Here is a 144,179-nt window from a genome sequence, read left to right as displayed (position 1 = left end):
TTTCTTACCCCAACCTAAATTTTTCTCCCACTTTCCCTCCCCTTATCCCCCTTTAAGTTGTACAATTAACTTCCAACATATTGTCTTGTAAGTATCAATGTTGCATTGGTACATCTTTTGTCCTTTGTCTCACCACTTTGTGATTTCCCTTCCCTTCCCTAATTAAGATAACATACATATCTTCATTTCTTCATCTAAGGATCTAGGCATTATCCCTGAGCTTGTTTTGCTCAAGTCTGGCATTCTACCCCTTGAGCCATATCTCTACTTTTGGGGTTCTTTTTGATGCTTAAATTGGAGATAAGAGTCTCATGAACCTTCCTGCCCTGATTGTCTGCACACCTTGATTCTCAGATTTCAGCTTCCTGAGTAGAATTATAGGCAAGAGCCACCAGAGCCTGGCAAGACCTTTCTTTTTATAGTGTTTTTTTTGTAGGTTTTGAACTAATGACCCAAGCTTGCTAGGGAAGCATTCTACCACTGGATCCATGCCCCCTGAAAATCTAAGCCTCCCCTCTCTTCTCTTGCTGTTCTTGGAGTTTAAACTCATGACCTCATGCCTGCTAAGGTAAGTGCCATCCATACTTGAGCTACATATATCAATTCTCATGATTGTGAAGACTGGAGCAGTGGTTGAATGATGTAATCTAACTCCTTCCCTCCATTGTTCTCTCTTTCACAGGTTGTGTGCTATATTCTAAATCCCCAGTAGTGGGAGGGATTTCTGAATGCTCAGTGCTTATAGGTTTTTTTGATGGCTTCCTCCGTGTATCTTCAGGCTAACTAGTGTTGAAAGGCCATCCTGCATTACTTGGAGGTGTAGGTGCCTGTCTGGTGTGGATTTTCTCATGTCTCCTCAGGTTTGAGCTCCATGTAAAAGATTTGCCACACAGATGGCTTTTGTAAGGTCTGTTCCAAATGTGGCTTCTCTGGTGAAGTCATAATGGAAGACTGGACTGTGAAACTGAGGTTTGGGGTACTAGAGGAATTGTAACTTTCCACCAGCTTCAGATCACAGTTCTTGCTAAGAAATGGGTTTGTTGAGGAAGAAAAACAAGAATCTAATGCTGCCAAAGAGCAGCATGTATTTTTTTAATATATGTATTTTTTCTAATGATTACCTGCCTTGGCTAAGTGGCTTGGTAACAATTGTTCCATATATTAATATAGAGATTCTGGAAGGGCTGATATTGACAAAAAAGCATTAAACTGACTTAAAGAATTGAAACCCCTTTTTACAATTAGTTAATAGTGAAAAGAGAAATTTTATTACAAATTAACCTCCTGGAACCAATGGAATAGATGAACTGACCAATCCGAACAAGATGAAGTATTGCATGAGGAATTCTGCCAGCCCATTGTTTTTCCTTGGCTGTCTTTGTTTCAGTAACATGACGTATTCTAGTAGTACAGTTTGCTTTGCAGTGTTTGAATGATAGAAGCTCACTAAATTAAGAAGAAATGTGTTATGTTCTTTACTAGTATAAGGAACCTGTGACTCCATTCTGTCTTATGCTATTTGAAGGTAGAATTTGAATTTCAGAAGGAAATGGGAACAATTGGAATATACTCAATTGTATCTATTTTGCTTGTGGGACTGAATATCTGGGTCTGAGGAACTATAGAATCCAAGCCTATTTTTCCCAAGAAGGAAGACAAAGAAAAATCATATCATGAAAAGAAGACAATGTGGTGGTTTTTGTGATGGTTTATGGTGAAATGAGAGTCATGTTTGCAAAAGGAAGGTAGCGAGTTATGTCTTTCAACCCTTTCCTCATATGTTCTTAAGCAATGACTGAGACAAGATGCTAAAATAGGAAATTTCCCCCAAATGGGAAATTGAAAAAATAAGATGAACAAAGAGAGGATTTGAGGGTTGGGGTTGTGGGGAAGTGGGGAATTGAGCTTGAATGGGTTTGTTTGGGCCTGGGCTGAGGCAGCACTTTCAGTTCCTTCTGTTGCATACATATTCTTCTCATATTTAAGATTGGAATTAAGATAAGAGAATGGAATTAATGTAAAATATCCAAAATATTTCTTTTTTATTCTACTTCTGATGAGAACCTACCCTTAGTCCTATACTTCTTGGGAGAACGTTTTTTAGAAAGAGCAAGGAATGGATTTGTCAATTAAACTTTCACTAGCTCAAAGGTGAGGAATATAAAGAAGGAACTAAGATCCCTACAAGAAGAGCCAGATGAGTTTCAGAGTAGTTTGATTGATGATTAGGTACTCAAATACAGTAGATCAAACTTAGGACCACCCTGAGTATTTGAGTCAAACAATTGGAAAGAGGCTATGACAGTCTGGGTACATGAGCGCCTGTTAGGCTCCCAGATTACCTCTGTGGACCAGAAGCACCGTAACTGAGAACTCTAATGGGATAATAGGGTTGAAGATCTGGATCATACGAGAGAGCTTAGGTTCCACTAAAGGGGTATTAGAAAAACTTTTCCCTAACTCCAAAATACTGCTAAAGTCTTTGAGATCCAACAAGACAAAGATAAATATTGCTCCATCTTCTAAACAGCATAAAGGAGAAAACATTCAGGACTGAAAATAGAGGGTCCTATGTTAAAATTCCACATTGTGATTAATAGCTGGCCAGATGTAAAAAAATTATAGGAAATTAGAAATAGAAATCTAGAGGAATTAAGGGAAGTCCAAAAGGTTTTTAAAAAAGGATTGGAACACACAGGCTGGCATAAATTCAAGTGGAGCACCCAGCATCAGGAATAGATACCTCTGCCATCTTCAGCTTCAAGGCATAGACCAAACCTGATACATGGAATTGGAGACTCATTCTTGGGACAAACTTCCGTATAAACTTAGTTTAAAAATTTGAAACCAAGTACCTAGGTTAATGCTAAGGTAGAGTGGATTAAAATATTCGGTGTGGTAGAGTCTGGAGTCTCAAGTGGTTCCAATACTGCTGGTATGGACATCCAACACTCTGGATATGGAGCTCATGGCCTGTCCAGAAGATAATGCTTGGAGAACTCATCTTGAAAGACCCTATCATTGTTGTTCCCATGATGTAAGCATCTAAAGATACCCCCCATGAAAAAGTCTTTACCCACTTCTACCAAGTCCAGCTATACCTCTTGACTCTCTTCTAGGGGCAAAGTTGACACTTCTGTGAAACCTGTCTGTTTACGATGAATGCCAGTGGTTTTGAAAATATCTGTGAGTAAATACCATATCCAGGATTGACACCTGCTGATTGAAGAGGACCATTGCTAGTTGACCTTACTGGAAATTTGGTTCATCTGGCTATTCGAGACCAGTAAGTTTGTCTCTCAAATACTCTGAAAAATGCAAGAGTTAGATATCTAGAGTCATTTGCCCTTCATATTTATGCTACTGTAGTCTTATAACCCCATTAGGAATTCCCAATGAATATAGCAGCAGGTTTTGAACATATTCTATCTTGTAATCCACTGAATGAATTTCATTCCCTGTAAAGATTTACAAGGATAAACTATTTTAATATTCTTGATAGAACAATGGTAAAATGGAAGTGCATTATGTGTGTATTGAGCTCTTTAGTCATCGACTTGGAATAATAACTCTGGTGAGGCAGTTGTAGCCTTTGAATAACACCTCTTATGCAAGGAAGAAGCAAGCAACCAATATGTCAATTTGAATATAGTGTATCTTGATAAATGTCACCCTTTCATTATTTTCTCTCATCTCTTTCAACCCCAAACATACCTTCCAAGTTTTCTAGTTCCATTTTCACATATATTAGGTGGCATTAAAAATCCACCTGGGAAGAGTGTAAGGTTAGGAACTACGTGAGCCAGGAACAGACAAGGAAAGTTGCCTCCTGCTGAACCCAGGATTTCTAGGATTACTCAGAGGCATTAAAAGGGGATGTTTATGATATGATACATGCCTATCATTCCAGATATAGTGAAAGGTGTCAATGATTTCCATGGTTGATCTGGAAGCATGACTTACATATTATACTGCTTGAGTACTATGCATGAGACTAGGTTCAAACCTCATTATTGGATAAAAAGAAAAATGGTAGTATACACACCTCCCTCTATATTTTGGTGCTGCTGGTGAATTCATGTGTATTGTTGGTGTGACAGTGTAGTCAAAGAGCTTTACCAAGATCAATGGTGATGCTGCGTGGCTCTTCCCTGTAATTGCAACTATTTGTAAAGCGGTGATTAGGAAATTACATTTGAGGTAAACAGGTGCAAATTTAGGAAGATCTCTTTTCAACATAAAAATCAAGGTGTGGTGGTACTTTCACCCATCCTAGCTGTATCATATGCACAGAATCTCATATCCCACACCCCCATCAGGTCTGGATGGTAATTATTTATCCTATCTAAAAAATAAATCAAAAATGGTTAGAGGATTGGTTCAGTTGGTAGAGTGCCTACCTAGTAATCATGAGCCTCTGAGTTTGAAGAGAAAATTCACAAAGGCCTAGAAAGTTAACCATTATTACTGCACCTATATTAATAATCAGGTAAAATATAGAACAGAATTTGTGATGGGAGCTAATATTACGTTTAATATTACAGAGAAAATTCATATTTTAGTGACAACTAAAGCCTGATGGATTTTCAGAATCCTGGTTGTATAAATTTCATTTGAGCTATTTGCCAACTCTCTGTAATTGAATGACTTTGTTACCTATTTGAAAATTTTACTAAATCATCCATCTTTCACAAATTGTTGACCCTTACCACATTTATGAAATTTCAACCTCCAAACTCGTAATTCTAGGTTTTTCTCTCATCTTTTGGGCTTAGCAACATTAACTCCAAACTTGCTTGAGATTCTTAGAGGGACCCTATGTTATTTCATAGCTGACTTTTAAAAAATTATAATTAAAAGAATTCCAGTGAGCCTGGAAGTTTTGTTATAGCAGATCATTTATGTGCATACAGACTTTATGCCTGGAGCTACTGCTGTGTATTATTATTCTGGAAACAATCAAGACTAAGGACAATCTCCCCAACTGTGTTTTCACCCCATCATTAAGACAGGAACTAGGGAGAATTAATTTTTGCTTATTAAAGTTCCCCATTTAAAACTCACTGCTTTGCCGTTGCATCAGTTTAATTACAGGCTTAGTCTGACTGTTTTACAAGGTACAAATATGAGTTGAACAAAAGCTGTATAGACAGTACAGAAGACCAGCCCGGCATGAAACTAGTTAGAGATGGGAGATCACAAAGCCAAATGAAAAAATTCACAGTTCTTTTCTAGTCTACATGAGCATTCCAACCAGACAGGAAAGATGTACTTTCTCCAAATGGTTTTGGATTTTTCCATTTGAAAAAATTCCAGTAAGTAGTGTCCACTTGACTCCCTTGAGCATTTCTTCCAACATCAGTGTTATGTGCAGTGCATCCCTATTTCTGAAGAGTCGATGAGTATTTTGATTATGCTTCTTAGAAAGATTTTGTATCTGAGATTGTGTGACATCCCCAAACTTAAAGAAATGTTATCCTAGGGAGTTTTATGAAAAATCGTTAATACTAGAGAAGTATATGAAAAGTAGGGATGATGTTAAAAGATTACTTTTAAATATGATAATATTTTAAGAGACATGATTTTCTGGGATTGAAGACAGGCTTTTCTAGGATTAAAGATTCCTTTGATGATATATATTGTTAAACATCCAAACCAATGTCCCAAGTGAAGCTGTGTTGTCAGAATTTGATCACGGTGGTTTTTGGCTTCTTTCTGCTTTATACAGCTGAAAGTAAATTTGGTAATAGTCAGGGATGAAAAACAAAAATCAGGTTAGAAATATATAATTTCTTGATAATAACCTTCTTTTCTCTGTAGGATTCTCTTGTCTTGTTATCCCATCTTTGTGTTACAATGCATAGTAATTGAGTCAGTAGATAAACCATTGATTGCATATTCATCTAGTTTTATATTTGGTGTGATCTTTGATGTTATGTGTCAACTCAATCTTTAGTTTGTTATGGGATTTTTCAACCGTATAAAAATGTTTTATGCAACCAAAATGACTTTTAATTAGCAAATAGGGAGTAATTGAGGATTAGATACATTTCTATACTTTTTGTGTAAGGATATATATTTTTCCAACCTTATCATCTAAGAAGTTATACAAAGAGGTTGCAACTCAACCTGTCAACTTATGCTGCAATGCCTCTTGACTAATATCATCCTTTCATCATTTTATTATCCTCTTTTATTCTGTTATCTCTAGAATTTGAGCTTAAAACCTCGTGCTTTTATGTAATTTTTTTCAAAGTTGTCATTATTTCACTTGAGTAATACATCTTCCCTTTTGGCTTCTTGCTGGTTAATTGGTAATAAGAGTCTCTTGAATTTGTATGCCTGAGCTAGATTTAACTCTGAATTTTCAAATCTCACCCTCTTGAGTAGCTAGGATTACAATCTTGAGCCATTACTACTCATTTTTCCCTCTTACTCAAGGCTCTTATCAGACTTAAAGTATCCCCCATAATCCAGTGGTATGCCAAAAGCTCTTGTGTTATAATTCTGGTTGTTGCCAAACAGATATTATAAAATAGTGCTTGAAGTTACAGACAGATTTAGTCAGGCAGGGGAGGTGGTCAACATCCAATAATACTGGGAAATTGTTACTACCTTGGCTATCCAGAGAAGATGTCCTTTATTCATTTTGACAATAAATATTCTTTTTACTCTTTCCTGAATCACTGAATTTCAGCTAGTTAAGTCAAATTTAATCTAAGCATTTAAAACAATACAATTTCCATCCCAACTGTAAATCTGATGTTGAGGACATACTGTTTCATTGTACTTTGAGTAGAACAACTTCAACTTTAGCAGCTAAGAAATATAGACAACAGCAGATTAGTTTTTATGCAGGGCATTTCATTGGGAAATGAAAAGTCTGGTTCAAATGGTAGATTACCAACCTTGAGTAAGGACCTGAAGGACAGAAGTGGTCAGAGATGAGAAGCATACACACACACACACACACACACACACACACAGAGAGAGAGAGAGAGAGAGAGAGAGAGAGAGAGAGCCCTGGCAAAAATGTTCCTGTGACAGGATACTGCCACAGCACAAACAGAAATTTAACTTAGCAGCACAAAGAAGGCAGGCAGACAGAACTGCAGCACAGGACACAGAAGCAGAGGAGGTCCTGCGTGGTGTACTCATCATATCATTGCCCTCTTGTGCTGAGGTATAGTGAAGGTTCAAGTTCAACTGCTTGAGCAGCACAGGGCCAAAGCCACACTTCAGAACTGCCTGGGAACCTGATGAGAGGAGAGATGCTTGTCTACAGAAAAATGCCTACCAGGGAGGAGACATTGTTGTCTATAGACAACACCAGGCAGTGACTCAACTGGAGCTGAGATCCAGACTTGGGCAATGGCTACCCAGCAAGGCAAGCATTAACAGGTCAAAGCCTTCTTCAAAAAGACAGATTGCTGAGAGTATCATAGCATGAAAATGATTTTCTATGACCTTGAAACCATCTTTCAAGGATGTTGAATGTTCTCTCAGAGGTGAACTTTTATGCAAAATTCTCTGAACAATATGTTGGCATGTTGGAAGGCAACATCCCATAACTTCAGTTTTGATTTATTTTCAAGCAGATGCTAACATCCACTCAGATATAAGGATGTTTCATCTGATATGTGGCCACATGCTCATGAAGAAAGAAGATAAAACCATGTTGAGGATTTTTTTGTTTTTGTTTTTGTCCATCCACTCGGGGTCTGGGTGCTGTTCTCTCTTTGTGTTCAAGGCAAGCTCTCTATCATTTGTGACAGTGGAACTTCTGACTTCTTTGAGTAGTTTATTGGAGATGAGTCTAATGGGGACTTTTCTGCTGTATCTGGCTTGGATCCTAAGATCTCAGCCTCCTGAGTTGCAGGTTTATAGGTGTGATCCAGCACCCTGCTCAATGGAAATTGTTTCTATTTAAAAACTGTAATCTTGATGTTGAGGACATACTATTTCATAGTTCTACTTTGAGTAGAACATCTTCAACTTTAGCAGCTAAGCAATAAAGAAAACAGCAGATTAGATTTTATTCAGGGCATTTCATTGGGAAATTAAAGTCTGGCACAAGTGGTAGAGTACCCACCTTGAACAAAAATGCTAAGAAACATGCCTATGTCCTCAGTTCAATCCCCAATAGTGGCACTAAAAGGATAAAACATTTGTCTGTGGAAACTCAAGAATGAGGAATTATTTTATTCTATGTCTACTCTCATTAGTTAAGCTACATAGAGTAGTGGTCCAGTTTTAATTGCTAAGTGGAAATTATTCCAAGCAGAGGCCTCTCAAAAATATAAACCTAAATTCTGTCTACTAGTAGTTTTACAACCCTCAAAGGTTTCCACCACACTTGTAATAAAGCCAGAGATTTTATCTTTGCTTACAAAATCTCTGCTGTGCTTTTCTGTAAAAAGCTTACTTTTTTATTTTGATATTTAGAAAGATAGATTGTCCTCTGGATTTAATACATTCAATACATTAATACATTCAACAATGTATACACTGAGACTTTGAGAAAAAAACTTTACATTATATGATATATGTTTGTATATGTGATGACTCTTTGTATATTTTCATTTTGGTTTTACTGAGTTTATGCTATTTAAGGTCTTGTTCTTGATTAATTAGCTATCATATTACTCAAATTGTGTGTTAACTCACATTTCAAAAATAAACAAAGACTTCTCTGATGTTCAGCTTTCCCCAGTCACTTATTATCTCATTCTAGTTATGCTTCTTTTTGTGGGTTGGCAGTACTAAGGACTCCAGTCCTTTATTTTGTTTTTCAGAGAGCATCTTGTTTCCTGGGATAGCGTCAAAATCTCTATCCCCTGCTCTGTCACTCCAATAGCTGGAATTACAGACATGATCCACTATGCCCAACTTCCTATTCTGTTTATCAACAAACAGATGAAATGAACATTATGTTTTATATGTGTTGATTTATTTGCTTAATTTTTATTCATTGTCTCATCCATACTAATACCAAGAAACAAGTGTTCTAAACACCTTTATACATACTGCTCTATACATACTCCATAGAGCTTACAACAAGGCTAAACATTTAGAAGGTACAAATAAACATTTTTTATGAAATATAAATAATCTATAACTCATCTATAAATCATATATAAAGACATAAAATGTGGAACCAGACTTAAGGCTTGACTTTGCAGCTTCCAGACAGTTCACCTTGAAATTATGCACACTTTCTGTACTTTTGCTGACTCATTTGGGGATTTAAAACAATTAACAATTATTGTGGTATCAGAAGTATTTAAGTAAGTAAAAAAAAGTTAAAAAAAGAAGTATTTAAGTAAATAAAGCAGAACAGTTTATAGCAAGTATTTGTGTGACATCTACAAAAAATTTAGTGAGCTATTCTTAAGGATAAAGATGAAGCTGGCATAGGCATACTTCAAGAGAATAGTTTTTTTTTTAATGTGTAGATTTTTCTGTTAGAACTGACTTCTATTGATAAAATGTGGAGTGGAGGGACAAGATATTCGGAAGAGGGAAATGAATGCTTTCAAGTAGCTCAATGTTCCCGCAAAGAAGTTCTAGTGCTTTGAGAACACACACATGATGAGAATTGGAGCTCTAGTCATTTGTCTACTGGATTGTTCAGATTGGAGACAATTATCAACTTTCTTTTACCTTAATGAGAAAGATAACAGTGACAGCCAAGACTAGGATCCTATGTCCTGACGTACCTAGAATACTGCAGTGCTATCTTTATAGGCATATACATTTAAAAAAATCTCAGGCCCAGAAACCTGAAGATTGTCTCTGGATCCTACAAGATTCTATTTACATAGCAAAGAGTTTGAGGAAGAAGACATTTATGCGAGTTTAGGGGGCAGCTGTCTCCTGCTCTTTATAGGCATATAAAAATCATTTACTGGGGCTGGAAAGGTGGCTCAGTGGTAGAGCGCTTGCCTTGTATGCCTGAAGCCCTGGGTTCAATTCCTCAGCACCACATAAGCAAAAAGGAAAAAGCCAGAAGTGGCGCTGTGGCTCAAATGGTAGAGCGATAGCCTTGAGCTGAAGAGCTGAGGGATAGTGCCCAGGCCCAGAGTTCAGGTCCCACGACCAGACCCGCCCCCCCAAAAAATTATTTACCTAGGGATAGGTCTGGCCACTTATGTAAGATGATGGGCTTCTACTTTATTGTGTTACTCCATGGGTATGGGAACTGTGGCGAAGAGGATGTAATTTATTACTATGAACTGTTTAATAAGAAATCTGTCCCTGAATTAGCATTACATTACATTACATATATAATGTAATAAATATAAAATGAATAAGTATATTAATTAATGAATGAATAAATATAAAATGAATAAATATAATTATTAAAAACTCAACTGTATTTATATTCATTTTTCAAGCAAGGAGCGGTATGTGTAAGGTAAATACAGATTCTTTTTTGCAGTGCTGGAATCAAAGACACTTAGCTCCATTCCCATCTCAAGTTAACAGATTTTATTGTCTCTAAAAATTGATAAAAATCAATTCCAAATATTTTTCCAATAAGGAAGAATTTTAATTACAATGTTTAAAACTCAGACTACCAGAGTTACATGGGCTGAATTCCTCATTGATAGTTTAGTGTCCTTATCTGTAATATGGAATCAAATATGAGTTATTGTTAGTGCTGGATAATAGCAGCAGCAATGCCTAAAGTATAGAAAGTAAGTACAACTCAGGGTGCTTACATAGAGAAGAACTGTTTGTACTTGCTAGAATGAGTTTAAATTTTGAAATACATTCTAGCTTTAATCAAGCAATTTTCTTTTTTTTTTTTTCTTTTTTTTTTTTTAATTTTATTTTATTTTATTTGAGAACATACTGTACAGAGGGGTTACAATTACATGGTCAGGATAATGCATACATTTCTTACCAAGCTAATCAAGCAATTTTCATAACCTATCTTTGGAGAAAGCATATGATTCATGCTCCATAAGCCAAAGACAGGGAGTCAATCCCGTTGCACTCGGCTATCATTCAAAGAATACCGGGCTCCCTTAAGTTCTTGATATTCCTGATCTCCATGGAAATTGAAAAGGAGGCTGGAAGGGTAGAGGGAGAAAGAGCACTACTTGAAGAAAATAAGGAATTTTTTAAATTTTTTTATTTTTTTATTGTGAAAAAACTGTAGAGAGGGGTTACAATTACATGGGCAAGATAATGAGTACATTTCTTATCAAGCATTGTAGCCTCCTCCTTTGTTTCCCCTTCCCATCTCTTCCAAGCCTTCCCCCCCAAACCTCCCATCCCTCCCACCAAAGTTGTGAAGTTCGTTTTCGACATGACAACTTGTACTTCTCATTGTTGCAACGGGTCCACCTGTATCCTTATTTAAATGACTTGTTTTTCCCCTTCCCCTCCACAAATTATACCGACATCAAATACAGTGAAAGTAGGGGTTATACTATGGGGGAGGGACATACTAAGCAACAAAGAAATAATCATATAAATGCGTTAGAAGCAAATGTATGAAAGAAAAAATTTAAATACATATCTTAGGGTTCATTTTCCTAACATCACATTATCTGACCATTTCCGCTTGACTCACACATATACTAACTATTGCAAACACGGGAAACCATGGGACCTATGTTTCTTTGGGCTTGGCTTACTTCATTTAATATAATTTTTTCCAAGTCTTTCCATTTCCTAACAAATGGGGCAATGTCATTCTTTCTGAGGGAGGCATAGAATTCCATTGTGTATATATACCACATTTTCTTGATCCATTCATCTACTGAGGGGCATCTGGGTTGGTTCCATATCTTAGCTATAGTAAATAATGCTGCAATAAACATAGTTGGGCTGGTAGCTTTAGTATAGTCTTGTTTGTAAACATTTGGGTAAATGCCCAAAAGTGGGATTGCTGGGTCATAGGGGAGCTCTATGTGGATGTTGGGTCTTCGTCCGTCTTTGGACGGACGGGGTCCGAGGAAAGGTAAGTGCGAAGTGCGGCTGCTGGCCCGTTCTCCAGCCTCCCTTAGCCCAGGAGACAATGAGATGCAGTGGGGAGTCAAGTCAAGCAGGAACTCGTTTATTAACAGGGAGCATCCCCTTTTTAAAGCAAAAGACTGCGTAGGAGGGGAGGAAATGGAACCAGCCAATCACTGAAAGGCCATACCTTATCATGCACCTAAGCTTCCATGAGTTGTTTACACACTGAACCTAAACAAATCCGGCTCTGCCCACTCAACTTCCTCTCAGGGCCATCTTTGCTACTTGTGTTCCCCACAGATTTCCCCACATATTCACCCTTTTTGTTTTAATGGCAGATCCACCTCCCAGTTAGTTATCCTTTTCCCCTCCTCTGTAAAGGTTATTTTAACAGGATTACATTTGGCCATGAACAGGGTTGGAGGCAAGTCTGGAAGGAGGTCCCTTGTGCATAAGAGCCTGCCCCAGTTACCTCTCATCCCCACCTAGCACAATAATAAACATTAGCCCCACCACAGTTAGAAATGTCCCAAGCAGTAAAATTTAAAACAAACTGTGTAGACATAGCAAAGCAATCCCAGGCACCTGATGTCTTTCAAGCAAGCCAGTTCCTTGTATGTGCCTTCAAGCGAGCACAGGGGTCAAGATGACCTTTAAGCTTTACTGTCAACTCCCAACACCCCATCTTTGTCTAAAGAAGTGAACCCGCCTGTATTAGGTTGGGTAGATCACCTTGTCTGTCTTACCCATCATCGGGAACTTCTTCAGAGCAAAGCTGAAGGCCCTGTCTTAGGTTGGTCAGACTGGCACCCCCTCTTACCCGTCTCTGGCTGCGGTTCATCTGGGGGGGGGAGGAATTTCACTTGGAACTTGATCTTACGTAACTGGCTGGCTCATAAGAGTTTTGCAGTGCACGTATAATGTAAGGAAGGCATAGAAAAACCATCAGCAAAAGCATTCCCAGGCCAACAATGCCATTAGCCCTTTAACATTAGTCAGGGATGGGATAGTAGTCTTTGCCACTTTAGAGTCCAGAGGTGGGGCTTGTTTTAGAGCAGGTTTTAGACATATTTACAGGACACATAAAAAAAGCTGGTTGTATAAGCAATTAGTAAAAGAACAATTAGAACAGGTAACATTAACATAGATAGCTCCTACAAAAAATATGTTTTAAACAGTCGATACGTAATGACATAGGGTGGTGATCAAAACGAAGGTCAGGCCACCAGGTCGAAGGGGCAGCTTCTCTTGTGGTGCTATTAATGATTTCCATATTGCCAGTGCTGATCACTGCCCAGGTCACCCGTTGAGGTTGATGTGGATTCTGTAGCCATTGCTGGGACTGGGAGGGTCAGGACAGCCATCAGCTAGATTATCACCATCTGCAATTGTTAAAGAACACAAGAGCTTCTCAAGGGCTGGTTGCCCTTGGGGATGGTTAGTTTACCCTTAGGCATTCTCCTGTATAGAGGAATGGGTAAAAACTTAAGGTTTCTAGCAGGAATCCAAATGGGGGCTATCTCCCCTATGGGAAAAATGCATCCAAATCCCCTGCCCATGGTAACTAGGAGGTCAGGTCCTCTCCATTGTTGTGTCAGGGGGTCCTTCCACCTGACTTTCACTCGGGGCTTAGGGTTTAGTTGTCCCCAGTCAGTTGCCCCTTTTGAAAAATTGAAAATGTTAACTGTATATAGGGGGCTAACTCCCCCTTTTTGTTTTAATTCCTCCTTAAGACATTGGTGATTTCTTTTTATGATTGCTTGGCCTTGGGGATTATAGGGAATTCTTGTACTATGATTAATATGCCATTTGTCAAAAAACTCTGACATTGCTTTACTGACAAAACAAGGTCCATTATAGGTTTTAACTTGTGCTAGTAGACCCAAAGTGGTAAAGCCTTGAAGAAAATGTGCTTGCGAATGTTTAGTCCTTTCTCCTGTATGTGCTGTGGCCCAGGGAGAGTTTGGGCCATCCGCCAATGTCTGGAGGAGCTCTTTAAGATCCTTAGCTTCCCATGGATACCATTCCAAGGCCCTGTTAGCCCCTGATGCCACATTGACCGGATATGCTTGGGGAAGCGAATCCTGTGGCCAAGAGTCTGGGCTCTTGGGTGGCCCTTCCTTTCCAGGGCTCTTGGGTGGCCCTTCCTTTCCAGAGGAGGTCTCTGAGTAGGTTACTTCCTCAGCCCTTGGCCCCTCCATGTGGTAGGGGTCTGGGTTTTGCAAGTCCCTCTCGCAGGTCTCGTAGGCCGCTGTACCTCCCTCCAATCAGGGGAATAGGGAGGGGGCCTAGGACCGTCAGGGGCACCTGAGTAGCTGCCTCCGCCCCTGCATGCACAGATAGTGCGTTCCTGGTCGAATTTGACCTTTTCCTTTTCACTTTCCAAGTCTTCCTGTACTCTTTCTAGGCCTAGTGTTGCCTCTTCCTCCTTCTTTTGTGATATAGCATTACCCATACTTAGGGTTTCACTTACCCCCAAAGACCGCTTAGCCTCTGCCGGTATCTTTTCCTTTCGTGCCCTACGTTGGGCACCAGATGTTGGGTCTTCATCCGTCTTTGGACAGACGGGGTCCGCGGAAAGGTAAGTGCGAAGTGTGGCCCGTTCCCCAGCCTCCCTTAGCCCAGGAGACAATCAGATGCAGTGGGGAGTCAAGTCAAGCAGGAACTCGTTTATTAACAGGGAGCATCCCCTTTTTAAAGCAAAAGACTGCGTAGGAGGGGAGGAAATGGAACCAGCCAATCACTGAAAGGCCATACCTTATCATGCACCTAAGCTTCCATGAGTTGTTTACACACTGAACCTAAACAAATCCGGCTCTGCCCACTCAACTTCCTCTCAGGGCCATCTTTGCTACTTGTGTTCCCCACAGATTTCCCCACATGTGGAGTCTTTTGAGGAACCTCCATACTCCTTTCCAAAGTGGTTGAACAAGTTTACATTCCCACCAACAATGAAGTAAGGTTCCCTTCTGTCCACATCCCCTCCAGCATCTGTTGTTATTAGAGGTCTTGATTTTTGCCATTCTAACTGGGGTGAGGTGGTATCTTAATGTTTTGATTTGCATTTCTTTTATGGCTAGGGAGGTTGAGCATTTCTTCATGTGTCTATTGGCCATCTTTCTTCTTCAAAGAAGTTTCTCTTTAAGTCTTTAGGACATTTATTTATTGGGCAGTTGTTTCTTTGAGGATTTGTTGTTGGGGGAATTTAAGTTTTTGAGTTCCAAGTATATTTTAGATATGAGACCCTTGTCCGTTGTATGGAAAGTGAAGATCTTCTCCCAATCCGTGGGCTTTCTATTGATCTTGCTAGCTATGTCCTTTGCCATGCAGAAGCTCTGCCGCTTCATGCAATCCCATTTGTCCAACCTTTCTTTGATTTGTTGTGTTTCCGGGTCTCTATTAAGAAAATTTCGGCCTGAGCCAAGGACCTAGGGTGTCTCCTATTCCATCCTGTTATGTTTTCAGAGTGTCTGCTTTGACTCCAAGTTCTTTGATCCATTTGGAGTTGATACTGGTGCAGGGTGATATATAAGGATCTAGCTTTAGTTTTGTACAAGTAGTTAACCAATTTTGCCAGCAACATTTACTGAAGAGGCTGTCTTTCTTCCATTCTATTTTTTTTAGCTCCCTTATCGAAGATTAGATGGCTAAAGGTCTGTAGGTTCCTTTCTGGGTTTCCAATTCTATTCCATTGGTCCTGAGGTCTGTTCTTATGCCAATACCAAGCTGTTTTGATTACTATGGCTTTATAGTAGAGTTTGAAATTTGGTATTGATATTCCCCCAGCAACGTTCTTTCCGTTGAGGAGTGTTTTTGCTATTTGGGGTCTTTTATTGTTCCATATGAATTTTTGGATTGCCTCTTCTATTTCCTTGAAGAATGAGGTTGGAATTGTGATAGGTATCACATTGAATTTGTAGATAGCCTTGGGAAATATTGCCATTTTCACGATGTTAACCTTTCCAGTCCAGGAGCATGGGAGTCTTTCCCATTTTCTAAGTTCTGTTTTCATTTCCTTTTTCAAGTTTTTAAAGTTTTTATCATAGAGGTCCTTCACTTCTTTGGTTAAGATATTTCCTAGGTATTTTATTTATTGTGGAGCTATTACAAATGGAGTTGCTTTCCTAATTTCAGCCCCACTTTTCTCATTGTTGGCATACAGAAAAGCCATTGATTTTGGGGGATTAATTTTATACCCTACTACTTTGCCAAAATTTTGAATCAGCTTGAGTAATTTGGGAGTTGAGTCTATGGGATTCTTTAAATACAATATCATGTCATCTGCAAAATAGGAGAGTTTTATTTCTTCTTTTCTTATTTGGATCCTCTTTATGTTTGCAACTTGTCTTATTGCTGTAGCTAGGCATTCTATTGCTAGATTGAAGAGAAGTGGAGATAGTGGACATCCTTGTCTTGTTCCTGAGTTAAGAGGAAATGGCTTTAGTTATTCACCATTAAGTATAATGCTGGCTGTAGGTTTGTCATATACAGCCTTTATTGTATTTGTCCCCTCAAACTAAATGATTTCTCGTGTGGCAGCGAAAAAAATCGATAATGTGTTGCACACACACACACACACACACACACACACACACACACACAGAGAGAGAGAGAGAGAGAGAGAGAGAGAGAGAGAGAGAGAGAGAGAGAGAGAAAAAATTTGTATAGAGGAGAATCTATGCAAGTGTCATGCTTTGATAAGTTTAAATTATCTCATTATTCTTTTCCTTCTTAAAAATTTATTCTCTTTAGTTGTAGTAAGCAATTGCCATTGAACAAAGCAGTTTTTTTTTAACATAATGCATCTTGATCAATGTCAACCTCTCCCTCCCTTACTCAACCTCTTCTCTCTTCTTAATTTTGTAGGATAAATATTGAATCTTGACTGCATTTTCCCTTTTCTCCTTTTCCTTTGTCTACCCTTTTCCCCTTGACTTCCATCCCACCCTTTGAAGTACCTACTTTCCAATGTTTATTTTGATGAACTTTTACTTTGTGAGGTAATTAAGTTCCAGTAGCCATCTATAACTAAAATAAGATAGAGGACAGCAAAGTACAATTTGAAAATGATAACCATAAAATTATATACCTTTATATGAAAAGGCAATGCAGTCAAATGGAGTATTCATTCAACATTATCTAGCCAGAACACTATGGTCGTAAAAGACACTAGGATAGATCAATAATGCTGGTGTGCATGTCATTACATTCCACAGTGATGCAAGTCTTTGTGGTAGATCAGTATCAATGAGTTTGGACTTAATGAATTGCTGTCAGGATTGTGTAACCGCCCTACACCCTTTATATTTAGAAATCATTTTATTATAGTCATCTAAAGTCAATGAAAACGTTTTGCAAATAATTGACATGAGCTGCCTTAACTATTACATCTAGAAATTTATTCATTATATTTGTAATATACTATTCTTAAATCTGGAAGTTTCAGAAGGTCCTGTCCTGAATAACAGTCTATATTTCCTGACATTCTCACCACCCTCACCCCCTAATCTAGTTCTACATAGTTTAACACAACCCACTATTTAAAGTCTTCCTACATTTTATCCTTAAATTGCAACCGTATTTTTTAAAATAGTCAACGGACATACAAAAACAGAACTATGCATATTAAGGCTGACCGGTACATGGTTGAATGATATTCCACTCAGTAAATATGTACTGTGTATTCTTTATCCATCATCAATTGTTAGACACTTCAGTTATCTCCTCTTCTTGGTTATTGTGAGTAATGCTGTAATCAACATGGATTGCAGATGTCTAACTTATTTCATTTGCTCTGAATGAATACCCAGGAGTGAAATTAAGGAATCACTGGTTCTATTTTTCCACTAACTTCTATACTTTTATCATAATTGAACTAATTTATTATGTGATCAATGGTATACAGGGTTCCTATTCCACTAAGCCTTACAAGCACTTTGTTAGATAGTTTGTAATAATCTTTACCTGAACACTACAGAACAAAATATTCTTTATTTTTATTTCAAAATAAGAAAATCCCTAACATTGAAAAATAAAGGTACTGAAATCTAATTTAGCAAATGTGATAGTGTATAAGGTCATATGCCAAACACACACACATACACACACACACACGCACACACACACACACACACACACACACACACACACAACACACACAAACATATATACATACATATATTTGCCAGTCCTGGACTTGAACTTATGGCTTGGGAGCTGTTCTTTTATCTGGGATAGCTTCAAAATTGGATCCTGCTGGTTTCCATTTCCTGGGAAGCTACAACTAGTCATAAACTACCAGCACCAGGTTCAGAGATGTTTGTGAAGATTTTTCATATTATCAGGTAGTGCTGTATTATGGATTCATAAAATAATCCTTACGTAAATTTTGAAATAAAAGTAATATAAATATTAAATTATCTTTAATCATATTTCTATGGATAATTTACATAAATTGTGTTTTTCTTATAAATTGAATGATTATCTTGTTTATGATAAAATAATAAATGAAATTTTCTAGGCAAAAATTTCTAGATAGAGAATTCAAATTCAATGACCATTGGCCACCGGTTCTTTCTGATTCCATGTGCAATTAACTTAAGAAAAAGCGCAAAGCTAAAATGACTACAATTAACTCATACTGAAAATAACATAAAGAAAATTTTGGGATTTATATTATTCAGAGCTTCATGGTGCATGGAATTATAATTAGCAATATTGTATCTTCAAGTTTTATCATATCTTCAAAAGCACACTTGTATAGGTAGTATACATTTCCTTCCTTTTCTGTTTTTAAAAACTGTTTTCTCTGAGCTGGGAAGGTGGCTCAGTGGTAGAGTGCTTGCCTTGCATGCATGAGGCCCTAGGTTCGATTTCTGAATATCACATAAGCAGAAAAAGCTGGAAGTGGAGATATGGCTCATGAGCTCAAAAAAAAACTTTCTGCTCATTGATTATTGTATTTCATTTTATGTTTTTTTACTTTATTTTTCTTAGTCATGGGACTTGAATTCTGGGCCTGTGCTCCATCCCTCAGCTCTCCAGCTCAAGGCTAGCACTCTACTATTTGTGCTACAGTGCCACTTATGGTTTTTCTATCTATTTGGTGCTGAGGAATCAAACCCAGGGCCTCATGCATGTGAGGGAAGCACTCTACCACTGAGCCACCTTCCCAGCCCCATTATAGTATTTTAAAGAAGTAATTTGGAATATTTTGTCTTCAGTATCAAACCTTTAAATTCCACCTCTCTAAAATTTGATTTTAAAGAAAGAATTACTTTGTAATCCTTTGTATCTAATGAGAATAAGAATTACTGACAAAATACTAGTTTTAAAAGAATTTTGGCATGAGTAGTGATTGACTTGCTGTTGTCAATAATGCATCATAAATTGAGTTAATCCTTTATAATGTATCCACTGTTCTGAAGGAGCAAGGTTGATGGGTCTCATCTCCTGATGAGAAAAAATTTTAAAGTCCTGAGGTAGCTTGGGATACCCTAGGCTAAAATACAAGAAGCAAAAGACTTGTGTCTCTCTTTGAAATACATGTTTCAATCATGAGCTCAACACTAGTGACCCTCTCCAATGCCAATTATACACTCTAAGTCTCACTTCTAAATATAATTGCCAAATTAAGTTTCCATTCTCTTAGTCACTCATGGCAAGAATTAATTCCAACATGTGAAGCCTTCAGGTACACTTAAACTATACCCAAGCCATGGTTAAAAAAAAAAATAGAGGCTCCTACGGCTCCTAGAGCACTGAGAAAAGAGTTATTCGTGAACAGATTATGAATAAATGCTGTTATATCATTGTTTTTATGTGTTTTTTTTTGTTTTCTTTGCTGGTCATGAGGCTTCAACTCTGGGCCTGGGCACTGTCCCTCAGCTCTTCAGCCCAAGGCTAGCGCTCTACCACTTGAGCCACCGTGCCACTTCTGTTTTCTGCGTGGTTTATTAACGATAAGAGTTTTACAGACTTACCTGCTGGGACTGGCTTTGAACCATGATCCTCAGATCTCAGCCTCCTGAGTAGCTAGGATTATAGGTGTGAGCCACCGGTGCCCATAAATCATTGCTAATATTATGATAAGCTTTTAAATACCCCCTTTACTTTTCCCCTCCTTTACCTACGCTAAGATTTTGAGGCCATAATGATGGGGAGCAAAGGCAAGAGAGAGGCAATGTGGCATGGCAGGAGAGAGAAGTCAGAGAGAGCTAACACTTGAAATTGAATAATGAAGGCTATGGAAAGAGAAACTGTGGAACCTGGTAAGAGTTCCTGAAGCTCCAAGTCATGAGGTTCTCAGATACCCTAGGACCAATTAGAAACACCATCTGGTCTGCTGTTGCTGCTTGTGGCTGAGGATTAAAAGAGCTACCAAGAACAGGGGCTAGTAGTAATTAAACCTTAGAGTAACAAATCTCCAATATAAACATAGAGAGCTATAATTTTACAGTTTTTAAAGCTTGAGCAATAGGCCACCATAGCTAGAGGCTTGGCACTGTAAGATTATAAACCTGTCAGTCATGTTCTTACAGGTGAAGGAGGTCATGTGACCTGCTGTTTTTGGGTCTGGCTTACTTCACTTAACTTAATTTTTTCCAAGTTTTTCAATTTCCATATGAATGGAACAATGTTATTTTTTTCTGATGGAAGCATAGAATTCCATTGTGTATATTGATCACATTTTCTCGATCCATTCATCTACCAAGGGGTATTTGGGTTGGTCCCATGTCTTAGCTATGGTAAATAATGCTGCGATGAACATCATTTTATTGGTTGGATTAGTGTGGCCTTGTTTGTGGACATTTGGGTAGATTCCCAGAAGTGGAATTGCTGGGTCATAGTGAAGCTCTATGTGTAGGTTTTTGAGGAACATCCATACTGATTTCCTGAGTGGTTGAACAAATTTACACTCCCAACAAAAGTGTAGTAGTGTTCCCCACCAGTACCTGTTGATGTTAGGTTTCTTTGTTATGGGCATTCTGACTGGTGTAAGGTAGAATCTCAATGTTTCTTTGATTGGCATTTCTTTTATAGCCAGAGGTGTTGATCAATTCTTCATGTATCTCTTAGCCATTGGTATTTCCTCCTCAGAGAAGTCTCTCCTAAGGTCTTTAACCCACTTTTTATGGGGTGGTTGTTTTTTCAGGGTTTGTTTTGAGGAATTTAATTTTTTGAGCTGTGGGTATATTTTAGATATGAGACCCTTGTCTGTTGTATAGGTGGTGAAAATCTTCTCCCAGTCTGTGGGGTTTTGATATATTTTGCTAGCTATGTCCTTTGCTGTGCAGAAACTCTGAAGTTTAATGTCATCCCATGTATCCAGCCTTTCTTTGATTGGTTGTGGTTCTGGATCTTCATTAAGAAAATTTCAACCTGTGTCAAGGAACCCTAGTGTTTCTCCTATTTCTTCTTGTAATATTTTCAAGGTATCTACTTGAGGTCTTTGACTTATTTGGAGATGATTCTGGTGCAAGCTGATATATGGTGATCTAAATTTAGTTTTCTACAGGTGTGTAGCCACTTCTGCCAGCAGTATTTATTGAAGAGACCATCATTCTTCTATAATATTCTCTTAGCTCCCTTGTCAAAAATTAGGTAGCTGTAAGTCTGCAGGTTCATTTCTGAGTCTTCAAATCTATTCCACTGGTCCTCAGATCTCTTCTTGTGCCAGTACCAAGCTGTTTTAATTACAATGGCTTTGTAATAGAATTTGAGTTCGGTATTGAAATTCCTCCAGCATTGGTCTTCTTGCTAACAATTGTTTTTGTTGTTTGGGATCTCATGTTGTTCCATATGAATTTTTGGATAGCTTCTTCTGTTTCATTGAAGAAAGAAGTTGGGATATTGATGGATATTGCATTAAATTTGTATATACCCTCTGGCAATATGGCAATTTTCACAATGTGAATACTCCCAATCCAGGAACTTGGAAGGTTATTCCACTTCTTGAAGTCTGCTTTAATTTCCTTTTTCAGATTTTTGAAGTTTTCATTGTACAGGTCTTTCACTTCTTTGGTTAAGTTGATTCTTAGGTTTTTTGTTTGTTTTTTTTTTTAAGGATATTGCAAATGGAGTTGTTTTCCTAATTTCAGCCTCTCTCTTCCCATTGTTGGAGTAGAGAAAAAGTTACTGATTTGTGTGGATTGATTTTACACCCTGCTATTTGCCAAAGTTTTGGATCAGTTCAAGTAAGTTGAGAGTGGAGTCTATGGGGTTTTCTAGGTACAGGATCATGTCATCTGCAAATAGAGTGTTTTATTTTTTCTTTTCCTATTTGTCCCCTTTCATTTTGCCTCTTGCCTAATTGCTCTAGCTAGGAATTTTAATATTATTTTGAAGAGGACTGGAGAGAGAGGACAGTCTTGTCTTGTTCCTGAATTTAGAGGAAATGGTTTAGCTTTTCACCATTCAGTATTACACTGGCTGTAAGCTTGTCGTATACAGCCTTGATTATATTGAGGAGTACTCCCATGATTTCCTAGTTTCTCTAGAGATTTCATCATAAGGGGTGTTGAGTCTTGTCAAATGTCTTTTCTGCATCAATAGAGATAATCATGAGGTTATTGTTCTTGCTTCTATTGATGTGTTGAATTACATATATTGAACCAGCTTTGTATCCCTGGAATGAATCTTGTTTGATCATAGTGTTAGAATAAATTAGAATTTGCCAGAAAGCCATGAAGCTATCCAGTTACAGAGGACAAAGGAAGGCCACAGGCAAGAACCCTTCTCACAGGGAGAAGTGAGAAGAAGCATCAGCTATTGTCTGAGGTGACCTATATAACCTACTAAGGTTTAGGAGGGGTTATACAAGGGCTTAGGAGGCAAAAACCCTGGTGTGGACATGAGAACTGGGGCCTCATCATGGTAGACAACGATTTGTGGTTGCTGACCAAGAATTAGATAAGGGACTCTGCAGCTGCCTAGACTTGAAGGTCATTGTAAGGGGCTCTTGCTACCCTATATGGTGATAACTGCCCCAGAAGAGTTCTATCCCAAGGTAAATGGGGGTTGGAGGCTGATTACGTATTGCTTTTATTAGATGGGCTTAGTGTTGCCTAGGAAGGGAGCACGCCAAGCTCTGGAAGGGGGAGGAGCATACTAAGCTATGGGAAGGGAGCTCATTGGAATAACACATCATGTATAGTTTTTTGATTAGTTATTGAAGTTGATTGGCCAGAATTTTATTGAGAAGTTTTGCATCAATATTCATAAGAGAAATTAGCCTATAGTTCTCTTTCTTTGATGAGTCTATGTTGAGTTTTGGAATGAGGGTTATGGTGGCTTCATAGAATGAAGCTTTCATTTCCGATTTCATTCATGAGTTTGAGGAGAATAGGAGTGAGTTCTCCTTTGAAAGCCTTATAGTGTGAATCCATTCGGTCATGGGCTTTTCTAAGGAGGGAGGTTTCTTATTGCTGTTTCTATTTCATTTCTTGTATGGGTCTTTTTAGTTGGTTTAAATCTTCTTGATTTTCTTTGGGGACATATATTTTTGTTAGAAATTTATTCATTTTTCTGTATTCTTGAATTCATTAGCATAAAATTCTGCATAATATTCCTTATGATATTCTGAATTATGGGTTGTATTTTTGGACATTATTAAAAAAGGTTTCTTAAATCGAAGTGGTGAACTTTGTCTTTCAGAATATAGACTAGAAATTACCTACGATTAGGTTTATTATTTACATTTGTGATCTATTTATATTTTTAATGCTGTAAGGTATGGTTTCTCATTCATAATTTTAATTCTTACAGAATTCTTCATTGAAAAGGCTAACTTTTTCAGGCACGGTAATCGATATTTGCAATCCCAGGTACTCAAGAGACAGAGAGAGGCAGGAGGACAAGGAGTTCCAGGTCACCCCAGGCAGTATGAGGAATATCTTATCTTGAATTAATACATATCTGAAAAGATCTGGGTATGGCTCCAGTGTGGAGCACTTGTGTAGCAAGCACACCACTCCCTCATTTAATCTTTAGTAACAAAACTTACAAAGGACAAAAAGCTATTTTTCTACATGAAATCACTTTTGAATCTTTGTCAAAAATCCCATACCGTATTTCCACGAGTTCTAATTGGCCTACAGGATCATCTTACCATTGCTACCAAAATATCCTGGCAGCTAAAGGAAATCTTTTAATAATAATAATATTTTTAATCTTTAAGTACTTTACAATAGAGTTTCAATTCAACATACCAATTTGTGAATACAATATATATTGATCAGTTTCATCCCTCCCATTGTGTATCCCCAACTCTCTCAACCACACTTATCCTCTCAATTTATGTAGTTCCATTTTCACATGTGCTCATTGAATAATATGGCTACACTAACACACCCTTCTTCTCTCCATTCATCTACTTTTCCACTTTACCTCACCCCCATTGACCACACTTGTTCCAGCATCCTTGAAGTCAAGTAGTTTGAGCTTTATACCTTTGTGGTGCTTTTTCATGATTGCTTTGACTTATCAAGTTCTCCTGACTTTCCACATAAATTTTATAATTAATTTGACTTCCAAATAAAAGCATTCACTGTTCACAGGAATTTTCCTAAAACTATTTAGTAATTTGAGGACAATTATTATATGTATATGTACTATTCCAGCTCAGGAACAGGATAGAGCTCTGCATTTGTTTAGTATTATTTTACTTAGCTTTCAGGTGTTGTGACAAAATACATGAAACAATCAAATTCAAAGAAGAAAAGGATTATTTGGAGTCATGATTTTAAAGATTTTCATTCATGATCACATGGGCCTATATCTTTTAAGCCCCAGACTGGAAATACTGTGGAGCAGGAAAACCTCTTCTACAAAGCAAAGAGAGGCAGACTGGTGTGCTAACAACCCCTTTCAAAGGTAAAGTCCAAGGCAGGATAACTCAGCTCAGTAGTTCCCATTCCAAAATAACATACCACTTCCCTAAAAGGCCATGAGCTTGCAACAATTATTTAAATTATAGGCCAATAGGGATTATTTCAGATCCATACTGTACAAATGTTTTATAATTTTAGTGTAGAAATTTTATATGCATGTGGTTATATTTAGAGCTATAAAATTCATGTTTGCTACTATTGAAAATCTAATCTAAATATTAACTTCAATATCAAATTGCTCATTGTTTATACATAAAAATGCAATTTTTTTTACTTTTATTGACACAATGTTATAAATGTAAAATGAAATAAAACAGGAGGATTTGTTCCACATATATATCACATAATAATCAAGCTAGGAGAATTAGAATGTTTTGTGATAAAACATAATTGATACTATGAGAATTTTTTGTAGAACCATTGGATTTTTTTCTACACTAAAAACTGGTAACTCCTTTGTACAACTACTTAATAAAAATTAAATCTGTTAAAAAATACGCTGTTGCCTGGTGCCACTGACTCTTGCCTGTAATCCTAGCTACTCAGGAGCCTTCAAATATGAGTATAGTGGTCTTAAGATATCCCAGGAAAAAAGTCTATGAGACTTTTATTTCCAATCAACTAACAAAAAACTCAAAGTAAAGATGTGGCTAACGTGATAGAGTGCCAGCTACGAGAGAAAAATCTCAAGGACAGTGCCCAAGGCCTGAGCTCAGGTTCAGGGAAGGTGCAAAAAAATAAAGAGAAGAAGAAAGAAAGAAGAAAGAGAGAAAGAGAAAGAGAGAGAGAAAGAAAGAAAGGAAGAAAGAAAGAAAGAAAGAAAGAAAGAAAGAAAGAAAGAAAGAAAGAAAGAAAGAAAGAAAGAAAGAAAGAAAGAAAGAAAGAAAGAAAGAAAGAAAGAAAGAAAGGAAGAAAGAAAGGAAGAAAGGAAGAAAGAAAGAAAGAAAGAAAGAAAGAAAGAAAGAAAGAAAGAAAGAAAGAAAGAAAGAAAGAAAGAAAGAAAGAAAGAAAGAAAGAAAGAAAGAAAGAAAGAAAGGAAGGAAGAAAGAAAGAAAGAGAAGAGACATGTTGGCTTCAAGTTATCATAATCTTATTTTTCTTTACTAATACGTGTAATAGTCTTATTATGTTTTAGTACCTGGATCTCCAATAAAATGTTTATTAGGAATGCTGACAGTAGATGTTATAGGCATCTCCCCAGGCCAACGAGACACATTTAAAGATTTTTAGAAGTAATTATACTAATTATTAATCAAGGTGCTATGTCAAGGTTTACCTTAGATGTATATAATGAATTTCAGCACTTTTATTTTCAAATTTATAAACATTTTAGAGGCTAGCTATGAACTTCAGAAAAAAATGGACAGAAAATTTAGATAAAATTTTATTAAATTTCTACCCAGTTTCACCTGATATTAGCATCTTGTTTTAATGTATTATGTACACTACAAAAATTATATTATTATTAAATGTCCAACTTGTTTCATTCTTTTTGCTATGTGGTTCTATCGACATTAACAAGTATGTATAAATCACATATCAGTTTGCTACCATATTCTGTGGAATATTTTCACTATCTTAAAAATTATGTGTATATCCCTTATTTATAGCCATCCCCCCCTTCCTCCTAACTCAACCATCTTTAGATTTTATACAGCTCTATGTTTACTCTTCTCCAGGATGTTAGATAGCTCTAAATGTAAGGATTATAACCTGTTCAAAATAGCTTCTTCACAGAAATGGAGGGACAAAGGGTGAACTAATTTGGAAGTGATACACACTAGACACAATGTTGAAAATGAACTATACAGCTTGAGGGGGAGGGGAATTGTGAGAGGAAAAAATCTGGGAGAAAATGAGGGAAGGGGTGAAATCTACTAATTACCTGACTTGTGTAACTGCAACCCCTCTGTACAACACTTTTACAATAAAAAAATTAAAAACGATTTCCTTTCACTTAGGAATATGTACATAACATTTTTCCATACCTCTTGCAAAATTATACTTCCAGAAATGATGCTGTATAATTCTTTTATAAAGAATGCCATTTTTGTAATGTCTTTGTAAAGGATTGCTGCTGTGAGCACAGAAGAAATATTGCACTTTCTGAAGCATTTCTTACTCTAGATTCAGTATCATATGCCTCTATATTTGTTAGAAAAATATGATTATGACATATTTTTTCAAAACTGACCTTTCATTTACATATAGACATTTGAAATAATCTAAAGACTGGTGATAATTGCTTTTTCTGCATCTATTTAGATGATCATGTGGTTCATGTCCTTCCTCCTGTTGATGTGTTGAATTATATAAATTGACGTGCCTATATATTGAACCAGCTTTGCATCTCTGGAATAAATCCCATTTGATCAGTGTATGATTTTTTTGTTCAGTTGTTGAACTCTATTAACCAGAATTTTATTGAGACGTTTTGCATCAATGTTCATCAAAAAGATGGGTCTATAGTACTATTTCTTCAATGAGTTCCTATCTGGTTTGGGGATAACTGTTATGCTACCTTCATAGAATGAGTTGAAGGGTTTGAGGAGTATCTTTTGTAATGTGCTCCTTTTTCCCCATTGTATAGCTCAATAACTTTCATTTGTTTGAATATAGCACGGCTTGTCCATTCATTTCCCTATTGAAAGACACCTTGATTACTTAGGATTAAGCAATTTGGGGTGAAGATGTTAAAAGCATTCAAATGAAAACTGATCCATGTATAAAAGTTTTCAATTAAATTGGGAAAAATTGATGAATTGTGTTTCAACTGATATTCCTTTTTAGATAATTGATCTTTTATTATAAACATGATGTCTTTTTTTCAATTGAGGGGCTTGACCTCATGGCCTGGATGCTGTCCTTGAGCCTGTTTGTCCTCAAGGATAGTGCTCTACCACTTGAACCACAGCATCACTTCTGGTCTTTGAGTTGTTAATTGGAGATAAGAGTTTCACAGGGATTTTTCTGCCTGGACTGGCTTCAAACTGTGATTCTCATATCTCAGCCTCCTGAGTAGCTCTTGCTACAGGCATGAGTACTGGTGCCCAGCATCTGTTCTTGTTGGTGGTGGTGGTGGGGCTTGAATTCTGGGCTTTAGCACCATCCATCAGCTCTTCAGCTCAATACTAGTACTTGAGCCATAGCACCACTTCTGGTTTTGTGGTGTTTTATTGGAGATAAGAGTTTCTGGGCCTTTCCTGGCTGGGCTGGCTTTGAACCTCAATCCTCAGCTCTCGGCCTCCGGAGTAGCTAGGATCACAGGTATGAGCCACCAGTGCCCGGTATATGTCTTTTTTTATCCCTAATAAATTTTAATATTTAGAAGCCTATTTATTTGAAATTTATGTGATTGATCCATATTTCTTTTGCTGACTGCTAGCATGCTAACTCTTTTCCCCCAAGAACAAGATTAAATATTTGCTTAAAACAAGTTCACTCTGGTCCTTGTCAAGATTTAGTTTTTGTGAAATCTATCTTGTGATAACTGGTTCCTCCAGAGAATAGGAACACCAACAGAGTTGCAGGGTTCTAAGAATGAAAGGGATCTGACCTTTAGTTCATCAGAGCCATTAGACAAATTGTGTCAGATAATATTAAGAGGGTGGGGAATTAATCCCTGGGCCCTTGTTCCCTATTCTTTCCCAAACCCACTATTATCATTAAGCATATTTGCATATGTAATGTAGCTTTATCAGTCTATGAAGCCACAGTGAAATCTTGTACTTTTAATACCACAAAGAAGATGAAGGCAAAACTGCATTAATTCTTCAAGAAACAAATGTTGTTTTCCAAGCTTAACTTTTAAATTTGGTGTTTACTCTCCATTGGATTCTGAAGATTGAAAGCAAGCTTGAGAAATTTCCCACATTGTACAATGGAAATAGGGATGCTAGCATATAGAACGAATTGCTTAATTCCAAAACGTGACATTTTCAAGGAGGATTAAGAGAACTCCAGCCAGGCACGATGTGCATTGCCTCCTTGTAAAGCTATCAAGAGATAGAAGCAGGAAAGACTCTGGTTCAAGGCCAGTCTTGGCTAAAGAATGAGATACTGTCTAAAAAAATTTTGAGAGAGAGAAAGAAAGAGAGGGAGGGAGCAGGGGGAGAAAAGAGAAAGAGAAGGGAGAGGAAAGAGACAAGGGAAAGGAGAGGAGAAATAATGAGATAGATAGAAAGAGCAGTTGACTTACTTAAAGTAGTAGATGTCATTAATGATTCACATAGAAAGTCTTTATCAGCAGCTATAATGTCCCACTTTACCTAGGCGCTCTATGCTGATGAGCATCATTAACACTGCCATGCTTTCCTTAATGTTTCTGTTCTGACATTCCCAAATCTGGTTAAAATTATTGAAAAAACCTTATTTTAGCTTTTATATGTCATTGACATGTAGTTTCCCTTATTGATATTTTAGTGATAATAACCTTTTTTCTAAGCTATCTCTTCAAAAATAAAATAATTTATTGAGAATTGCAACTCCTTTGGAGCATGTGTGAGTGATCTCAGCTCCATCTACCTGGTTCTTTTGCCCCAGAGCTCCCGTTCCAACTCTCCTTGTGGAAGTCAAAACATGGTATTTGTGCAATGCCCCGTGTCTTTTTCTGGTTCAGTGCTTCCTGTCCTTTTAAGTTCCTTTGGCTTTTGCCCCTCCCATGAGTCCCTCTTCATTTTTTAACACATATTATACTATATTAAAACAGAGTGGCCAAAACTTATACGGTATTTATAGAGTTTTAAAAAGGGAATGTTTGTTACATATTCATGTTATCTGTCCTCTATTAAACTTTAGAATATTTTTATTTCCCTTTTATATTCTTCCCTTTCAGACACGTTCATTGTGCTCTTTATATTGGATTTTTCTTTATCTGTAATCAGTCCCTTTACAGTTTAAAAAATATTCACTCTTATCACAGGATAAAAATGAAAGCAAGGAGAAATTTAATCAACCCTCTTTATAATTCTATGTGCTGAAAAATTTTCTTGAATTTCCCTGAAATTTCTTAAAAATAATAAAGTCACATAGGTAAAATGATATACTTTTCTCAAATATTGAGCCAGTATAGAAATCAATGTAAATCGATAATGATAAATTTACTAGTGTTATTGCTGTCTTAGACATTTTATGGTATCAGATCTAAAAATGTAATAAATGATTAACTAATAAAGAGTAAAGTGTAATTGTATTGGATGATTAGAGCATGGGTAGAGAATTGGATCTAGACTTTCCAGCTTAGTTTGACAGAAGGAGAGGATTGCCAATGAGGCATGATAATAATGAGAATTCCTACATATCCATACAGGGGTTAAAAAAGCATGAGTGATATGTACTTTTAAACTAATTGCAATGGTGTGCTTGATAATATAAAATCCCTTTATAACATTTCTTCCCCATGGAGATCTGGGAGATTATAATTCTTATGAGTTAATCTACTATAATAGTAAAGTACATTTAAACTTCTCAACTGCAGTCATTGTCACATATTATTAACAAACCAGGCTGAGTTTGGTTTCAACCAATTCTGAATGCATGTGTCTGCTCAGAATAGGACACAAAGATTAGCCAAAAGGTTTGTCTATCTGCAGGTTTGTCTATCTTGAAAAACTTCTGGCTTTGCAAGATAAGAAACTACAATAATATTAAGGCTAATCTTTCACTATGGCTCACATATGTAAAAGCCTTTTATCACTTGGAATTTTGTGACATATATAACACATAAAGTTCTTTTCTGAAGCAAGAATGATCCCATTCCCAATGTCAGGATTGAATTTTTATGCAATATTTGCTTAAAGCTACAAAACTCTGTGCTACTCTCAGACCACAAGTAACCAGTGTTACTTTCCAAATGCATAAACATGACTTCCTAAAACATTTATAAACTAGTAATACCTATTATGAGTCTACAAGAAAAATAATGTATAAATCAAACTTATAGCAAGGCTTCCCTTTTGTTTCACTTCTTTCATTGTTTAAAAAAGAAATCGATGTCATCTGACATTTCCATTGAATGTAGAGGAATAAATTAAAAATGGTTACATTACCTTCAAAACATATTGTTCCTGAAACAAGAGAATAGATATTCAATATTCTTTTAATTTAATAGTACAATTAGCTGAGACTGGAATAATTTTTGAAAATTTCAATTAAAAAGCATCAGTTAGATTCTAGTGCCCCAGGCTCATGCCTATAATCCTAGCTACTTAGAAGGCTGAAATCTGAAGATCACAGTTCAAAGTAAGCCCAGTAAGGAAAGTCCAGGGGACTCTTCTCTACATTTAACCACTGCAAAAGCTGAAATTAGAGGGGTGGATCAAGTAGTAGAGCACTAGTCTTATGGGCTGTGCCCACACCCTGGGTTCAAGCCCCCAAACTGGTACCAAAAATATCTGTTAGTAAGACCCTTACTAAGATTTTTATTTAAGTTGCATAAATTTTTGATAGATGAATACCAGCAAAACTCATACTAAGGTTTTTTGGTTTGTATGTTTGTTTGCTTGTTTTTGGTCAGTTGTGGGGCCTGAACTCTGTGCTTGGGTGCTGTCACTTAGCTCTTCAGCTCAAGGCAAGTGCTTTACTACTTGAGCCACAATGCCACTTTGGCTTTTTCTCATGCATGCAAGGCAAGCGTTCTACCACTGAGCCACCTTCCCAGCCCCAGTTTTTTTTTTAATTTTGTAGACTGTTAAATGAATAGTCAAGGCAGTCAATAATACATTATAAGATGTAGTATTTGTTGTCACAATCAACTAAGGGTCTCCATATTTATATTATGTAGTTTTTTAATTACTAAAAATACAGATTAAAATAACTTCAGCTAACTTTGGTTAGCTAAATTTGTTAAACACAATACACATGTCTACAAGTAACCCAGGAGGGTGCACAAATGACTTACTTGAGGAGTTATAAGATTTACTTATGCAATAAAGAACTATTTAATATTTACATCAAGGTGTTTGCTAAAAATTAAATAAATATAGTTTCCAAAGAAACTGAACTTTTAATATAAGCCTTAGAAAAATATTAGTGAATTGTAAATACACCAAAAATATCTTACAGTAAATAAAAATATAAAAACAAATGATTGGTATGCATAATTATAGTTATTAATTTTATCATGCTATTTAACTCTCCAAAGCTAAGTATACTATATAGCTTTTCTGACACATAATTATTTCAGCAGAACTCTGATTTTTATCATTCAAATGGGTAAAATATAATATATATATATCATTCCTGTGTCATTATTAAATTTCTTACATATTCATTCTCTCAACTACATGAATTTAACATTCTTCTTGAGAAATACTAGCTGTCTTTTCACTCTTATTGTCAATTGTATAATCTAAAATTGCATGTACTAGATATTAAAACTCTTCTGAATCTATGAGTAAATCATTCTTAATCTTTGTAGAGCTTTGTTCTACTTTTAGTGTCAGGATAAGTGTCTCAAACTTTTTAAGTTAGTTTTGATTAGAGAAGTAAGCCTGGCGCCGGTGGCTCATGCTTGTAATCCTAGCTACTCAGGAGACTGAGATCTGAGGATCAAGGTTCAAAGCCAGCCAGGGCAGGAAAAGTCCTTGAGACTCTTATCTCCAATAAACCATTAGAAAACCGGAAGTAGCACTGTGGCTCAAGTGGTAGAGCACTCACTTTGAGCTGAAGAGCACAGGGACAGCACCCAAGCCCAGAGTTCAAGCCCCACGACTGACCAAACCCCCCCCCCAAAAAACAAAAAAGTAACTTGGGTTTTTGGTACACTGTTCTTTCTGTTTCTCTAACTTCTACTTACTCATTTCAGCTTATATATTTATTAACATCTAGTTCCTTTATGCTCTAAGGCATTTTTTAAGTAAAATGAACAACAGGTTAAATTTCTTAGTACAAACACTCAAGAACTTTCTTTTTAAATTTTAATTATATTTTATTGTAAAGGTAATGTACAGAGGAGTTACAGTTAATAAGCAAGGTAATGAGTACATTTCTTTTCGAACCGTGTTTTTGGTGATGAGGGTCAAGCTCAAATCCCTGTGTACACAGGACAGACACTCTGCCAGAGTTTGACCCCCAACCCAGATATTTTTTTAATGCGAATGTTCTGCTGTGACATTCCTTCCTATATCTTACAAGTTTTATAAATACACTTCATTTAATGATTATCCAATTTTACTGTTTTCTTGATGTAATATTATTTGTGAATTATTTCTGAGTCTCTGAATAAAATTCATGTTTTTTTCCAATCTCAACAGACCAGATCAACTTTAATGTGAGTTGAAGATAGATTTCAAGGTGATCTGAGGAGAGTTGGGAGACAAGAGGCATAATGGGTACAGGGATGAAGGGACTTAAGTAGGGTCCTAGGTGGGGGTAGGGTTCCAGGTAGCTGTTGCTTTGCAAGGGATTTGGGAACCTGCCTTGAGGGTTTGTGGTAATGGTTTGAAATGGCCTGGTTCTGGGAAATTGTTCTGCTGATTATAAAGGTTCAGCCCGTTGTGTTCTGCTTCTAAGGACTCTGGTACCATCACCTGAGTGAAGTGGATGGGGGAATGGGCTTTCATATTTAGATTAAGATTCTGGGCGGGAAAATGGGCTAGAGAATTTCAGGAGGATCTCTCAAAGGAGAGTAATCGGTGTATAATCAGTATGCTGATTGTTATATTAAAATTTGTTTGTTACAGATTGATTTCATCTAACAGAACTTTATTTGATTAACAGTGGTGGCTTCTGTATTCAGCATTACAGTGTCTAAAATTTCATTTGTTTACTACATTTCCAAGCTTATTTGTTTCTGATTGTTATTAGGTCATGACTACACAAGGCATCTTTATGTGTTCATAAATTATTGAATTTCCTCTGTTTTCTTCTCTTGGTTCTGTCTAAATCTTAAGACTCAGTTGAAACCAACTATGGTCACACACACTATAATCCCAGATGCTAAGGGGTAGAGGTATGGATATCACATTTCAAGGCTGGCCAGGGCAAAGCATAACACCATATCAGCAAACCAAACAAAAAACACTACTGCCTAAATGGTAGAGCACAACAAGCTTGAGACATTGAGCTCAGTTCCAGTACTGAAAGTCTCATGATACTTTTGTATTATTTCATCTTCTACTCATACATTTTTGCATTCAAAATTATTGTATTGACAAAAATAATGTTTTCATTGGTATCATAAATATTCAAATTCTCAACATATATAATTGAGATTGATATTATTTAATTTTGTTCCTTCATTGTTTATCTGCGTATATACTTATTGTTACTTGCTCCATAGTGTTCACTCTCATTTTGTACTCACTCTAACCTCTTTTTCTAATTGATCTATTACTAGACTTGAGTCTGCTCCAATATGTTCCTCACTTAGGTCATGTGGGTGATATTCTTTTTATTTTGTTGATTCTAGGTTTTGAACTCAGGGTCTGGGTGCTGTCTCTTAGCTTCTTTTTGTTTAAACCAGGTTAAATTTAAACAAATAGAGTATTAAAATGAAATTTAACTGGGACAAACTAGTTCCAGGTAACCCTGAGGAACAAACTGAGGTCTGGCATTTACTGGCATTTACAGTGAGTAAGAACAGGGCCAAACTTGAAAGATAGGATCTCCCTGTAGAGGAAAAACTCCAGGATAGTCATTAAAAGGAAAAGTTCCAAAGATAAAGTCTTGAAGTAAATTGGTTTATTAAACACCAGATTACTGGAATTCTGTAAAGAACAATGAAACTCAAAAAGATCCAGAATACATGCAAGATGGTTTGATCTTGGTGTGTGATAAATAAGAAATTTGGAATGTGTTTTTTTGTATCAAAGACTTATTACTCTGCTTATAAAGATTTTGCTATTTCACTAACTTAATTCTTTGATGGGAAGATTTGGGAGAAGGACTTTGTCTTGTGACCTATGGCCTTGATGTTCAGCATGCCTGGAATTATAATCACCATTCTCTAATCACTAACTGCCAGCACTGCTTCTGTAACTTGCTTCTTTGCAGATTGTGAAACTACCACTGGCCACCTGTGAGTGGCACCCCCTCTCCCTATGGATCTTGCCTTTAAAGACCTGAGCTATTTGACTTCATGGCTGTTCTTCACTATCTATATCTATCTATCTATCTATCTATCTATCTATCTATCTATCTATCTATCTATCTATCTATCTATCTATCTATCTATCTGAATTCTATGCCTCCATCAGAAAGAATTACACCTCCCCATTTGTTAGGAAATGGAAAAACTTCAAAAAAAATTATATTAAGTGAAGTAAGCTAGGCCCAAAGAAACATAGGTCCCATGGTTTCCCTTATTTGCAATAACTAGTATATGTTCAGTACAAGTAGAAAAGTTCAAAAGCTATGTATATTTGACCATATAAGATGATGCTAAGTGAAATGAACCCCAGATAGTGACACAGTGGTTTTATCCTTCTTCTTCTTGTTTTTAATGTATTTTGCAATGTACCACGTGATTTTTTAAATTTCTTTTTTAAGTTCTTCCCCCATGGTATAACCACTGTTTTCACTGTATTCTATTCCGGTGTCCTGCATCTTGTTTATACATTTTTCTAATTTGGGGAGGGGAAGGAAAACAACAAAATGCTGAAACAAGGATATGGGTTGAGCCAATGTAACAATGAGATGTACAAGACACTATGCTGAAAATGAACTTTGCAACTTTGGGGTGGGAGTGGAGTTGGGGAGCGGTGGAGGGAACAGATAGTAGGAGAAAAACAATGGAGGAGGTAACAGTGCTCCATAGGAAATATACTCATTACCCTACTTATATAAATGTAACTCCTCTGTACAATATTTTACCATAAAATATATATATGAAAAAGAACCATTTTTTTCTTTTTTTGCAGGTTTTGCATTGAACTTAGGTCTTTGATTCTGAGCCTCCTTGTGCTCAAGGCTAGAGCTCTATCACTTGAGACACAGAGCCACTTCTTGTAGTTTATTGGACATCAGATTCTCTCACAGACTTTCCTGCCAGGCTGGCTTCAAACCGTGGTCCTCAGTTCTCAGCCTCCTGAATAGCTAAGATTATAGTTGTGAACCACCAGTGATCAGCAAAGAACACTTTGTTTTTTGTGCTTGTTGGTTGTGAAGTTTGAACTCTGGGCCTGGATGCTATCCTTTAGCTCTTCACCACAATGTTACCTCTCTACAACTTTAAGCCGCAGCATCACTTCCGATTTTCTTGTGGTTAATTGGAGATAAGAGTCTCATGGACTTTCCTGCCCTTGCTGGCTTTGAACCTGTTTCTCAACGCTCAGCCTCATTAGTACCTAGGATTACAGGCACGAGCCACCAGCTCCAGGCCAAGAGAACACTTTTTAAACTCACATTTTGATATTCAGGTTTCATAGAGATGAATGAACTCAATAGATCTACTGCCAACCTTCCTCCCCAAAGAAGTTCAGATCTGGGTGGACTCAATTTTTCTTCAAGTGCCCCCTGCTACACTAGAACAATCTGATGAAATACTCAGGAGCTCCACCAAATAGCAACTGGAAAACCCAGGCCTGTCCTTCAGCTTGTATGCACAAAGACTTGATTGACACTCAACCACCTGCTGACCCCCACAACAGCTGTCCCAGAGAAGGAAATGTAGTTTCTTTACAAATTAGTGAGAAGAGAAACCAACTCCTCTTTCTTTCACCAATCACCAATGAAGTTTTCATACATCATATATTTTTAGTTCATTAGAAATAAAACTTTCCTGAACAATCACAACTGAAATAATTTAAAAACAAGAAATGCACTAGCATCTTTATTACAAATGTAATTGGCTTTCTTTTTTTCTTGTGAGGATAGGGTCACTAGTAAAAATACACAACTGAAAGGTTTCCGTCTTATTCAAAATTAATTTTAGACTCCAAAAAAAAGAAATTTTTTACATCTTGATTTCCTAATTCACACAAATGTTCTTGAAACAGAGCAAGTGTTCTGGAGTTCGTTTGGTATAAGATGTAGGGCAAAGGGTTGTGCAGAACATGACTTTAGAGTTTCAAATACTGATTTAATGCTTTTTTGATTTAATGCTTTATAGGTAAGTAGAAGAGACAAATATAACAACTAGGACAAAGGGCTACAGGTCTACTATTTACATTGCACAGAGACATACAGAGAAGTGCAAACTCTTCTATCCACAATTTTGGATGAGGGGTTTAAATAGTTCACACAAGGTTGAAATGAACTAGGCAGCATATTAGAATATTGGACATTGAAATCTACTAGAAATAGTATGATTAATAATCACTGTTGGTATAAAAAAAGAGAATTTGGAAATATGTATGGCAATATGATGGAGACATAAAAACAATACTGAACATGTGTGGAAATACTTACAAAGTGATTTTTATTCTAAAAGTACTGACATGTTAGAATTATCTCTATGTAGGGATTTTCTAATTTCATTTTAAGTAATGAAAGGAATTAACAGTTATTTGACTTCCTAACCAGATATGGAGCAGTGTTTAAAGTGCCCAGATCATCAGTATGCTAACACAGGGAGAAACTAGTGCCTCCTAAGAGCTGCAAGCTTTCTGGATTATGGAGAGCCCTTGGAGATAGGTTGATCTGCATGGCTCTCTTTCTTTATCTACACTAACAGCAGTAGTTTTTGGAGTCTTTGTGAAATATCAGTACTCCCCATGGTCAAAGCTAATAACCAGGCTCTCAGCTCCATACTCTTCATCTCTCTAATCTGTTTTCTCTGATCCTTGTTCTTCATTGGCCATTCCAACACAGTCACCTGCATTCCACAACAAACCACATTTGGATTTCCATTCACAGTTCTACTGTCTTGCCTAAAACAGTAACTGTGGTTCTGGCCTTCAAGGTCACTTTCCCAGGGAGAAGGGTGAAGTGGCTCCTTCTGTCACTGGCTCCTAACTTCATTTCCATCTGCAATCTGATACATGTCACCCTCTTTGTACTCTGACAAGGGACTTCTCCTCCATTAACACAGATGTACACTCTTAACATAGCCATGTTATCATCATGTGTATCAAGGGCTCTCTCACTGTTTTCCACTGTGTCTTGGGATATCTGGTTTAGTTGGTCCTGGCCAGCTTCATTGTGGCTTTCCTGGCTAGGAACCTGCCTGACACGTTCAATGAAGCCCAGTTCCTGACCTTCATCATGCTGGTGTTCTGCAGTATCTAGCTGAATTTTCTACCTATCTACCACAGTGACAAGAGGCAGATCATGGTGGCTACAAAGATCTTCTCTATCTTGGCTTCCAAGCAGGACACCTAGGCTGCATGTTTGCCCCTAAGTGCTACATCATCTTGTTAAGGCCAGCTAGAAATTTTCTTCATGATTTGCAAGACAAAACACATACTAGTATTAATATTAATTAGCTAATTAATATTAATTAAATGTATGCTCAAATATATAGAAAGTCTAGAGTAAATCTGCAGTCCTTTTTTATTCATATTTTAGTCTATACTTTTGGAATCACTTCAAGGTATAAGTGATTCTTACTCATTTATCTAGTGATGGTACAGTCACACATTGTAGCCAGAGCCAGGTACATTTTCGCTTTATTCTTTATATTTTTGGTTCTTTCTATTTACTGTGCTGTTACCCAATCATCTCCACTATTATATTTTCACTTTTGATCAATTATCTAATTGTACTTCCTCAATCATTTGCCTAAATTTTATTTCTCATTGACATCATCCAGGGGCTTGAAGATAAAGGCTGGGTTCTGTCCCTGAGTTGTTTGTTTGCTTTTGGTCCACACTAGTGCTTTATCACTTGAGCTATAGCTCTACTTCTGGTTCTGTGGTGGTTAACTGGAAATGAGATTCTCTAGACATGCCTGGCTAAGCTGGCTTTAAATTGTGATAACTAGATCTCAGCTCCCTGAATAGCTAAGATTATGCATATTTTTCTAAATTTTAAAGTACACTATGTTTTGACATTATTTCAAATATTCTTTTTAGTCACAATTCACTACCATTGTCCTCCTAACGATGTTCCTTGTTTTTATATATTCAGTAAAGTGTATTTTGCATAATCGTCATGTATTTCTAGTCACACATCTGCCTTTTGCCATATTCCTCATCCTGTTTGGTTGGGTCAATTTCCTCCATCCTCTCTATTTCCATTCCCTCTCTACGTCCTTTCATCCTGTTTCTTCTTTCTCCTCCCACTCTGGGTTTTCTCCATTGGTATAGAATTTAGAGAATGACGTTTATAAGCTACAAAATACACTTCACTGGTATATCATAATATATTGGTTTTGTGGAGTAATCGCTGGATGTACTTTGCAAATTATTCTTGCGTAATCACTTTAAATATATGTACAAACTTAGAAATATTTTATATAAAATATTGTCTTTGTGTATTACCAATTGATGTTATATCTATTGATAAGTAAATGTTACATTGTCAATATTTTAATTTTATAATAACTTTATTATTATTTATTAAACAGGTTATATATTAAACAGACTTTGGTTCTATACCATGTTTAAAAACACATAACTATTTAAGACACATGGCCACATAATGGCTTGTTTTTCTGCTCTCTTCTGTTTCATGCAGTCCCATTTTTCCAACCTGTCTTTGATTTGTTGTGTTTCTGGGTCACTATTAAGAAAATTTCGACCTGTGCCAAGGAGACCTAGGGCTTCTTCTATTCCATCCTGTAATGTTTTCAGCATGTCTGGTTTGACTCAAAGGTCTTTGATCCATTTGGAGTTGATTCTGGTGCAGGGTGATATATATGGATCTTGTTTAGTTTTCTACAAGTAGTTAACCAATTTTGCCAGCACCATTTACTGAAGAGGTTCTCTTTCTTCCATTCTATTTTTTTAGCTCCTTTATCGAAGATTAGATGACTATAGGTCTGTGTGTTCATTTCTGGGTTTTCAATTCTATTCCATTGGTCCTGAGGTCTGTTCTTGTGCCAGTACCAAGCTGTTTTGATTACTATGGCTTTATAGTAGAGTTTGAAATTTAGTTGCTATTCCTCCAGCAATGTTCTTTCTGTTGGGGATTGTTTTTGCTATTCAGGGTCTTTTATTATTCGATGTGAATTTTTGAATTGCCTCGCCTATTTTCTTGAAGAATGAGGTTGGAATATTCATAGCTATCACATTGAATTTGTAGATAGTCTTGGGAAGTATTTCCATTTTCACGATGTTGATCTTTCCAATCCAGGAGCATGGGAGTTTTTGCCACATTCTCAGTTCTGTTTTGATTTCCTTTTTCAAGTTTTTAAAGTTTTCATCATAGAGATCCTTCACTTCTTTAGTTAATTCCTAGGTATTTTATTTTTTTATGGGCCTATATTGAATGGAGTTGATTTCCTAATTTCAGCCACACTTTTCTCATTGTTGGCATACAGAAAAGTCATTGATTTTTGAGGGTTAATTTTATACCCTTCTACCTTGCCAACGTTTTGAATCGGCTTGAGTAATTTGGGAGTGGAGTCTATGGGATTCTTTAAATAGAAGATCATGTCATCTGCAAAGAGGGAGAGTTTTACTTCTTCTTTCCCTTTGTGGATCTCCTTTATGTTTGCATCTTGTCTTTTTATGTTTGCATCTTGTCTTATTGCTGTAGCTAGGTATTCTAATACTAGATTGAAGAAAACTGGAGAGAGTGGACATCCTTGTCTCATTCCTGAGTTAAGAGGAAATGACTTTAGTTTTTCACCATTAAGTACAATGCTGGCAGTAGCTTTGCCATATACAGCCTTTATTGTATTGAGGAATGTTCCATGGATTCCTAATTTTTCCAGAACCTTCATCATAAATGGGTGTTGGATTTTGTCAAATGCTTTTTCTGCATCTACTGAGATAACCACGTGGTTCTTATCTTTGCTCCTATTGATATGATGAATTATATTAATTGATTTGCGTATATTGAACCAGCTTTGCATCCCTGAAATGAATCCTGTTTGAACGGGGTGTATGATTATTTTGGATGAGTTGTAGAAGTCGATTGGCCAAAATTTTATTGAGAAGTTTTGCATCAATGTTCATCAAAGAAATGAGTCTATAGTTCTCTTTCTTTGATGAGTCCCTGCCTGGTTTTGGGATGAGGGTTATGATGGCTTCCTAGAATGAGTTCGGTAGCGATCTTTCTCTTTCAATTTCATTGAAGAGTTGGAGGAGTATTGGTGTGAGCTCTGCTTTGAAGGCCTTGTAGAATTCTGCTGTAAAACCATCTGGTCCTGGGCTTTTCTTAGATGGGAGGTCTCTTATTGCTCTTGCTATTTAAATGCTTGATATGGGCCTGTTAAGATGGTTTAACTCATCTTGGTTTAGTTTTGCCATGTCAATATTTGCTAGGAAAAGGTCCATTTCTGCCAAGTTCTCAAACTTAGCAAAAAGTTTTGAGAAGTATTCCCTTATAATGTTCTGAATCTTAGTTGTTTCTGTGGTGATGTTTTCATTCTCAACTCTGAGTTTATTTATTTGGGTGTGTTCTCTTCTTTTTCTGATAAGATGTGCTAAGGGTCTGTCAATTTTGTTAATTTTTCTTGAAGAACCAACTCTTCGTTTTGTTGATTCTTTCTACGTTTTCTTTGGATTCTAATTCATTTAATTCTGATTTGCTTTTAATTATTTATTTCCATCTACTGGATTAGGGTTTATCTTGCTGCTCTTTTTCAAGGAGGTTCAGATGCCTCATTAAATTGTTGGTCTCAGATCTCTCCAATTTGTTGATGTAGGAACTCAGAGCTATAAACTTGCCCCTGAGTACTGCCTTTGCTGTGTCCCAGAGGAGCTGATAATTAGTGTGTTCATTTTTGTTGAATATCATGAACATTTGAATTTCCTTTCTAATCTCTTCCATGACCCACTCGTGATTCAGCAGTGAGTTGTTCGGCCTCCATGTGTTACAGGACTTTCTTTGGTGGTTTTTGGTGTTGAGTTCTAATTTTATTCCCTTGTGGTCTGAGAGAATGAAAGGTATATCTTCAATGTTTCTGAAATTGGACGTTTGTTTTGTGGCCTCAAATGTGGTCTATTTTGGAAAACATTCCACGTGCTGCTGAGAAAAACATGTATTCTGATGTTGCTGGGTGAAATATTTGGTAGATGTCTGTTAAATCTAGTTGATCTATGTAGTTGTGTAGATCTGCAGTTTTGAATTTTTGCTGAGCTGATCATTCTAGTGGGGATAGTGATGTGTTAAAGTCCCCAACAATTAATGTCTTTGGGTCTCTGTGGGATTTGAGGGAAAGTAGTATTTCTTGGATAAATTTGGGTGCTCCGTTGTTTGGTGAATATATATTAAATTTCTAATATCCTCCTGAAAGAGAGATCCCTTCATTAGTATTTAGCAACCTTCTTTATCTCTTTTCATGAAATTTAATTTGAAGTGTGTTTTATCTCATATTAGGATTGCAACTCCCACCTGTTTATGGGGGCCTTTTGCTTGGTTGATTTTGTTCCAGCCTTTCACATTGAAAATGTGTTTGTTTTTATGGGCAAGATGTGACTCCTGAAGGCAACAGATAGAAGGATCTTGCTTTTTAATCCAACTTGACAGTGTATGTCGCTTAATTGGAGCGTTAAGTCCTTTAATGTTGAGAGATAGGACTGAGAGGTTTTTGGATTTTCCTGCCATTTTATCCACCTTCTTGGATGCTGTGGCAACTGAGTTCTTCCTATGGCTCTTGGATTCTCAGTTTGGGTGTGGTTTCTTGGCCTTTATTGCGGTCTTGTTGGTTTTCTATGTGTAGGACATCTTTAAGAATCTTTTGTAGGGCTGGTTTGGTGGAGATATATTATTTCAATTTTTCTTTGCTATGGAAGGTTTTTATTTGACCTTCGGTTATGAAGGAGAGTTTAGCTGGGAAGAGTATTCTTGGTTGATAGTTGTTTGTCTTTAGGGCATGGCATACATCATTCCTGGCTCTTCTTTCTTTAATTGTCTCTGCTGAGAAATCTTAAGTGATTCTAATTTGTTTCCCTATGTAGGTGATTGATCTTTTCTCCTTGACAACTTTAAGGAACTTTTCCTTGGTCTGAATTGATCCTGTGTGGATTATAAAGTGATGGTGGGATGTTCTATTCTGGTCTGGTTTATTTGGGGTTCTAAAAGCTTCATGTATCTGAATAAGCCTATCTTTTTGCTTGTTTGGGAAGTTCTGTGCTAGGATCCTTTTAAACAAACTTCCTAAACCATTAACTTCTGACTCTAGGTGTTCCTCTATACCCATTATCCTCAGATTAGGCCTTCTGATGGTGTCTTCCAAGTGTTGAATAGATCTATCCTATTTCTTGGACTTGTCTTGGATGGTAGTATTTTCTTTCTCTATAATATCTAGGCTGTCTTCAATCCCCGAAATTCGATCTTCTGCATGGTCTAACCTACTGTCAAGACTTTCTACTTCGTTTTTTATTTGTTTTCCTTCTAGTTTGTCGGCTTTGGTGGCTTCAAATTCTTTGTTGGAGCTTTGTTTTGGATCCTGTATGAACTTCTTTAGTTCCTTAATTTGTTGTTCAGTGTTTATTCTCAAATCACTTCGTTGATTGGTTATGGTTTCCTTGGACTCTCATTCCTTCTGTTAGGTTCCATTCCCTTTTTGGACTCTCTGACTTCTTTCAGCTCTCTGTTTATGCATTCCATGAATGCCTTTAGTGATCTTTGTGTATTCTCATCCTGCTCTCTCAATTCCTGTATTACTCTTTGATTAGCTTCCTCACATTCACGAAATTCCTGAGGTTCTCTCTGAGTGTTCTCAGCCTGCTCAAGCCATTCCTGACTTTCTCTTTGACTGATAACAGCCTGCTCACGCCATTCCTTTATTTCTCTTTGAGTGTTCTCAAGCTGCTCACACAATTCCTGTATCAATCTTTGAGTAGCTTCCTCCCCCTCATGATATTCCTGTATTGACCTTTGGTTTGCCTCCTCTCTCTCCCTTCATGCTCATACAGAGTCCTTTGCAGATTTTCAATCTTTTCATTTACCATGTTTACCAGTAGTGTTTGTAGAGATTTTTGGGAACTCTCCTCTGGATTATTCATTATCTGTTCTGTCCCCTGATTATTTTGAGTGGGATTTGAGATACCCGGACTTGCCCTTTTTCTTGTGTTTTTCTGGCTTGCTCTGCCCATAACACCAGTTTTATGCTAGAACAAGATATAGAGCACACATATATCCACTAACTTATATACCTGATCAATCTGACTAAATTATGATAAATATATCAGGGTAGAACTTCAGAGTGTACCCTCTCTGAAAAAGTATGAGGCAGTGGACAAAAATAAACAACAAGTAATGAAGAATATTTTCTCAGAGAGTTATTAGGTTTTAAACTTATATGGAAAGGGGTAGAGGAGTAAGGAATAGATTGGTGGACAAATACAACATAATATTCAATATTTATATATGAAAATGGAACTAGGAAAGTCATGGAATATGTGGGTTGATATAGATGAGAGAAGTTGACATAACAATGACAAAGAGAAAGAGGCATAATACTAACAAATTGGTTTGTTGCACAGTTATTTAAAATTTTTAAATTTTATTTTCTTTTCAAAAAGTAAAAGAAAACCTACCTTCTACCTAGTTCACATGGTTATATAATATACATCATGACTGGGATTGTGATTGATGCAAATTTTCTCATTCTTGCACCATCCGATTTTTATTTTCTTTAGCTTTCTTTGAGCGTTTTGATCATGAGCTGTGTTACCATAACCAACTTTTCTGCTCTCTATCAGTGGCCTAAAAAGACACATCAATAGCTAGTGCTAAGGTCTTTTTACTGTTTCACTTCAGCTAGAATTGGATGGGATTGAAGATGAGAATGGTTTGTGGATTCTTCCTGAATTGAAGAAGAGATGGCCAATGGCAAAATTTGTATGGATTTGAAATGGCAATAACAAACCATGTCATGTCATGTTTTTTGAAAATCATGACACATTGTAACTAGATTAATAAAACTCATTGTATTTAATAATGTGTTTTAAACAATCTTTATTAAAGGGGAAAGTGTGTATTATGAATTCAGAATAAGATTTAACCATAAGAAGGATATATTTTATTCTAGGTTGATTCCATCTACCTCTTATTTTTTTCACACCATCACCCAGATGTTTCTGGATTCAAAGATTTTGTCAAGACACTTAACAATTCCAAATACTCAAAATACCTTTTCCTTGCTCAGATTCTCAGTCTGTAATGTGGGAGAAATGTCCTCATGATGCCTCCTTGGATTGGTTGCCTGGGCACATTTTTCACATGACTATGTTTGGAGACATTTACAATATATAAAATGCTATGTATGCTAGAGCCCAGGCACGCCATGCAGTGCTACTTCATCCAAGTGAAGTACACATATTAGGAAATAGAAAAGAGACAGTGCCTTCCCCTGAATAGGTAATGTCTGCTGTGTCGGATAGCAAACACCAAGAAGATTCTCAGTTCGTAGACAGGTTTCTTACTGTATTAAATTAAATATTTCAGGTCTTTATCCAAAATCCAGGAAAGTCTACTTGTTTAAAGTCTCTGTGATGCTCTAGAGATGTGTTAATGTACTTTTAAGGAAAATCAGGCCCACTAACATTGACAAAATATATTCCATCTTACCATAAATTCTTTTCGTTACAAATAACCTCAACATGCTCAAAAATAAAGTTTTGAAAACTAAAATTTTACCTTTTCCATATGAGTCTATTAATAGTGGCAAAGATGATCTGCTAAACAGAATTATATATATTTTTAAGTTATATAAATTTATTCTACTTTAGGCATTAAAATTTACATGCTCAAACTGAAGATATTCATAAAATTATTTATTGTGGAAAACTGTAGGTAGGCAACTGATAATTATCTTATTCATGACTATTTACATGGAATTGGTTTATCTTGAAAGGAAGCCTACATCGCAGAATTAAAGAGATTGTTTCTTTTTTTTAATTTAATTTAATTTTTTGTGAACATACTGTACAGAGGGGTTACAATTACATGGGCAGGATGATGTGCACATTTCTTATCAAGCATTGCAGCCTCCTTCTTTGTTTACCCTTCACATCCCTTCCCAGCCTCCCCCCCACCCCCCCACCCAATCCTCCCCCCCCCCACCGCACCAACGTTGTAAAGCTCATTTTCGACACGACAACTTGTACTCATTGTTGCAACAGGTCCACCTGTATCCTTAAACGACTTGTTTTTCCCCATCTCCTCCACAAGTTATACTGACATCAAATATAGTGAAAACAGGGGTTATACTGTGGGGGAGGGACATACAAAGCAAAAAAGAGATAATCTTATAAATGCGTTAGAAACAAATGCATGAAAGAAAAAAAACATTAAAATACATATCTAAGGGTTCATTTTCCTAACATCACATTATCTGACCTTTTCCACTTGACTCATACGTATACTAGATATTGCAAATAAGGGAAACCATGGGACCTGTTTCTTTGGGCCTGGATTACTTCACTTAATATATTTTTTTCCAAGTTTTTCCATTTCTTAACAAATGGGGCAATGTCATTCTTTCTGATGGAGGCATAGAATTCCATTGTGTATATATACCACATTTTCTTGATCCATTCATCTACTGAGGGGCATCTGGGTTGGTTCCATATCTTAGCTATGGTAAATAATGCTGCAATAAACATAGTTGTGCTGGTAGCTTTAGTGTGGTCTTGTTTGTAAACATTTAGGTAAATTAAAGAGATTATTTCGATTATTTACTGTCCCACAAAATTTCTTCTGGGATACATCATTAAATTTCTTTCAGTTTTGAATTTTGTCTCAGAAAATAAAGGCAATAAGGAGCTATTTGATGTGATGTTATATATGCTACTGCATTTTTTTGCATTTCATTTGCATGGATTAACTTATTCCACCTTTTTCAATTTTCATTGTCATTGTAAATGTTTTGTATAGAGGGATTACAGTGACATAAGTCAGATAATTAGTATATTTCTTTTTGAATGGTGTCTGTCACCTCTGTCCTCATTTTCTCTTAGTTTTTCCCATCCAATCCCCTCCCACACAAGTTGTATATTTCAGTTTCAACCTAGTGTCTATGGAGTGTTACTGCTTCTTCATTTGTTTACCCTCCTTTGTCTCACCATTTCAGTGCTCCCTCTTACCCTTACCAAAACAGAGCAACTTACATAAAAGACAGAAATAAAAATAGCAACAATGTTTTCCATTTCCTTGTGAAGGTAGCAATATAATTGTTTTAGATGGAAGCATACAATGCTATCTGATATGTATACCACACTTTCTTAATCCATTCACTGAGGGCCATCTGGGTTGATTCCATACCTTGGCTATGGTAAATAATGCTTCAGTGAACATGATTGGACTATCTTCACTGTGGTTTCGTTCGTGTTCTATTGGATGAACGCACAAGAGTTGAAGTGCTGGGTCAAAGGAAAGTCTATGTTTACTCTTTTAAGGAATGTTCAGACTGCTGTCAAGAGTGAGTGAACAGTTTACATTCCCACCAAGAGTGTAGAAGTATTCAGTGTAGAAGTATTCCCTTTTGGTCACATCCTTGCCATCATCTGTTAATGTTAGTTTTCTTGATAATGGCCATGCTAACTGGAACTTCAGTCTTTTTTAATTTAAATTTATTTTATAGCCAGAGCTGATGAATATCTCTTTATGTATCAATTGTCCAAATTATTTCTTCTTCATAGATATTTGTCTAAATCTTTAGCCCATTTATTAATTGGGTTGTTGTTTCTTTGAAGATTTGTTTTTAGAGGTGTTTATTTTTTTGCCCTCAGTATATTTTAGATATGAACCCTTGTCAGATGCATAGTTAGTAAAGATCTTCCCCCAATCTGTGGGCTTTCTATTTGTCTTTCTAATTACGTTTTTGCATTACAGAAATTCTTCATGTTGAGGCAATCCCATTTATGTAGACTTTCTTTGATTTGTTGTAGTTCTGAATCTTGACATTGGAAGTTCTGAACTGTATCAAGGATCCTTGGGTTTCCAATATCTTCCTGTAACATCTTCAGGGTGTCTGCTCTTAAACCGAGGACTTAGATTCATTTGTAATCAATTTTGGTGACCGGTAATGTATAAGGATATATAAATTCCCTTCTAATCTCTTTTCAGTTTTCTGCACATGTATACCCAATTCTGCAACCACCATTTTTTGGAAGAGGCTTTCGCTCTTTTATCCCCTGTTTTTGGCTCTCTTTTCAAATATTATGTGGCTATAGATATGTGCATTCATTTCTGGGTCTTCTATTACATTTTTTCCTCAGCCATATTCCTTTTCCTCTACCAAAGTGATTTTGTTGCTATGGCTTTGTTACAGAGTTTGAAGCTTTATATTGATCCACTACTATATTGAAGAGGAATGGAGAGAGTGGGAATTTTTGTCTTGTTCCTGATTTTACCTTTTCATTAAGTACAAGGAAAGCCATATTACTTTATACATCCTTGATTATATTGAGGAATATTCCACGGTTTGCTAGCTTCTCCAGAACATTTGTCTAAAAGGGCTATTGAATCTTATTAAAGGTGTTTTGTACATCTGTTTATATGATAATGTAGTTGGTGTCCTTGTTTCTATTGATGTGCTGACTCCCATTTGATCATAGTATATTATTACTTTGGGTGGGTTTTGAATTAGGTTGGCCAGAATTCATTGAGAAGTTTTACATTGATGTTCATCTAAGAAATAGGTCCACAGATCTCTTTCATTGATGATTCTATCTGGTTTTTCTATGAGTGTTTTGCTGGTTTTGAACAATGAGTTTAGTTGTGATCTATCTCTTTGTGTGTCATTGAAGATTTTAGGGAACAATAGCATGAATTCTCTGTGAAATCTTTTTAGAATTCAGCTGTACACCCATCAGGTCCTGGGCATTGCTTGGGAGGGAGGGCTTTTATTGCCATTTCAGTTTCATTATTTTTATGGGTCAGTTGGGTTGGTTCCAATCTCTTTTGTTAGTTCAAGTATATCAATATTCTCTGGGAATTTTACCATTATTCCAGATTCTCTGTTTTTATTATAAATGTCTTCAAATGTTTCCCTTCTAATATTTTGAGGCTTTGTTGCATCTATCTTGACTTTCCCTTTTTTGCCTCTATTTGTATTTATGGGATATATTGTCTTCATTTTGGGATCAGATTTGCTAATATCTCCGTTTTATTAACTTTCTTCAAAAAAATCAATATTTGTTCATGTTTTTATGGTATTTTTTCTTCTCTATTTGGTTATGATTTAATTTTCATTGCTTCAATCTAGTAGTTTGGGTTTTGGTTTGTTCCTATTTTTCAAGAAGCTTAATGTGCGTCATTAAACTACTGGTTTGTTATTTCTCCAATTTGTTTTTTTTTAATCATGAGCTATAAATATTTCTTTGAGTACTGTCTTCATTGTGTCCCAGAGGATCTTTTTTTTAATGTGTTCATATATCTTTTTAAATAAATATTTCAATTTCCCTTCTAATCTATTTAATGACCCTATGGTCATTCAGGAATGTGTTTTGTAGTCTCTAAGTTTTGGAAAATTTTCTGTAACAGCTTTATCTGTTGACCTATAATTTTATTCCATTGGATATATCCGGATACACAGAATAATATATTTTTAAATTTTTTTATAGATTAGATTTGTGATCAAAAATATGATCTACTTGGGACTGTGGCTACTAATAAGAATGCATATTCTGATTTTCCTGGGTAAAACATGCAGTAGGTATCTACAAAGGCTAGTTGGTCCATACAATCATGTATACAAGAGGTTTCTTTGTGGAGCTTTTGCCTGGATGATCTATCCAGAGGCAACAGTGATATGTTATGTCAGATCTATGTGCATTGTTAGATTAAGATGTATTTTTTTAAAGATTGGGTACTCTAGCATTTGGTGCATAGATATTTAGAATTGTTATATCCTCCTCAAGGAGAGTTCCCTTTATTAGTATGCAGTGTCCTTCTTCATTTATTTTTATTAATTTTAATTTGAAATTTATTTCATCTGATATTAGGATTGCTACTCCATCCGATTTTATAGCGCTATGTTCTTTCTATTTGAGAATATTTGTTTTTGTTGGCAAGTTATGTCTCATAGACAACAGATGGATCTGTTTTACATTTTGATACATTTACTGAATCTGTGTCATTTAATTACAGGGTTAAGTCTATTAATATAGAGTTTTAGGACTGAGAAGTGTTTAGTAACTCCTGTTATGTTACCCACATATCTTCCATATCCTTGATTTTTTTTTTCTGCCGTATTGCTTGGTTATACTGCAAGTATTAAAATTCCTTTAATTGCCACTTCTTATTGTATTTCTATCGATTCTTTTTGTCCATCTTGAATAATTTATATTTTAATGTTGCCTCAATTGTTAACTTCTTTGAAAAATGTTCGTTGATTTCATTATATTAATTTCTCTAGAATGTGTATACACTTATAAATACCATTACATACATCGAGATGACAAAAGAGAAAGAAAAATACTTTGATCATTGTTTTTGGTCAGTCATAGGGCTTGAACTCTGGGTTTGGGCGCTGTCCCTCAGCTCTTCAGCTCAAGGTGAGCACTCTACCACTTGAGCCACAGAGCCACTTCTGGTTTTCTAGTGGGTTATTGGAGATAAGAGTCTCACGGACTTTCCTGCACTGGCTGGCTTTGAACCATTATCCTCAGATCTCAGCCTCCTGAGTAGCTAAGATTACAGGTGTGAGCCACCTGTGCCTGGCTATTTTGATCATCTTTACTTCTCTATATTCTATCCTTTCCCATATCTCAATCTAAATATATTGGGAAGATAATAGTGATTACTGCATTGTACCTGGGGACCTTCAAAGTTGGATTTCAGTGCAAAGGTTGCTGACATCCTGATTATCCATATTGAAGGTTACTCTCTCCATAACGAAGGCCTTGGATTTGGGTGACTCCCTTTGGTATTGTTACATGAATAAGAGTAAAATTCACTCAGCTGATATTTAAGTTCTTGTTTGATTCGATATTAAATGAAGAGCCTTTTATGTTGAGTCTGTGAGCATAGCTTGCTATAGATTCTTCCTTAAATGGCACTTTGCTTCTGAAAGATGCTCTTAAATTGAAAATTTGTCAGTTGCCATGACCTGCAATATAACCACATTTTTGTTGTCTCATGAAAGTCTACTCCACATTTAACAAAATTTTCTGTTCTCCATATGGTAGTGGAGATAAAGAAAGCTCTCTCTTGCCTTAATAATTTTTTTGAATTTCATTCATTACTAATTCATTTCATGTCCTTACCTAATCCTGTATACAGCATGACACTACATTCACATTCCATCACAATTGATGTTAATGTTTTAAAATGTTTATGATGTTAATGTTTTAAAATGTTTATGGGAAGAGAAGCCAGCATTCAATCCTTCAACATCTTAAGTTTGAAAACTCCTCCTGAATCTCTATGCATATTATGCAAGTTTATATTCAAGAACTACCAGGTTTTTCTTTTTCTGGCCATGGCTTTTGTTATTGATGAGATCAACAAAACCCCTAATCTTTTACATAACTTGACTCGGGGATTTGATATCTATGATGTTCAGTATGGAATTTTGACCGAATTTGAAGATCCCTTTATTTTCCTTTTTTGGAATTATAAGATTCCAAAGGACAACTATATTGAAGACAGAGAGTCCATAAGAGTATGTACAGGATCATCAGGAAGAAAACCTGCCCAGATTGGGACACTGCTGAACCTCCACAGGTTTCCACAGGTGAGAGCAGGAAGGCGGGGTGCTATTAAAATGTCTAATTTGATGCCATTTCACGTTTTAGGAGAGTATGATAGGAAGAGACTGGATTTATAAACCTATTAAATTGTATGATACTAAAAAGTAAGTAATCAAAGCCAATGAGATAGGATAGCCCCATTGGCTTGGGAAAGGGGTTAGAAAAGTTAGATATAATAAGGGGAGTTTTTGAAGTTTTAAGCCTTATCATTAATTTTCTTTAAAAAAGAAGAAATAACTTTAAAGCGTAGAGATGTTCAGCAGGGTGCTGTTGGCTCATATCTGTAAATATAGGTACGCGGGAAATCTTTCTAATTAGCCAGAAATAAGTAGGAATTAATTTGTTGTTCAAGTGATTGATTGCTAAATTTGAGGAAAAAGCCAAAAAGTGCATGAGTTCAAAACCTTGTATTACAACACATACATCATGTATAAGATATATTGAATAAAGTAAGTCAGGCTCAGAAAGAAAATGGAGGCATTCTCTCATATGTAATGTTAGACCTAAAATATGAACATCAAATACTAAATCATAGGACTAATATATCCAATTACGTATATACATGACCAATCTGACTATATTATGGTACATATCAGGGTAGAATTTCATGGTGTAACTTTTCAGAAAAATTAACAGATAGTATAAAAATTAGCACCAGAAAACTGAAGCATATCTTCTCTGAGGGGGGAGAGTATTTGTTAAGGGAATGTGGAAAGGGGCAAAGGAATAAGGAGCAGATGGGTGGGCAAATACAACATAATAGTCAATGTACATATGTATAAATGGAACTATTAAAATCATGGAATTTATGGGGTAGGTATAGATGAGAGGAGTTGATGGAAACAGTGATAAAGACCAAAAGACATTGTACAAACTGATTGATTGAATTGTTGTACTATTATTTTAAAATTTTTAAAGATTTTTTTCTTTTCAAAAACAAAAAGAAAAGCCTACCTTCCACATACTTCACATGGTTATATAATATACAACACGACTGGGCTTGTGATAGATGGAAATCTTCTCATTCATTGAACATCGTATTTTCCTTCCCTTTAGGTTACCTTTGGGCCTTTTGATCATGCCCTGAGTGACAATAACAAGTTTTCTGGTCTTAGTCAGATGACACCAAAGGACACATCAGTAGCCAATGCCATGGTCTTATCACTGCTTTACTTCAGCTGGAATTGGGCGGGAATATTAACCTTGCAAGATGAGAATGGTTTGTGGATTCTTCCTGCACTGAAAGAAGAGATGACCAAAAACAGGGTTTGTGTAGCCTTTGAGTTAGTGATAGCCAACTATGTTATATCATATATTTTGAAAATGATGGCATGTTATAGTCAGCTAAATAAACTTTCTTCAGATGTCCTCATTATCTTTGTTGATAATGAATTCCTACTATATTTATTAGTGTGTATTGAGCAAATTTTAATAAAAGAAAAAGTTTGTATCATGCGCTGAGTGGGATTTAATGATGAGAAAGAGATATTTCACGCTTGCTTCATTGCATGTACTTTTCATTTTTTCACATCATCATCCAGATGTTTGTGGATTCACAAATTTTGTTAAGGAAGTTAACCTTTCCAAATACCCAAAAGACTTTTTACTTGGTAGGCTGTGGTTTCTCTCTTTTAGTTACTCAGATTCTGAATCTGACTATGTAATGTAGGAGACTGTACTCATGATGCTTCCTAGGATTGGTTGTCTAGGCATATTTTTGACATGACTATGATGGACACAATTACAATATATACAATGCTTGTGTATGCTGTGGCCCACACTCTCCATGGCATGCTTCTTCATCAATCAGAAGTACAAACAATGGGAAAAAGAATATGTTCAGTGCCTTACTCTACACTAACGTTTTAATGGCATAACAGTGAAGAAAGTCATTTCCTGACAGGTTTCTTACTTTATAAAATTATGTAATTAACATATGTTTCCAAAACCTAACAAATTATATTTAATTAAATGTCAGCGAGGTACTCTAGACATGTGTGTTTATTAAGTTAAAGCCAGTCATTAAAAAGGACAAAATATAGCCGGGTGTTGGTGGCTCACGCCTGTAATCCTAGCTACTCAGGAGGCTGAGATCTGAGGATTGCGGTTCAAAGCCAGCCAGGGCAGGAAAGACCGTGAGACTCCTATCTCCAATAAACCACTAGAAAACCAGAAGTGGCTGTAGCTCAAGTGGTAGAGTGCTCACTTTGAGCTGAAGAGCTGAGGGACAGCACCCAGGCCCAGAGTTCAAACCCCACAACCGACAAAAAAAAAAGGACAAAATATATTTCATCTTTCCACAAATTATTTGTTTCAAATAACCCCAACATGCTCATAGCTAATGTTTTGAAAACTAAAAATTTACCTTTTCCTGATATTAACAAAGATGATCTGCTAAACAGAATTGTCGATATTTTTCATGTGTCTAGATTCATTCTTCTTTATGCATTAAAAATTTAACATGTTCAAACTACAGACCTTCAAAAAATTAGTTTTTTTTTTGGAAAACTGTAGATGTGCAATTGGTAATAGTTTCATTCATGATTATTTGCATGGAATTGGTTTTTCTTGAAAAGAAGCCTAATTATTTGTTGAGAGACCAAGAATTAAAAAGATTATTTTGATTATTTATTGTCCCACAGAATTTCTTCTGGGATAGTTCATTAGGTTTTTCTGCTATTTTTGAATTCTGAATCTGAAATTAAAGGCTATCAGGAACTTACCTTAGTTCAGTTTTTCTGCTTTAACTCTGATTTGTAATTCATCATAAGATGATGTATATCTTTTAGGTGTACACATTTCTGAATAAAATGCAATTTTACAATACTGTTGAAGATCAAGTGAGTTTGCATGAAGAAAGGAAACTGGAGACAGAATATGACATTGTGAATATTTAGAATTTTCCAGGAGGTCATCAGCTTGAGACTAAATTATAAAAGTTTTCCTCACATAATCTATATGGCTATCAATTGTTTTTATATGCAAATATGGGAGAGTGGGCCATAGGAACCACAGAGGTGTGTTGGATCAAATTATAATGACATATAACTAAGCAGAATTCAATCTTAAAATTTATACCTGGCTGGGGGCTAGAAAATTACTCCTGGAAGACCTTCTGCGTTGCCCTGGCAGAGTGGGCCAGCCCTTCGGGCTGTAGATATGTGTAACACACCAACTTACTGTGACCTAGGAAAGGCTGCCAAAGATATCTTCAACAAGGGATATGGGTTTGGCATGGTCAAAATAAATCTGAGAACCAAGTCTTGTAGTGGAGTGGAATTTTCTACTTCGGGTCATGCATATACTGATACAGGGAAAGTGTCAGGCAATCTAGAGACCAAGTATAAGGTCTGTAACTATGGACTTACCTTCACCCAAAAATGGAACACAGACAATACTCTTGGGACAGAGATCTCTTTGGAGAATAAATTGGCTGAAGGGTTGAAACTGACTCTTGATACCATATTTGTACCGAACACAGGGAAGAAGAGTGGGAAATTGAAGGCTTCTTATAAATGGGATTGTTACCGTCTTGGCAGTAATGTGGATATAGATTTTTCTGGACCAACCATCTATGGCTGGGCTGTGTTGGGTTTTGAAGGTTGGCTTGCTGGCTATCATATGAGTTTTGACACAGCCAAATCCAAACTGTCTCAGAATGATTTTGCCCTGGGCTACAAGGCTGCAGACTTCCAGCTGCATACTCATGTGAATGATGACCCTGAATTTGGAGGCTCCATCTACCAGAAAGTTGATGAGAAGATTGAAACATCAATAAATCTTGCATGGATGGCTGGTAGCAGCAATACCCATTTTGGCATTGCTGCTAAATACAAGCTGGATTGTAGAACTTCTCTATTTGCTAAAGTAAATTATGCCAGCCTGATTGGACTGGGATATACTCAGACTCTTCAGCCAGGAGTCAAACTGACCCTATCAGCGTTAGTTGATGGGAAGAATTTCAACGCAGGAGGGCACAAGGTTGGGTTGGGATTTGAACTGGAAGCTTAGGTTGATTTTTGAATAAAGCATCAGATTTGTCCCTACAAGTGAAGAGAAATGAACCCACTATATTTTAGCCTTAAAAATTCTTCTATGAAATTTCATATCAAACCTTATGAGATAGCTGTTGCTGCATTAATTCATCTTTCAATGGCTTTGTCATATTGCTTTTGTGTTCATAGACATTCTGTTATGTTTTCCTTCAAAGTTGGTAACACAACTGCAATGTAGCTTTTGACTTTTCTTGAAAAATAGATGGATTATGCCTAATGTTTCTATTCACTTCCACCAACCATCCTATGGCAAAAACAGCTATAAGTGGTGTATTCTTCATTAGAATAGCAGATTTTGCACAGAGGTGAAAATAAAAACTGAGTTTGCCTATCATCTTAGGAAGAATAGTTATCAGGAACACAAAAAATTGCAGATTCTGTTGAGGCTATGTAGAAATAACAAGCAATGGATGTTATTCTCAAAGTTAAATGTAGAGCTATTCTTTGAAAACCTTGCACTAGTTGTGTGGATGAAACTCAAATTCCTTTATATATTCCAGTGTAGAAATGTTTGTCATTGCATACCTATACTAGTGAATTAATAAAATCAAGCCAGATGTCCAACAGCAGATAGCTATTTAAAGAAAAATGATATATCTATATCTATACACACACACACACACACACAAATGAGTTTTCTTCAGCCAAAAGAATGACTAAAATCCCAGCATTTGCTAGAGAACAGCTTGTATTGTAGATCATAATATTATGAAAAGCAATAAAATATCATGAATTCAAATACTTCATTTTCTCACCTATATGAAGTTTAAGAGTAAAAATACATGAATATAAGAAAATTGTTGCTGTTAGAGGAAGGACATATAAATACAATGATCAAAGCTAATTGCATGTAAGTATAGAAATACAATAATACGCCATCTTAGAACAAGTAATCTAAAACAATTGAAAAAGTTCTCATAACTTAATGGGTATAGAGTTTAATCAAGACATAGTTCATTTTAGTGATCTATTAATCTATGATAATGATTCATGGGATACAATATTATTCTTTTCTGTCAGTTGTGGGGCCTGAACTCTGGGCCTGGATGCCATCCCTCATCTCTTCAACTCAAGACTAGTGCTATACCACTTGAGCCACAGTGCCACTTCCAGCTTTTTCGGCTTATGTGATGTTGAGGAGCCGAACCCAGGGCCTCGTGCATGCAAGGCAAGCAGTCTACCACTGAACAACCTTGCCAGCCTAAAATATTATTCTTTAACATACATTATACATAAAATTTTATTCATGTCTGACAAAGTATTTTAAGACCAAAGTCCTCTAAGTAACACCTATCAAATATTACACATCTGTTGTAAGGCACCCATCAGCCATAGCTGTGAGAATAAATATGCCTATATAAGTACATCAATAAAAATATTCAAATATATTTTGGGGCAGTTAAGTGAAGGAAAAGCAGGTCAACATGTAAAATAGAGGAAATTAAGAAAGAAAAACAGACAAACGTAGAGTAATGGAATGTAAGCTAGATAAAGATCTAGTCTGTAACATGAAAGAGATTAATTCTTAAACCTGCCTTTTCTGCTAAATATGATATTTAGCTCAGGTTACACGTAGACCTTAGAACCTTTACTACAGTGGTGCAAGCAAGTGGTACATTCAATGACATTTTGGGGGGTGATAAGAATAAATCATGTCATGAGAATTTCTAGCAGAATTCAACTGGCTAGGTAAATTTCTCTTATCACAAATTTCCCTTATTACAGATCTGTTTCCAGCCCCAGCAAAGCTCATGGATCATGTAACCAACCTGACATGAAATAATAACACAGAGCTTAGATTCAGGCAGTAACTGCATCGCTACAGTGTGATTTTGTTTCCCAACAAAATTGTCAAAATACACATCATCTCCAAACTATTGAAGAAACTGACCTATGAAGAATGAATTATGTTTTGTAGCTACTTGGTACAGAACACAAGTCATTTACTTAACTTGTGTTTCTAATACTATTACTTCATCATTTGAAAATGACAGCCAGGATGCTAGTGGTGAAGTGGAGATCTTAGAACTATAAATAGTGGATACTACATGGCAAAAAAATCTATTTTGCAAGAAAAATTTATAAGTATATGTGATATTTGTGTATGTGTGTTATTATTTTTTTTTACTGAATGAGCTCATCAACTTCCTTCATCTCAGCTTCTCCACTTCCTTGGACGACTGTGGAAAACTTCTAGCTCTGGATCTCTGCATCTGAGGCCCTGCATCTGAGAGAAAAACAAGACTTGGAAAACTTGTTTGAGGATCCTCCTCTCCACCTCCAGGTGCTATGAATTTACCCAAGACCATTGGTATTAACGACCCAAGGGTAAACTCTACTCTTCTTAAGCCAGTGTCAAGAAACTATTTGCATATAAACCATTTGGGATGACACATATTGATTGCATTAGGAATGCAATGCAAGGTACATGATGAAAAAGACAGAAATGTCCTGTAACAAGAATAATTTAACCACTCAAGCTATCATGTCCTCAAAGGCAAGGATAGGGTGGGGGATCCTCACACACTCAGTGTTCATCAGAGCTACCAAATATTACTTGTTGATTCTGACAAGTTTCAGTAAGAATCACATGATCAGAAGTTTCCACAAATAAATCCATTTACTATAGCCTGGGCAACAAATTGTTATGTAGAAACAGAGTAGATACATAGCTGAATTCTGCAGTTGCACATCAGTAACTCAAAGTGACTGTAGAAACTGAGTTTCATGTTCATGTTCTGATCAATTACCTATATTGCTGGTAATTTTGCTAGTCAGGTTTGAATACGTGGTTGAGTATATGGACATAATTCTTTGATACATCCACAACGTTGAGCTTTTCCTTCTTATGGTTTTCCGAGAATATGTTATGATGTAGGAAATCATGTTTTCCCTAAACCCTAAAGCAGAAACATAAAAACAACTCCGTGTTTTCTATCATTCAGAATATATTGGACACAGAATGCACAAGAAAACATCAATAAATATGGAGAACAGATATTTCAGAGAAGTGAAAATATTCTGTAAAGACTGAAATGTCGGATACATTCTTTACTATGCCTATCTATCTAATGAGCAACAGAAAATAGTAATCTTATTAGAAATTCAGGGCTGAAAATAACAATGACACATTGATGTTGGCTCATAATTTGTGCCTTGAACCACACTAATGCAACATATCAACAGAGGAAACAGGGAAGGCAAGGAAGGTGGAATTTCTGGTAACCTTTTGTATTCTTTAAGTTATCTGTAGCCTAAAATGCCTCTATAAATAGTATAGTAGTCATAAAAAAGCACACTTTAATCAAATGTCCACAAGATTTGTAACATTTTTAACATTTATTACATTATAGAAGATTTTAATTACTTATTTTCCTGCAATTAAAAACCATATTCATTGTACATGAGGATTTTTTTTTAGTTGTGGGGCTTGAACTTGGCCTGGGCAATTCCTTAGCTCTTCAGCTAAAAGCTAGTTCTCTACCACTTGAGCCACAGTTCTACTTCTTGTTTTCTGGTGGCGTATTGGAGATAAGAATCTCATAGGCTTTCCTGTCTGGGCTGGCTTTGAATCATTACCCTCAGATCTTAGCCTCTTGAGTTTCTGGAATTACAGATGTGAGCCACCAGAGCCCACCTGCATATGAGGATTTTATTTGGACATTTTTATATTTACATACAAGGTTACCTGATCAGGCTTATACCCTCTATAACAATCTCTCATCCACATTACCTTCTATATTTGTGTATATGTTTGTAGATTAGGTCTAACATACACATGAGAAAAGTCATTTAGCCTTTGCTTTGAGAAATCAACTGGACTCTGTACAATGTTCAATATTATCCTCCAATTTTTGGTTTACAGTAATTCATCCATGTATATTATAACGTCTTGCATCCTCTAGTAGTAACTTATTTACTGGTTTTCTGTAAGTGGTTATGGCAGCAGCTTTGGAATGATAGGGTGTTACTTCCAGTGATTCTTTGCCCACTACACCGGTTTTCCTAGGTATCTAACTTTCCCATCAGATGAAAGTTAACTATTCAAGTGACAAGAGTTCTTTTAGATCATGAACTTGCTATATTTGGCAAAAGAAGCAGGATTTCTTGTCTTATTGCTTAGATATTTGAGCAGACACAGCTGCTTTGTGTGAATGAGGTTGCACTAAGCAAGGGGCAGGTTAGATTCCATAAATGACTACTTGAGCTGGTATCATGCTGAAGAAGGCTCATCCTCTTCCCCAAATTTCCATTTCATTCACATTGCACAGCTGTTGTTCTTCCCTCACACGGTTCAGTATCCATGAAGAGGTTAAGTCTTGGAGTTTTAACTAGATTTTGTCTCACAAAAATCACAGCAATGTTTTTAAAGCTTTGAAGATTTATGGATGTGCTTTAAAACTGGTGACATAGGCTTGCTGCGGGAGCCTTTTGCCCTGCATTGTGATTTTAGTTCCCCTTCCCATCTCTTGAGAGAGTTTAGTCAGGCTTGTAGCTTTACCTACATTTTTCTCTGATGCCTCTTTCTTTTGCCACCTGAAACAATCTTGTTGTCCTTTCACCTCCTCTATGAATACCAGTGTAATTTTTACCTTTTCTTCAGAATGTATTCTTTTTTTTTTTTGTCAGTCGTGGGGCTTGAACTCTGGGCCTGGGCGCTGTCCCTCAGCTCTTCAGCTCAAGGCGAGCGCTCTACCACTTGAGCTACAGTGCCACTTCCGGTTTTCTGGTGGTTTATTGGAGATAGGAGTCTCACGGTCTCTCCTGCCCGGGCTGGCTTTGAACAGCGATCCTCAGATCTCAGCCTCCTGAGTAGCTAGGATTACAGGTGTGAGCCCTCAGCGCCCGTCAGAATGTATTCTTTCAACAGTTGTTTGTCCCAATTCACAAGGTCAAAGTAGTGCATTCCACTAATCTAACATCTTGCCTACTGTAAAGACTGCCCCAGGCCACCTCTACCATGCTCGGTAAATAAACTTTTCTTGCCTGAATACCATATCATATCATATTCTCTTTATTAGCTATCTACTTAAACCTACTCAATTAATTTGCCTAGCATAAATGCTGTCTTGTCCTGGGAGGGGTTGTTGAGTCAGGCAGAATTTCCTGACCACCTGTTTTCTTCAAATCGAACTGCTTTGAGATATCATATAAGACTTTTCACCAATATCATTGCTGGCTCCACATCCATGCCACATCACTTCTCCACTTTGGTGAGTGAACTCTACAGCTTCTCTGGTTTTATGCTGCTTCCTACCAATCTCCTTCATTCACCAGATTGACTCCTTCCCAAACTTTTAATGGAGTGCTGTAGTTACATCCAAGCTTGGCCAATTGGTTGGAATGTATCTTACCTGGTCAAAATATTCTCAGAGAAACAGTTTTGCTGCTTCTGTTGTAAATGGTCAGAAGTCTGTTTACATTCTGGCTTTGTTTACTCTCTCTGCCAATCATGCCAACTTTCCAATGTCTCCCTCTCTCTCTCTCTCTCTCTCTCTCTCTCTCTCTCTCTCTCTCTCTCTCTCTCTCTCTCTCTCTCTTTTCTCTAACCTTTTGGTTTGTGCCCTCCACCTCTCTAGGTTACCTCTCAAGGGCTAGCCATTCTAGGTTTGAAAATGGTCAGAATCTCCATATTTTCATGTTTTGTTTGCCCATCCTCTGTCTCACTAAGCCCCTTATGTCTGCCTTCCAATCATCTCTAGAAAGGTAACTTTCCTTGTTTTCTAGTTCAATCCCCCCTCTCTTTTTGTCTCTCTCTTTCTTCCCCTCCATCCTCTCTGTGGTGGAGATTATTTAATTTTATTTGGACTCATTGTAAGTTGGTATGTGTACCATAGCCTGAAATGGAACTTTCAAGTTCAAGCCTAGTTTTGCAATTTGATGCATCATATAAAATAAAAAGATATGTTTTTTCAAGGTATGTAAGCCACGTTGGATATAGAGATGACAAGCTTATTTCAATCTTCAGTCATAAAGTGCTACGCGAAATTAAACAGTTTTAAAACCCTCATCATGCCCACTTAGTTTTGTTAAAGATTTTCCTCTTTGCAGTATATAGTGAGACCCCCAGAGAAATTGAAGTGAAAAATATTTGTTGGTCAATTCTTAACGAGTTATTGATAAGCTGTGCTAATTATTTCTGTCTCATTGTTATTGAAATTGGAAATAAGAAAGGTTTTTGTGGCAAAGACTTGTTAGGTCTGAGATTTGCAGCTAAAGGTCAACCTAGGCAGATAAATTCCTCTGAGACTCCATCTCCCACTTAACCAGCAAAGAAGAGCCAGGATGGAAGCATGGCTCAAGAGACAATTATCTCCAATTAACCAGCCAAATGCTGGAAATGGCACTGTGACTCAAAGTGGTAGAGCACTAGCCGTAAGCAGAAGTCCTCAGGGACAGTGCCCAGGTTTTGCAAACCCTGTAACTGACAAGAAAGATGCCAACTGGGAAAAGCCATCCCAACAACATGCACCTAGACACCTGGGACTCAGCTGGTCCAGGAAACAAGGAACCATGGAGAGGAGTGAGAAGAGATGATGCCACATCAACCACCTTATGCCTGCCCTTTCAAAATTAACTAGAGTCAGGTGGTCAATAGAAATAAGAAACTTGACCATCTAATATCCATACCTGTTTACATTCTAACTTCACAGGAACTTACATTCTTACCTTGTTGTCATATGTGTGCTCTCTAATTTTTTTTTGCCCAGCCCCTTACTCATGAGATTTCTTCCAGACTTCATTCAAAGACTACCACCAAGGGACAGCTACTGCCTGATGCCTTCTTCAATGGTGGGGGGGCTGCAGATCTCTACCTTTTACACCTAATGCTGTGCTCCTTGCCAGCAGGAATTAGCCAGAGAATCTACACCCTGTTTCATAATTATCAAAAGACTGGAATGTAAGGTCTGCCCCGGTCTAGGTCCATGCAAGCCTGGTATCCCCACATCTTGATTAACTTTCCACCCAGTATCATTGTCACCTAGGTAACTGGCACACCTGGACCCAGTCACTTCCCCCTCCAAGGTCACATTCTGGGCCAAACCTAGTCTCGCTTATCTTCAGACCAGGGGAGGGTCCCAGGCCCTGAGGTCACATCCGCATCCAGTGTGGACACACCATCCCTCATCTGACCTTCCCTAAACACAGTTGGGACCTCAGTTCCCTTCTTTGGCCTGTGCACCTCCACCCATGCACCACGCGGCAGCAGATTAGTAAATAAACTTCTCTATCTGAATACTTACGTGATGCTCTCTTTCCATGACTACCCATTTTATATATTCCAAGGAAGAAATCGGGGTTTTTTTGAACCAGTAGGCCAATGGCAACTCCCTAGAAATATCTGCTTCTCAATACTACACGGTTGCTGTTACCTGCTTGAATTTTTGCAAAGCATCGCAGTTTGAGGTGGGGAACAATTTGAACCTAAGAACCCTGGACTGGCTGCAAGGCTTTATACCAAACTTTCAGGTTTCCTTACCCCCATTGAATTATGGGCTCTGATTGGGAATATCTGCCATTAAATCCTAAAAGTTGGATGGTGACTGGTGGAGCTTTTAAACATTCACTCACTTTGACTTGCCGAGTAAGTTGAAACTACAATAATTTCACTGTGTTCAAGGTCTCAGAACTAGGATTCAGGTTTCTTTGACAAGACATGTTTATGAAACCTGATTGGAAATATCAGCCTCTAAATATTGAATGGTTGTTGTTAGCTGAATGAACTCTTTCACACACACTGGGTTTGAGGTTCTGAACCATGGGAACATAACAACATTTCATTGGCTTCAAGTCTTCCTAAGAAGCATTTTGATATCTTTGACCCAGTATGTTGATGGAAGCTCCCTGCAAATATCTGCTTCTAAATACTATGCTGTTGCTGTTTCCTGCTTGAATTTAACAAAGCAACTAAGTTTGGGGTGCTGAGCAATTTGAAAGTAATAGTTCTGGACTGGTTTCAAGGCTTCACACCAGGGTTTCAGGTTAACTTCACTGCACAAGACTATGAACACTGACTGGGAATATCTGCTTCTATATCCTAACATGTGGATGAAGGCCTGCTTTTTACAAATTCACTGTTTGCTGTGCTGAGTAACATGAACCCATGGTCATTTCACTGTGTTCAAGTCCACTTCTGAACTTGTCTGTGTCTCAACAAATGTCCCTAATAGCCCTGACTGGGAAACCTTCCTGCTCTCCTCATCTCTTAGACTTGTTAGCAAAAAGAAGACATACTGGAGCCAATGAGCAACAATGGAATCCTGACCAAATTTGAAACGTGGTACACCAGATATAGTCCATATTTGTCCTTATACTCTACTTGGTATCTCTACTCCATATCGGAGTCATCCATCTTTTGCAGTCCTTCAGCTGTTATTAATCATTGGAGAACTGTGGTGATTTTTCTATCTGAAAGTTATCCAATTGGACGTGGAAAGGATATTTATGCCGTGGCACACATGCTAGACAGGTTTTTACTGACTTCATGATAGAATGTCTGTGTTGTCTGTCCACTACATTTCAAAAAATACTCCTGTAGGGTAAAACTCATTTCATTCAGAAGGGGCTTTAGGTCATATGCCATAATCCAGCAGTAAGTTGGTGGTCTTCCTGTGAACACAGAATGGTCAAGAGGGAACTCTCTGAAAAGCCAAAGGATTGAGATGGGAGAGAATACACAAAAATATGGAGTATCCATTTTAGGTGGATTCTGGCGGAACTGATGGGCAGTATACTTATTCTGCCCAACTATGGGCAGAATACTTATTGAAGACATGCATAAGGGAAAAGGAATCCACAAATTTTATTGATGTGTGTGTGTGTGTGTGTGTGTGTGTGTGTGTGTGTGTGTGTGTGTGTGCGTGTGTGTGTGTGCATTATAAGCAACCATTGTGATGAACGAATATTGAATATTGGTGCTCAATGAATCTTTGAATCAGTGACATGTAACTATATATCGCTAAAAGTTAATTCTTTTTATGGAAATGAACAAATGACACTAATTAGACCGTGTTGAAGACCCATTTTAAGAGTGGACACCAATACCATGCCTAGTTCACATTACACTAGTTAGTTTTTCCATATGTATCTGCTTTCCCTCAGCCCTCTTCCTGGGATGTTTGGATTACTTCCTCCTTCCTTTGTGCTGCTTAAAATATGGTAGTTCTCCCATATCCTTCTAGCAAAGACTCAGTCTTGACCAAGTTTTCTATATGGCCCTCCTTGATATTCCTGATTTGTTCCCATATGATATAGAATAGCCTGTGGAAAGCTCTGTGGTAAGGAGTAATTGATATGTAGCATGTGATATTATACTCTGAATAATCATCTGAAATATTGAGAATGAACTGGTCTCCAGGAAGCATTAAAGATGGCCAACCATTTGCATCAGAACAAGTATTTAGCTGGGGAAAATGTGGTGGCAAATCAGGAAACTATCTAGGGCTCCATTGAAAACTTGGTCAAGACTGGGCCATAGATTGTAGGCAATGGGATATCTACCATTTTTTCTACCAAAATGTAGGGCAAAGTAGGTGACTTAGTAGGTCAGGGAGTATATCTATATTATTAGTTAGTTGGGGGCTAGAGAATAGGAGCTTTATGCTTGAGGTCCTCATGTGCAAAGGTTTAAAAAATTCCACCTCAATTAAAAGGCAAACGTATTGGTATGCACCTCTTTTGAAGATACCTGGATATAATTAAGAATATTGAGGTACAAACATACCTCAAATAACCTCAAGCATACAAATTTTGTGTGGCTCAAGGGGTAGAATCCTTGAAAAGACAGCAGGAGGTACTGATTTCTAACTCTAGTACTGTATTACATATGAATAAATAGGTGATAGTTTATGCTTTAATGCCATCTTATTGTGGACACAGGCAAAAGAAATATCTTCATTTGAGAATAGCCTGGGCAAATTTAATGTGAAATTTCATGTTTCAAGTGGTGGAGGATTTGATTAACAACCACTAGGCTCTGAGTGTGATCTGAAACATAGCAGGAGAGGTATGAACTCACAAAAATGTAAATGGTAATCGATATTAAAAGAATCTGCTATAAAAGCAGCAGTATTTTATCAGATAGAAAAATCTCAAGGAAATATGAAAAAATGTATTAGTTAAAAATGAATACGTTGGTCAGGTTTTATGAATTCAAATAAATATTTAATACATATTTTTCTTGAGTTAACCATTTCTTAGAGTACAGCAAGTCAGTAGGTGAAGATTTTCCAGACGTTATAATTGTAATAGATGTCAAAGTTACTCCATACAAGTATTTCTGAGAAAATTATAAGTGGAATAGTCCAGAAGGGGGAGGGAGAGAGGGAGAGAGGGAGGAAAGGAGAAAGTGAAGGAGAGAGGGAGAGAAGAAGGGAGGGAGGGAGGAATAGTTCTCGCCTTGGATCTTGAACTCGAGGCTAGGGCACTGTACCTCAAAGCTCAAGGCAAGCACTGTACTTGAGCCACACTTTCATTTCGGGCTTTTGATGATTAATTGAAGAGTTTTACAGAGTTTCCTGCCAGGGTATCTTTGAATCAAAATACTTAGACTCAGCCTCCTGAATATCTATGCCAGGGTTTTTTATAATTCTTTAGTCTGAAACCCAACTGGAAGGATTCTCCCTATTTCTCACTCTTACTCCTAGCATCCTATATTGGTGACTATCATTTCATCTAAAAATCTATATGAAGATATTTCTGGGTTTTGGTGGAACTCTGTCTAAATTTTTCTCTTGTCTTTCTATGATATTCTTGAAGTCCTGCATCTGATGCTTTGCTTCAGATTTATAGTGATGAAACTTCTGGGTGTCTCCATTTTGCTATCCTCTTCTTCCAGTTTAAAATGACATTTTGAGTTTTTTGGAAAAACATCCTAAAACCAAAATATGTATCAATCTCTGTTATTACAAGGGATGTCTGAATACCAATTAATGAAGACTACATTTTCTGGAAGTAAGAGTGGTTTTGTGCCTAACCAAGACGACTATGGGGAATCCATCGTGCATACCCGACACAGGCTTATCAAAATTATGTTTCACAGAAGATTTTAACTCAAATGTGTAGTCAGATGTGAGGAAATTAAATTCTCAAACAAATGAGTTCACAGAGAAGCAATAATAAAGTGTGATTCACTTAATAAACTGTCTCAAGAATAAAGAAATTGTTTTGTGTGCATATCAAAGTCCCTAAGTAAAATGAGGAGATAGGAGCTGAAATAATAAGTAGTAAAAGTGCCTATGAGCAGGAATATGCAACGTGTGTGTGTGTGTGTGTGTGTGTGTGTGTGTGTGTGTGTGTTTGTCCCATTATTATTCCTCAGCACATGCAACAGTGGTTTATACAAAATACGTGGTCTCCTTTGGAAAGCCCACCTGTAGGATGTCTTGCATGTCTCAGCTAGCCTTCATCACTCAGCAGAGATAACTAACAGAAAAAAAGGCTTTCTTGAGACTACTATATATTAAAATTAAATACAGTCACCCTCCTATGCAAACCTTTTCATTTCACAGAATGAAAAATACCAAATAGTTTTCACTTGGGTGAAACTGGGTGCTCAGAAAGATGTGTGAATGGTTACCAGAAACTCTGGAGTGAAGTGGGAAGGACAGAGAAAAGTTGGTCATACTGAGGTCATACTGAGGTCAGAGAATTAAATTTTGGTGTCCTTCTGCATAGGAGGGTGACTATATTTAATATACAGTAAAGTTTCAGAAAAGATTTTTCTTTTTTGCTATTAGTTATCTCTGCTGAGTGATGATGGATGGCTGAGACATGAAGACTGCCTGCTTTCTCTAGACTTGGATATTATTATCCTTATACAAACAAATGTATACACACACCTATAATAAAATATAATACTTTTTAAAAGAGCCTAAGTGGAAATATATAATTCAGACTGGAATTATGGTGATTGTAATCAAAATGTCATTTATTTGAAATTTTTCCATTCCAACTAATCTTAAAATCCAAAATTAGCAGATATGGTAGAGCAGTCACAAGGGAGGACCTTTTTATTTCTTTTGTTACCGTTGTCATGTATGCACTGTTTTGGGTAAATGTTTGAAGGACGGTTTAATGATAGAGAATTATTTATTCCTAAATGACCTATCTATTTCACCAGCTGATTTTTAATATTGATTATTTCTGCTCTTGAATATGAACATCAAAATAGTTATGATATAATTAGTTTACTAACCCAGGCCATGCTCATATTGCCCATGTCAATCTTGCTGGTAGTTGAGAATCATCTAGTTGGCTTCTGCAATCTAAGAGATATCCCATATTTAAATAAAGCAGATGATATTCTTAGAAAGGAAACCAAACATATTGAAAGCTTGGCTTTCTGTGTATGACAACTGTGAGATCACTATAGAAATTACATCAGATGACACAATAGCTGGAGAAGTTAGTGTCCTAAGCTCCTCTATGGAGGAATTCACTCAGGCTTTTGGCCTTTTCAAAGTGTAGTCTTTCAACAGAATGATGGGGAGTATAGGCTACAGGTGTATTCACTGTTCCATACAACTGAATGATGACACCTGAAGGGCGAAACTGGCAGACAAGAACAGGGAAGGCAAGAAACTTTGAAGACAACTGTGAAAAGAAAATACACATGAAGTTTCATCTCACTAAAGAAATCTGGATGTTTATACATTGTTTTGCAGGCTGACTTGAACAAAGCGTTAGTGCAGAGACTAAAAGAATATGTGATTGAGTGTGTAGAGAAAACATTGATACTTTCACAGGAAAAATGTAATAATTACATTTTACTAGGGTATTACAGTAAAGAGTATTAAATGTAGGGCTGGGTGTGCTGGTGCCCACTTGTAATCACAGTTATGTAGGGGACATAGAAGTAGTAAGATTATTGTCCAAAGCTTGTCCTGGAGAAAAATCAAGAGGTCTTATCTGAAAAATAAAAGTAAAAGAGGTTAAAGGTATGGATCAAGGGGTAAAATGATTTTGAAGCAAGTGCAAAGCCCAGAGTTCAACCTATAGTTATGTAAGATCAACCACAAAACCAATAATAGTAATAATAATAATATTATTATTAACTTCCTGTTTCTTGACTACTAAATCCCAACTAATTATTTGTAAAAACTGGATTTGGTAGTAAATTTTATGTAAGGTTTTGGTCAGGATCCCCATGAAGTTGCTTAGTGGCTGGAAGCAAGCCTCCTATTGGACTTTCCAGTATGCACCATGAGAAGGGTAACAATGTGCCTGGCACTGGTGGCTCATGCCTGTAATTCAAGCTACTCAGGGGACTGAAATCTGAGGGTCAGAGTTCACAGCCAGCCTGAGCAGGAAAGTCCATAAGATTCTTATCTCCAATTAACCACCGGAAAACCAGAAGTGTCTCAGTGGCTCAAGTAATGAAGTGTCTCAGTGGCTCAAGTAATAGAGTGCTTGCCTTGAGCTGAAGAGTACACGGACAGCACTCATGCCCAGAGTTCAAGCCCCACAATCAACAACAAGAAAAGAGAGCAATACTATGTGGTTATGGTGTGGTTCTCAGAATGGACTCAACATCAATACTGCATTAGAATTGTCTTTGTGTGTGCCTGAGCACTGTACTGACCCTTTTTGCTAAAAGGTAGTGCTCTATCACTTAAGCCACAACTTTCAGCTGATTTTTATGGTAGTGAATTGGAGGATCACAGTATCGTGGACTGTCTTATGTTCCCAATCGGCATTTGAACTGTGATCCTTAGAATATGGCTTCATTAGTAGCTAGGATTATAGGTGTGAGCCACTGGCACTCCAAAGGACCGTCATCCAATTAGTGGGAGTGCTTTCTATATGTAAAAACTCCTATTACATGTGAATTTAATATCTGGCATTAGCATAATTTGGTACTTTCCCAAGTTTCTAAGTAAACACATCATCTTGAAGGGGAGTTTGAGATTTCATAGTGGGTGGTCATCAGCGTAGAAATATATTACTTGATTTTTCAGAGCCAAGTAAGATAACTTGTATATAACCCACAACTTGTCGAAAGTTCTGTTTCTACTGTATTATGTGATAACATTCAACCACACTGCCCATATCACACAATAGAACTCCAACACTTTTTCAGGAAAGTATTTAATGATGCAACCAAGAGCTATGAATCATTCTACCACAAGATTTTAATACTTTGTTGCAAAGAAATACAATTAGCAGAGACATCTGAGACTGAACTTTGAATTGCTTCTTTTGCTGTCAGTATTGGGATTCTGAAATAAATATCCTTTTAAGAGTCCCACTTTTAAACACAAGGAGTTTTTATCTCCTATTGAAGGTGAGAGAGGAATAATTAGACAGTCTTACAGTTTAATTGGCAGAGTGGCTTTGGGATAGCATTGATATTACCCTCAGTTTCTAGTCTTCTTTCTGACACTTACCATCTCAGTGACTTTAGGTGAGTTATCTCTTTGAGACAAACTTACTTCAGCAAACACTGCAGATACTTCAGCTCTACCTATTCCATATGCTTAGGCAAGCTACTGTGAAAGCCATGAATTTCAATGCAGGTACCCTCTGTTATAAATTCCCAACGATTATGAAATGAAAACAAAAAATGATATTTTGTCTCTGAACAGACAAGCCAGACTCATAAGTCTTTCAGCATGGGTTCTTGAAGAAATTGTATCAAATTTTGCTACTAGTGAAGACCTCAAAAATATTATAGGGGTATGCTGAGGTCAGTTGTAAATACAACCATATGAGAAGATAAATATAAGGCATCCAGAAAGGCATCGAGTTTTACAGGACTGTGTAGACTGAAAAGGATCAAACTTGCAAATAATCTTCCACTGGCTCTCATGAGAAAGACTATGAATGGCATCAAGCTTTTTTTGTCAGTTGTGGGGTCTGAATTCTGGGCCTGAGTGTTGTATCTCATGTCTTCAGCTCAAGGCTAGCACCTGCTCTACCACTTGAGCCACAGTGCCACTTCTGGCTTTTTCTGCTTATGTGGTGCTGAGGAATCGAACCCAGTGCCTCATGCATGCAAGGCAAGCACTCTAACATTGAACCACTTTCCTACCCTGGTGTCAAGATTTTTGTTAAATTATTTTATTATACACACAACAATATTAGAAACACATTTGCAACCAAGGTGATGGTAGCTCAAGCTTCTAATCCTAGCTATTCAAGAATTTGAGATTGGAAGGTTGTGGTCTGGGGCCAACCCAAGCTGGAAAAGAATGTTAGACTACTGTTTCCAATTATCCAGCATAAAGCTGTAAGTTGAGCTGTGGTAGAGCCCTAGACTAGAGTAGAAAAATCTAAGGGCAATGAAAAGGTTGAATTCCAACCCCAGAATCTCACACACACACACACACACACACACACACACACACACACACACACACACACACGGAACAATTCTCAAAAATCAAACAAACCAGTCTACCCATCATATTTGTTTATAATTAAATAATGACTGACAACAACCTGTGAAAAATCCATGAGAATTTTTACTCCAATTATCCACCATAAAGCTGGAAGTGGAGCTGTGGTAGAGCCCTAGACTAGAGTAGAAAAATCTAAGGGCAATGAAAAGGTTGAATTCTAACCCCAGAATCATCACACACACACACACACACAAAGCTTAGGGACAATGCCTAGTGCCTGAGTTCAAGCCCCAGAACTGGATATAGTGCCTAGCTGGGCTTGGTGGTACATACCTGCAATCTCAGTTCCTCAAGAAGCAGAAGTAGGAAGGCTAAAATTGAGACTTTCCTGGGGAAGTTTAACAGGATTGCATGAGAGCCTGTATCCGGAACAATCTGGCTAGTAGCACACATCTATGTTTTCAGATACTAAGGAGGTGGAAGAAGGATGAATGAACTCTGTGGCCACCAGAGAAAAATTAGTGTGAGTCTCTACCTTAAAATAAACACATAAAGATTACAGGGCATTGCACAAATGGTAAAAGTGTGAAATCTTATATTCAAGGTTTATCATTACAGGATTAGTACCCAGAATTTGCTTTGGCTTATAGAGAATAGAAGATAATTGGTCTACAGAGTGTAGAATCTTGAATTTTGATGACATAATGGTAGAGGCAGAGGAAACCACAGGAATTATATTCTCATTGAGACAGTTTCAAAGTGTCTGGAAGTTGAAATTAAATCAGTCTGGATTCTTCAGTTCTTTCCTGTGAAAATATCTTAGTGTGTTTTGCAGTCATTTTAAAATATTGGCAGCGTTCACTTACTCATTTAAAGTGAAATGGGGTAGTACATTGCTGTCCAGTACCAATCAGTGCCCCATGAGGAAGCATTGGAGAAATCTTTGAACAGGGAAGGTATAGCCATCACATTTGTATGAAGTTGGAGATTCAGTGATATGATGGTATAAGCAATGCTATGTGACATTATAATTGCATTGTGATATAATGTGAAAGAAGAGTGAGTCTATATAACAGTAGACATGCTTGCTAGTTGCTGATGTCTCATGCCAGTATTTCTTGATAATCACAAGACTGAGATGTGGGACTCAATGCAAATCCATCCCAGGCACGAAAGCCTACAAAACTATTATCTCCAAGTAGCAAACACAAACCTGGATGTGAATCAGGTTGTAGAACACCGAATTTGAGAACAATGCTAAGAGATGGCCCTCAGACTCTGAGGATCAAGCCACAAAATCGGCACACAAAAACAAAAAGAATTATTTATTCTGGGCTGGGGAGGTGTCTCAGTGGTAGAGTGCTTGCCTTGCATGCATGAGGCCCTGGGTTTGATTCCTCAGCACTACATAAACAGAAAAAGCCAGAAGTGGCACTGTGGCTCAAGTGGTAGAGCGCTAGCCTTGAGCTGAAGAGCTGAGGGACACAACTGACAAAAAAAGAACTATGTATCCTTCAGGAAAAGAAAATAATGAGTATAAGCAGCATAGGGATAGACAAGAAATCCAGACGTTTGGAAACCAGAGAAAATCACAGAGCAGATGGAATTATAAAAAGAGATCATCAGGCTACAGAAAAAACAAAATAATCTGTCTACAGAATCCAGAAAACTAAAAGTTTGTGTTTAAGTGGTGGAAGCACCACACAACATACTTATGGCTTTTAAAGACACTTGTGTTAGGAGGGTAGAGATTGGGATGACTGCAATTATAGGTCAGCCTGAACAAAAAGTTCAGGATATTCCATCTCAGTACACAAACTAGCTATGGTGGTTCAAATAATGATCCCAGCTACTGAGAACTATAGGCAGTAGGTCTGTAACCCAAGGCTTGTCTTGGGCAAAATCTGAGGCACAATATAACAAACAATGAAAGCACAAAGGGCTGGTGGGTACTTCAGTTGGTAGATCACTGCCTAGTAAGCGAGCTGTTAAGCTCAAATTCTAGTTTTATTTTTTAAAAAAGGTATTTTGGAAATTTGTTATTTTCCCATAGAAAGGCACAATTATCAATACTGGTGCTTACTTTGAAAGATTGGGTTTATTGACTATTCCTTTTTGTGACTTAGATTTCTTTTTTCCCTTGGTCCCTGAAAGAGAATAAGGAGAACAACACGTTGAATGTCAGTCTATTATTCCAAGCATTGATTTTTTAAAATATTTTTATTATTTTAAGGTATTTCACCATCCCTGGTTGTAAAGGAAATTCAAATAAAGAAAACCCTGAGAATGGCCCACATCCTAAGTCAGTCAACAACAAATGCTAGAGGGGACATGGAGAAAGAGAAACTCTATTACAGTACTCATGGAAATGTACATTTATACAACTACTTTGGAAAGCAATCTGGAGGGTCCTCAGAAAACTAAATATTGACACCCCCCCCCATGACCCAGCCATACCACTCCTAGGCATCTTTCCTGAACAACAGGAACAAGGATACAAGGACACTTTCACCTCCATGTTTATTGCAGCATGGTTCACAATAGCCAGGATATGGAAACAACCCAGATGCCCCACTACAGATGAATGGATCCAAAAATTGTGGTATCTATATACAATGGGATGTTATGCAGCCATTTGAAAGGACAAAATAATGGCATTCGCAGTGAAATTAATGGAACTAGAAGAAATCGTGTTAAGTGAGGTAAGTAAGCCAAGAGGAAAGAGACAAATAGCACATGGTCTCCCTGATAAGTGGATGTTAAATCCAAGACACAAGGTGGTATGAAAAAGTAAACAAGACTCGAGAAACAAAGGACCCCCACTCATCTTGTCGAATCATCACTAAATGACCCTTCGCCATTGACCACGTATATTGTATATATGTGTACATCGGAGGGATACTAGGAAGAGGACACAGAACTAGAGGGGAACATGGGGAAACATACAGCAGGACCCATCAGCTTCACTGGACATGGATTAAAATGAACTAAGCAATTCAATGGCAGTGATGAGAGGGAGGGAATTAGTGGGAAAGAGGGAACATCTGACACTAAGCAAAAAGAAAGGAATGCACATATCACCCGATTTGGAAGAAATGACTACATCATCAAAGCTCATAGAACTCATAAACTTTGTAGTCCATGAAAAAGACAATTTGCCCCATGAAGGTTAGAATGTGTTTGTGACTTTAACGAAGTATCACTATACCACAATACTGTGAAATATGTAAAATTATGTAATCACATAATCACAATTAAAAAATTGCAAAAATATAAGATCATTGTAGAAAGAATTTGGCATTCACCAAAGCAGTTTATGAGTACAACACATATTGATCACTGTCACCCCTTTCAACATTTTCATTACCTCTTCCAAACTCCAGTTTCCCTTACTTATGTTATTTTTTTGTCTTTTAACAAAGGGATTTACATGTACAATACAAGTTGATTAGTATCATCACTTCAAAATCTGCACCGCCCTTTGACCAAATGGTTCCTTTCTCAAGTCTGTGGATAATGACCAGCTAGATTTACTAGACATCAATAGAATATTTCACCCATCAGTGTCAGAATATATATTCTTCTTAGCATTGCATGTTAGGTTCTCCAAAATAAATCATATCCTAAGTCACAAAGCAAGTCCATGCAAGTTAAAATAATATATTCCCTGTATACTGTTCAGACCAAAACAGAATAAAATTAGAGCTAACACAGAAAACTCATGGAAACTAAAGATCACATTACTGAATGATCAATGGTTCATTGAAGAAATGAAAATAAGTAATTCAAATGTTTATGTAAATTAATATAAATGAACACAAAAAATGCCAGGTCCTCTGGAACACTGCGGAAAATTCATAACTTTGAGTGCCCACATCAACAAATGGAGGAAATCTTAACTCAATACTCCATTGATGCACTTCAAGGTGTTTGAAAATGGGAACTAGTCAAACTCAAAACCAATACAGAGAGAAATAGTAAAATTATATCAGAAATAAATGAATTTCAGATTTAAAATTACATCAAAAACAACAAAACAAAAATTGGTTCCTTGAAAAAATGCATTATTTATATTTATGTTACATTAATTCAGCACCCTGAGGAGTTTCTTTGGTTTAGAAAGGAAATCCATATCATTTAGGTCAACACCAGTAATTGAACCAAAACTTGAAAGTGGTATTTGATTAATCCCAAGTTTTCAGTGAATCATTATAAAAGAAAAGAAATTATTTGTCAAGACATAATTAAGACAAAATCCTGAGAAGAAAACAACCATCTGGAAGAGAAATTGTGATTACAATTGATTAATGCAGAAATTTAGAGTATAATTTGATCTTCCTACCAAGCTCTCAAATGCTTTTTGTGTTTACACATCTCCCAAAGGCACAGAAGCTGGAGAAGGGTAGGGCAGGACTCAGGCTAACTCAGAATGGATACATAGAAGTATTGGCATACGCCAGGTGCCCGTGGCTCAAGCTTGTAATCCTAGTTACTCAGGAGGCTGAGAGCTGAGGATCGCGGTTCAAAGCCAGGCCAGGCAGGAAAGTCCATGAGACTCTTATCTCCAATAAACCACTAGAAAACCAGAAGTGGCGCTGTTGCTCAAGCGGTAGAGTGTTTACCTTGAGCTGAAGAGTGCAGGGACAGCACCTAAACCCAGAGTTCAAGCCCCACGACTGACCAAAAAAAAAAAATAAATATTGGCAAAGAAGCAATGCTGACTGACCTGTCATTTCTGCTGAGTCTCTTGGGCGTCATGGGAGATAGGGATCAGCTCCCCCCAAGATATTCAAATAATAACATTTGCCTATAATGTACAGCATCCTCCTGTGTACTTTAGGTCATCTCTAGTGTACTTATGAAATATGTAATGACAACATAAATGCTGTGTATACAACAGTTGTAATGTATAAGGGAAAATGACAGAAGAAAATCTCCTAATTTAGGGCTGGGAAGGTGGCTCAGTGGTAGAGCGCTCGCCTTGCATGCCTGAGGCCCTGGGTTCGATTCCTCAGCACCACATAAGCAAAAAGAAAAAAGCCGGAAGTGGCGCTGACTCAAGTGGTAGAGTGCTAGCCTTGAGCTGAAGAGCTGAGGGACCGCGCCCAGCCCCAGAGCTCAGGCCTCACGACTGGACCCAAAAAAAAAATCTCCTAATTTAATAGAGATGAATTTTTTCCCACAATATTTTCAGTCTTTGGTTGGATGAATGTAGCTTCTCACTTCTTATTTTCCAGAAGCATTCTATTTATTTCATGTTGGCACGATATGGACTTTACTAATGTTTTGCATCTGTCTTTCCAATTTCACTGAGAATGAAGGTTTAAATTGAACTCTGACAGGTTCTTTCTCAGGAAACACAATCTCATTAAGGGCTAAAAATCCATTTACAGAAAATTCCATCTATAAATTCTTAAACTTCAATCATGGGCGTATATACACAGTAGTAATTTTTGTTTTCTTTCTTATTCTTCTCCTTCTCATTAGTAGCAACAATAGTAGTAGTAGTAATAGTAATAATAGTGCTAGTCCTGGATCTTGGATTCAGGGCCTCATAACTAACTGTACCTGTGCATTTTTGCTCAAGCTAGTGTGCTACCATTGGGATCAGACCTTCACTTCCAGCTTTAGGTGATGGTTCATTGCAGCTAAAACTCTTACGGACTCTGTTGCACAGGTTGGCTTTGTAGTATGAGCAATACTCATATCTCAGCCTCCTGAGTAGCTAGGATCATAGATATGAGCTACTGACTTATAGCCTAGTATGCTTATGCATTTGAATTTCTGCAGTTGGTGTCAATTTCTTGGGTGAATCAAGGTGAAATGCTTAGCATCTAGTATATTAATATGAATATTAACTTTCTGAAGCAGTGTTTTTTCAATTATTTGTGAAAATATATTATAATCGTTTGTAACCTTACAGCAATCTATATCTCTTGTCTGGAAATATTGAGGGGGGACCTGGGGATGTGGTTGGCTCAAGTAATAAAGTGCTACCTATCAAATTTAAAGCCCTGGGTTCAAATCTTAGTACAAAAATGCTGAAACATGCTGAAATAAATGATCCAACCATTGATGCATTTAGAATTGAATCCTGGTTCAGGTTGATAAATAAGGTTCTATGCACTCCCTTAAGCTCCCCCAAATAGAAGAAGACTACCCTACAAGAAAGGTAAAGAAAACAAAACTAGTAAAAAAAAAAAAAAAAAAAGGAGTAATAAACAACAAAAGACTTCTAGTTTCCATTTATTGTACAAATGTACCAGTGATACACACTAGACCTCATGTTGAAAATGAACTGTGTAATACATGAGGGAGATGGGAGGTAAAAACTTGGAGAAAGTAAAGGAAGGGGTGACATTGTTCAAAAAGAAATGTACCCTCTACCTGATTTTTGTGACAATAACCTCTCTATATATCACCTTTACAATAAAAAAATTAAATGAAAAATGATGTATAATATGCATATATAGTTATATGCAAGTATATGCTAATGTATAAGATGAAATAAAAAGGAAAGAACAACACATTGGAACCAAACACTGAATAATGATCTAGTTTAGTTTCTGCATTTGCATAACCAATTTTGCCAGCACCATTTGTTGAAGAGGCTCTTTTTCTTCCAACCTATGCTTTTATATCAAATTTTAGGTGGCTATAAGTTTGGGAGTTCATATCTGGGTCTTCTATTCTGTTCCATTGGTCCTATTTTTGTTCAAGTACCAAGCTTTTTTTTTTTACTATGATTTCATAATATTGTTTGAAGTTTGCTATAGATATCCCTCCAACACTATTCTTCCCCTGGTATGGATTGATTCTACCTGTAAGGGTCTTTTGTTATTCCAAATGTATTTGTGGATTGCTTTTTCTATTTCATTGAAGAAAGTTATCTGGATTTTATGGGTACTGCATGGATTTGTAAACTGCTTTGTGCAATATAGTAGAGTCAATTCAAATTGTACCAAATACCTTAATGTAAAGCCAGATACCACGAAAATATTATAGGAAGTGGTAGGAGAAACACTAGGGCTCGTAAACATGGGTCAAAACTTCTTAAGTAAAGATCCAGAATCACAGAAAAAAAAATCAAAGAAAGACTGTATAAATTGGACTCAATCAAATTGAAAAGTTTCTGCATGATAAAGGACACAAATAGCAATATTTATAGAAAATTCACAGAATAGAGAAGAGGTTTGCCAGGCAAACATCAGACAAGACCCTAATACCCAAAATATATTTGGAGCTCAAAAAAACTAAACCTCCCAAAAACATATCATCAAAGAAACAACAATCGAAAAAATAAATGGACTAAAGACTAAAAGAGAGACATATCAGAAGAAGAATGGCCAATAAACACATGAAGAGACATACGACATCTATGGCTGTACAAGACATTAAATGAAAATAATCCTAAGATTCTAACTCACCCCAGTTATAATGGTCATTATCAAGGAAACAAACAAGAAAAGAGGCTGGAGGGGAAGTGGCCAAAAAGGAACACAACTATTCTGTAATTTCATTAACTACTCTGGAAAGCTGGATGGAGGTTCCTCAAAAGAGCTTTCTTATGACCTATCAATCCTACTCCTGGGCATTTATCTGCTTGACCACAAACCAGACCACACTAAAGCCACAAGCACAATCATATTCATGCAGCCTTATTCCCGTAGCCAGCTTCTATAATCAACCCAAATGTCCCTCAGTGGAAGAAGGGATCTAAAAATATTGTATATATACATAATGGAATTCTATGCATCTATCAGGAATGATTTCCTACCATTCATAAGTAGGAGAAAAATTAGGGAAGAGGTAAAAAGTTTGACAAGAAATATACTTATTACCTTATAACCCCTCTGTACATCACCTTGACAATAAAAATAAAAAGTGGAATGCTTGGAAAAATAATGTTAAGTGAAGTAAGCCAGACCCAAATAAATACAGGTTGCTTGATTTCCTTCATTTGTGGTAACTGTATATGCCTAAGAATCTACAAGTAAGCTCACTGGATGGAAAAGGGAAAATATATATACTGGGGCATCCTAAATTATACAGATCTCTAGTTATTCACACACAGTGAGACCAAAAGAGAATATGCTCAGGGGAGGATCACATAGATGAAATAGCTATGTGAATCTTACAATATAAAATAATAGTTATCAAAATGAACTTCAGGAAGATGAGAGAAATGGTTTTTTTGTTCCTGTTGTTTTGTTTGTTTTTACTCCATTGTTGTTTATTTTTTAATTCCCTTTATCTTGTTTGTTAGTGTGTTTGAGAAGGTAAGGGGGACACAGAATTGGTGGGACAAATGTTGAGCCGATGGCTCAAGCCTGTAATCCTAGCTACTCAGGAGGCTGAGATCTGAGCATCTTGGTTCAAGCCAGCCCAGCAGGAAAGTCTGTGAGACTCTTATCTCCAATAAATCACTAGAAAACCGAAGTGGTGCTGTAGCTCAAGTGGTAGAGCATTCTTCTTGAGCTGAAGAGCTGAGGGACAGTGCCAAAGCCCAGAGTTCAAGCCCCACGACCGATAAAAAAAATGTTGAACAATGCAACAGTGATGCTCACATACCATTAGTGGGTGGGGATGGAAGGGAAAAACTGGGAGGGTGTGAGGGAAGTGGTGACATTTTGTAAAAATATGTACTCTTTCTCTGGCATATGTAACCAAAACCCTTCTGGGTATTACCTTTAGAATAATGATAAGTGAATTTTAAACAGATATAATATCAACTAATTATTTTATTATTAAGAATATTATTATAGAATTCTTTTTTTCTTTCTCTGTGAAGGTATGGGGCATAGTACCTACACAAAGCCTCATGCTCTATTTTAGCTCTTTGCTCAAGGTTCCCACTCTACATTTTGGTCTATTTCTCCACTTCAAGTCTTTTTGTGGTTAATTAGAGATGTGTCTCAGGGCTATGCACTAATGGATCATGCCCATAGTCTTAGCTACTCAAGAGTCTGAGTTCTGATGTTAATGATACAAAGTGAGCCCCAACAGGAAAGTCCATAAGACTCCATTTTCCAATTAATCACCAAAACATCATAAGTGGAGCTGTGACACACATGGGAGAGTACCAGTTTTGAGTGAAAAATCACAGGGATAGTGCACAGGTCCTGAGTTCAAGCCCCTGGACTGGCCCCCCAAACCAAAATTCTCATGAACTTTTCTGTTGGGGCTGGCTTTGAGCCAGGATCTTCAGTTCTCAGTCTCCTGAGTAGGTGGGGTTACAGATGTGACATGCCATATCCAGATATATCTTCATATACTTTATCTGTACATTAAGAAACATTTTAGCTGACACATACATGAATGATGCTTTCACTTGACTTCATAAAAATGTCCTCTAAAAATATCACCAAATTACAGACTGAATGTTTGGAAAACAAAAGAAGAGAAAAATGACGTCTTTCAAATACAAGAGGTAATAATGATATTCTTGTATTCCAAAATTTTGTACTAGTATTGATCAGCGTTTTATCAAAGCCTGGGGAGAGAATACTATTTCACTATGTTCCTCTCCAAGTGATTACTTTCTATTCAGTCTGAGGAGAAGTCCAAGGAGGTATAAATTTCAATATCATAAGATAAGCATATTTTCTGAGAACATATTTACTGTGTCATTGATTCCTGGAAATCCCTTCAGTGAACCCAAGCTAATGACATCAAATTCTATTGATTTGACTATTTATAGCACCAAGAGTGATTTATAAGATTTACCAAACTTCTGATTAAAAACTGTGTTAATTTGGGATTAACACAGGAGTATTTGAAAGAGATGGATAATTTGTTACAGCATATCATTTTAGAAACAGTTTTCCTTCCTCACCAGATTCCAATCATGTATAATCCTTCTGACCTGGATGTTTTATTCATTCGACACATGTTTATTAAAAACTAACTCTGGAAGAATGTTTATTGGAGTAAAAGTAAATGAATGATTTTCAATACTTGCTTTTAGGACCTTGCTGGAGTCTGAGGGTTGTTTAAGACTTATCTCTCTCTTTCTCTTTCTCTCTCTCCATCTCTATATCTTTCTCTCTGGCTTTCTCCATTTCTGTCTCTTTATTTCTCTTTGTCTCCATCTGTGTCTGTCTCTCTGTTGTGTCTCATATTTCTTTAGCTCTCTGTACTCCTGTCTCTGTCTGCCTGCCCCATCTGTCTCATCACTGTCTCTGTCTTTTTCTGCCACTCTATTTAATTTTTTTTATCTGTCCCTCTTTCTGTCTCATCTCCATGTCTCTCTGCCCCTCTGTCTGTGTCTCCCTGTTCTTCTCAGTGTGTCTTCATCTCTGTCTCCCTCTTCTTCTGTCTTTGTCTCTGTCTTTTTGTTTCTATCTCTGTGCCTCTATCTCTCTACTCCATATCTACCTTTGTTTGTCTTTACATGTTTCTCTATCTGTCTCTCTCCACTGTCTTTGTCTCTCTTTCATTACCTCTCCCTCTCTCAAACACACACACACACACACACAGAGATACACACACAAATACACAGAAACAGACAGACAGACACATCTCACACACACACACACACACACACACACGCACACACACACAACGTTATTCCTTACTCCCCCGTGAAGAAAGTATCCCTTTGACTTGCCCAGGGCTGGATCAGTCCTGGTTGCTTGAGACCTGGGTTCTCTTCTTCCACAGGACAGGTGGTAAGACTCAATCAAAGGACAATAGGGATGTGGAGGCACATCCGGACTGCTGCACCAAGGGCTATGATTTGGGACAAGAATTGGTGGGATTTCCTTTTCTCTGTAAAAGAAAAAAACAGAATTTGAACCCAAATTCCAATGTATTTAATGCATTGGAAATGTTATTGATGGTTCCATTAGAATGGACATATATGTCCATACCAAAGGAACAGAGATTTTTCTGCTGGTGGGCAGACTTTTACATCACTGGAAGCATTTGTGTAAACATTAATGAAATCCCGTGATTCATACACAGCCATATCTTTATCCAAAATAAAACTCCTTGGTAATCCATCTTTCTCTTTTGATTTAAGCACCAATGAAGACATGGAAACAGCTTCACCTTGGCAATTCTCTGGTTGTTGTTTTTTTTTTTTTTTTTTTTGCCCAGGAAAGCAGCACCATGGAAAAATGTAGTAGCCAGAGGTCTTAATGAAGACCATCAGCCTTTACATTCAATAAATATTTAAATGCTCAATTTTTTTATACTTCTCATGTGGATCATATTCAAAATAGTAATAACTATGATAGATATGATTTATTCAGCAGATCACATAGGAAGGACGCAAACCAATAATACTTTATTTACCTCCTAAGGAAAAGTTGTGTGGTTTCCATATGATATTCTGTAGCATTTTTCTCTGACTCATCTTCATAGTCTCTGTTTTCTGTATTTTCTGAGGTTGTCCTCCAAAATATGTGTGGTTTGGATGTGGAAGTACTGACTGTGTATCTGTCAAATTCAATGTCAGTCTCTACTTTTTCCCAAGCTTGCATCCAATGAATAGGAGTATACCAAGCCACGGCCTAAATAAAGATGCTTCATCAATACCAAATACAGTTAGAGTTATGTAATTTTGAATGATATTGATGTTGTAAAATAATTTTTTAATTATTGGTGAATGCTACTCATGCAAAGCATGCGTGGTTATTCCCCAACCAAGGTAGGCTCCATGGAGTAATGTACATGTCATGCCAGAGTCTATTCTGTCACACCAAGGGAAAGTTAGAGTGAAAATATAAAGTCAAAAAGTAGGAATGAGTTACACAAACCATTTTCTAGTATACTTAATTTTGTAATGAATAAAGTATAGTCATTTTAAATTAAGATTTTGAAGCTTCTCTATTAGAATCCTAGTTTTATGTTAAATACCCAGTCCTTAGTATAAGGCAGGATAGGGATAGATGATGGCTGGTGATCCACTAACAGTGCTCAGCAGCTCAGGAGAAGGTAAGGTTCTGTGTAGGGAATGAGTGTGTGAACATACCAATGTTATATAAGTGACACCAGTGAAAGACCAATGGTGCCCAAGCACCAGAACTCATTTTCCTTGGAGAAGCCCTCCTCTTTCTTCAATATACTTTCCTTTGGTTTGTGTCTTTTTCCTTTTGGCTCCTAAGTCTATTATTTTTCTTGAATCAAACCTCATAATGGATAAGTTGGCCCATTGTGGCTCTGCTCTGAACCTTGTTAAAAATTAGGTTCTGTCTTTCTCTTCTCTACCTCTTCCTCCTTTCATCTCTCCTATGTCTTTCACACCTCTTTCCTTTTCTCTCCCCCCCTTTCTCTGTCTCTGTCTTCTATCTTCTTCTTATTCTACCTTCCTAATCCTCAATTCTAAGAGATAAATTAAGGGGAGTGTTAGGATCTTGGACAGTAACAAGTATATCTTTACAGAAAGAGCTCCATAATTATTTGAGAAATAGAGAAGTCTATATATAGCACTTTTATTATTCTGTCAAATCTCACAACTAAAACCTCTCATATAATTTGGAATTTGTAGTATCTTCTTGAAAATATGGAATATCAAAATTACTACTGCCAAATGGTATTTCCTTGGCACTTTGACATTGGGAAGTGAGTATTGGTGATGTGCCCGAGTGTTAAGGCATCAAATGATGAGTCTACCAAACATTTTCAAAATGGAAAATAAGAGGAAAAAAGTAAAGAGAACTTGCCATTCCACAAAGAGTTTTGTAAAGAATCAGATACTTACTTCACCTTTCGAGTTGCACAAGATTGTTGTACAATCCGGACTTGATTTGAACTTGTTTTGTTCTTTCCAAAGAAAGTCCGATGGTGGCTGGTGCTTTGCTTTTGATGCTGCTGCCCATACCTTTCAAAAAGCATTACGTTAAGTTAAAAATGCTATTAGGGGTCAGCCTAGCTCTGTAATGACATAAAGTTGTGATGATTTGGTATTTCTGAGAAAACATCTTAATCCAATTTATTTATGCATTTTCATTTTTAGACATAAAGGAGTCTCATTAGGTTGCTCATTTGGTCTCAATAATCTTTCTTCCTCAGCCTCGTGAGCATCTGAGACTACAGCTGTGCACCACCATTATAACCTTCAGATGAGTTTTTTAAATATACTGATTTTATGATGTATTAGGTCAAGCCATGGAACAGCAAGCAGCCACTGTGTAAGATTGCTAATAAAATGTACAAGATATATCTGGAGATAACACTCCATCAACTCATTAATTGATCTCTGATAAAATAATCCCTTTACTTCTCTCTTTAAAATATTTTCAGCTTACTTTTTGGAATTTTACTTTAATACTAAAATGACCAAAGCAAAAGATACCATATATCTAAATGAGGAAATCTTCAAGCATTAAATTATGAGCATTAATTTATTTCCACAAGATAAAAAAGTACCAACAATTCTACCAGCACAAAGTACAATAAAATTGCATCTTATGGACAGACCAACAAGTGATGAGTCTTTATGAGCTAAACTATATGTTGAGTGTGTAAATGAATTGAAGTGAGATTCTGTCATCTTATTTTAAATATTTATAACTCTTACTGTTACTGTGGAATTGGCTGGAAGTGAGATATTTGGAAGAAATTTGTAAGAAGAAATCGATTGCCCATTCATATTTTGCAGAAGCGTATAATCTCCAATCTGCAGTTCTTTGTCAAAGGAAGAGTTAACGATTCTCACAAATAAACCTCTGATGTTGACTTCCTCTATTTTAATTTCATCAAGAGAGCTATAATATGAAACATAGAGATGAATATGAACATAGAGTGAATATTAAGATTATTAATAGTTGTAAAGTTCGTTTTTCCACATAACGACTTGTACATCTCATTGTTGCAATGGATCCACCTGTATCCCTATTTAAATGTTTTGTTTTTTCCCTTCCCCTCCACAAATTATACCAACCTCAAATACAGTGAAAGCAGGGGTTATACCATGGGGGAGGAACATACAAAGAAACAAAGAAATAATCTTATAAATGTGTTAGAAACAATCACCTGAAAGAAAACATTTGAATACACAACTTTGGTGGGGAGGGAGGAGGACTAGGTGGAGGGGTGGAGGGAGGTTGGGAAGGAATGGGAAGGGGAATCAAAGAAGGATGCTACAATGCTTGATAAGAAATGTACTCATTATCTTGCCCATGTAATTGTAACCCCCCTGTACAGTATTCTCACAATAAAAATAAAATAAAAGAAAAAGAATAGGATTTTACAAATCAATCCTGGTTTAAAAAAATACACAGGGACATGATACATTATACAGTCACACAGTGAGGCCAAAGGAGGCTGTTCATAGGAGTGGATCACAAAGTCTCAATAGGTATGTGCATCAGATCATATAAAATGATATTTTATGAAATGGACTCCAAGAAATGGAAACAAGAGTGTATCTTGTTGTTGCTGCTGCTATTTTTGTTGTCTTTTCCTTTTGTCTTATTTGTTACTTTATTTGTATTTGGGAGGGCCAGGGGGCACAGAAAAGGCGGGACAAAGATGAACCAATGCAGCAGTGGTACTCACTATACACTATGTTGAAAATGAACTCTACAACTTGTGGGTGGGAACGGGAGGGAAAGACTGGGAGAGCATAAGGGACAGGGTGACACTGTTCCAAAAAAAGGCACTCATTACCTGACTTATGTATCTGCAATGACTCTGTACATCACCTCTACAATAGCAATAAAATATATTTTAAAAAGATTATTAATAGTTCTGATTCAAATAATTATGGAAAGTGGGACCATGGATCAATCTTGATACACTTTGAATTTTTGTTGATAAACTTAGCATACTCTAGCAATTAGGCTACTCGTTTACAAAACTCCATTTCCCACAGAATAATTTACAACCCACTAGTGGAAATCATAATGGAGTTTGCAACCAGCATCTTAAAAGTATTTCTAACAATCTATTTTACTTGATACTGGGCATCTGACTAATAATGCCTGAATCTCTTTATCCCTCTTTATGTCTGTATCTCTTTCTTATGTTTCCAAAAAAAATTATGCGCAGTTCCAAAATCAAAAATGCTAAAAAAAAATCATCTAAGAAATGAAAATTATTTCTAGCAATATTTAATTTACTTTAAGAAAGTGGAAGATTTTAGGAAGGGAATAGATTTTTCTAGAATATACAATTTATAATATTCCATCAAATTTAGGAAAATATTGAGTCATTTATCCTTCTATAGAAGAAATATAAATATTCACAAAAACAATTACCCCATCACAAACATATCTCTATTCATTTCCCTGTGTCTGCGTTCCTCAGAAAGAAACTCTTGATTCCATTTTTGTTTTACAAACATATTTTCAGTGGATATAGAATTCTTTTGGGCTCTACCATTTGAGTCATATGTCCACTTCTAGCTTTTTGGTGGTTAGTGGAGATGAGTCTCATGAAATTCTGTACATAGCTTGGTTTTGAATCTTAATCCCTAGAACTCAGTCTCATGAGTAGCTATTTACAGGCATGAGCCACTAGTACTGGCAGCTATAGAATTCTATGGTGAGTTTTCCTTCCTCAGCATTTTACAGGTTTTGCTATAATTTTTTTTGCATTTTTTCTAATAAGTTTGCTATCTTCACCACATATTTCTTCCTTTGCTTTAAATAGTCTCTTTTATCTCACTCATGATGCTTTAAAAGATGCTAACTAATATTGATTCTGTTATGCTATGGAATAACTTTATTCAAATTTCCTGTGTTTGGTCTGGTTGTGATTCTTAGATTTGCACATTTGTGGACATTGAATTTGAAATAATTGGCTATTCATAGATATATCATATAGTATGACATAGATATTTCATAAATCAGGACAATAATTAATAATTTGAAGATATCAAATATTTCCCTCTCTCAAATAATTCCAGTTATACTAGGCAACTTTACCTCCTACCAAAGCTAATAATAAAGCTGTTTTATTTCTTCTTACTTTTTCTGTAAAAGTAGTTAGTACATATTTTATTTCTTCATGTTTTTTAAATATTTTCATCCATAAGGACTTCAGTGTTAATCTCATCTGTTTTATTTGTTTTGTTTAATATGTATTCATAGACATACATATTTATACATACTAATAAAATAATGAATTAAGCATAGACCCTCAAAATTGTTAAGCGAGTGGTGTCTTGACCCCAACTGTTTTCCATTCAATATTTTTGGAGATCAAATTCTGATTATCTTTTTTTTCTGAGATAGTCTTGGGACTCTTTCTCATCTAGATACTGACTCTAGGCTCCTTAGGCCCTAATTTTCCTGTGATTAAGCCACAGAATTGCTTAAGCTCAAACAAGGATATTCCTAGCTAAAGGTCTCTGACATAACAAGTGTGGGATAAAAGGTCTTGCTTTTTCAATGCAGGCCTGTCATGACAGAGTAGTTTCATACTAAACTCTAACATGAAAGTTAAGCCTCACAATGGTGAGTTTATCCTGCGTGTTGAGCTACCAATGTTTTTGAATCAGTGCTGCCTGTTTAACCATTTGGTTGTGACATTAGCTCACTTACCTCCAAAAATAGGATTGGAACTACAAACTATTTCCTACTGCTCTCTGTCACTTTTCTGTTTTTCTGAGCTTTTCTATTGCCTTGTTGCCAGTTGATGGTTCTCAGTGCTATTTAATTCTTTCTCTGAGGGATTATGGTCTCTCTTTCATTTCCCTGACTCTTCTCATTCTCAGAGTAACATGGGGGAAACTTGTAACATATTGCCCAATCTTGTGTATATTTTTCATAGAAAACACATTTCTATATATCCTGTGTGATGTTTCCTGTAATATGTTGAACACAAAAATATTTTTCCTTAACTACTATTGCTAAAATCTTTACCAATTCTATGTCTATTTAGACTTTTATCTTATATTTTGTTATCTGTTATAATTCTGAATCCTTGGGGGTGATATAGAGGTGGCACAGATTTTACTCCATTCTATAAGCTGTCTTGTCAGTTTATTTACTATTTCATTCATGTTGTAAAGGCTTTTTAGTTTGATCAACTCTATTTATCCTCACTCTTATTGTTAGAGCTATTGAAATTCTATCTAGTAAGTTATTGATTATACTATAGCAGTATTTTGAGGGTGATTTTTCTGTACTTATCTACAAAACTATCAAATTTTCAGATTTTGTATTACGTACTTATATTGACTTTGAATTGATCTTAATATAAGGAAAGACACAGGGATCCAGATTCAGTATTGTACACATGGCTATTCAGTTTTCCCATTCATTTTTAAGATTTTTATTTTAAAGATGATGTACACAGGGTTATAGTTATGTAAGTCAAATAGTGAGTATGTTTGGTTTTGAACATGTCACCCTTTCACTCACTCCCATCAACATTCTTTTTTGTGGGGGGAGGTTCCAGTCGTGGGGCCTGAACTCTGGGCCTGGATGCCATCCTTCAGCTCTTCATCTCAAGGCTAGCGCTCTACCACTTGAGCCACAGCGCCACTTCCGGCTTTTTTCTTTTTGCTTATGTTGTGCGGAGGAATCAAACTCAGGGCCTCATGCATGCAAGGCAAATGCTGTACCACTGAGCCACATTCCCAGTCCCCCATCAACATTCTTGAAGAGGCTTCTGTGCTTCCAACATGTGTATTAGGAAACTTTATGTAAAAGCAAATTGCTTCATCTCTGTGAATTTATTTCTGTTATTTTCCATTGGTCTTTGTAGCTGTTCTCATACCATTCCCATACTGTTTTGTCACTATAACTCTGTAGTTTAATTTGAAATCTTGTATCGTGACACCTCTAGTATTATTTAGCTATTCTGAGTCTTTTATATTTCTATATTGATTTTAAGATTGATTTTTTTATTTTTATTTTTTGTGAACATACTGTACAGAGGGGTTACAATTACATGGGCAAGATAATGAGTACATTTCTTATCAAGCATTGCAGCCTCCTCCTTTGTTAAGATTGATTTTTATATTTATGAGAAAAATGAAATTGGTATTCCGAAGACGATGACATCGAATCTACAAATAGCTTTTGATAGGAAAGATATTTTCACAATAATTCTGTTAATCCATGAGTATGTGTGATCTTTCCAGTTCCTAGAGTCTTCTTCAATTTCCTTTTGTAAGATTTTATAGTGTCCACTATGTAGGTCTTTCACCTCCATGGTCAAGTATTTCCTAGATATTAGGGGATTCTGAATGGATTTTTTTCTGATTAATTTATACTGTTTGATTTACCATATATTTGTAATAAGAGAGAAATAATATTGTTATATTTTCATACCTTCACTCCATTGCTTATTGAACAAATTCACCGTCCATATCATATTCCCTTTCCTCCCCAAACACTTGCCCATTTTCAAACAGCTTTTTGGTAGGTTTCACTAATATAAAATATATTTTATTAAATTGTATATATTTAATGATATATAATTATCTACATAAATTATATTGCATTTAGTCATAATAATATAGTTAGTCATAATTATTTTACAATTATTACAATTGCAAAAGTACAGGAAGCAGGCCCTGAGTTCAAGTCCAGGACCCATAAATAGAAAAAAATATTAAGGCAAGCTCAGATAAAAGATAGAATAACAATGCTGAGAGCAAATTACATCTTCAGGGAGGATGCACAGAACACAGAATACATAGCTGTGTAAATACAATAGTAAAAGATATATTTCTTAGTTAAATTTATATTTAAGTGTGTCTAGACAAAAATAACAATGGAGAATAGAATTTATATCAAACAGAAAAATCTGTGAAATCAATCACAGATGTTCACACCTATAATACTAGCTTCTTGGAAGAGTTAGAATGGGAGGATGGTGGTTCAAATCAACCATGGACAAAAAGTTTATGAGACTTCATCTCCACCAATGAAAAGCTGGGCACAGAGGTGTCTTTCTATCACCCCAAATATGAAGCAAATATAATTATGAGAGCTCTCTGTCTAGACCTGCCTACACAAAAGCTGAGAATTTATTTTAAAAACAAGGTGAAAAAGGTCTGGAGATGTGACTTAAGTAGTTGAGTGCCTGACTAACAATCAAAAGGGCCTAAACTCAAATATCAGTGTCTCCAAAAAGAAAATAATATAAATTGACAAATTTCAGGAAAAGAGGAACAGACACATACAATTGAAATTTTATTATACTATATATGAAGTGGCAAATATCACCTGAAGTTAGACTGTCATATGTGCAAGATGTATCATTTAAACCCCAAAGAAAGTATAAAATAGCAGTTTTAGTTAATTGACCAGGAGTAAAATATAATTATTAATAGGTACTACTTAATGCAAAAGGAAATAGATGGCAGAGAAATTTGAATAACAACAATACTGAAAAAGGAAACTAGGAAAATGGGGACTTAATTCTAATCCTATTAATAATTAATAATACATGTAAATTTAAGGCAGAGATAATCAGACTAGCAAACAGAACAGGTCTTCTGTATAAATTTGCATGACATATAAATCCTGGAGTTTGAAAGGAAAGGATGAAAAAACATTCACCATACTAACACCAGTTTAAAGAACAATCTGTAGAAGATTTTACATCAAAGAATATTATCAGGGATAAGTAAAGTCCTTTAATTATGCTGAAAGGATCAAATCAATAGGAGGATATAATATTCGTAAGAGTTGCAAATAATACTGAAGCTACAAACAACACACAACAAAACTGATTGAACTTCAAGGGAGAAATCAATAAATCTACCATGGTAGCAGATTTGAGTTCCATTTGTTCAATAAATGATACAGAAAAATACACAGAGGAGTTCCGGGAAGATGGCGGAGGAGAAACTGGAGGCTAAACAAACTCTCACATAGAAAGCAGTTTTGGTGTTCCAGTGAACAGTCCTAAACCAGATAATCACACCAAGTGTGCCATCACAGGACAGAGAATTAGGCCAGAGAGGGAAAAATCCAGGCAAGGAGACAGCTCTGAGCACTTACCAGCAGCAGTGGTGGCCATAGCCGCCATACCTGTAACACAGAGAGTCTGGGGACAAAGGCGCCAGATGTGGCAGGTGAACAGATTCTACTCAACACCAGCAAGAACTGACAAGGAGCAGACATCATCATCCTGCAGTTTGCAGACCAGAAACAACCCAGGAACGAAGACTCCAGTGTGAGTAGAAGCCTGACATCCTCACTCCTTCTCAGAGAGCAGAGGAGAGAAGGCCACCAGCCCCCCCCCCACTACCGGGGATCTCCATCCTTGATACTGACAAAGGCCTAGCTGAACAGCTAGCTCCAACTCAGGCCTTGGAAGAAAACTAGAGTCATTTAGCAGGTCACAGGAACCTAAGCTGACCTGCCAGGCTCAGCTCCACCCAGGGAAAAGTCACCCAGCCTGGTCCTCCAGCCCCAGGAGTGGCTGTCTTCACTGGGTAAATAGAGCCAGAAGCTACCCCTCCCTACAGCAGCCTTGAAAATCAATTCAAATACAATAAACATAAACCCTGAGAATGGCTCCAGGAAGGGCTCTATGAGTGCCTCAGAAGCTACCCCCTCAGGGATAAGCTACTGTTTGCTGAAAGGCCTCAAGGTTACCCAGAACCTATCCTCATCTCGGCATCTCCAAACTAGAGGAAGCAGCCATCTCCCTCTTTTGTGATACTCAAAGCAGATCTCCTCCCACTGAACTAGCCGGGGAGGAGGATCACAAAATCCTGGGTAAAGCAGAGCATTTTTCTGCCTGCTCAAACAAACTGATGTAAGAAACCATCCAAGCCATAGGAAAATCAAACACCACAAACAGACCAGAGACTCCAACAAGAGACTGGGTACAGACACATGGTAGATACAGGATCTTCCCATCCCCCCCAAAAAAATCAAAGAACTCTTTTTTTGTACCTTTTATTAAAAAATTTTTTCTCTAAAACTTTTTAATTTTTAATTTTTTACTTTTTTAAAAAAATTGTTTTCTGTTAACTTTTTTTTCTTCATCTTGTAATTTTTATTTTAGGGATATATTGAGTATGCTTGTTACTTTCTTTTTTTTCTTTTTTTAAATTGTTTTTGTTTAGCTCTACAAAAATTTTGATCCTTTTTTTCTTTCTTTCTCATTCTTTTCATCTTTTCTTCTTTCGTTCTTTGTGTGACTTAATTGCTGTACTGCTAATCCTCAGATGTACCCATAGTGGATTATTAGACATTATTCTCCATTGTGTACACACTTAATCCAGAAATTTATTACTCAATTCAAAACCTCTTAGACTTAAATTCCTTAATAGCAGTATTACCTCTTTATACCTATAAAATATTTTAAGCATTTTTATTTTTAAGTTTTTCATGTCTCCCTTCTAGCCCTCCCTTCTCTCATTCAATCCACGTTCTTCTCTGAATATTTCATTGTTAGTTTTCATAATAATTAAGTGTTCCACTTTTTAATTTTTACTTTTCTATTTTTTCTTGTCTTTTTTTCTCTTTCTTCTTTTTTGTTCTCTCTCTACTTTTATTCTATACAACATATTTCCCATTTTCAGATTAGGACTTAGTTAACTGTCCCTCTGCCTTTCCACACCCCTCTATTCCTATTTTTAACCCACATCTCTCCTTAAATCTAATAATTTCTGGTTTGCAAATTCTTCTTTAAGGTTCGCAGCTCATTAATACATAGTTGTTTGATGTTGAATAGATATATCTGTTGAACTAGATTGTATCTGCAGACTTTTGACTGTGCAACTAGTCTTTGGTTGATGTTTGCCCTAAGATAGTGTTCTAGCATAAACTGGTGCTACTTTCATCCCAAATGGTCAGAAAAAGATTAAAAAAAAAAAACAAGAAAAATGGCAAGCCCGGGTATCTCAACTCCCACTCATGATAATCAGGGGTCAGAACAGATAATGAATAATCCAGGGGAGAGTTCCCAAAACCTCTACAAACACTACTGGTAAACATGATAAATGAAAGATTGAAAACCTACAAAGGACTCTGTATGAGCATGATAGGGAGAGAGAGGATGCAAACAAAGGATAATACAGGAATATCATGAGCGTGAGGAAGCTACTCAAATATTGATACAGGAATTGCATGATCAGCTTGAGAACACTCAAAGAAAAATAAAGGAATGGCGTGAGCAGGCTGAGATCAGTCAAAGACAACTACAGGAATTGCGTGAACGTGAGGAAGCTAATCAAAGAGTAATACAGGAATCAAGAGAGCAGGATGAGAATACACAAAGATCACTAAAGGCATTCATGGAATCCATTAACAGAGAGCTGAAAGAAGACAGGGAGACCACAAAAGGAATGCTGAATGGAACCCAACAGAAGGAATGGGAGTCCAAAGAAACCATAACCAATCAACTAATTGACTTGAGAATACACATTGAACACCATTTTAAGGAAGTAAAGAAGTTCATACAAGACCTAAAACAAAGCTCCAACAAAGAATTTGAAGCCATCAAAGCTGACCAATTAGAAGGAAAAGAAATAAAAAACAAAGTAGAAAATCTTGACTGTAGGTTAGACCACGCAGAAGAATGTCAGGGATTGAAGACAGCCTAGATATTATAGAGAAAGAACATACTACCATCCAAGACAAGTCCAAGAAATATGATAGATCTATTCAACACTTGGAAGACACCATCAGAAGGCCTACTCTGAGGATAATGGGTGTAGAGGAGCACCTACAAACAGAAGTTAATGGTCTAGGAAATTTGTTTCAGAGAATCCTAGCAGAGAACTTCCCAAACATGCAAAAAGATAGGCCTATTCAGATACAAGAAGCTTTAGAACTCCAAATAGACCAGACCAGAACAGGACATCCGGCCATCAGGTTATAATTCGCACAGGCTCTATTCAGACCAAGGAGAACATCTTTAAAGCTGTCAAGGAAAAAAGATCAATCATCTATAAAGGGAAACGAATTAGAATCACCTCAGATTTTTCAGCAGAGACAATCAAAGCAAGAAGAGCCTGGAATAATGCATGCCATGCCCTAAAGACAAACAACTATCAACCAAGAATACTGTACCCAGCTAAACTCTCCTTCATAACCGAAGGTCAAATAAAAACCATCCATAACAAAGAAAAATAGAAACAATATATCTCCACTACACCAGCCCTACAAAGGATTCTTAAAGATCTCCTAAACATAGAAAACGAACAAGACCACAATAAACGCCAAGAAACCACACCCAAACTGAGAATCCAAGAACCATAGGAAGAACCCAGTTGCCACGGCCCCCAAGAAGGTGGATAAAATGGCAGGAACTCCCAAATACTTCTCAGTCCTATCTCTCAACTTTAACGGACTTAACTCCCCAATTAAGTGAAGAGACTGTCTAGTTGGATTAAAAAGCAAGATTCTTCTATTTGCTGCCTTCAAGAGTCACATCTTGCCCATAAAAACAAACACATTTTGAAAGTGAAAGGCTGGAAAAAAATCTGTCAAGCAAACGCCCCCATAAACAGGCGGCAGTTGCATTCTTAATCTCAGGTAAAATAGACTTCAAATTAAAATGTGTGAGAAGAGATAAGGAAGGTCACTACATACTAATTAAGGAATCTCTCTTTCAGGAGGATATTACAATTCTAAATATCCATTTGCCAAATAACTGAGCACCCAAATTTATCCAAGAAACACTACTTTCCCTCAAATGCCACATAGATTATAGATCAAAGACATTAATTGTTGCGGACTTTATTTTTTTTTAATTTTTTTGGTTATGTGGTGCTGAGGAATTGAACCCAGTGCCTCAGGCATGCAAGGCAAGTACTCTACCACTGAGCCACCTTCCCAGCCCTTGTTGGGGACTTTAACACACCACGTTCCCCACTAGATAGATCAACTCGGCAAAAACTCAACAGAGAAACCGCAGATCAAAACAACTGCATAGTTCATGCATAGATCAACTAGATTTAACAGACATCTACCTAATATTTCAACCAGTAGCATCAGAATACACGTTTTTCTCAGCAGCACATGGAACATTTTCTAAAATAGACCACATTTTAGGCCACAAAGCAAATTTGTCCAAATTCAGAAACATTGAACTTATACCTTGCAATCTCTCAGACCACAAGGGAAGAAAATTAGATTTCAACACCAAAAGCCACCAAAGAATTTCCTGTAACACATGGAGACTCAACAACACACTGCTGAATCACGAGTGGGTCATGGAAGAGATTAGAAAGGAAATTCAAATGTTCATGATATTCAACAGAAATGAACACACAAATTATCAGCTCTTCTGGGACACAGCAAAGGCAGTACTCAGGGGCAAGTTTATAGCTCTGAGTTCCTACATCAACAAATTGGAGAGATCTGAGACCCACAATTTAATGAGGCATCTGAAACTCCTTGAAAAAGAGTAGCAAGATAAACCCTAATCCAGTAGACAGAAATAAATAATTAAAATTAAATCAGAATTAAATGAATTAGAATCCAAAAAACCAAAGAAAGAATCAACAAAACTATGAGTTGGTTCTTCTAAAAAATTAACAAAACTGACAGATCCTAAGCAAATCTTCTCAGAAAAAGACGAGAATCCACCAAAACAAATAAACTCAGAGATGAGAATGGAAACATCACCACAGAAACAACTGAGATTCAGAGCATTATAAGGGAATACTTCTCAAAACTTTATGCTAATAAGTTTGAGAACTTGGAAGAAATGGACCTTTTCCTAGCAAATATTGACATGCCGAAACGAAACCTAGATCATTTAAACCATCTTACCAGGCTCATATCAAGCAATGAAATAGAAACAGCAATAAGAGACCTCTCATATAAGAAAAGCCCAGGACCAGATGGTTTTACAGCGGAATTCTACAAGGCCTTCAAAGCAGATCTCACACCAATACTCCTCCAACTCTTAAATGAAATTGAAAGAGAACGTTCACTACCAAACTCATTCTAGGAAGCCATCATTACCCTCATCCCAAAACCAGGCAGGGACTCATCAAAGAAAGAGAACAATAGACCCATTTCTTTGATGAATATTGATGCAAAACTTCTCAACAAAATTTTGGCCAATCGATTTCAACAATTCATCCAAAAAATCATACACCACGATCAAACAGGTTTCATTTCAGTGATGCAAAGCTGGTTCAATATACGCAAATCAATTAATATAATTCATCACATCAACAGAAGCAAGGATAAGAACCACATGGTTATCTCAATAGATGCAGAAAAAGCATTTGACAAGATCCAACACCCCTTTATGATGAAAGTTTTGGAAAAATTAGGAAACCATGGAACACTCCTCAACACAATAAAGGCCATATATGGCAAACCTCCAGCCAGATTATACTTAATGGTGAAAAACTAAAGCCATTTCCTCTTAACTCAGGAATGAGACAAGGATGTCCACTCTCTCCACTTCTCTTCAATCTAGTATTAGAATGCCTAGCTACAGCAATAAGAAAAGATGCAAACATAAAAGAGATCCAAATAGGGAAGAAGAAATAAAAATAGGGAAGAAGAAATAAAATTCTCCCTCTTTGCAGATAACATGATCTTATATTTAAAGAATCCAGCAGATTCCACTCACAAATTACTCAAGCTGATCCAAAACTTTGGCAAAGTAGCAGGATATAAATTAACCCTCAATAATCAATTGCTTTTCTGTATGCCAACAATGAGAAAAGTGTGGCTGAAATTAGGAAAGCAACTCCATTTGTAATAGTCCCATAAAAAATAAAATACCTAGGAATTAACTTAATCAAAGAAGTGAAGGACCTCTATGATGAAAACTTTAAAAACTTGAAAAAGGAAATCAAAACAGAACTTAGGAAGTGGCAAAAACTCTCATGTTCCTGGATTGGAAAGATCAACATCATGAAAATGGAAATACTTCCCAAGGCTATCTACAAATTCAATGCGATATCTATCAAAATTCCAACCTCATTCTTCAAGGAAATAGAAGAGGCAATCCAAACATTCATATGGAACAATAAAAGTCCCCGAATAGCAAAAATGATGCTCAACAGAAAAAACAGTGCTGTAGGAATATCAATACCAAATCTCAAACTTTACTACAAAGCCATAGTAATCAAAACAACTTGGTACTGACACAAGAACAGACCTCAGGACCAATGGAATAGAATTGAAAACCCAGAAATGAACTTAAAGACCTATACCCATCTAATCTTCGATAAGGGAGCAGAAATGAACCTAAAGACCTATAGCCATCTAATCTTCGATAAGGGAGCTAAAAAAATAGAATGGAAGAAAGACAGCCTCTTCAGTAAATGGTGCTGGCAAAATTGGTTAACTACTTGTAGAAAACTAAAGCTAGATCCTTATATATCACCCTGCACCAGAATCAACTCCAAATGGCTCAAAGACCTTGGAGTCAAACAGACACTCTGCAAACATTACAGGATGGAATAGGAGAAACCTTAGGTCTCCTTGACACAAGCCGAATTTTTCTTAATAGAGACCCAGAAACACAACAAATGAAAAGATAGACAAATGGGGCTGCATGAAATTGCGGAGCTTCTGCATGGCAAAGGACATAGCTAGCAAGATCAATAGAAAGCCCACAGATTGGGAGAAGATCTTCACTAGCCATACAATGGACAAGGGTCTCATATCTAAAATATACTTGGAACCCTAAAAATTAAATCCCCCAACAACACATACTCAAAGGAACAACTGCCCAATAAATAAGTGGGCTGAAGACTTAAAGAGAAACTTCTCTGAAGAAGAAAGAAAGATGGCCAATAGACACATGAAGAAATGCTCAACTTCCCTAGACATAAAAGAATTGCAAATCAAAACAACATTGAGATATCACCTCACCCCAGTTAGAATGGCTAAAATCATGAACTCTAATAACAACAGATACTGGAGGGGATGTGGACAGAAGGGAATTTTACTTCATTGTTTGTGGGAGTCTAAAGTTGTTGAACTACTTTGGAAAGAAGTATGGAGGTTCCTCAAAAGACTCCACATGGAGCTTTGCTATGACCCATCAATCCCACTTTTGGGGATTTACCCAAATATTCACAAACAAGACCACACTAAAGCTACCAGCACGACTATGTTTATTGCAGCATTATTTACTATAGCTAAAATATGGAACCAACCCAGATGCCCCTCAGTAAATGAATGGATCAAGAAAATGTGGTATATTTACACAATAGAATTCTATGCCTCCATCAGAAAAAATGACACCTCCCCATTTGTTAGGAAATGGAAAGGCTTTGAAAAAATTATATTAAGTAAAGTAAGCCAGGCCCAAAGAAACATAGGTCCCATGGTTTCCCTTATTTGCAATAACTAGTAAATGTCTGAGTCAAGCAGAAAAGGTCAGATTAGTTGATGTTAGGGATATGAACCTAAGATATGTACTCAAATGTTTTTTTTTCTTTCATGCAATTGTTTCTAACACATTTATATGATTATTTCTTTGTTGCTTTGTATGTCCCTTCCCTATGGTATAACCCCTGTTTTCATTGTATTTGATGTCGGTATAATTTGTGGAGGTGAAGGGGAAAAACAAACCGTTTAAATCAGGATACAGGTGGACCCATTGCAACAAGGAGATGTACAAGTCGTTATGTTGATAAACGAACTTTACAACTTTGGTGAGGGGAGGGGAGGATTGGATGGGGGGAAGGGAGAATTGGCAGGGATGGGAAGGGGAAACAAAGGAGGAGGCTATAATGCTTGATAAGAAATGTAGTCATTATCTTGCCCATGTAATTGTAACCCCTCTGTTCAGTATTTTCACAATAAAAAAAAAAGAAAAGAAAAATAAACAGAAAATAAAGCAGAGAATTCTTCATGGTACAATCATCCAGCATAGAAATTTTGAATCATTTCATTCAACAACAGCAAAATACACATTGTTTTGAAGGACACTCAGAAATTTCGCCCAAACAATATCATGAGTATAAAATGTGCTTTGAAGAAGTTGTTAGCAGACATATATAATCCTAAAATGTGGGAAGCAAATGCAGGAACATTACATGTTTGAGGCTAGCCTGCTCAGCAGATAGAGATAACATTTAAAAATTTAAAAAAGCTCTTTTCTTAAAACACAAGTACCAGTAAATTTAAAAGAATTCAGGTCATACCAAGAAAATTCATTAATCAAATTGAAAATAACAATGGATGTAATAATGACAAGATATTTGAATAATCATCATACTAGATATTCAGTACAGTATTTGGGTATAAACATTTCCAAATTCACCAAGGAAAAAAAAACAAAACAATTTGAACTAAGTACGAATGCATTTCAAATTATATAGGATGAGATAACCGAGAAATAACAGCAAGTATTTACACCAAAAGAGAGAAGAGTATCAATTCAGCTATCTTGCCTTCTATCTTAATAAAATTGAAAAATAGAAACAAATGAAACAAGCTGCAGGTCCTGAATATATGTAACAATTCAAAGAAATAAAGGCAAGCAAACAAAATTAGAAGAGATGAACGGAAAAAAAATAAAAAGCTCTGAATCAGTGAGAAATCTATAGTAAGGTCCACCTGGAAGAGAGAGAAGGGTATAAATAACAAATCAGGAGCAAAAGGAAAGGGACACTACTACAGATGCTACTGAATTTAATTGGCGGTAAAGTACTAATGGATTTCAAACTGAGAAGCCTCACCTTTACTATGCAGTTGCTCTACACTTAACCTGCACCCCAGAATTTTCCTTTAGTAATTTTACTTCCTATATAAATGGGATCATAGACATCTTCCTTTATGATTGACTTGTTTGTTGAGATGTAGTCTTGCAAACATTCCCCTTGGCTACCCTTGAACCATGATACTTCTAAACTCTACCTCCTTAGTAATGGGATTGCAGTTACATACCATCACATCGAATACCTGTATTTATTTAAAATAGAATTTATCGTTGAAAAGTCTTTCTACAAAAAAAACCAGGATCAGATCGCTTCTCTGATCAACTCTATAAAATACTTCAGTGAAAATATCATACTTCCTAGGAAAACACTTCTGGGTAATGAAAGAAGAAAATACATTTCATCTCATTCCGTAAGGTAAGCATTACCCGTCTGTAAACCACAAAAATATATTATGAGAAAAGAAGACTATAAGAGTAATATTCTTCACAAACTTATCAGGAAAATTTGAAACAAAATTCTAGAAGAGGCTGTATTTGACTAATGATCATCAGATATCAGTCACCTGAGGAGCTACAGTTATATGCATGAGTCATTAGTGAGCAGTTTTTGACTCAAAAATAAAACTGATAAACAATATGATCAAATATGGTTCATTCCAGGAATGAAAGATTGCTTAAAGATTAAAAAGACATGGATACATAAAGAAGCATGAACAAACCTCAGTATCCATATGTAATATTCATTTTCCTAAAATATATGTTCTGCGTATCAGTTTTGTCCCTCCAAGAAAAAAACTTTTCATCATCCAATGCCTCTAGTAAGGTCTAAATTCTTCATCATGAGCTCAAGACTTGCTGTCACTTTGATATGCCTACTATATGTCTCTTTTCACTTCTTGATGAAGCTACCTTGTAACAATTCTTTGTATCTAACCTTGTTTCTTCTGGCTCCCTTACTTTCTGCTGCCCTTTGCTCTATGGAAGATGATTCTCAGCCCTGTCTGTGCCTTACAACAACCGTAATATTAACAAAGAACACAATAAATCCACAAAGTATCTGATTATGGCTCAAGTAGCCTGAGGTGATGTGAAGAATGGTGAAATGATGTGGAGAATGATGAAAGGGATGACATTGATCATGATGCTTTAAGTTCATGAATTGACATTGCTTATTAAAAGATTAAAAGTTAGAATATGATAAAAATCAGTAGTACAACTAGGTTTTTAGCTGCATATTCACTATAGCCAACTAATGGAAGCAGCTCAGATGCCATTCAATGGATGAATGGTTTAAGATTCACACACACACACACACACACACATACATACAGATGCTGGATGGGGTTGGAAAGCATGAGGGAGAATGAGAAGAGATGACATTGATCAAGACTTACTGTACACACAAACTGACATTGAATTATAACCCATTTGTACAACCATTTAATGATAATAATAATAATAAAGATAAATTAAAATATTTAATTGTACAACTACTTAAAGATAATAAAATCCCTAAAATATAAAAAGTTATTGTCCTTCTCCAGGTGACATTATTAAACCATAGCAAAGAGGAATTTATTCTTTTAAGTCTACTATAAATGTTATTCTTAAAAAAAAAGTCCCAGAATAACCCCAGCAGGAAGCAAACTCCCTTTTTAACCTTGGTGACTTAACCATGGTTAAGTCTCTCAAACCTCACCTAAACACCTTCCTTGAACTGACTGAAAATATTTAAAATCATGATCCCATACGTTCTAATACTTTTGCCTAAAACAAGTCACCATTTTAACATAGTAGGTGTGAACGAAGCTACCTGGTATAATTCTTTTATCTTTACTTTAAAATCATGTTTGGAAATGGTTACAAATACATTTATTTTCTCTGTTTAAATTATAATGCCAATTGGATATGAGAGATAGATTTTAACAAACCTATCATTAGGGTGGGAAGATGGCTCAGTGGTAGAGTGGTTTTCTTGCATGCATGAGGCACTGGGTTGAATTCCTCAGCACCATATAAGCAGAAAAGCTAGAAGTGGTGCTGTGGCTCAAGTGGTAGAGCGCTAGCCTTTAGTTGAAGAGCTGAGGGACAGTGTCCATGCCCAGAGTTCAAGCCCCATGACCGACCAAAAAAATATCTAACATTAGGAGAAGAAAAAACAAACTTCCTACCTGATAATTAAGTGTGAATGCTAAATTCATTAAGCTATCTCACACCTTTCATCAATGTGTTTTGTTTGTAATATGTCACAGTATGTGTGTGTGTGTGTGTGTGTGTGTGTGTGTGTGTGTGTGTGTGTCTGTGTGTGTGTATGTCATGGTGCTTTAATTTGAGGCCTAGATGATGTCTTTTAGATTTTTACTTGATTACCACCATAGGACTTGTACTTGATTGGCACCATAGGACTCAAACTATTCCTCCACTTCCAAATCTTTGGTGTTTAACTGGAGGTAAGAGTCTCAGGGACTTGCCTGCCTTCGCTGGCTTTGAACCATGATCCTCAGATATCAGTCTTCTGGTTGAGCTAGGATTGTAAGTGTGAGCCACTGAAGCCAAACTATAATTCCTGTTGCTCAGAAAACTGGCTGAATCAGCTCTTTTCTTTGAGTATTACTATTCTTCATGATCAATTTGTTTTTACAATGGATATTGCCAGTATAAAAATGTACCATGAAAGTAAAACCCCATGTCTCCCACTTTGCTTAGTACAAGGAAAAGATATCAGTCAATCTGAAGGATTCACAAACAATAAATAGGTCCACGAATAATTGGGTTGATTGTATTTGTAGAGAATGTATATCATTCGATTATTCTAGTAACTTTGGTGGGGCAGTACTGGGGCTTGAACTCAGGATATGGGCACCACTGCCCCTAAGCTTTTTATATTAAGGCTAGGAATCTACAACTTTAACCACAGCTCAACTTCTGATATATTGGTTAATTGTAGATAAGAAGGTCATTTTCCTGTTGGCTTTGAACAATTCTCCTCAGATCTGAGTCTTCTGCATAACTAGGATTACAGAAGCAAGCCAGGCATCAGTGCAGAGCATCTTCCAGTATCCAGGCACCAATTTTTTATTTGTTTTTCTACAGTGTTTAATTTTATTTGCTTATAAACCATTTACATTCCAATGAATTGCTTAGTGCATTTGAGAAGTCATGAATCCAAATAATAGAACTGTATTTTCTATTATTAATTGGTTTTAACTCAGTAGAGGCTGCTACATTATTCAAATAAAATAAATACCTGGATGTAGATCTGCCAACTTCTTCAAGCATCATAGAAAGTTGTTTGCTAGGATCCTGGCATTGGATAGACTGTGCACTAACTTTTTTTGAATCACCAAACAAAGATAAGAAATAATCCTCTCCTTCTCCAGTCACATCTGTCTCATAGTTCCTCATTCCTAATTAAACAGAGATGCAAATGATAAAAGTTGAGTAAAAGTATAGGAAAAGACCCCAAGGATATTACCATTCTTCCTTGTCTCGTCCATATTTCTTTTAAGATTTATGGTCATTGGTCATCATCAAGCCCAATTAGAAATGAAAATTGAAAGGAATATCTATAAAATTACTTAAAGGAATATCTATCAAATAACTTAATTCTTACATATTAATTCAATTCTCCAGGACTTCAGCATACTGATTGCTCACTTTTGTTAGATGATACGAGTATGCAAGTATTTCTTTCAGCAGAGGATTTGAGTAGGTAAAATATTTTCATGTGCTAAACATAGATATGGTATATGCAAAGTCTGTTCTATATTTTCTGCACTCATCATGTATGACACAAAACCTAAATATTTGATTCCTTGATACTTTATTTAGATACTTTAGATAGATAGCACTAGATAGATGCTTCAGATAGCCTGTTAGTACTTCAGTTAAGTAAAGACTTTAAGTTTTCACCAGTTGCTCAAGCATCAGTGGCCCATTCCTTTCATTCTGGCTCCTCAGAAATCTGGGATATGAGCATGGAAATTCAAAGTCAGTTCAGATATGGAATCCTAAAGGACATTTGTCTCCGTTTAAATTCCCCAAATCCAGAAGTTGAGGTGTAGTTCAAGTCATAGCTACTATCCAGGTTTGAAAAAGCTAAGGGACAGAACCTAGGCCTTAAGTTCATTCTTCAATATTGGGGGAAAATACGACTTCAATTTGTCTATCAAATAACTTTTCTTATTATACAGGAAAAAATTATATAAAGTGAAGTAAGGCAGGCCCAAAGAAACATAGGTCCCATTTGCATAGGTCCCTTATTTGCAATAACTAGTATATGTATAAAAGGTCAGATAAGCTGATGTTAGGGGAATGAACCCCAAGATAAGTATTCAAATTTGTTCTGTTTTTTTCTTTCATACAATTGTTTCTATCATATTTATAAGATGATTTCTATGTTGCTTTGTATGTCCCTCCCCCACAGTATAACCCATACTTTCACTGTATTTGATATTGGTATAATTTGTGGAGGGGAAGGTAAAAAAACAAATCATTTAACTAGAGATACAGATGGATCCATTGCAACAATGATCTACAAGTCTTTATGTCAAAAACCGAACTTAGCAACTTTGGTGGGGGGTGGAGGGAGGATTGGGTAGGAGGAGGGGAGGAGTATGGGAAGGCGTGGGAAGGGGAAACAATGAGGAGGCAACAATGCTTGATAAGAAATGTATTCATTATCTTGCCCATGTAATTGTAACTCCTCTGTACAGTATTCTCACAATAAAAAAAATTAAAAAAGAACTTTATTATTGAAATTGAAAATGTTATGGCTAAGACCTAGATACAAAACAGATTTGAATGGTTTTTGAATGGAAAGCCATGCTTTTTTAATCTAATAATGCCTACATTATTAGAAAAGATAATCATTATGTAGTTGAAATAACTTCATATTTTATATTTAGATAGATGTGCAGTTGTACCACACATAATCAAGCCAAGTGAGAACCTTAGAAAATTTAATTTTCCTGACAATTAAGTAATGACAGAGTTGTGGACTTAGTATTTAGTTTGAACTCAATAAATTACAATTGCTATTACAAGGTGAATGTTTGATTAACTTCATAAAAATCATCAGAGGATTAAGAACATCTATTATGTGCTATAGATTTTAATAAATTAAAAATACCAAAGCAAGGGCAACAGTATAAATAAAAAGAAATAATAGTTTTTGTCTTTGTTTTTATTATTCCTTGCTCTGTGTTTGAACTAAGTGCCTCAAGAATGTTCATGCCATAACTCATAAGAAAGCTTCCTCTCATAATTTTTAGGGAGCACTGATATTTAGCTCATTTCCAGGAGGGTATTACTTAATCCTCTTATTCATGAAGGAAGGGGAACATGTCACATCTAACATGCAGTTAACCGTGAGGGTGAAAACCTTGTATTCCTAAAAGAAAGAAATAATTAATTTTTCTCACAAAGTTTAGTTTATGTGGAATAATACATAGCAATGAAGTAATGACCATAGGTCTCCAAGGACCCAGACATCCACCCACAGAAACAGAATCTACAGATACTGAATGAGAAAATTAAATCAAAATTCATATCTTATAGCAAGTGCAATAAACATGATGGTTATATCCGAAATCATCTTGAGAAGAGCAGCCTTGGTATTGTTTATCCCCTTAACTTGGTAGCTTTATCATATATATATCAGTTATGGAAGATTTGTTTTGATGGGATACAGAGCCAAATCATAAAAAATCCTTCATAGATTTTATATTTGTACTTGTGTGTATGTGTGAATGTCTGCCAGTTCTAGTGTTTGAACTTTAGGGGGGGTCACCTTTTAATTTGGCTTTTTGCTTAAGTCTAGCACTCTACCAACTAATCGCCAATCCACTTCTGGATTTTTGGTGGTTATATTACAGATATATTTCTCAAAGTCTTTTCTGCTCAGGTTGGCCACAATTCTCAGATATTAGCCTCCTTATTAGCCTGACTTACAGAATTGAGCCACTAATTAGTGTACAGCAATTTTGTTTTCAGTTTTTCAAGCTTGAACTTCTGTTATTCCAAAGTATCAATGTTGACTTAGGAAGCTTCTACAGTAAACTAAAATTTCTCACTCAAACAAGAAAAGAGAGAATATACCTGTAATTTGAGTGGAACAAAATCATAGATAACTCTGTGTACAGTCTAGGTGAAATTCCAGAAGCTACATTAAACATAAATGATTGGCATTAAGAATATAAACTCCTATAACATGTCTGAGAAATGGAGGCATAACAAGAGTTAGGCAGAATTTCTGCCAAACATTTTGAAACATAGTAGTTGATTGCTAATTGAAATAAAGAACCAAAATCTAGACTCTTCTAAAAATGTGTTTTAAAGTTTGCTTCTAATCACAACTATTGTATTCAGTTCTTATTCCATGTTACCCAATTTTCAAACATCTCACTTCATCCTTACCCTTTTGAAGATAACTTTTTAATTTTGTCCTACTGGTGTTGGAAGTCAGGTCTTTCTGCTTATAGATAGTCATTCTATACCTTGAGTAAACATCTAGCACTTTTATTTTGGTAGAGATTTCTATTTTTTTCCTAGGACATTCATGCACCATACACCACACTCGTGCTGGCATTGTAATTGAGATTACCATTGTGTATTTGTGCACCAAGTTCTTTAAAATGAAATTTCAATATATTTTCTCCTGCTGTGGTACAGTCTCTGCATATCCAATAGCTGGAATATAGGCATGCACCACTGCACCAGCCATGAAGTTGAAATTTTAATCCTCTATGGAGTTGAGTAAAATGAGATCCAGAGATACTAAATAATTTCCCCTGAAGTTTCACATTGTAGAGAATGGAAAAAGTGTTGGTCTTACACTCCTGGGAACAGTGATGGCTTCTTGGAGCCATGAACATTCCATATCAACTTAAAGGAGAACAAAAAGACCCAGGGGTATAGCTGACAGCTGTCTGCTCTATGTCTCAGTCACATGACTGCTTACATATTCCTCTTCTTCATGTGCTTTTTATTGCTTCCACCTTTTCCCTGTGCAATTATGGCTCATCTGTTTGTCTATCCCTCATTTCAATCATTGATTTCCTAAAGGCACAAAATACTCAAGCTGTAGCATAGTCTTTCTGTATGCATTCAGAAGAAGTGACCATTCACACTACATATGGAGGAAATTTCATTCCATTGCAATTCTACAGCTCCAAATGCATGCCATTAAGGTAACCCTAGACATGTAAATTTGGTTCCTGATGTATTGGACACATGCATTTAAATAAACTCAATTTAAGACCTAGTAGCATGAATGGCATAGACCATTGAGAAATGAACCGTTGAGGAACCAATAATAAATTCTCCTGTCTGTAGGGTATGCATCTATTGACATACATTATTAAGCCACATACGTGGCCACAGCTGCCTGGGACTCCAGGACCACTATGCACTGCAGAACTCTGCTGCAAAATAGTCCCACAGTACTGGACCCGGACAGCACAAACAAACCACTCAGCCCACGACCAATGCAGTAAAACACAGCAAGCTGGGACACAGCCTCTAACCAGCAATCTGCAGTGCAAATATACAGAGATCTGCCAAAAGCACCTCTAGTTATTTCACAACGAGTTCCAGGATCAGCAAGTACCCTGCTTGTTACCTCTCATCCCCACAAGAGAACAGCCCTGACAGTGGCCCACAGAGCTTTACCCAGACTCCTCTCACTCCACCCAAGAAGGAATACCATACTTGAATTGGACAAAGAGGCCAGGCCCTTCTTCACCTGTTGGCTTCCAGTGGGAGGTCACAGAAACTCATATTTGATGAGCACTATGACCCTTTGTCACCCACAGCTCTGACTATTGGAAGAATGAGTAGGCAGGTCTGAGAACTAAAGTCCACATACCTGCAGGGATCACTTCATCCCAGAGTAAGTATCCATTCCTAGCCTTCCATAAAAGAAGGTTGTAGAGCTCAGTGGCTGGTGGAGGCCGGGAATTTCAGGTATGTGCCAGCCACTGACAGAGCACTCTTCCTGTTGTTATTGCAAAACAAGTTGCATACACTGGCACCTATCCCCTGGCCCCTGTCAAGAACTGCAAGTTGTGTGTGACTACTGGAAACTGATGGAGCACATCCTGTCAAGAGCCAAAACACCCACACAGGTGCCAAGATATCAGATCAAGTGCTGGCCACTTGTGGGATAAGAATCAACCAGGGACCATGGCACAAAGTGTATCCTGTGCTCCTGTGGGGAACCCAGCCCTTCTGAAGCCAAGTTCTATTTCAGGGGCCAAACCTAACTTTTCTATACCCCACTGCATAGTGGACTGGGCTCCTTTCAACTAGCCTGGGGCTGCATGCTCACAAAGGCACAAGTTGGAGACCAATGTGGATTAACCTACCCAGCATGAACAAGCCCAAGCCAACAAAAGGCTGCCAACTGTTGGGCACTAATAAGCCAAGATTGGGCCAGGGTCATGACAATCCCTGAATCCAAATGCATAAATAAAAACAAAAAATTAAAAGATTCATGGACAACCAAGAGAATAAAGTAAATACAACATCCAACAGCAATCCAGTAAAGAACTCCAGTGAGAGTGAAGAAGAAATGGAGGACAAAAGAACCACTGAAGAAACGATGACAAAATTGATCAATGAAGTAAAGTTCGAGATATAAAACTAATTTATAAAAGAACAAAGAAAAAATTTCAATACTTTTTAAAAAATGATGCAGACAAATATAGACACAGTATACATATCATTAAAAGATTAAATTAACACTTTGGGAACTGAAAAAGGAGGGTAAATGGTTCAATTTCCACAATGAAAACCAGAGTAGAAGTCATAGGAAAAAGAATAAGTGAGATGAAAGATAGAATATCAGGAATTGAGGAAAAACAGAGGAGCTGGAACAGAAAGCCAAAGCAATGGAAACAATACTCAGAAATTACCAAAGGGAAATCCAAGAATTGGGACACACAGCGAAAAAAATGAATCTATTTATAATTGGGATAAATAAGGGGGATGAATTTCATAATAAGGGCATGGAAAACCTATTCAGTAAAATGATTATAGAAAACTTGCACAACCTAAAATAGAAAATGTCACCTACACAACAGAAGCATACAAATCACTTAGTAAACAGGATCCTAAAAGAAATATATCTACACACATCATAGTAAAAACTTTAGACTTGAATAGCGAGGAATTTATTTTAAATGATGCAGAATCAAAGAGCAAGCTATATTTCAATGGAAAGAAAATCAGAATCACTGAAGACATCTCCACACAAACTCTCAATGCAAGAAAAGCCTGAAATGCTATTTTCCAAGTCCTGAAGATCAACTGCCAATCCAAATTGGTAGACCCAGCGAATCTATAGTTTACATTTGATGGTGAAACTAAAATCTTTCACGACAAACAAAGAATACTAAAGAAGAGAATACAATCTGAAGAAACAATCAAAATCAAGGAAACACATAAGAAAAAAACACTAGATCAAGAGGCTAGAAAAAATACAGGAAAATAAGGAAGTGGCTGGAAACATAACACACCTCAGGGCTGTCACAGGAAAAAATACCACAAACATCCAAGAAATCCAAATGATTATAAAGAACTACTTCCAAAATATGTTCTCACTAAAGAAGGAACAATTAGCATAATGAATGAATTTCTAAAAACATAGATTCTGCCTGAACTGAACCACGAATATATAAATCAACTAACACCAATAACATACAATGTGAAGGAGTAAGTAATCAGAAGTCTTCTAACTAGGAAAAGCCCAGGCCCAGATGGATTGGCCGTGGAATTCTAAAAGACTTTTAAGAGGAACTAATAACAGTTTTCCTCAAGCTTTTCTGTGAAACAGAAGTAGAGTGAAGTATCCCAAACTCATTCCAAAACCAGGTAAGGATCGTACAAAAAAGAGAAATACAGATCAATTCTCTGATGAACACATATGCAAACCTTCTCACAAAATATTAGCCAACAGAATCAAGAAACACATTTTTAAAAATCATACATTATGACCAAGTAGAGTTCTCCACAGATGCAAGCCTGATTTGACATATACACATCAATAAATGTAATTCGCCATGTCAACAGAGCCGAGGTTAAGAACCACATGAACATTTCAATAGATGTAGAAAAAGCCTCCTACAAAATAAGACATCCATTCATACTAGGACTACAAGGAACATTCTTTAAAATAATAAAAGCCAAATAAGCCAGACCAACAGCCAGCATCATACTAAATGGAGCAAAGGTGAAACCATTTTCCCTAAAATCAGTAGCATGGTAAGTATGCCCACTCTCTCTACTCCTCTTCAATAGAATTCTGGAATTATTAGCCAGGGTAATAAGGCAAGATAAGGCAGGGAAAGAAATTAAACTAATCCCATTTGTAGATGGCATGATCTTATACCTGCCGGACTGAAAAAAGTCTATTCCCAAAATCCTAGAACTAATCAGCAACTTTGGACAAGTAGCAGGATACAAAATTAACACACAAAAATCAGCAGCCTTTCTGCATGCCAACAAATTACAAACAGAAAGGAGAATCATGAAATCATTTGCCATAGCCTCAAAAAATCTAGAAATTAACCTTAACAAAGATATAAAAGACCTATAATGTGAAAACTATAAAAATCTAAAGAAAGAAATTAGAGAGGTCACAAAGAAATGGAAAGACCTTCCATGTTCAAAGATAGGTAGAAGTGATATTATGAAAATGGCTAACCTGCCAAAAATAATATATAAAGTCATTACAATCCCCGTCAAAATCCCAATGAGATTCTATACTGGAATAGAGAAAACAGTCCAAAAATTCCTATGGAACAGCAAAAGACCTAGAATAGATAAAGCAATCCCAGGCAAAATAAGAAATGCAGATGGTATTACAATACCAGATTTCAAGCTCTAGTATAGAGCCATAATAACAAAAACAAGTTTTATTGACACAACAATATATACCAAGATCAATGTAATAAACTAGAAGACCAGAAAGAAAACCACAATATTTATGGTCATCTGATATTCGACATGAACCAAAGACATAGAGTGGATAAAAACAGCCTCTTCAACTATTGGTATTGGGAAAACTGGGCAGCTACTTTCAACTACAAAGGGATCACTGAAAATCACCATGTACTGATATCAAACTGAAAATAGATTAAAGGCCTCATCATCAGACATGAAACTCCAAAACTAATGCAAGACAAAATAGGAAATACATTAGAACTTATAGGCACAGGCAAGAAGTTCCTGAATAGTGTCCCAGATTCTATTTGCAGAACAGATAGGAAAGAGATTCAACAAATGGGACTAAATTAAAATAAAAAGTTTCTGCACAGCTAAAGACATAACTACCAAACTAGAAAGACAGCCAAACAACTGGGAATATACCAACAATATATCAGACAATGGTCTAATATCCAATGTACACAGGGAGCTGAAGAAACTAACCCCTTCCAGACCTAATAAAGCAATCATTAAAAGGGCATGGGAGCTGAAAGGCTTCTCAGAAGAAGAGGTAAGAATGGCAAAGAAACACATGAGGAAATGTTCATCATCCCTAGCTGTAAAGGAAATGTAAATCAGAATAACCCTGAGATACCTCCTCACTAGAGTTAGACCGGCCAATATTCTGAATTCAGACAACTACTGCACTGCTGGTAGGAATAAAAACTGATACAGTCACTCTGGAAAGCAGTTTGGAATTCCTCAAAAAATTATACATAGACCTACCCTACGACCCAGGCATACCATTCCTGGGCATTATCCCTAAATATCATGAGCCAGGATATGATAAAGACAACTGCACAGCCATGTTCTTTGTTACACTATTCACAATAGTCAAGATATGGAAACAACACAGTTACCCCAGAATAGATGAATGGATCCAAAAAGTGGGGTACCTATGTACAATGGAATTTCACACAGCCAATAGAATGGATAAAATAATGGCATTCATAAGGAAGTGGATGGAACTAGAAAATCTCTTGTTGAGTGAAGTAAGCCAAGATCAGAAAGAAAAATGGCACATGCTCTCCCCAATTTGCAGAAGTCAGATTTAAGACATAACAGAATATTACAAATTATACAGGATTCTAGACCCCCTATACATTGACAACAAAAGAGGATAGTCTTAGGAGATAATCACCAAGTTCTAATACTCAAGCACCTCTTCAAATGTATATAGAATAATACACACACTGAAATGAACTCTAAAGATAAGGAAACTAGGGGCTTTTTCTTAATTTGTCTTTTCATTTTCAGGAGACTTTGTATTCCTTACCTCATATATAGTGCATACCTTTGCACATCTTAGGGAAGGTTGGGGGAGAGCACAGCATCATCAGAAAACGGGTTAAAAATTAATCAGTGGAGCCTACTGGCTGCACTGGACATTGATGACAGTGAATGAAGCAACTTATGGGCAGAGATGAGAGGGAGGGAATAAGAGAATGAGTAAAGAGATGATACTAGGCAAAAAGAATGAAAATATACTTATTACCTGATATATATAAAGGTAACCCCACTGTATATCACCTCTAAAACAACAAAAGAAATGCTTTACAAATGGACTAAAATATTTGTTACATATTTACCCATATCTTTGACTGCTCTGGAACAGGTCATGTCAGTAGATTTAGATGTCCTTGGTTCCTCTGATGATATACTCATTCCACTTCTCTGAGGGGAAGAGGACAGGTAGTAACCTCGAATCCTATCAAGGAATATTGACCCTGATAATAGCAATTTCATACCATCTGAATCTGACAATTCTGGGACAGAATATAGTGAGGATGACTGCCTTGATAGGAAAGTAGTATGTTTGTCTTCTGTTCTGTAGACAAAAATTATGAACATAAAATTTGAAAGTCAAAACAGCTATGAATACAACAGGAATATTTATTTTATTTCTGATGGTTCTTCTTTCTCCCAAATCAAAATATCTAATAATCCTAATTTCACAAGCTGGATAAAGAATGATGGCATCAGTTTGTTAGTATTTATTTATTTCCTTTACTTAAAAAACAAAAATTTTGCCTATGTGCCAGTGGTTCATGCCTATAATCCCAGGTACTCAGGAAAATGACATCTCAGGGTGTCAATCCAAAGCTGACCCAGACAAAAATGTACACTCAACCCTCTTCTTTGTGCCAGTTTTGGTGTTTACAATCAGGGCATGACCACTGTTCTTGGGCAATTTTGCTGAAGGTAAGTATTTTATTACTTGAGTCTCAGCTTTTCTTCCAGCATTTTTGTGTGTCTTGTTTTGTTTTTGTGCTAAACTGAAGAGTTTCATGGGATTTCCTGCCTGGAAAACTTCAAACTACAATTTTCCAAGTTTCAGTCTCCTGAGTATTTAGGATTACCAGCATCAACTACTGATGCCCAGCCATCTTCCATCTGTAATTAATCAGCAAAAAGGCAATTTTGAGTTGGGGTTCAAGTAGTAGCCTTGAGAGAAAATGCAAAAGGACAATGTCCAGTTCCTGCATTGAAGTCTCAACACAAGCCCCCATACCAAAGAAAAAATCAAGTTCTTAATGTAGATAGTTTTGCAAACACATAAACGTAGAAAAATGAAGTAATCATGTCAATGGTAGCAACCTCAGATTTCACCAATTTGTTCTGAATGATTTAATATATATAATAAATTATATAACACATATTTTAATATATTATATAGAATATCATATATTTTATACACAAACACATATATTAAGTTTACTGCAACATTGACACAAATCACTTTCTACTTTGACCACTTAATTTTATTCTTTACAATAACATGAATAACATATCATTCCTTTTTTTCTGTGCCATTGCCACTATAATTTATTATTTAGTTTCTATCTCTGCTTAATGAATCTTCCAATATCAACAATTCTATACTCAACATCTGCTTGAAAATACACACAGCATGTGTGTTAGTACATATGTATGTCCCTATGTATGTATCTCTGTGTGTGAGTGTATATTAGAAAGAATGCAGAATTTTGAAAAAATAGACTTCTCAGGGAATAAATTAACTGAATTTTGCCAATGACATTATTTTTCTATCATTCTTCTTTATACATATAAAAACACTTAATTCCTCATGAAATCACTTGAATTACAAGTAACTGCAATACAATTATTTAAAAAATACTCTCATAAGATGGAAGGCCTTTTGATGATTATTATTAGTCCCATGGATAATCTTTACACAACTGTTGATTTGTGTGTGTATGTGTGTGTGAACTTTGATTCTCATGGAAGGGGTTTTAATGACCACATTTTATGAGTCATTGATATTTTTCCCAGGAATCTCAAAGCAACGTCTGTGTGTATGTGTGTGTATGTGTGTGTGTGTGTGTGTGTGAGAGAGAGAGAGAGAGAGAGAGAGAGAGAGAGAGAGAGAGAGAGAGAGAGAGAGAGAGAGGCGGGGACTTTAATGCTTATTTTAGCAGAAAACACAGGTTGTTCATTACTATGAAGACCTGGGCATACACCCAGTTCAACAATCTCCTTTATGGGAACCATTGACAAAGCTATCCTATTTATAGGAGTTCGATATTTGATGCTGTAAATTATCTATTTTGAAGTATTTCCCAATATACATATATGTTGCTTACTGTTTTGTTTTGTTTCGTTTTGTTTTTTGTCAATTGTGAAGCTTGAACTCGGCCTGGGCACTGTCCCTCAGCTCTTCAGTTCAAAGCTATCACCCTATCACTTGAGCCATAGCACCATTTTCTGACTTTTTTCTGCTTATGTGGTGGTGAGGAATCAAACCCAGGGCCTTATGCATGCGAGACAAGCACTCTACCACTGAGCCAACTTCCCAGCCCTGCTTGTTACTCGATTATCAACTTGATTGCATTGGCAGACATCTTAGGTGATTAACACTGTCCACCTCTTAGTTGTCCTTGAAAGCATTTTCAGAGATCATCAGATGATGAAGGCTTGGGTTTAATGATTCAATAAGTTGGTGGATTCAAAATCTGAGCAGACTATTGGGATATGGTGGAATGTCAGAAGAGATTAATTAGTTGAGGGAAAGAGATCACTGAGGGCGTGACTTTGGAGGTAATACCTGGACCCTCCTCTTTCTTTTTCCTCTATTTAATTCCTGGCTCCCATAAGATGAATATTCTCTCCAATACACTCTTCCTCCATAATCCTATTTCATTCATCTAACAGCTGACTATTGACTGACATCTCTGAAATTGTAAGCCAAAATGTCATTTCTCCTTGAAATCATTTATCTCAGCTAATCATTCCAGGAACAGAGGTCTGATTAGCACAATAGGAAAAGTTATTTCAACCAGTCTTTAAGTTACATTTATTTTCTTGTTAGATTTTCTGTGGGTTATTTGGGTTTGGAGCTTCCCACTTCTCTATTTTGTTGTTATCATCCTCACCATCTGTGTTTGCTAAGACATGTTCTCAACTATTCTGATCTTCAATGTGGGAGTTCCTTGATTAGAAACTTTTATCAGGAGAACACTTTAATTTCCTTAATGTACATTTCAGAATCCAGAGCCATCTCATCCAAATTGAAAGAAAAATATTAAATGATGGTAAGCAATATATTTCATATCCCAGTGCCTAGTAAGCTAGGGCACTTGCCATTCAGCTGACCCTCCATACACTCATATTTGTCAGAAGTTCTAACACCTGAAGCCACTCAAAGGATATGACAACAGAGGCAGATGGTCAAATTATGAGAATTCCCTCTCTATTCAACCCACAGGTTGAATCAACAAGATTGGGTCCAATAAGATGTTTGTCTCACTATCAAGGATAAGTACTGAAGCCGGATTCGGGTGGCTCACGCCTGTGATCCCAGCTACTAAAGAGGCTGAGCTCTGAGGATTGCAGTTCAAAGCCAGCCTGGGCAGAAAAAGCCGTGAAACTCTTTGCCAAAAAGCCACCAGAAAACTGAAAGTGGCGCTGTGACTCAAGTGATAGAGTGTTCGTCTTGAGCTGAAGAGCTGAGAGACAGAACTCAGGGCCAGTGTTCAAGTCCCATAACTGACAAAAAATAAAGGATAAGTACTGAAAATGATTTTATCTTTAACATTCTTTAAATCTGTCGCATTTGCATTGGGATATATCTTTTTCAATATGCTCATTCACTTAATTTTTCCTTTAGGTACAATTACCGAGACTTGAACTTAGGGCTTGGGTACATTCCTTTAGCTTTCTCCACTTAAGTTTGGCATGATACGGTTTGTGCCACACCTTTACTTCCTGCTTTTTAGTTTTAATTGCAGGTAAGAGAATCAAAGATTTTCCTGTCTATGATGGATTGGAACTATGATCCTCAGGATTCAGCCTTTGTAGCAACTATATGCTCATTTTCTAAGTTGTTAGTTTTTTCCTTCTCTTCCTCCCTCCTTCCTTTCTTTTTTCCTTCCTTTTATTCTTTCTTTGTCTCTGTCTCTGTATCTGTTTCTCACTCTCTGTTTTGATACTGCATCTAAAACTGGCTTGGCCTAGTGCTTAATTGTCATGCTATTGTTTGCACTTCAATCATGCCCCCATTCATGCTTTTGACCTGTTATTTTGGAGCTGGAATGTCATAAAGTTTTCTGTATGAATTAACTTTTAAACATGGTTCTCTAAACCTCAGCTTCTTGAATAACTAGGATTATATGTGTGAGACACCAATGTGATAGTTTTAATTTTTTCTAAAGCAAAATAATAGTATTCCCAAATAAACGTTAATTCCAGGAAAGCTAGAAGTTGGGAAGGTGGTTCAGTGGTAGAGAGCTTGCCTCGCATGCATGAGGCCCTGGGTTCTATTCCTCAGCACCACAAAAATAGAAAAAGCCAAAGTGGCTCTGTGGTTCAAGTAGTAGAGCGTTAGCCTTGGGCTTAAGAGCTGAGGTATTGTTCCCAGGCCCAGAGCTCAAGCCCCATGACCAAAAAAAAGAAAGAAAAAGAAAAAGAAAAATCTTTCTGAAGAACAGTGGGTGTTGATATTTGTGTAGTTTATTAAAAAATACTATATCTGCATTAACAATAGCCAAATTATGAAAATAGACAAAATGTTACACCACAGAAATCTGGATCAAGAAAATGTGATACCTATACACAATGGAATTTGACTCATCTATTACAAGAATAATATGACAATTGCAGGGAAATAGATGGACCTAAAATAATTTATGTCAAGTGAGGTAAGGCAGACTGAGAGGAAAACGGCATATGATTCTTCTTGAATGTGGAAATTGAATCTAAAATAAAATGAGATATGTTAACAAATAAAGGGTTCATGCATTTGCACACAAACTGACTAATAGATGTTATACTTGGAGAATAATACCAAAAGCATATCTCATCAGGATATCTAGTGTATACTTAAACAACATGCATACCAGGAAATGGAGACATGGGGGCTAAAGGGGAAAGCAAATGCATGTAAATTAGACGGGAGAGCAATGCAGTCATTGTATTGAACATACACCATGTAATTTGTAGTTAGGAAAAAGAGATGAAAATAAAGGAAGGATGATGTATTTTCCAAGAAGGATTATACTCACAACACAATTCTGGAATTATAAATTCTTTCTACATTTGCTTATCAGTAACAGTTACAAAAAGAAAAATCTAATGGCTAACCACAATTTGGGGAAATCTTGAACATTTTAATAACAGACATAGGTAATGTAGCCAGTGTTACCTTCCATCACCCAGCTAATTAGATTATCTTTGGAAAATAAGTGATTATTTTGAATGCTATGCCTTCCTTTTGGCATAAGTCAAGGTGGGGGTGGGGGGAGTTGGGGAGGTGGGGAGGAAAGTAATGGTAGGGCAAAAACAAAGGAGGAGGTAACAATCCTGGCTACAAAATGTGCTCATTACCCTATTATGTAACTGTAACCCTTGTGTACAATATTATATAAATACAAATATAAATACACACACACATATCAACCAGTTTTAGTGTTCTAGTGAAAAAACCAAGGCTGGAGAACCAAATGAATGAGCAGAACACTGACAGAATAGAGCAGCTAGTAGATAACTAGACATTGTGGAGCCATTTTTCAACAGGGCAAGGAAACCTGACCAGTGAGACTCAGGTCAACCCAGAAGAAACTTGCTTTTCCCAGGCGGTGGAGGCTCTGCCCAGGGTGGGGAGACTTTCTTCATTGGGTGAACCAGCCAGAGTTGGCCTCACCCCTCTGCAGCATAGGCAGCTCTCTCAGCTGCAGGAGATTTTTTAAAAATCTAAACTTACAAAACTTTGAAAAGTAAAAAAAAACCCTTATATTTATAAAAATCTATATGGAAAAACTCCAAATGGATCAAAGATCTTGAAGTAAAAGCAGACACCCAAAAAACATTAGAAGAAGGAATAGAAAAAACTGTAGTACTCTGTGGCACAGGGTGAAATTTGCTTAATAAAGACCCAGAAACACAACAAATCCAAGAAGGTTTGGAAAAATGTAATTGCATGAAACTGCAGAGCTTCTGCATAGCAAAGGAAATAGCTGGTAAGATCAATAGAAAGCCCACAGATTGGGAGAAGATCTTCAATACCTAAACAACAGAGCAGGGCATCACATCTAAAATATAATTAGAACCCCCAAATTAAATTCAACAAAAACGAATCCTCAAAGAAAAAACCAACCCATTAATAAGTGGGGTAGAGACTTATAGATACATGAAGAAATGTTCAACTTCTCTGGCCATAAAAGAAATGCAAATCAGAGCAACAATGAGTTTCCACCTCACCCCATTGAGAATAGTTATAATCAAGAAATCTATTAGCAACAGATCCTTGAGAGCATGTGGACAAAAGGGAATCCACCCTGTTGGTGGGAATGTAAACTTGTTCAACCACTCTGGAAAGCAGTATGGAGGTTTCTCAAAAGACTCCCCGTAGAGCTCCCCCATGACCAAGCAATCACACTTTTGAGCATTTACCCAAATGATCACAAACAAGGCCATACTAAGCTACCAGCACAACTATGTTTATTGCAGCACTATGCACCATAGTTGAGATATGGAACCAACCCAGATCTCCAGTAGATGAATGGATCAAGAAAATCATATATATATATAAAATGGAATTCTATTCTTCCACCAGAAAGAATAACACTGCCTCATTTGTTAGGAAATGGAAATATATATATACATATATATATATGTATATGTCTACATATATATATATATATATATACAAACACACACACACACACACACACACACACACACACACATAATGGAATAATTTTATGCTTTCATTGGAAACAATGGTACTACCACAATTGTAAGGAAATGAAAAGACTCAGAAAAAATCATATTAAGTGAAGTAAACCAGATGCAAAGAAATATAGTTCCCATGGTTTCCCTTTATTTCAATAATTCGTATACATCTAGGATAATCTTAGCAGATGAGCAGTATAATTCAATAGCTATGTACATATGACCATAGAAAATGATGCTAAATGAAATGAATTCCAAGACAGGGACACAAGAGGTTTTTCTTTGTTGTTGTTGCTTTTAATGTATTATGTGATTTTCTTTTCCTTGTGTATGTTCATCCGAATGGTATATTCCCTGTTGTCACTGTATTTGATTTTGGTACCCTGGTATTGTATATACATTTATTTGAATTAGGGAAGAGAGGAGGAACAACGGAATGTTGAGAAAAAAGACAAGGGAGGACCAATTCAATGGCTATATACACAAGACAATACCCCATTGGGGGTGTTGGGTGGACAGAAGAAAAAGTAGAGAAAAATGAGGGGAAGGGTATCAAGTTTTACAAGAAATGTACTTATTTATGTAACTTCAACCCCTCTATACATCACTTTGACAATAAAAAAATTAAAACAAGGGTGCTGGGAAGGTGGCTCAGTGGTAGAGGGCTTGCCTTATATGCCTGAGGCCCTGGGTTCAATTCCTCAGCACCACATAAGCAAAAAGAAAAAAGCCGGAAGAGGCGCTGTGGCTCAAGTGGTAGAGCGCTAGCCTTGAGCTGAAGAGCTGAGGGACAGCGCCCAGGCCCAGAGTTCAGGCCCCACGACGGGAACCCCCAAAAAAAATTAAAACAAGAAAAAATGAATGATTTAGTGTTATTAGTGCATATGAGACCACATATGTTCAATGGAATACAAACATTACATTCTGTATACGCAATAGCAATATTTATTTTATGGTACCAGTACAAGTGTTTGAAACTAATATGTGAGTGTTGTCCATTATCATTTTTGCTCATGCTTCTAGAGCTCTATGACTTGGGCCACAACTCCATTCCTGTGTTTTTGGTGGTTAAAGAGTTTTGTGGACTTTCCTTCCTCAACATGCCCCAGACCTTTGTGTTCAGCTCTCACCCTCCTGTGTAACTAGGATTACAGGTGTAATTTACTAGCACCTGGCCTGCAAACTTCATTCCTAAGTAGGTATAAGAGAACCAATGATAATGTCTCAGTTGATAGAATGATTTTCATTAAGAATACAAATAAGTTGTAATTTCAAACAATATATTTATCAACATTTCCAAAATCTAATTTCAATGAGTATGGTTTTTGTCCTCAGATTAGTTTAACATTCTAAGGTGCTTCTAGTCTTTTGCTTTCCCTTTATAATGTGATATCGAGGTGATGGTTGTAGATGAATTTTTACCTCTTACAGTGCCTGGCTCCTTATAACCAAAATAATTTCACTGTTTTAGAAAAGTTGTTGGATCTGGGCTATCTTTAACTATTTCAGGGGATACTTATGAATAAATAGGTAAAGCACTCCACCATCATCCGTCCAAGCTCAGACTCTACCATGTCCATTCATGCCATTCTTACAGTTCTTTTTCTTCTCCTTTATCTTCCTGACTGTTTGCTTCATTTTCTAATGTTCCCAAAGGTTCTTCCATGTCTTTCATCTTGGCTAGAGGAGATGTAATATTTTTGTTCTGATATGTTCTGTAAAGAGATTATCACATTGAATAATGTCTACAGTGTAGTTTCTGGTAGAATAGTTTAATAAAATCGTCTCACCTGTTACTTCAGCTATCATCAATTTACTAGATGCAATGATTTCTTTACCATACTTGTATCAGAAAAACATGAGTAGGGACTAACATAGCAAATATATTTTTTGAGATGAGAACACCATAGTGAAGGTATATAGTGGTTGCTGAAGATAGTTGAGAGAAGGCAGTAACCTTTATGACATCAGCATTCACCCCTTCCCATGATACCCTCTTAGAACACCGTGAGGTAATATCTCCATAGTTGCAGAGTTCTTGTCTCAGAACAGTTTTTATGTGAATGCTGCACCTGCTTTGATTCTTATATGGCTCCACACATCTTTCTTTTAGGAGAATTGTGCCTCTCATCAGAGATGTTTTGACAACCAAATGTTTAATGATTTTTTTTGAGTGTCATCAGTATATTAAAATTGTGGGACTTTATCCTGGTTAGTCTTTTTTCCTCCCTTTCTTCTTTCTTCTTTCCAATCTCATGACTTTAATATCCTCTTCTCTCTCTTACATTTTCCACTCCCATTCCTGCCTCTCCTCTTCCCTAGACTTCTTTTCCCTCTTTCCTTCTTCTGCTCATTTCTCTTATATCATCGTATAGCAGCAAGATTAGAGTACATTTTATTTGAAGTAATCCCAGAAGTCAAACAAAAATCAGATGCAATTTTTCCTTTGTTACACTATCGGCTGGATTGATAAGAAATCACTTAATTCGGATTCTACCATGTGTTTAAGTCCTACATCTGATATTTCAAGATAATGTGAGAATGAAAACACAGGTATGGAATTACATGACTCCACACAGTAATACCACTTATTAATGTTTATGACTAATGTGTACATTTCTTCAACAAATATTAATGAGACTTGTAAATACCAGAGACTGATTTTAGGATTATAAGTATTCTTGACTTAAGTAATAATGAAAATATGACTTATATATTAGATTTGAAATTGGCTTCAATGTTGAAACAACAAACAATATTTAGATATGATGATAATGAATTAGGGGGCTCTTTTAGTAAGGAAAATAAAATATAAGAAGAATACTACCAAAAAGGACAAGATAGAAGGGAGCATACATATGACCATTTTGCTCTATATCAGAGATGAAATAAAATTAATTACATACACTATGGCCAAGAATTTTTTTATTGTAAAAATACTGTATGGAGGGGTTACAATTAAATGGGTAAGATAATGAGTACATTTCTAATCAAGCATTGTAGCCACCTCCTTTGTTTCCCCTTCCCATCCTTTCCCATCTTTCCCTCCACCCCTACCAAATCCCACCCCCCAGCACCAAAATTGTAAAGTTCGTTTTTCCACATAACAACTTGTACATCTCATCGTTGCAATGGATCCACCTGTATCCCTATTTAAACGATGTTTTTTCCCTTCCCGTCCACAAATTATACCGACATCAAATACAGTCAAAGCAGGGGTCATACAAGGGGAAGGGACATACAAAGCAACAAAGAAATAATCTTATAAATGTGTCAGAAACAATCAGCTGAAAGAAAAAAGAAAACATTTGAACACATATCTTAGTGTTCATTTCCCAACTTCAACTTATCTGACCTTTACTGCTTGACTCAGACATAATACTAGTTATTACAACAAATAAGGGAAACCATGGGACCTAAGTTTCTTTGGGCCTGGCTTACTTCACTTATTATGTTTTTCCAGATCTTTCCATTTCCTAACAAATGGGGCAATGTCATTCTTTCTGATGGAGGCATAGAATTCTATTGTGTATATATATCACATTTTCTTGATCCATTCATCTATTGAGGGGCATCTGGGTTGGTTCCATATCTTAGCTATGGTAAATAATGATGCAATAAACATAGTCGTGCTGGTAGCTTTAGTGTGGCCTTGTTTGTGATTATTTGGGTAAATGTCGAAAAGTGGGATTGCTGAGTCATAGCAAAGCTCTATGTGGAGTCTTTGAGGAACCTCCATATTGCTTTCCAAAGTGGTTGAACAAGTTTACACTCCCACCAACAATGCAGTAAGGTTCCCTTCTGTCCACATCCCCTCCAGCATCTGTTGTTATTAGAGTTCTTGATTATAGCCATTCTAACTGGGGTGAGGTGGAATCTCAATGTTGTTTTGATTTTCATTTCTTTTATGGTTAGGGAGGTTGAGCGTTTCTTCATGTGTCTATTGGCCATCCTTATTTCCTATTCAGCGAAGTTTCTCTTTAAGTCTTTAGCCCACTTATTTATTGGGCAGTTGTTTCTTTGAAAATTTGTTGTTGGGGGATTTAATTTTTTGAGTTCCATGTATGTTTTAGATATGAGATCCATGTCCGTTGTTTGGCTAGTGAAGATCTTCTCCCAATCTGTGGGCTTTCTATTGATCTTGCTAGCTATTCCTTTACCATACACAAGCTCTGTAATTTCATGCAGTCCCATTTCTCCATCGTGTCTTTTATTTGTTGTGCTTTTGGGTCTCGATTAAGAAAATTTCACTGTGCCAAGGAGACCTAGGTTTTCTCCTATTCCATCCTGTAAAGATTTCAGAGTGTCTGCTTTGACTCCGAGATCTTTGATCCATTTGAAGTTGATTCTGATGCAGGGTGATATATAAGGATCTAGTGTTATTTTTCTACAAGTAGTTAACCAATTTTGCCAGCACCATTTACTGAAGAGGCTGTCTTTCTTACATTCTATTTTTTAGCACTTATCGAAGATTAGATGGCTATAAGTCTGTAGGTTCATTTCTGGGTTTTCAATTCTATTCCATTGGTCCTGAGGTCTGTTCTTGTGTCAGTACCAAGCTGTTTTGATTATTATGTCTTTGTCGTAGAGTTTGAAATTTGGTATTGATGTTCCTCCAGCACTGTTCTTTCTATTGAGGATCATTTTTGCTATTCGGGGACTTTTATTGTTCCATATGAATATTTGGATAGCCTCTTCTTTTTTTTTTTTAATTTTATTTTATTTTATTTGAGAACATACTGTACAGAGGGGTTACAATTACATGGGCAGGATAATGCATACATTTCTTGCCAAGCATTGCACCCTCCTCCTTTGTTTACCCTTCACCTCCCTTCCCACCCTCCCCTCTCCCCCCCACCCAATCAAATCCCCTCTCCCCCCCCACTCCGACATTGTAAAGCTGGTTTTGACTTGACATTTTGTACTTCTCATGGTTGCAACAGGTCCACCTGAATCCTTAAACAACTTGTTTGTCCCGGTCTCCTCCACATGTTATACTGACATCAAATATAGTGAAAGCGGGGATTACACTGTGGGGGAGGGACATACAAAGCAACAAAGAAATAATCTTATAAATTCCTTAGAAACACATGCATGAAAGAAACAAAAACATTAAAATACATATTTGAGGGTTCGTTTTCCTAACATCACATTATCTGACTTTTTCCGCTTGACTCATACCTATACTAGATGTTGCAAATAAGGGAAACCATGGGACCTATGTTTCTTTGGGCCTGGCTTACTTCACTTAATATAATTTTTTCCAAGCCTTTCCATTTCCTAACAAATGGGGCAATGTCATTCTTTCTGATGGAGGCATAGAATTCCATTGTGTATATATACCACATTTTCTTGATCCATTCATCTACTGAGGGGCATCTGGGTTGGTTCCATATCTTAGCTATGGTAAATAATGCTGAAATAAACATAGTTGTGCTGGTAGCTTTAGTGTGGTCTTTTTGTAAACATTAGGGTAAATGCCCAAAAGTGGGATTGCTGGGTCATAGGGGAGTTCTATGTGAAGTCTTTTGAGGAACCTCCATACTGCTTTCCAAAGTGGTTGAACAAGTTTACATTCCCACCAACAATGAAGTAAGGTTCCTTTCTGTCCACATCCCCTCCAGCATCTGTTGTTGTTAGAGTTCTTGATTTTTGCTGTTCTAACTGGAGTGAGGTGATATCTCAATGTTGTTTTGATTTGCATTTCTTTTATGGCTAGGGATGTTGAACATTTCTTCATGTGTCTATTGGCCATCCTTCTTTCTTCTTCAGAGAAGCTTCTCTTTAAGTCTTTCGCCCACTTACTTATTGGGCAGTTGTTTCTTTGAGGATTTGTTGTTGGGTGGTTTAATTTTTTGAGTTCCAAGTATATTTTAGATATGAGACCCTTGTCCGTTGTATGGCTAGTAAAGATCTTCTCCCAATCCGTGGGCTTTCCATTGATCTTGCTAGCTATGTCATTTGCCCTGCAGAAGCTCTGCAACCTTATGCATGGATAGCCTCTTCTATTTCCTTGAAGAATGAGGTTGGAATTTTGATAGGTATGGCATTTAATTTGTAGATAGCCTTGGGAAGTATTGTCATTTTCACTATGTTGATCTTTCCAATCCAGGAGCATGGGAGTTTTTGCCACTTCCTAAGTTCTGTCATGATTTCCTTTTTCAAGTTTTAAAGTTTTCATCATAGAGGTCCTTCACTTCGTAGGTTATTTCCTAGGTATTTTATTTTTGTGGGGCTATTAGGAATGGAATTGCTTTCCTAATTTCAGCCACACTTTTCTCATTGTTGGCATACAGAAAATCCTTTGATTATTGAGGGTTAATTTTATATCATGCTACTTTGCCAAAGTTTTGAATCAGCTTGAGTAATTTGGTTTTTTTTTTTTTTTTTTTGGGGGGGTCCAGTCGTGGGCCTGAACTCTGGGCCTGGGCACTGTCCCTCAGCTCTTCAGCTCAAGGCTAGCACCCTACCACTTGAGCCACAGTGCCACTTCCAGCTTTTTTTTTCTGCATATGTGGTGCTGAGGAATCGAACCCAGGGCCTCATGCATGCAAGGCAAGCACTCTACCACTGAGCCACCTTCCCAGCCCCAGCTTGAGTAATTTGGGAGTTGAATCTATGGGATACTTTAAATATAAGATCATGTCATCTGCAAAGAGAAAGAGTTATATTTCTTCTTTCCATATTTGGATTCCTTTTATTTTTGCATCTTTTCTTATTTCAGTAGCTAGGCAGTCTAATACTAGATTGAAGAGAAGTAGAGAGAGAGGAAATCCTTGTCTTATTCCTGAGTTAAAAGGAAATGGCTTTAGTTATTCACCATTAAATATAATGCTGGCTGTAGTTTTGCCAAATACGGCCTTTATTGTATTGAGGAATGTTCCGTGAATTCCTAATTTTTCCAGAGCCTTCATTATAAAGGGGTGTTGGATCTTGTCAAATGATTTTCTGCATCTATTGAGATAACCATGTGGTTCTTATCCTTGCTCCTGTTGATACGATGAATTATATTAATTGATTTGCTTATATTGAACCAGCTCTGCCTTCCTGAAATGAAACCTGCTTGATCATGGTGTATGATTTTTTGGATGAATTGTTGAAGTCGATGGCCAAAATTTCGTTGAGAAGTTTTGCATCAATGTTCATCAAAGAAATGGGTCTATAGTTCTCTTTCTTTGATGAGTCCCTGCCTGGTTTTGGGATGAGGGTTATGATGGCTTCCTAGAATGAGTTCGGTAGTGAACTTTCTCTTTCAACTTCATTGAAGAGTTGTAGGAGTATTGGTGTGAGATCTGCTTTGAAGGCCTTGTAGAATTCTGCTGTAAAACCATCTGGTCCTGGGCTTTTCTTAGATGGGAGGTCTCTTATCGCTGTTTTTATTTCAATGCTTGATATGTGCCTGGTAAGATGGTTTAAAATCATCTGGGTTTAGTTTCGGCATGTCAATATTTGCTAGGAAAAGGTCCATTTCTTCCAAGTTCTCAAACTTATTAGCATAAAGGTTTGAGAAGTATTTCCTTATAATGTTCTGAATCTTAGTTGTTTCTGTGGTTATGTTTCCATTCTCATCTCTGAGTTTATTTATTTGGGTGTGCTCTCTACTTTTTCTGATAAGATTTGCTAAGGGACTGTCAATTTTGTTAATTTGTTTTGAAGAACCAACTCTTTTTTCTTTTTATTCTTCCTATGGTTTTTTGGGATTCTAATTAATTTCATTCTGATTTAATTTTAATTATTTATTTCCGTCTACTGGATTAGGGTTTATCTTGCTACTCTTTTTCAAGGAAGTTCAGATGTTTAATAAAATTGTTGGTTTCAGATCTCTCCAATTTGTTATTGTAGGAACTCAGAGCTATAAACTTGCCTCTGAGTATTGCCTTTGCTGTGTCCCAGAGGAGCAGGTAATTTGTGTGTGTGTTCATTTGTGTTGAATATCATGAACATTTGAATTTCCTTTCTAATCTCTTCCATGACCCACTCATGATTCAGCCTCCATGTATTACCGGACTTTCTTTGTTGGCTTTTGGTGTTGATTTCTAATTTTATTCCCTTATGGTCTGAGAGAATGCACGGTATAACTTCAATGTTTCTGAATTTGGACAAGTTTGCTTTGTGGCCTAAAATGTGGTCTATTTTGGAAAATGTTCCATGTGCTGCTGAACAAAACGTGTATTATGATGATGCTTGGTGAAATATTCGGTGGATGTCTGTTCAACCTAGTTTGATCTATGCAGTTGTTTCAATCTGCAGTTTCTCTGTTGAGTTTTTGCTGAGTTGATCTATCTAGTGGAGAAAGTGGTATGTTAAAGTCCCCAACAATTAATGTCTTTGGATCTATGTGGGATTTGAGGGAAAGTAGTGTTTCTTGGATAAATTTGGGTGCTCCGCTGTTTGACGAATAGATATTTAGAATTGTAATATTCTCCTGAAGGTGAGATCCTTTAATTAGTATGCAGCGATCTTCTGTATCTCTTCTCATGAATTTTAGTTTGAAGTCTATTTTACCTGATATTAGGAATGCAACTTCCGCCTGTTTTGGGGGGCCATTTGCTTGGTAGATTTTTTTCCAGCCTTTCACTTTCAAAATGTGTTTGTTTTTATGGGCAAGATGTGACTCCTGAAGGCAGCAAATAGAAGAATCTTGCTTTTTAATCCAACTAGACAGTATATGTCGCTTAATTGGGGAGTTAAGTCCATTAATGTTAAGAGATAGGACTGAGAGGTATTTGGGAGTTCCTGCCATTTTATCCACCTGCTTGGGGGCTGCAGCAACTGGGTTCTTCCTATGGTTCTTGGATTCTCAGTTTGGATGTGGTTTCTTGGCGTTTATTGTGGTCTTGTTAGTTTTCAATGTGTAGGACATTTTTAAAAATCTTTTGTAGGGATGGTTTGGTGGAGATATATTTCAATTTTTCCTTGCTATGGAAGGTTTTTATTTGACCTTCGGTTATGAAGGAGAGTTTAGCTGGGTACAGTATTCTTGGTTGATAGTTGTTTGTCTTTAGGGCATGGCATACATCATTCCAGGCTCTTCTTGCTTTTATTGTCTCAGCTGAGAAATCTGAGGTGATTCTAATTGGTTTCCCTTTATAAGTGATTGATCTTTTCTCCTTGACAGCTTTAAAGATGTTTTCCTTGGTCTGAATAGAGCCTGTGCGAATTATAACCTGATGGCCGGATGTCCTGTTCTGGTCTGGTCTATTTGGAGTTCTAAAACTTCTTGTATCTGAATAGGCCTATCTTTTTGCATGCTAGGGTCCTCTGAAACAAATTTCTTAGACCATTAACTTCTGTCTCTAGGTGTTTCTCTATACCCATTATCCTCAGATTAGGCCTTCTGATGGTGTCTTCCCAGTGTTGAAATAGATCTATCATATTTCCTGGACTTGTCTTGGGTGGTTGTATGTTCTTTCTCTTTAATATCTAGGCTGTCTTCAATCCCCGACATTCGATCTTCTGCATGGTTTAACGTACTGTCAAGACTTTCTACTGGTTTGTTTGTTTTTTTGTCGGCCGTGGGGCTTGAACTCTGGGCCTGGGCGCTGTCCCTCAGCTCTTCAGCTCAAGGCAAGCGCTCTACCACTTGAGCTACAGCGCCACTTCCGGTTTTCTGGTGGTTTATTGGAGATCGGAGTCTCACAGTCTTTCCTGCCTGGGCTGGCTTTGAACCGCGATCCTCAGATCTCAGCCTCCTGAGTAGCTAAAATTACAGGTGTGAGCCACCAGCGCCCGGCTCTACTGGATTTTTTTTATTTATTCCTTATAATTGGTCATCTTTGATGGCTTCAAATTCTTTGTTGAAGCTTTGCTTTAGATCTTGTATGAACTTCTTTACTTCCTTAAATTGGTGTTCAGTGTTTATTCTCAAGTCAATTAGTTGGTTGGTTATGATTTCCTTGGACTCCCATTCCTTCTGTTGAGTTCCATTCAGCATTCCCTTTGTGGTCTCCCTGACTTCTTTCAGCTCTTTGTTAATGGATTCCATGAATACCTTTAGTGATCTTTGTGTATTATCATTCTGCTCTCTCGATTCCTGTATTACTCTTTGATTAGCTTCCTCACGTTCACGCAATTCCTGTAGTTCTCTTTGAGTGTTCTCTGCCTGCTCAAGCCATTCCTGACTTTCTCTTTGACTGATCTCAGCTCGCTCACGCCATTCTTTTTTTTCTCTTTGAGTGTTCTCAAGCTGCTCATGCAATTCCTGTATCAATCTTTGAGTAGCTTCCTCACGCTCATTATATTCCTGTATTAACCTTTTGTTTGCCTCCTCTCTCTCCCTATCACACTCACACAGAGTCCTTTGCAGGTTTTCAATCTTTTCATTTACCATGTTTACCACTAGTGTTTGTAGAGGTTTTTGGGAACTCTCCTCTGGATTATTCAGTATTTGCTCAGACCCCTGATTATCATGAGTGTGAGTTGAGATACACGGGCTTGCCATTTTTCTCGTGTTTTTTCGGCTTGTTTTGACCATTTGGGATGAAAGTAACACCAGTTTTATGCTAGAACACTATCTTAAAGCAAGCATCAACCAAAGTCTGTAGTTGCACTGTCGAAAGTCTGCAGATACAATCTAGTGCAAGATATATCTATTCAACACCAGACAACTATGTACTAAAGGGCTATGAACCGAAAAGAAGAATTTTTCAAACCAGAAATTATTAGGTTTAGGGAGAGATGTGGGTAAAAATAGGAATAGAGGGATGTGGAAAGGCAGAGGGTGAGTTACCTTAACTATGTCCTAATCTCAAAGTGGGAAATAGGTTGGATAGAATGATAGTAGAGAGAGAAAAAAGAGAGAAAGAGAAAAAAGAGATGTGGAAAAATAGAAAAACAAACATTATAAATTAAAAAGTGAAACACTTAAAAAGTTAAAAAATATGCAAATTCGAAAACATAATATTCAGAAAAGAATGTGGATAGGATAAGGTAGGGATAGAAAGGAGACGTGGAAAACTTAAAAATAAAAATGCTTAAAATACTATAAAGATATAAAGAGGTAGTACTGTTATTAAGGAATTTAAGTCTGAAAGGTTTTGAATTGAGTAATAAATTTCTGGATTAAGTGTGAACACAATGGGAGATAAGGTGTAATAATCAACTACGGCTATATCTGAGGATGAGCAGAACAGCAATTAAGTCATGCAAAGAACAAAAGAGAAGAAAAGGTGAAAAGAATTTGAAGGAAAATAAAAAAAGGATCAAAAGGTAAGTAGAGTTAAACAAAAAAAATTTTTAAAAGAAAAATAAAAGAAAGAAATAAAAGAAATAACAGCACACCCACTTATACGCCTAAAATAAAAATTAGAAGAAGAAGAAAAAAAAAGTTAATAGAAAACAAAAATTTTTTAATGTTAAAAATTAAGAAAAGAGTTTAGAATTTTTTTTTATAAAAGATACAAAAATAGAGTTCTTTGATTTTGGGGGGGGGGGATTGGAAGATCCTGTATCTACCATGTGTCTGTACCCAGTCTCTTGTTGGAGTCTCTGGTCTGCTTGTGGTGTTTGATTTTCCTATGGCTTGGATGGTTTCTTACATCAGTTTGTTTGAGCAGGCAGAAAAATGCTCTGCTTTACCCAGGATTTTGTGATCCTCCTCCCAGGAAGGTTCAATGGGAAGAGATCTACTTTGAGTATCATAAAAGAGGGAGATGGCTGTTTCCTCTAGTTTGGAGATGCTGTGATGAGGCTAGGTTCTGGGTAGAGTTGAAGCCTTTCAGCAAACAGTAGCTTTTCCCTGAGGGGCTAGCTTCTGAGACACTCACAGAGCCCAGCCTGGAGCCATTCTCAGGGTTTATGTTTATTGTATTTGAATTGATTGTCAAGGCTGCTGTAGGGAGGGGCAACCTCTGGTCCTGTTTACCCAGTGAAGAAAGCCCCTCCTGGGACTGGAGTATTAATCTACCACCACCAGCCAGGAAAACAGACTGTGGGGCCTGCTTTTGATCCCTTAAAATTAGAGGGCCAGTTCTATCCTAATATTATGGAATTAAAAGCTCAAACTGGAGGAAGTACAGCTGTAGACATCCCTGTCCCCACTGACTCGAATATTTACCCACATTTGCATCCTGTCTCCCGTCTACTGAACCACAGAGAAAAGTGTCCTTCCTTGTTCTTTTGAATTGATTTTAATGAAAAGGTTATTTTGTCAGATATCAGGATAACTCTTCCTCCTTTCTTACTGGGGGCATTTGATTGGTAGATCCTTTTCCAACCCTTCATTCTGAGTTTGTTTGTATGTTTGGCTGAGATTTGGGTCTCCTGAAAGCAACAGATGGATGGGTCATGTTTTCTGATCCAATCTGCACTTCTTTTTCTTTTGATTGGTGAATTAAGATGGTTAATATTAAGAGATAGTACAGAGAGATGCAGTGTGTCTCTGTCATTCCCTGTTTTCCTAAGTTTTTCTTCTTTCCTTTATTCCTGTGCTTGCTCAGTTAGACATCTATTAATGCCTGTCTGGGTGCGGGTCACTGTTCCTGGTTGCTTTCTTCAGGTTGTGTTCCCCATCTTAGTATTGTAATTCTTTGTAATGCTGGCTTAATGTTTATGTATTCATGTAGTTTTTCTTTGCTATTAAAAATGTTCAGTTCTCCATCAAATGTGAATGATAGCTTTGCCGGGTATATCAGTCTGGGTTGATAGTTACTGGCTCTCTGGGTTTGTATGGTATTTCTCAGGCCTTTCTTGCATTCAGTGTTTGTGTGGAGAGATCTGCAGTGATTCTAATTTTTTCCGTTGTAGTATAGCTCCTTCTTCACTTTTGCTGCATGCAAGATTGTTTCCTTATTATTCAGATCTATCATTTTTACTATAATGTATCTAGAAGTGTTTCTCCTGGGATTTTGCTTGTTAGGCGTTCTATATGCTTCTGTTATGTAGGTAAGATGTTCTTTTTTGAGATGGGGAAAGTTTTCACCGATTATCTTGTTGAATAGGTGTTGCATAACCCTGCTTTAATATTCCTCACTTTCATCCACTCCAATTATAAGAAGGTTAAATTTCTTTGCACTATCCACTTGCTCTTGGATTTCCCTTTTGCATAATTTAAGTGATTTTCCCGTATCTGTCATTTTTTGGTCCAGTTGGTATATTCTGTCTTCTGTATCTGACACTCTACATTCCATTTTGTTCACGCTGTTAACTATGGCTTCCTTTCCTCCATTGTATGGATTCGATGTTGGTTCTCAAAGTACTAATCTCACCTCTTAGTGAGGTGTGTACTGACTCTATTTCTGCACTAATCTCACCTCTTAGTGAGGTGTGTGCTGCCTCTATTTTTGCATGCATCTCTTGTTTGAAGTCCTGTATCTCTTTCGCTATTTAGACCCTGTGTTCTTTCAATTTCTGGTCTATTTCTCACTTTAAATCTTGAGTCATTGCCTCCAGCATCTCTTGGATGTAGCTTTTGTCTTCCATTCCTGCTTTGCTCCCACTGGGGCTCTCCCCTGCATGGCTGCTGGCTTTTGAGGATAGCTTGCTATCCTGGGTGTTGATAAAACTTGTAATTTTTCTCTGTGATTTTCACATGGGGATCCAGGGATTGTTGGAGACTAATCTGAAATTTTGTTTTGGTCAATAGGTGTGTGTCTTTTCTTGGTTACTGTTTCTGTGCTGGTAAAGAGAGTCTGTACCTGAGCTTGGTTCTGTTGGGGGCCGACCTCCAGCTGCTGGTCTGACCTACATAGGGTTCTCGGCTCTCTGCTGTGGATCACTGGAAGTTCCCACCTAAAGAAGGGTTGAGCAGTGTAGACTGCTCCTGTTTGCTCCTACAGGTGTTCTTGGCAAGATCGGATGTCCTGGATGTACTCTCCCAGTTGCTGGAGTCTGCTATGGGCTCCTGATTTTTTCTTTTTTTACCGGTTGTGGGCTTGAACTCTGGGATTCGGCACTGTCCCTCAGCTCTTCAGCTCAAGGCTGGCACCCTACCAATTGAGCCACAGCACCACTTCTGGCCCTTTCTGCTTATGTGGTGCTGAGGAATCAGATCCAGGGCCTCATGCACCCAAGACAAGCACTCTACGGCTGAGCCGCCTTAGAATCCTGAGCTCCTGACTATTATCAGGTGCTGGTGGCCTGTGTTGTCCAATTCCCAGTCTAGGATATATGGGTCGGGTTCTGGTGGGGTTTGGACTTCTTTTGTGTTGAACCCCCGGGTCTTTTGCTGTCACAAGCATGATTCCCAGGGGGTGCAGTTCCCTGTTCCCCCCCCTCTGTTGAGGGATATGCTCAGCTTCTGACTTCAGTTGGGAGGAGTTGGTTTGTGTTGCTCAGGCACCAGATCCCAGGCCTGGTCCTGGCTCCCGGCCTGGGGCATGCCAGGTGGACCTGTGCTGCTGTGTATCCTGCCTAGGTTACACAGCCTGGAATACACAGTTCAAATTTCTTCCACTGTTGGCTGTTTCTGGCTTGGGCCTTTAAACTCCCTTCCAGGAGCGCTCTTGGTCTAGCCTGGCCAGCTGGGTGTGGTCCACTGGTTGGTGGAGCTCTCAATCAGTTCCCAGTTTTAATGAGTCCTGTGATCTAGGTGTTGGGGTAAGGGGTCTGGGTGAGGTTCTGGGGATTCCCACCAGCTCTGGTCTCCCTTGAGGGATACACTGTCCCCTGCGGGGTACTCACCCTGGAGCTAGTTGTTGTTCCTGTATGATGTAGGTCATTTGTTGCTGTTGCAATCAGAGTTCAGTTGAAGTGGTTGTGGGCTGGGTTGGGCTATGGTGGGTCTGCATGATTCTCCTCTGTCTTTGCCCTGGTTGATGCTGTTTGGGTCTGCAGCGCGGGATGGGCCTCTGGCCTCCGCCCGAGGGGTGGGGAGGGGACTCCATGCATGTTCTGAGCACTGGGGTTTGTCTCTGTTTGCTCTCTCCAGACCAGCACCAGTACCTTGCAGGTTTTCTGCTCTGGTGTTCTGTGGGCGTCCCATGTAGCTCTGGGGTTACTGCCGTGGGGCTGAGTGGCTTTGGCGGGATGGAGACTCTCGCTCAGATGGAGAATGAGGGGGTGGGATCTTTGTGCAAGCAACTGGCTCCGAGGTTTCTCCATTCGTCCTGATCAGTGGGTCTGACAACAGTACCTCAGGTGCCTTCTGCACAGGTGATCTGCAGACAACCCCCTCTGTCAAGACTTTCTACTTTTTTATTTCCCTTCATTATAATTAATTGTTTTAAATGCTTTCACACTCTTTATTGGAGCATTGTTGTAGGTCTTGTATGGACTTCTTTACTGCCTTGATTTTTTTTTCTGTGTCTTCTCTCATGTCCTTTAGCTGAGAGACTATTTTCAATTGAATTCCCTTTCTTACTCTTGGAGTTAATTTAGCTTTCTGTTTTTGGATTCCATGAATTCCACTAATAATCTTTCCTTAATCTAATTACTTTCCAGCATAGTCTTCTGTAGGCTTTCTAACTTTTCATTAAACATGTTACAGCAGTGTTTTTAAAGCAATTTGAGAACTATCTATGAGATACTTAATTTTCTGCCTTATTTTCTGGTTATTGTATGTGTGATTTGAGATTTTTTGACTTTCCCATTTTTGTGCTTTTATAATTTATTCTGCCCATTTTGAAACTAAAGGAAATCCAAATCACCACAGAACACAATTTAAAGTAAATAACTAGCCCACAACCCTGTAATTGCATACTCTTTAGAGGTTCAAAATCAGAGATATGTTTTCCTCTATTAAAAAACTGCTTTACTTTTTAGGAGGAGAGATACTGTGATGCAGGAAAGCAGATTACATATACCTGTATCCAGTAAGAAAATCTGTTGTTACAGCTTGGTACTGGCACAAGAACACACTCAGGACCAATGGAATAGAATTGAAAACCCAGAAATGAACCTACAGATCTAGAGCCATATAATTTTCAATAAGGGAGCAAAAAAAATGGAATGGAAGAACGACAGCCCCTTCAGTAAATGGTGCTGGCAAAATTGGTTAATCACTTGTAGAAAACTACAGCTAGATCCTTATACATCACCCTGCACCTGAACCAACTCTAAATGGATCAAAGACCTCAAAATCAAAGTAGACACTCTAAAAACATTACAGGATGGAATAGGAGAAACCCTAGGACTCCTTGGCACAGGCTGAAATTTTCTTAATAGAGACTCAGAAACACAACAAATAAAGAAAGGTTGGATAAATGGGATTGTGTGAAATTGCAGCGCTTCTACATGGCAAATGACATAGCTAGCAAGATCAATAGAAAGCCCACGGATTGGGAGAAGATCGTCACTAGTCCTACAATGGACCAAGATCTCATATCTAAAATATACCTGGAACTCAAAAAATTAAATCCCCCAACAACAAATTGTCAAAGAAACAACTGCCCAATAAATAAATGGGCTAAAGACTTAAAGAGAATCTTCTCTGAAGAAGAAGGATGGCCAATAGACACATGAAGAAATGCTCAACCTCTCTAGCCATAAAAGAAATGCAAATCAAAACAACATTGAGATACCACCTCTCCCCAGTTAGAATGGCTAAAATCAAGAACTCTAATTACAACAGATGCTGGAAGGGATGTGGACAGAAGGGAACCCTACTGCATTGTTGGTGGGAATGTCAACTTGTTCAACCACTTTGGAAAGCAGTATGGAGGTCCCTCAAAAGACTCCACATAGAGCTCCCCTATGACCCAGAAATCCCACTTTGGGCATTTACCCAAATGATCACAAACAAGACCAGACTAAAGCTTCCAGTACAACTATATTTATTGCAGCATTATTTACCATAGCTAAGATATGGAAGCCACCGAGATGCCCCTCAGTAGATGAATGGATCGAGAAAATGAGGAATATAAACACAATGGAATTCTATGCCTTCATCAGAAAAAATGACATTGTCCCATTTGTTAGGAAATGGAAAGACTTGGAAAAAATTATATTAAGTGAAATAAGCCAGGCCCAAAGAAACATAGGTCCCATGGTTTCCCTTATTTGCAATAACTAGTATATGTTGGAGACAAACAGAAATGGTCAGATAAGTCGATGTTAATTGAAATGAACTCCATGTTAAAGACTGAAATGTTTTTCTTTCTTGATATTGTGTCTAATATATTTAGAAGATACATTTGTTGCTTTGTATGTCTCTTCCCAGGGTATAACCCCTGTTTCCACTGTATTTGATGTTGTTATAATTTGTGGAGGTAAAGGGAAAAAACAAATTGTTTAAATAGGGATACAGGTGGACCCATTGCAACAATGAGATGTACAAGATTTTACGACAAAAATGAGCTATACATCTTTGGTGTGGGGATTGGGGGGGTTGGGGGAGTGGGGAAGGTTGTGAAGGAGGGTTGTAAGGGGGGAGAGATGGGAAGGGATGGTAAGGGGAAACAAAGGAGGAGGCAACAATGCTTGATAAGAAATTCACTCATTACCTTGCCCATGTAATTGCAACCCCTCTGTATGGTATTTTCACAATAAAAATAAATAAATAAATAAAATAGAAAAAATACAAAATGAAATAAATTAAATAAGCATATATATATAATTGAAAAATAAAGAAAAATATGAAACTGGTTCATCAAAAATATGTCCAGAATTAAAAATATACAAAACTGAGAAAGAGGTCTAATAATAACTGGAGACTGTATATCTAAGTAGTAAAAATAGGTCCTCCAATATATTTGGTGGACCTTGTGTTTCTCAATTTTCAGTATGCAGTCTTTTAGTGAAGTCTTTGATTGCTTTGCAGTAATCAGCTTCGGTTGTGTCCAAGGTCTGGGCAGCACCAAGGGATGGGGTGTTGAGTTCCTTACTTCACAGCCAGAGTCATCTGTGGTATTTGCAAGTTGGGATCTGCACTGCCTATTTGCAGAGAGTTGAGAATGCGGCTGTTACCTAGATTCCCCTACTCTTTTAAAAATTGTTTTTCAGCCATGGGGCCTGAACTCTGGGCCTGGGCACTGTCCCTCAGCTCTAGGCTAGCCCCTAACACTTAAGCCACAGCACCACTTCTGGCTTTTTTTTTTAAATGTGGTGCTGAGGAATCGAACCCAGGGAATAATGCATGCAAGGCAAGCACTCTACCACTGAGCCACTTTCCCAGCCCAATTCCCCTTCTCTTTCCAGGTTTTTGTATGTCTCCTCCAAGTTCAGATTAGGCAGTAGTGAGAAAAGGGCAAGTTTTCTGTTGTAAAACAGTTAGGGGGTGGCTGTTGTCTGCTGCCATGCATCCCTGCAGAGTGCTTGGATGTGGATGGGCCTGTGGCATATTTGTAATCATTTGCCTTCCCAGGTATGTGGGGGTTAGCTCCTGAGATCCATCCCTTGGCCATCCTGAAATCACCTTAGCTTTTATGACCTGTCCTGTTTCTTTTTTCCAGTGAGATTTTAGAGACATTTGGTTTTGAAATTCCAAGGTACACACCTAGCCAAGAGTGAGATGAAATTTGGCTGGAATACTGAGCTTGTCCTTACTTATTGCTGAGGGGTGAGTTTTTCTTTGACTGTGTAGGCCTTTTGTTTCTCACCAGAGTGGGATGGAGTAGGAGGATCAAATTTCTTAGCCTTTAAAAAAAATGGTTATGCTTCCCTGGCAAGTGTTTCTGTCCAGGTCACCTCTTTGCCACTTTAAAAATGGCATTTGTCTCTGGTGGTGCGAGAGATTCTCTTCCAGATCCTGTTCTCTGGGAGAAAGGGCAGATGTCTTTTTTGGAGCACTCATGCTTTCCTTTTCACATTTCAGAATCTCTGAGATGTGATGAGTGGTCTCTATGCCCAACTGTGTCTGGCTGAGTTGTAGGCTTCCATTCCTGGTATTTAAATTCATGCTGAAGGTACAGGTAGAGCCCATGTGCTAGGCTGCTGCTGTTGTTGTTGCCACATATAATTCTGCTCACCACTTATTTGGTATATATAATATGTGTGTGTATGTGTGTGTGTCTTTACAATTATAGCTTACTTAGTCTGAATTCCTAAATGTGGAAAACTTGAGGGGCATCTAAAACTCTGGTTTTTTGGAGATAGATTAATTTGTTCTCTGTTCTCTTTAGACCATCATCTCCTACTCAACACCAAATTTTATCTCACTCTAGTGAGAATGTCTATTAAGAAGACTAAGAACAAATGCCAAGAATGAATGGAATAGGAACACTTGCACATAATTAATGAAATTGCATGCATTCACTAAGAAATCAGTATGTAGGTTCCACATGAAAGAATAAAAAGTTTTATGATATGAAGCATGGTCACTACCTTGAGAGATTGAGGCCCATTGAATGTGTATGTGCGTGTGTGTTTGTTTATATGCCCTTGGAACAGCTAACATATGATAATAAGAATTTTAAAATGAAGTGATAAAGATTCAATGCAATGTAATTAATATACTATTTTAATAGACGATTCACAATCTCCTAAATACAGAGTGTGTTTACAGCTCTGAAGTATCACTATTTTCAAGGGCCATTATCTTACCTACATGGAATTTGGGTCTAACATATTTTGACAAATTGAAAATATGTTCATTGTAACATTTGTTAAGGATTGGGACTGAGAAGTGCGGCGAACGCCTTCTCGGCCAGCGAGGAAGAACGACCACCACACCAGGAGTCTTCTCAGATCACACTTTATTGGAGAGCCTTTTAGTTGAAGGGAGAGCTTGAGCGCAAGAGAGCGAGCAAGGAAATGCAGCCGCTTATATAGGGTCTGGAACACGGGTCGCTTCAGGATTGGCTGTCCGCCTTCCACCGTCACCAGGTGCCACGGAATTGGCTCAGGATTCATAATGATGGCGCATGCGCACAGCTGGGGACTCGCAGCCCCGCCAAGCACTTGCCTAATATGGAGTTGTTTACTTCTAGGCTGAAAGGAAGCGGGCGCCATCTTGTAATGGCGTTTGTCCCGGCTCCCTGCAGTTCCCCCTTTTTGTTTTGGTAACAGGTAAGAGTAGAGGTCGGGCCTCTGTCTCAAAGAGAGGACCTTGCACTGGCCTTCGCCTGGGGGGCGCCTTCCCCAGTGACGACCAGGCCCGTCCGATGCCTTTTTTGCAGAGGTGGGATCTTGGGCATCAACCCACTTGCAGCCCAACGTGCTCTTCTTGAGAGGAAAATTCTTCTCAAGTGCAGTGCACTTGCCTTGCACCCTGTTCCAAGTTATCAGTCACATACCCGTCCCGGTGCAATGGGATCCCCAGATCCCTCGGGGTGCTAGGGCTATGCGAAATGATAAGGCTTAATGACCTCTCAGGGCCGACAGCCAAATTTGGGGTGAGGATCCACTCTCCAAGGCGGCTAATGCTTGCGAAATAACAACTTTGTCCCTACTGGTTTTGGGCTCGAAGGCGACAGACCAACCATAGGCAGACCACGCATCCGCCCAAGCAGCAAGCTAAAAATATTCCAACTCCCACCCACTCCTTAAACCAGGAAACAGCGGAGGAAATCCAGGACTGGAGCCCCTCCACAAATCCGGGATCCATTCGCGTTGAATTAACAGTCACAATGGCAATCCGCAGCTGCTCCAGCATCTCATCAAACTCGCCAGTCCAATTACCTAAAAGATAACTTGACAATTGTTTAGACAAATTTGCAGCTCGGGTAAAATTATAAGCTGGGAGTAGGAAACCGGCTCAAAATTTCTTTCATTAGTAATTGGATTTTCAAAAACTGGAAAGGCGGCCGCCAGCCGCGACCAGGTGCTCCCTTTTATAAAGTGACTCCACCCCGCCGGAGGGGCGGGGGGGGGGGGGCCGACGGGTGAGGGCCAGCTCCTTTCCTCCTTTCTGGCTGCTGCAGTACTCTTATCGTTTGGGGACGCCACCCCCCATATCTGTCTGCCTCATACTCAGCCGCAGCCTCTTCTAAGTCTTCATTATCAGCTGGATCGAGCTGCTCTCCCTCCTCCTCTAACATTTCTTCCTCTGAGTCACTCACAGGATCACTGCGTTCTTGGTCCTGCCCTTCCACATGTAGGGCTGAGAACCGGTTTGAAAATTCCTTCAAAGAAGTGTACAGGGGTCTCCTTGAGACCCCCTCTTTGTGGTCATCCCCACAACGCAGACAGGCACAGAGAACCACCAGAAAGACAAACCACAAAGGAAGCAGCAATGCAAACAACCAATAGTCCATAGTAAAAAACAGCATACCTAGGGATACTTACCGATGTCTCCTCTCCGTGTGTTGAGTTCTGGCTCCTGTTCGACCTCTTGCGCAGGTCCCGGGTTTTGGCACCACTTGCGGCGAACGCCTTCTCGGCCAGCGAGGAAGAACGACCACCACACCAGGAGTCTTCTCAGATCACACTTTATTGGAGAGCCTTTTAGTTGAAGGGAGAGCTTGAGCGCAAGAGAGCGAGCAAGGAAATGCAGCCGCTTATATAGGGTCTGGAACACGGGTCGCTTCAGGATTGGCTGTCCGCCTTCCACCGTCACCAGGTGCCACGGGATTGGCTCAGGATTCATAATGATGGCGCATGCGCACAGCTGGGGACTCGCAGCCCCGCCAAGCACTTGCCTAATATGGAGTTGTTTACTTCTAGGCTGAAAGGAAGCGGGCGCCATCTTGTAATGGCGTTTGTCCCGGCTCCCTGCAGAGAAGGATTTCATCTATTACCACATGTCCTCAGAAAATTACATCATGGGATGGGTTCCGGGAAGATGGTGGGGGAGAAGCTGGAGGCTAAATAAGCTCTCACATAGAAAGCAGTTTTAGAGTTCCAGTGAACAGTCCTAAGCCAGAGAATAACACCAAGTGTGCCTTCACAGGACAGAGAGTTAAGCCAGAGAGAGAAAATACAGGCAAGGAGATAGCCCTGAGCACTTGCCAGCAGCTGCCGCAGCGGCGGCAGCGGCAACCGCAGGTGCCATACCTGAATCACAGAGAGTCCAGGACAAAGGAGCCAGACACGGCAGGCGAGCGGATTCTACTCAACACCAGCAAGAACCTACAAGGAGCACACATCTTCATCCTACAGTTCACAGACCAGAGAGGACCCAGGAGCCAAGACTCAGCATGAGTAGAAGCCTGACATCCTCACTCCTTCTCAGGGAGCAGAGGAGGGAAGGCCACCCCTCTTCCCCCCCCCCCCCCCCCAGTAACAGAGATCTCCATCTTGGATACCGACAAAGGTTGGCGGAACTGCTAGCTCCAACTCAGGCCTTGGAAGTAAATTAGAGTCATTTAGCAGGTCACAAGAGCCTAACCTGACCTGCCAGACTCAGCTCTACCAAGAGAAAAGTCACCCAGCTTGGGCGCCAGCCCCATGAGTGGCTTTCTTCACTGGGTAATCAGAGCCAGAGGCTGCCCCTCCCTTTAGCAGCCTCAACAATCAACTAAAATTCAGTAAACAGAAACCCTGAGAGTGACACCAGGCTGGGCTCTGTGAGTTTCTCACAAACCAGCAGCCGGGAAAAGCTACAGTTTGCTGAAAGGCCTCAATTCTACCCAGGACCTAGCCTCATCACAGCATTTCCAAACTCGAGGAAAAAGCCATCTCCTCCCATTGAACTAACCTGGGAGGAGGATTGCAGAGCATTTTTCTGCCTGTTCAAAGAAACTGACTTAAGTAACCAACCAAGCCACAGGAACACAATCAGACCAGAGACTCCAACAAGAGGCTGGTTATGGACACAAGGGAGACACAGGATTTTTCCCACCCCTCCCAAAAAAATCAAAGAACTTTTTGTTGTTGTTGTTGTACCTTTTATAAAAAATTCTTTTCTAATTTTTTTTAATCTTTAATTTTTACCTTTTTTGAAAAAAATTATTTTCTAGTAATTTTTTTTTCTTCTTAGAATTTTAGTTTAGGGGTATAAGTGGGTTGCGTTTTTCTTCCCTTTTTTTTGTTTTGTTTGTTTTTTGTTTAGCTCTACTGAACTTCTGATCTTTTATCTTTCTGTTTTATCCTTTTCACCTGTTCTTATCTTTCGTTCTTTATGTGACTTAGTTGCTGTTCTGCACATCCTCAGATAAACCCGTGGTTGATTATTAGACCTTATCCCCCATTGTATACACACTTAATCCACAAATTTAATACTCAATTCAAAACCTCTTAGACTTAAATTCCTTAATAGCAGTACTACCTCTTTATACCTATATAATATTTTAAGTATTTTTATTTTTAGGTTTATCACATCTCCTTTATATCCCTCCCCTTCTCTCATTATATGCTTGTTTTTTTCTGAATAGTTTGTTTTCGAACCTGTATAATATTTCTAAGTTTTACCTTTCTATTTTATCTGGTCTCTTTTTGTTCCCTTTCTCTTTCTTCTTTTTTTTTCTCTCTGTCTACTTTCATCCTATCCAACCTATTTCCTGCTTTGAGATTAGGACTAAGTTAACACTCCTTGTGCCTTCCCACATCACTCTATTCCTACTATTTACCAACATCTCTTCCTAAACCTAATAATTTCTGGTTTTCCAAATTCTTCTTTGCGGTTCTTAGCCCATTAATATATAGTTGTTTAATGTTGAATAGATGTATCTGTTGAACTAGATTTTATCTGCAGACTATTGACTGTGCAAATATGGACTTTGGTTGATGCTTGCCTTAAGATAGTGTTCTAGCACAAAACTGGTGTTAATTTCATCCTAAATGGGCAGAGTAAGTCAGAAAAACACAAGAAAAATGGCAAGTCTGGGAATCTCAACTCCCACTCATGATAACCAGGAGACAGAACAGATAATGAATAATCCAGAGGAGAGTTCCCAAATAGCTCTACAAACACTGCTGGCAAACATTATAAATGAAAAGATTGAAAACATACAAAGGACTGTGTATGAGCATGATAGGGAGAGAGAGGAGGCAATCCAAAAGTTTATACAGGAATATCATAAGCGTGAGGATGCTACTCAAAAACTGATACAGGATTTGCATGAGCAGCTTGAGAATACTCAAAGAGAAAGGCAGGAATAGCGTGAGCAGGCTGAGAATACTCAAAGAGAACTACAGGAATCTCATGAACGGGAGGAAACTAATCCAAGAGTAATACAGGAATTGAGAGAGCAGGATGAGAATACACAAAGAATCCATTAACAAAAAGCTGAAGGAAGTCAGGGAGACCACAAAGGGAATGCTGAATGGAAACCAACAGAAGGAATGGGACCTCAAGGAAACCATAACTAATCAACTAAGTGATTTGAGAATAAACACTGAACACCAAATTAAGGAAGTAAAGAAGTTCATACAAAATCTAAAACAAAGCTTCAACAAAGAATTTGAAGCCATCAAGGCTGACCAAATAGAAGGAAAAGAAATAAAAAACAAAGTAGAAAGTCTCCACAGCAGGTTAGACCATGCAGAAGATCGAATCTCGGGGATTGAAGACAGCCTAGACATTTTAGAGAAAGAACATACAACCATCCAAGACAAATCCAAGAAATATGAGAGATCTATCCAACACTTCGAAGACACCATCAGAAGGCCTAATCTAAGGATAATGGGTGCAGAGGAGCACCTACCAACAGAAGTTAATGGTCTAGAAAATTTGTTTAACAGGATCCTAGCAGAGAACTTCCCAAACATGCAAAAAGATAGGCCTATTCAAATACAAGAAACTTTTAGAACTCCAAATAGACCAGACCAGAATAGGACATCCCAGTGTCACATTATAATCCACACAGGATCAACTCAGACCAAGGAAAAGATCCTTAAAGCTCTCAAAGAGAACAGATCAATCACCTATAAAGGGAAACCAATTAGAATCACCTCAGATTTCTCAGCAGAGACAATCAAAGCAAGAAGAGCCTGGAACGATGTATGCCATTCCCTAAAGACAAACAACTATAAAACAAGAATACTGTACCCAGCTAAACTCTCCATAACTGAAGGTCAAATAAAAACCTTCCATAGCAAAGAAAACTTGAAACAATACATCTCCACCAAACCAGCCCTACAAAAGATTCTTAAAGACGTCCTACACATAGAAAACCAACAAGACCACAATAAGGGCCAAGAAACTGCACCCAAACTGAGAATACAAGAGCCATAGGAAGAACCCAGTTTTCGCAGCCCCCGAGAAGGTGGATAACATGGCAGGAACTCCCAAATACCTCTCAGTCCTATCTTTTAACATTAATGGACTTAACTCTCCAATTAAGAGCCATAGACTGTCTAGGTGGATTAAAAAACAAGATCCTTCCATCTGCTGCCTTCGGGAGTCACAGCTTGCCTGTAAAAACAAACACATTTTCAATGTTAAAGGCTGGAACAAAATCGACCAAGCAAACAGCCCCCATAAACAGGCAGGAGTTGCAATCCTAATATCAGATAATATAGACTTCAAATTAAAATTCGTGAGAAGAGATAAAGAAGGTCACTACGTACTAATTAAGGGATCTCTCTTTCAGGAGGATATTACAATTCTAAATATCTATTTGCCAAACAATGGAGCACCCAAATTTATCAAAGAAACACTACTTTCCCTCAAATCCCATATAGATCCAAAGACATTAATTGTTGGGGATTTTAACACACCACTCTCCCCACTAGATAGATCAACTCGGCAAAAACTCAACAGAGAAACCGCAGATCTAAACAGCTGCATAGATCAACTAGACTTAACAGACATCTACCGAACATTTCACCCAGCAGCATCAGAATACA

General features: G+C 37.3%; 2 protein-coding genes across 2 annotated transcripts; one reads left to right on the top strand and one right to left on the bottom strand.

The window, feature by feature from the left end:
- Nucleotides 1-54,695: 54,695 nt before the first annotated feature.
- Nucleotides 54,696-55,639, top strand: LOC122101658 (voltage-dependent anion-selective channel protein 3-like). The gene has a single exon (XM_042672123.1). The coding sequence runs from the start codon at nt 54,713-54,715 to the stop codon at nt 55,562-55,564; it is 852 nt and encodes a 283-aa protein (XP_042528057.1). The 5' UTR covers nt 54,696-54,712; the 3' UTR covers nt 55,565-55,639.
- A 12,383-nt stretch (nt 55,640-68,022) lies between these two features.
- On the bottom strand, nt 68,023-120,312 carry Lmntd1 (lamin tail domain containing 1). Its single transcript, XM_042672167.1, has 10 exons — nt 120,233-120,312; nt 112,037-112,275; nt 102,709-102,868; nt 84,475-84,661; nt 83,656-83,775; nt 82,248-82,465; nt 81,559-81,719; nt 73,033-73,096; nt 71,283-71,337; nt 68,023-68,202 (listed from the first exon to the last, which is right to left on the bottom strand). Exons 1-10 carry the CDS (start codon nt 120,310-120,312, stop codon nt 68,023-68,025), a joined length of 1,464 nt encoding a protein of 487 aa, XP_042528101.1.
- Between the last annotated feature and the right edge of the window lie 23,867 nt (nt 120,313-144,179).

Source organism: Dipodomys spectabilis, unplaced genomic scaffold (assembly GCF_019054845.1).
Source record: "Dipodomys spectabilis isolate Male_0828 unplaced genomic scaffold, ASM1905484v1 ptg000671l, whole genome shotgun sequence".
Lineage (NCBI taxonomy): Eukaryota > Metazoa > Chordata > Mammalia > Rodentia > Heteromyidae > Dipodomys > Dipodomys spectabilis.
The sequence above is the reverse complement of the archived record's forward strand: the minus strand, read 5'-3'. Positions and strand labels throughout refer to the sequence as shown.

Excerpts from the sequence above, each read along its gene's own strand:
- LOC122101658 (XM_042672123.1), top strand. The coding sequence starts at position 54,713 with ATGTGTAACACACCAACTTACTGTGACCTAGGAAAGGCTGCCAAAGAT.
- Lmntd1 (XM_042672167.1), bottom strand. The coding sequence starts at position 120,312 with ATGAAAGACATGGAAGAACCTTTGGGAACATTAGAAAATGAAGCAAAC. Across the intron at positions 83,776-84,474 it reads CAGCCAATTCCACAGTAACA|GTATGGGCAGCAGCATCAAA; the intron begins GTAAGAGTTATA and ends GCTTTTTGAAAG. Across the intron at positions 81,720-82,247 it reads ACACAACTTTTCCTTAGGAG|AGAAAAGGAAATCCCACCAA; the intron begins GTAAATAAAGTA and ends TTTCTTTTACAG.